This window comes from Stenella coeruleoalba (genome assembly GCF_951394435.1).
Source record: "Stenella coeruleoalba genome assembly, chromosome: 11".
In the NCBI taxonomy this organism is placed as follows: domain Eukaryota; kingdom Metazoa; phylum Chordata; class Mammalia; order Artiodactyla; family Delphinidae; genus Stenella; species Stenella coeruleoalba.
In genome coordinates, this window is record NC_137157.1 from 69354611 (window position 1) to 69473525 (window position 118915).

The following is a 118915-nucleotide window of genomic DNA, read 5'->3' on the forward strand; positions in this document are numbered from 1 at the left end:
ACATCTGGGAACTTCTGTCCCAGCCAAAGCACTAGTGAGGGGAAAAGCTAATTCAGACATTGCAGGTCATACCTGAAGATATTTATGGAATGCCATGTGTTATCTGTAGGAGAGCTTCAAGCCTGGGGCCAAAAGAATAAGCCACATTCTGAAGCAGGAATTGCTACTTTTTATAAAAAAAAAGAGAAAATAGGTAGTAAAATCTAAGAGTAGAGAGACAAAGGGTTGACTTTAGTCTTCCTTCAGTGATTCAACTACAAGTTCCAAAGTTCCTTTCAGACAAAAAAAAGAGAAAATAAAACACCATTTAACCCAGGATATTTCCAGAAAGGTCATTAGAAGCCATCATGCCACTGTCTTAAGTTTTGTAAGCTGTCAAAGCGAAGGAATTAGTCTTAGTGCCTCTACATAGCACAAAGACCTGAAATAAAATAGATAGGGTTGGAAGCAGCCGCATAGCATAGCGCAGGGAGAGCAGCTCCGTGCTGTGTGACCGCCTGGAGGGGTGAGAGAGGGAGGGTGTGAGGGAGGCAGACGCAAGAGGGAAGAGATATGGGAACATATGTATATGTATAACTGATTCACTTTGTTATAAAGCAGAAACCAACACACCATTGTAAAGCAATTATACTGCAATAAAGATGTAAAAAAAAAATAGATAGGGTTAACAGCTGTGAGCGAGAGGACATTAACTTTTCCTCTCTTTTTCTCAAACTCACAGGTATGTGAAATCGATAGTGTCTGGTCTGAAGTATAAAGAAGGACGCCAGAATCAGAGAACCAAGATAAATAAAACACCAATCTATTCTCCAGACCAGCTCCTCATTTTGGCTGCGGAGGTCTGGAATTCATCTTGTTCTCCGAAGTTGGGGATCTCCTATAGGGCTTCTCTAAGCAGCAGCTGTGCCCCTATCACACAGACACCACTGGACTTCACCCTGATTTCTAATTTGGCCACTGGGACTCTGGTCCACCCTTGAACCTCAGCTCCTCTGGTTGAACACTGACAACCTGACACTCCATCTTCCTGGGATGTTAGACCCTGCCCCTAAACCCCGATTGCTGCTTCCCCTAGCCCACTGCCTCTCCATCTATGGAGTCCTTACTGCCCAAAGGCCTGGTCCTGAGCTCCTGCAGATTGAGGACCACACTAGCCTTGGCTGGACCACCTTAGGGTGGGAAGACCAGCCCTACCTGCCTCCACCTCTCTCCCTCCTCCCCAGCAGCTCTCCACTGGGTCCCAGTGTTCACTTATCATTCTGTGTATATTGAGCACCAACTGGGTTCCAGTCTCTGTGCCAAGCACTGGAGTCACAACATTGAAAGAGGCAACACTGCCTTCAAGGACCAGACTAGTGGAAGAGACAGCAAATTAAAGACCACAAAGATTGCTGTGATGGACGAGTGGACCCTGACCCAGTGATCTCCTTCCACTCACCTTTGAAATGGCCTTCAATTCTCAGGTGTCCTGAGTAGGCACAATTTTTACAAGAGATCATCAACTGGCCTCAGCTGACTGTTAAAATATACAATTCCTTTTAAAATGAGCAGCATGGAATAGTTCAGTATTTCCCAGGGATTATAATTTCAAGATCACTGCTGGTCAAACTCCCCAAAGCCTAGTGCACTTTTATTTAAGGAGGATTGCCTGAAGGATATGCAGATTTGTTGGTCCACTTTATGGATATGAATAAACTGCTGAAACCCCTCGAGGTGCCCAGGACCCGCCCGTCAGGCCCTCTGAGAGCCTCCATTAAACCTCTTAGTTTAGGGGTTCGATAGAACCCTTAGGGCTCCATGGAACATAGTCTGCTCTGGACAGTCTAAAATTTAGCAGAAGAGGGTAGGTACTACTCTCTTCTCGAAATACTCTCTTCTTTTGAATTCTTGCACACTGCTTTCTCCCTAGCTCCTTCCACTTGCTTTAACTACTTCTTAGCTAATATTGAAGGTTACTTTCTCTTGTCTTCCAAAACTGAATCTTCCCCCAACAAACTTGTCCCTGCTGTTAAGCTCATTCATGACCCAGCCTCTGCCCACCTCTCGAGGCTCATCCAAGCCTCCACCATCACTCTCCCCCAGTACCTCAGACTGCAGCCAGACGGAACATGTTTCCGTTTCTCAGATTCGCCGTATTTACACTCACCTCCTCACTTTTACACGTGATGTTCCCTCTGCCTAAAATGCTTAAACACATGTACACTCACACAGACACACACACACACACATACATCTTTCCCTAGGTTAACTCATCGTTCAGATGACTCTTCTTCTAGGAAGCCTTCCCTCACTCTACCTCTGTCCCCTCCAGCCATGTAGCTTGCCTCTGCTATGCACTACCAGAGCACTCTGGACCTCTCCCTTTAATGTCATTGCTCACACTCTGTGAAGTGCTGGTCACAGAATGAAGTGAATTAAATTGCTCCTTCTGAAACATGGATTTTCCTTTTTTTTTTACCATCTTTATTGGCTGAAACACGGATTTTCTGAAGAGTGAATTGAGGGTTTGCTCTGAGAAACAGCCTCAAGAGACCCATTGTTGTGTGCTTCTGGGACGATTTTGTTGAGGATATTGTTTGTCAGTTTTCTAGAGCCTTCTTCATAAAGACCTGGGGTGAGGGTGTTACTTTCTGCTCTTTGATTTAGCAATAGTTGTACTTCTCTTAATAGGATTGTTTTACCTTAAATACATTTTCAATTGTGTAAGAATTATGTAACCCTTATTATACTGGCTGCTAGAAAACTAAAAGCTAAATTGTGTCCCACTCTTTATGGGATGAATTTTATGAATTTGTCTCATTTCTGTTTCACATTTCATAACTATTTTCAAATTACAATTTCACATTAACTTGCTGCATTTTATTGTTGCGTGATTGTAAGTGGACTTAGATCTTTCCTGGAATAACGTCAGGTTTAATTAATTAAGCAAAGTGATGAAGGAGTGGAAAGTTGAACAGAGAAAAGTGACATCTAAATGGGGGAGGGATATACCAGTTAGTATTCTTTAATTTCAAGTCATTTAAACCCCTAATTGGCTTAAATAACAACAAGAAGATATTGATGTAATCTGACAAGTTCAGTGGTAGTTGTTTTCAGGTAGGGTTTGATCCAGGGGCTCAAAGAAGAGCCACAGGGGTAGAGACTTTGTCTGTTTGGTTTACTGTTGGATTTCCAGTAGAAAGGTGGCTGGTACATCAGTGCTCAGTACATATTTGTTGAATTTGTTGTTGTGGAATTCCTAAAAGCTCGTGCACAAATCTCAGGACCTGACTTGGATCACATACCCTTCCCTGAACCAATCTTTTGATCAGGGGGATCCAGAGCTCTCCCTTTCCAGGTCTGGGTCACATGATCCCAACAGCAAAACCAGGGATGAGTCTGCAATGAAAGCTTGTGCACTCACAGTGAAGGAAGCTGGTTCCCCAAAGGAAATCTGGGGTGTTACAAAGGAGAAACAAATGCTGGGCAGACAAAACAACAAATATGCAAATCAATGGACTGTCAAGAAGTTGATGCTTGAGTTGAATTTTAAAGGATAAGCAGGAGTTAGCTAATAAAGAGGACCTTTTGTCAGTGGGTAATGTTCTAGGTGTGTTCAAAGCACAGAGGCATAAAATAGCTTGATGCTTTCAAGGAATTGTGAATAGCTTAATATGGTAAGAGCAAATAGGATGGGGAGTGGTAGGAAAATAAAGTAGAAAGATAAGCAGAGTGCAAATATGACAGACCTTTTAGGCTAACCAAATAGGGTGCACTCTATCCAGAAAGCACTGGGAAGTCTATGTAGGATTCCTCAACAGGGGAACATGCCTTACAGCTAAGCCCATGCAGGTCATTCCAGGGTCAAGATGACTCACTCTGGAAACATTAAGTGGGGCTGAGCCTGCAGGTCAGGGAAAAGAGTCCCAGATGTGGGCAAACAAGAGACACAAGGAACAGGAACCAAGCAAAGCCTAGGAACCCAGCAGACCAGGGAATCAAACAGAGCCTGACAACACCATCAGGTTCTTCCTTTTTAAAGTCCCAAGCTTGTGGCCTAAACCGTCGTGAATTCCTCATCTTCACCTGGAAGTCCTCTTCAGCGAGCCAAGGCATTCATAGCATGACTTGATTGGGAATTGAATTTGTGAGCGGGGCTGCCATAACAAAGCACACACACTGGGTGCCTTAAACAAGAGAAATGTATTGTCTCACAGCTCTAGAGGCTAGAGGTCTGAGATCAAGGTGTCAGCAAGGTTGGTTCCGTCTGAGAACCACAGGAAGAATCCGTTCCAAGTCTCGTGCCTAGTTTCTGGTGGTTCCTTGGCTTATCTATACGACACATCACCCTGACCTCTGCCTTTTCACATGCTGTTCTCCCTATGTGCGTGTCTGTTTGCACTTTCTAGAAGAACACCAGTCATGCTGGATTAGGGCTCACCCCGTGACCTAATTTTTTCCCTGATCATCTCTGTAAAGACCCTATTTCCAAATTGGGTTGCATTCCGAGATACTGGAAGCAAGAACTCCAACACATGAATATTTGGAGTACACTTCAGTGCATAAAGGTATCATTTACAAAAAAGATGCATTTGTTATCAAAGCTTTAAAAGAAAAGTAGACATTCCCTAAGTGAACTGATTTATTTATAAAAGATTTGGTACTTGTTGGTTTGTAAAGACAAAGAAAATAACACCATTAATATAAAAGACCCAGAAGCAACCGAATAGTCCACAATGAAGAATGCTTTTTCAGATTACGTTCAAAATTGTTCTTTTCTAATTTGTAGGATTTCGCATGGAGGCTGGTGTAGAGAAGAGTGGTGTGAGACAATGCCTTATACAATGGCATTGTATAAACTTTCCACCTACTGAGTCTCTTCTGCATACCTAGCATTCAATCCTCCCAACAGCTCTCTGAGGTGGATATTATTATCCTCATTTACAAATAAGAAGCTAAGCACCACTTTAATCCTAACTACATTATCCTAGGCTGCATTTGGTAAGCAGTGGGCTGAGATTTGAACTCAAATTTCTCTGACCACAAATTGTCACATGTAACATCCAAAGTAATTTTGTGAGTCCTGGTTGAAGACCAAGGGTTCGTCTCTGCAATGGGTCCAAAAGATGCTGCCCAGCGCACTGTCCAAAGAGGCAACAGTCCTCTTAAGGGACAATTATGAATGTCCTCCTGTGCCCAACATGTTTGATACCAAACAATAGGTGCTCAACAAACAAAACCTTTGTGAAGTCACCATAGAGCTGTAAGTCCTCTGATATCAGATTCATTTCTAATCATAAGAAAGTAGCATTGTCTCCAGTTAATAGGGAGAGCCAAGTGCAGTTTCCACAAATATCCTCCTCTTGAACTTCTCCATACTCAGCTCTGCCTGCTACAAGTGTCTACTGGTCCATCAAAGAGGACTTTCTCATGAAGACACAGCTGCAGGAGTTCAATGATGCTGTCCTCCACTCCATCCTCCATTGATTCTATTCCATTGCGTCATTCAGTGTGTTGGGAAACTGCTTTCATTTGAAGGTCTCCATTGAGACAATAGACAGATAGGCACCCACAGATGCTAATAGGAGAGTGGACTCTTTGCCCTTATAAGTACTAATTTTCATGACCTTCATGGGTGGAATAAATCATTTTGTCAGTCTTCTTGGCATTTCTGGAGTTCAGGTAGAAGATAAAAGTTTACAGCTTAATAAAAGCATTTGTAACCCTGGCAAGATAAACAGACACAACTTAAAAGGCCAACTCCAATAAAATGCCGAGGAGCAAGACAGCCCAGATTGTTTTTCCCTAGATTCCCATTAGTTACAAACACCAGGAACAAGTGGAGTTATTTCAAAAGCAACAGCCTTGTTTCCTGAGGGATCTATGCTCAGAGGTTTAGAAACTCAGTCGTGAATCTAGAGGGGTTTTGACGGTGCAGGGAGATCTGAATCTGACTTGGAATCACAGAGCACAGGGCTGTGGTCAAACATTTTCCTAGATTTGTACCTTTTCTCCTTCCTTCTGCCTTTAGATGTTATTGCTCTACATCCTCTTTTTCATCAGCTCCGAATTTGTTTAGTATTCCCTTGTTTTACTCCCAATGAAAATCAAGGAGATTTGGTGCTCTGAAAAGTCCAGAAATTGGCTGTTTTGATTTTTCTTAAAGGAATAAAAAAAATGCATTGATCAACACTCCTCCCCCCCCCACACACACACATACACACATCCTCATCTTTCTGGAAGATGTTACAGTGTCTTAGAGGGCTGTAGAAGGGATTGAGAGGTCAACAGAGCTCCAGCTTTGCAGAGACACCTGTCAAATTGGGCTCAGCAGCTGCTGTCGGATTCACCCTCTGCAACGGGGGAAACAGTACTCCCACGGTGTGAGACTCCACTGATCTGGAACTGGAACGAGTGAAGGGTTTTAAGGTTCTAAGGTAACCCAGACGTCAGGGCAGAACTTTCAAACAGGCTAAGTCCAAGTTCCTCCTGAGCAAAAGCGCCTGAGAGCCCAGCCCTGGGAACTGGGCAGAATGAAAACATGGAGAGTAGCTTGGCCAATGAAAAATGATCATCGTGATCAAATTAACACTTTGAACACGGCTTTAAGTTCGCCACGCTAACTTGGGTCAGGTTGGGGACATTGCGATGGGCTGAGGTTCTCACGTGCACTTCCCAAACTTAGAGATTTTTTTTTTTTTTTTTTTTGAGATGACCAGGATCGTCGGGGAGGGAAGGGAACAGACTAGAGGCTGAATCTTTGGCTTCGTGCTCCGAGGCGGAGACAGCCCAGCCTGTGGGATTACACGAGATAGGATCGGGTCCAAGCGGGTCCCCAGTGAGGCGAGGCGCGCCGGAAGGAATCTAAGTAAGAGTTTAATTAACTACCCCCCCTCCACGCCGAAGGAGAAGAAACCCAAATAGGCAACCCCCAAACCGTTTGATCAGAGGAAATTGAGTCAGTCTTTTCCCCCACTTCACCCTTCCTGTCTTTCAATCCATCAGAATGGTTGGTTAAAAAAAAAAAAGGCGTAAGATCGGGGGCGGGGCAGAGGAGACGACCCAACTGCACTTGAGAACCTGGGTTGCGCCCAGGCGAACTTCATCCAGCCCGTCCCCCCGCGCCCAGCTCAGCCCTCCCGCTGCGCAGAGCCGGTCCTGCCCGCCCCGCCGCCGGAGCCGGGCGCCTACCCGGCCTTTCCAGGCGGAGCCAGGGGCGCGTGGGCGCGCGAACAGCCCTGATCCCGCGGCGGCGTCCGCGCTCCGCGTTTTCGCTAGCGCCGGGCAGGCTGCCGAGGGCGGGGTGCGCTGCAGCGCGGCGCGGGCTGCGGAGCAGGGCGCACTCCGCCTGCAGCCCAGCGAGCGCCGCCTCCCGCGGCCGCCGCGCCCGACAGCGCGCCCCGGAGCGTGCCCGCCTCGCACAGCCTGCGCTGACCTCCGCGAGGGGCACCGCGGCCGGCACGGCCACGTCCCGGGCTTCGGATGGTTCGCGTGCTGCCCACCCTCGCCCGCCGCTGACGCCGCGGACCTCAGCTCCGCAGACCCGCCGCGGCGCCGACGACAGTCCAGCCGAGTCCCGCTCCCTCGCCGGGGTGAGTGGGCTCCGCAGAGGGGCTGCGGGTGCGGCGGTGAGGGGCGAGCGCCGCGGGGGAAGGGCCCGGCACGGTCCGCGTCACTGCGGGGGGTCTGTGACACCCAGACTGGGTCGGTGTCGCAGAAAATGGGGGAGATGGGCATAATCGGTTTGTTGGGCTTGGTAGACAGTGAAAGCAGATACTGGGGCTGCAGCACCAAGAGGGCTTCAGAGAGGCTGCCCGCACGGCTCCCGCTTGCGGCATCACAACCAACTCTTCCCTTGATTCTCTCCTGCGTGGAAACCCGTTCAGTAGCCCCAGAGTTGGGGCGATGCGGGGCGCGGGGAGGCCGGGGTGCATTGGTCTGTGTCCACCTCTTAGGATCGCCTGTCACCTACTGGCGTCCGGAGGCAGGGTGTCTGTTCTCCCCTAACGCTCTGGGGAAAGGGCCGATTGCTTTTTGGCTGAGGTGCATCAGCTCCCCCCTCCCGCCCCCGCCCCCGCTCCCGCCCCAGCAGTGGTGTTTTCTGGATTTTGCACGTATATGGGAAAGAGTGGGAGCGTCTTCTTCCCTTTAGGCAGAAAAAGTTGGAGAAACTGGGCATGTTAATAATTAGCAGGACCGGGACTCAGGATGCAGCAGAAAGCTGTTAAATTTTCATTGCCCTCTAAGAAAAACAGACGGCATCGCCAGTGACTGTTGGCAGTGCCATGTTATTTGGGGGACTTCGGGAAAATTGTCCACAGATTGTCTTCAGGAGGCTGAAGAAGGAGGTGGGGGTGGGGGGAGGATGGCTGGCACTGCCCTGAGTTCCAGCTTCCCTGAGGAGGATTCAGAGTCTTAAGCCAAACACGTTTGGTTGCTGATTTTGAAGAGTATGGTAGGCAGAGCTGCGGCCCTGAGCAGGGTGAAGAACACAGCATGGGAACTGCCTGAAGGAAAAGAACATGTAAGGATCTTGCCTCTCCCGAGGAGTTAAGATGCATTTGTGCTACAAAAAGCATGCATATATACGTGGCTTTGGGGACGGGTTTTATGAAGGACAGATTACATGTAATGAAATTGTATTTGTGCATGCCGGTACAGTTTTGTCTACCCCCCGATTTTAACCAGACTTCAGAAGGCACTGTCTGCAGCTGATGTTATATAATTGATGCGGTTCACCATCAGTTAATTTATAATGTGCCTTTGGAGTAAAAGGAACTTCCGTCTGTTACTTCAGACAAACCCAAGGTGTAGATGGGTGAGGGTTGCTGAATGTTTGCCCTGGTCTGGCTCCAGATGTGTGAGCTCAGCTGTTGCCTGTCACTTAGGTGACAACTGGCCTTTTCCCACTAAGCCTTTGCTGTCTCCATTATCCTCAGTGAAGTGTCAATGTTCAGCCGCCTTCTATTATCAGAGTGGACTCTAGCCCCTTGGGAGGTGGCAGCGTTGTTTCACCATCCCCAACAATATGTCTGTTTTCAGACTCTAGGAAGGAAAAAAAAATCCCATGACAGCAAGATAGATACATTTTGAATTGAGCACCAACTTAATCCAAAGATTCTGCTTTAATCAAGACAGCTCTGGAAGGATGACGCAATATTTGTCAAGCCTTTTTCTTTGGAACAATATTTACTCCCACTAGGGGATTTTAAACTTAAACAGCAGCCATTTATCTTGCTGTCTGGTGGGGCCCGGTTCAGTTTGCCTCCATGTGGTCCTAGCCTAGGTGGCTGGGCCGGGCCTGGGACAGGAATCTGTCATTGTAGCCCAGCTGGAGCCTGAAGAAAACAAAATACAGCACCTGCTGGTACCAGGAGGTTCCTAAATGCCATCAACTGGCGAGTCAGGAAACACAGAAGGAGATATTTTACAAGCTCTTCCAGAAATGTTTATACAAAGGATTTAAAGGTTAACAATGCATGTGTTCTACATATTAATACTAAAAGGTGCTAGAAATGAATGGACGTTACCCACAGTTGAAAGTTAGCACACTTGCTGATGAACTTGAAAATCTCTCTTTTAATAAACCATGGCTAACAATAGTGACTTCTTCTTGTGAATCAGTGTGGGAGGGAGGGAGAGAGGGCTAAAGGACTGGATGGGACATAGGGGTAGCTATATTGACGTGAGAGAATAGATTTTGTAAATTAATTTTCAATCCTTAATTTGGTACTAATTGGTGATTTATCACTGAGGGAGCCTGTTGGTTCACAGGTTTTTCAAAGAAAAGTGATGTATTTTACTCAAGTGACAGATTCAATCAGTTCTGCCAGCAATACCACTGAACCTTTAATTAAAAGTTTATCATGTTTTTAAAATCAAGGTCCATGGAACCGCCACTTTTCTCTATAATAAAGGAGGTTGTAATGAGTCAGCTTGGGTCACCCAAATAAAAGCTAATATCAGCTGGAGGAAAAAAAAGACCCTTATAGGGTTAATAGCTAAACTATTAAGTTTAGAGTCAGATATGGGTAAAAGTCTGGTTATTCCTAATGTCCTCTGCTATGATAACTGTGAAAAGACAGAAAAGAAAAAAGGTGACAAGTTAAAATTTCTTAAGTCAGAATTTTAAAAAGTAAGCTGAAATCTAAGTTTTAAAAAGTGACACTGTAAGATAATTTCTCTAAAACCGTTTATAATTACTTGAAAACCAAATACAAATACTTGAGTATTATGAGTGACTTTTCATAATACTCGTGAGATAGAACAAGAATTTTTAAAATGATTCTCCAGTAATTAACTATTTTAGTGATATAGTTTGGGTTGTCCATATTACAGGAAACAATTTTCAGAAAAGATTATTCTAGTTAACTACTGTTAATTTTCCCATTAAAGTAGTTTCTAAAGAGTAAAATTTTCCTTTTAAAGAAGGAAAGTAATTTTGAAAATCAAAGTGATTCTCATCTGTGCATAGAAATGTTAAAGATGCCAGTAGACCAGGGTATACTCCTTCCCCTTGGGAAAAAAAATAGCTCTCTCTCTTTTTTTCCCTCCAGGTTACATAAAATAATGTTAATTGTTTAACTCTTATTCATGTGAGAATATTCAGATTACTTAAATGCAGGTCCAATTATTTCACAATAAAGAGGAATTAGGAAAGTAAATGAGTTATATTTCTTAGTTGGTTGGTTGGTTGTTTGGTGTTTTGAGGGAGCACTCCTGCTTTGTCTTCTGGTCACAGAATAAAGCAGTACCGTATTACACACTAATGTCTTCAGAAGGTCGTGTTAGCAGACGAGCTGGGAGAGGGAAGTACAGTAGTCCTGGTGCCAAGTCCTGCCTTGATGCAGTTCCTCGAAACCTCAGGCGGTACGTGGAGCCAGAGCCAAGTGCCAGGACCCAGCCGGCCCCCCTTCTGGACTCTTCCGTCTCTGGATGCACACAAGCCTAGCACCTCAGCGCCGCCAGCAACCAATAGCCAACCTTCCTGTCTGTGGCCGTGCACAACTGAAGTCGCGGAGGTTAACTAAGTGTGTGTTGGTGGAGGAACATTCTGGAACAGTGGAAAAGGCCTGGCCCGAAATGGCACACGGGGGTCCACCTCACTCTCCATTTCGCTCACTCTCCTCTCTCCTGGAGGAGGGATGGTGCGAAGAGACAGGCTTTACAAGATGGAGCACGCTGATGTCATGACACTCCTGGCGCAGAGACACGACAGAATAATCGGACCCCTCTCCCGTGTGCCAGAATGACACGATTTTTCCAAGAACCGTTCCTGAGCCAGTGGTCCACTGGCTCTATTTCCAGTCCCCGGGGGGTGGCAGGGGGGGCGGGTACAAACCTCGCAAACAGAATGCAGTAATTCTTCCTGTGTCTCTGTTTTGTGCGCTTGTTTAGACTAAACTCTAAATGCATTTTGGTCACTTTTGAATGGACCTCTCTGGAACAAGAACGATTGCCCAGCCTGAACTGATTAGACCTCTCCAGATTCATTTCCTTATGAAGAGAGATTTTAAATGTAAAATAAAAATAAAAATACCAGCAAGACAGAAGCCAGTGTAAACATTTTAAAACTTAGAGCTGTAAACTAGCGGGCAACTGTCATTCCCCTTTACTTAACTTTTCCCTTCCTGTCCATAACTTCGTCTGAAGCGATCCTAAAAAACAACGGACCGGTTCGGCTGCAGTTGCATTTTTTCTCACTGGTAGATTTGTCCTAAAGTCTTGGGAGAGAAGCCTTTCATTTCGAGTGGATTACACTTCAGAAGAAAAAAAAAAAAAGTGCGGGCTGTGTTATTTCAGTTGTTCAAGTACTAAAGTCATGTACTCCTTTCTAAGAGTTTTGTCCCGACTGCTGATTTATAGCACCCACCAGCTTTTGCTTTGTGTACGCTTCTCTCTGTTTCCTTCTTGTCTCATTGGGCCTCTGGAAAGAAAGAGTTGTCAATAATACAGTGAAAATATTGTAGTCAGATGTGGCCTTAAGGAGACCCCTGGGTGCAGCGTGCTCTCCCTCAGCTGCCCTGCTTTTATCTGCAGTGCAGATCCCACAGCTTACAATTATGGTCTTTGACTTTGGTAACAATTCTGTTTGAAATGTTTCCAATTACACACAATATTGGCGGCATGTAGCAGCTGCATGCCAAAAAGCATTTCCAAGTGTGTTCCAAGAATCAGGCTGTGATTGCTTTTAATTTAAATAAAGGCTATTTGGTTTCCTGGGAAGCTTTTTATAACCACCTTCTCTCCCCCACCCCATTTTTGTCACCTTTTAAAAAAAGTCTCATATAAGGTAGCCACCACTTAATGTGATACAGTATTGGCCCTGGTTTTCTAGGATGGCCCTTGGCTTTGTGCAAGCATGAGGACTGTTCAGTAAAGGAAAACGTAAAGAAACATTGTACAGCAGTTTGGATTTCCCCAAAGAAGAAAAGAAGGAAAGGTTATCTGATCACATATTGTAAGTAGCCAACGTTTTCGAATTTTTCCCCCTCCTTCTTTAGGGATCTGTCGTTATAATTATCAATTTAGGTCACTGAAGATTATTGGGTACAATGTCTTTCATTCAACTTCTTCTACTTTTCTTTTTGTGAGCCCATGAACATACGTTAAAGACACATTGAAAAGGTAGAGAAAGTTCAATAAGAATATTCTTAAAACAGTGGGCATAGGGTGGGGGGCGGGGCAGGGAGGGAACCATGGAAATAATTTCACCATTCTACAGCAACCAAACCTGCCAGATCGCCCACTCTGTGGGCTTGAAATCTCTGAACACTGAAACCTTTTAAAACAGTAGTGGCTTAAATCTTTTAATAGCTACCAGATATACTTGACTTATTAAATCTGAAAATAAGAAAATATACACTTTCAGGATTTAGAGTGAAGGGATTAGTTGCAAGACTGGGGGTTCTGTTTCCAGGATGGTTTGTTGGCCCATTTGAAACATAACACCTAGAGCTAGAGGGTATCCAATAGCTGAGGTGCTAAGATGGTCCCAATTAGGGTGTTTTCACATAGGCTCTTTCAATCCTGGCAAACACATCCTATAGAATATAGTGCTTCTTCGGGTTGAACAGTAGTTGACTTGCATAAATGCCAACATCTCTTCTGGCATTTTTGGAAATCTTCCATCATGTAATAAATAGTGCTGTGTAATCCAAATTTGTAAATGCCATGTTTCATGTAGCCCCTGTAGAGACAGCTGAAATTAACCCAGGCTGCCAGGGATCCTTGAGATCCTGGAGGTTAAGTTACTGCCTGCATCCAATGTCCCACCACTAATGAATGATGGTGGGGGGCTTTGACCAAAGCTAGGAGAGGGTGCGAGGTGAGCCTTAGTGTAAGAAGCACCTACCAACCGACACTTAGACTTGTCCTTTCTCCTTGAAAACTCTTTCAATTAAGCAAACCTTCTCAGAGGAAGTTTATTCAACTCAAGGTAGAATGAGATTTATGTTGCTTTCCCAGCTGAGCACCCCAGCCTGCCAGATACTCAGCCCACCCAGGTCCATTGCTATAGTGACAAAACCCACTATAGTAACTATGGTTGAAGTAGAAAGTCTATTAAAACCCATTTCTATATTGGCCAGCTCCTCTGCCCTCATTGCAGTGCAGTGTTCTGGATACACACACACACACACACACACACACACACACACACACTCATACACAACACTCTTTTAATCTAATAATAGTAAACTGATTTAGACCATGTTATAGTTTCACGAGAGGCATTTGTACTTGTTTCTTTTTTGTCTTTTATCTTAGTGATAAGTAAATAGTATGGTATTCTTCTGAAGAAACTCATAACTTGTTAACTGTAATTGATGTTTCCAACTCTGTTATTTACATGCTTGAATAATCTATGTTCCTTCGTTAGGATCTGAAAAAGACCTAGATAGCATGGCATTTTGTTTTGCTTTAAAATATCTCTGCCTTGAAATAGAGACACAGATGTAGAGAACAAACGTATGGACGCCAAGGGGGGAAAGTGGGGAAGGGAGGGAGGTGATGGGATGAAATGGGAGATTGGGATTGACATATATACACTAATATGCATAAAATAGATAACTAATTTTTAAAAAGACCTAAAAATAAATAAATAAAATATCTCTGCCAAACAATTTCAGGAACTGTTAGATTTTATGTAAGAAGACTCCTTAGTGCTCTAGTGTTGAAATACTTGTTATAATGTGTGTCAAAAGGAGACAGCATTTTAAATTCTTCCGTGACTATGTAATTAATAAGTATGTTCAGTGCTTGAAGTATGTGCATGTTACATAATTTTTAGAAAGAGATAAAGTTAGCTCTGAAGTGCATTAGAGCATCACAGATGTTTCTTGTAAGAAAATTCATATGCTTCTTAGGAATTTTGAACTCCTTTCTGATGCTTAGCTTTTGTTCCTTGCAAGGATCATATGAATAATTTCATTGAGTTGCTTCAGTTCTTATTTACACAAGCCTTGGGAAGGGAGCTGAAGTGATAAATAACTTGCCTCCTCACCTAGTTCTGAAATGCTTTAGCCTTTTATGTTTTTGTGAATGTGAAGGGAGGGAATAAAATATACAGAGAAGATGTTTGTGTTTAACTAACTTAATCATATAAGTTCCCTTTGTGGGTCTTCTATAAGCTTAAACAGCTTGTCAGGCTAATAGCCAAAAACATGTCCTCAAGTACTGCCAAACGTGTTAAAAGCAGACCGAGCTTTCTTCATATTGAGGTATTGGAAACATATTTTTTTTTAACCTTCTGAATTTTAGGAATAAACCAGAAAAAAATCACTCTCTTCTTCTCCTTACCCACAAAAGCCAAAATTATTATTCAGTGCAGTGCTGAAATGAGAAACTGATAGGAATAATGATATTTGTGTGGGAGAGTTTTAAACTGGCTTGACTTGGCTGTTTAAGCAGGGAGCAACCAGGTTACAGTGGTACATGATGGGTCTTTGTTTTTTATGTGTTCATGTTGCCTGTACACACTAGCTTTTTTTACTTTGGTTCAGTAACTTTTGGTCAAGTACTTGTCCATTTATCCTGTTTCTTCTTGAGCAGAGATTCAAGAACAGACAGTGGTGATGCAATATAATAGTACAGAAAAAGTCAGTTTTTCTACCATCATTTTCTGAAAATCAGAAAATTTGGACTGTGGTATAATAGCTGTGTGATTTCTAGTCAGCCACTCAGCCTTTCTGGGCCTCAGTTCCTCATATATAAAGTAAGGGAATTAGGCCAGGTCAGTGCATGCTAACCAAAGATTTGAACCGTAAACACCTATGGAGCTTTTTCAAAATGCAAATACACAGAGATTTTTAAGGCAGCAGGTTTGGGGTGGGGTCTTGCACATTTAAGTTGAAAAAGCTCTTCAAGTAATTTGATACACAGCTGTGGTTAAGAGCCACTAAATTAGATGATCTCTAAGATTTCCTTCCAGTTCTAAAATTTTATGTTTCTAATCCTACTAGACTGAACATTTTTCCTTCCTTCCTTCCTTTCTGTTTTGTTCATTTGTTCATTCATTCTTAACAGCTACGTTCATTCCTAATGTTGCTGTCAAAATATAGACATCATTTTAACTCAGTTCTGGGAAGATCTATGTTCTGCTCCTGTGAGTAGATGGTAATTGATATAAGGGAGGAACCACATTAGTTCACCATTTCATACCCAACGCCTAACACAGTGCCTGGCACATAGTGGACACTCAACAACAGAGAGCCCCAAAACTCAGGAATCTTTGAAAATGTGATGTTAGTTATTTTAGAATAATATGGTCGACATTCTGCAGTGTACACAGAAGTATAAATATAATGCTGTACACATGAAACATATAAGCCAATATTACCTCAATAAAAGATAAATTAAAAATGAAATAAAGTAAAATAATATGCTCAATATGTTTTTCGTCAGCCTTCAGGTACCTTTCAGGTAAAGTGCCTCCAAGTTTAAAACAATGGATGTAATTGTTCATCTGAAAGATAACATAATAAATACATTATTTCCCTTATGTTTCCAGACTTTTGGGATACTCTATAGTGTACTGACTGTAGTTTTTCTGAGATTAACAATTGGCCTCATTGCTTTAAATGTGGAGTTACATCACCTGAAAAGGTATCTGGAGGTTGACAAAAAAGATACTAAGCATATTACTTGAAAGTGCAATTAATGTACTATGAAAAACAGATTCTCCTATGAAAACCATAATGTGTCTTATGTTTCCTTATCTCTTGGGCTCCTGCATTTGTTGAATGAATGATTGTTCAGTTTTCTGCCGTGACCTATGTGTGTCAGTTTAAGAAGTATAACCCAACCAAACCACTATAAAGGTTTCAGAGCTTATCTGACAAATGTACAACTTTATTACAATTTTAAGTCTTATTTTAAAATATTTTAAATTACAGAGGTCAAACTTTTTAAATCGATTGCTAATTATAATTGTTTTTTATAGCCAGCAATTGTGTTGGATCCTTTTACAGACATGATTCCACATCATATATTTCATAACATATAAAGTGCTTTTAAAGTGTCCATATCCACAGTGCATGTGTGTATACACAGATATATGTATATGTACACACATATGCATATTGTTCTAGATACGATAAATCAGAAAATCTCAATAAAATATGAGAAGCACACTCTGTTTTTCTCATAACTATGATGCATCTGAAAGTTTTATTATCAAGGGTAGGAAGATTCTTGGTTGCATAGTTTTGTGCAAATTGATTAAAAGAGTTTGTTGCTCATTTTGTTTCTCTGTTCTTCAGTCTTTGAAAAATTGGGTTATTTCCTATCATTATCCATTATTACCATTACTGTAGAACATAGACTAAATAAAAATAACTTAAACCAGTCAGTATAACTGCTGGCTGTGTCTGCATAATAGGAACAAAAGGAGACATTTGATACTTACCTAGTTTACTTGATTTTTTTGTTGTTATTGTATGTTGCTGTTCTTGAGAGGAGGGAGGGTATTGTTTTGTTTTTAATTAAAAGAACTTTAAAAATTCACCTTTCTAAAACCTGGATAACTGTCCAGTTTCCTCTGAACTTTTTCACTGTGAAGGCATGGCCAGTAGCAAAATCAGCTAGCGTGAGCTCTTTTTTCCTACACCCACTGCCAAATCAACTAATCAGGGCCTCAGAGTGGACATTGACACCTGAGTTATCTGCTTGGGTTGTTTGTACAACGCAACAGGAAAGCTCTCTCTTAGTCATTATGTGAAGGGATACTACTGTGAGGCATTTTAGTCAGGAAAGAGATTAAGTAGTCGCTAAACAGGGTTTCAGGATCATTGGAGAGAAATTGAGGGCTGGTCCAAAGTATGGTGTAAGCCTTATTATTTGTAGGTTTCACTTTCCTGAAGTTTCACAGCTAATCTTGTTTGTTCTGGACTTCAAGCTAATATAAAAGCACACGTGTTGGTTTTTCCAAGTGGGAAGATGGCTCACTCCATCCCTTCAGGTCTCGGCTCCAAAGGCATCTGATATCAGGGAAGCCCTCCCTGATCACCTTACATGAAACACCAGTGCGCCTGCCTTCCCAGCCACCAGTTAGCACTCCCAAAACCCCTTAGCCTGCTTCACTTTTCTCCATAGCACTTACCACTCCTGGACAGATATCTACTTATTGTAGCTGTTTGTTCCAGGAAGAAATCTCTATGCTGTCTTGTATATGGCTTTATACCCATTCTTACAGTAGTGCCTGGCACATAGTAGGGCACTACTTAATAAATACCTGCAGAATGAATGACTGCAAATATTTGGGGAGCTTCAAATTGGAACACCCCTCTCTGATCTAATAATATGTATAATAATGTGTATAAGCTAGTTAGAGGGTTTTACTCTTACATTCTCATTCTCATAATAGAATCATAAAGTTAGCAAATGGCCACTCTCATTTTACAGGGTAGGCATTTGTGGACCATTTTAATGTTATATATAAAGTAAAAACGGAAACCAGGACTTCCCTGGTGGCACAGTGGTTAAGAATCCGCCTGTCAATGCAGGGGACACAGTTGGAGCCCCAGTCCAGGAAGATCCCGCATGTTGTGGAGCAACTAAGCCTGTGCGCCACAACTACTGAACCTGCGCTCTAGAGCCCGCGAGCCACAACTACTGAGCCCACGTGCCACAACTACTGAAGCCTGCATGGCTAGAGCCCGTGCTCTGCAACAGGAGAAGCCACCGCAATGAGAAGCCCGCGCACCGCAATGAAGAGTAGCCCCCCGCTCGCCGCAACTAGAGAAAGCCCGCGCGCAGCAACAAAGACCCAATGCAGCCAAAAATAAATTAAAAAAAAAAAGAAAAATCTATATGTCATAAAATAACCCTTAAAAAAAACAAAAATACAAAACAGAGACCTGACTGCTGTTTTTATCTGAGAGAAAATCTCCAAAACAGAGTCTTTTGGTTATTTGTCTGGGGGCGGGGCAGCTACAGTGGAGTTTCTGAGCTGTTTCCTCCCTTATCTGAGTAAAGCCAGAGAAATCTTATGGAGTATGAGAAAAGAAACTGATCAAATACCCCTCCTCCCTTCTCTCCACCACAAAGTGCTCAATGATATGTAATCTTATAGCGAATGGATGCCATATTAATAGAAGTAAGACCAAATATTTGTGAGCTATGTGACTTCCCACTTCATAATGCACCCATGCTGTTCTGTAACCTTAAAAAAAAAAACAGGTAGTATCTTCTGACAGACTTTTATGTTAAAATAAGGATGATGGACTATCTTTCACTCAAGAAATCCTAACTTAAATTCCAGAGGTGAAAAGCTAATCCTCTAAGTGATGTCAGCCAGCTCAGTAGGAAACCTGGTTGCTTGAAATTATTATTTTAATGTCTCAGGTTCCAGGGCTAAATTGGCGGTGAGTCAGCTTTCCTGTTAAGGAGCTGTGCCAATGTATTTGTCCAGAAATTATCATGTTTTAACTCAGGGGTTCTTTATTACTAATATGGCTAATACCTCCGAAGTACACAAAGCAATTTCAGATTCATCTCATTTACCTTCACTGCATCTTTGTGTAGAGGTCTAACCAAGGTTATCCCCAATTTACTGATGGAGAAGCTGCCTGTTCGTTCAAGATGCACCTTCCTAAGGAGCTTTGGTTTGATGACTCCTAAATAAATTAGTAGTTCAATTTTTCTAGAGAAGGAAACAAAAGAAAGAGGAAAAATAAGCAAGCACTTACAATCGATCTAAAGTAGTTTGATAAAGTTTTATTGTTTTGTAAACATTGCTGTGTTTATATTTGTTCTATATTAAATGCTTTTAGATAATTATAGCCTCTACTGCTACTAACTTACATGTAATCTTGGACAAGTCACTTAATTTTTTGGACTTCTTACCCACTTTGTGCCTCAGTTTCCCGAATGATAAGTGAGAGGCCTGATGACATTTTAGGCTCAAAATTTCCTTGATTCTAAAATACTAGACTTCCCTTTGGAGGCTAAAACTTTAGGGGACTAGTTAACAAACGGGAGCTAATATTGTTATCATTATTAATTTTCATCATTACCTAAGTCCCTGACTAGAATTATTTAACAATCTACTCAAAATTATTCATGTTAACCAGGTGCAACTTTTAAAAATGGTCTCTTTATTCATGATTCAGTGTGGCCAATTCAAAATTCAACAGTAGCTGTGTTTTAAAGACCTAAGAGAATGTACACTTCCCCTTACCAAAAGTCTGGTTTAATAAGTTACATTATAATTTAATATGAGGAGCTAAAAAAATGCAGTAATATTCAGAGCAAATTAGGAATCTGATGTAGTTACAACAATGGCATAGTTATATTCATACTAAAAGCTACAAACGTGAGTACTGTGTTTATACATGGGAAATATGGAAAATTTATAAAGTAAGACTCAAAGTAGTATGTTCACTTACTTATGTAATCAATAGTGATTATAATTTTGTTTAAAATGTGTGTGTCCATTGACCAAATTGGAATTAATTGGGGGAGGTTTAGAGAGGGTTTGCTGGAAAATAAAAGTAGCCCAGCATCCATTTTAGTTGCATTCTTAATATTTTTTAAACCATAATAATATTCTTATCTCCCCCCACCCTCCCAATAAAAGCTGGTATAAATATGCAGTCAGTGGTGAAACTCTTTCTGTATTAATCTTAAATAATACATGTTGGCCTGTGTCACCATTCCTACTGGCCTGGCTGTTCCATTTTTGTAGCAAAAATCATTTTTGTGATTAATTAAATCACTAACTTTTACGTAAATTCTCAGGCCCTTGGATCTTATTCACATTCTAATTAGGCTGAGCCTGAAGATACAGTCGCCCACTGGGAAGTAGGGTACTACTTATATCTCTGAAGATGGAGTTTGTGAGTTGCTCAGATGAACAACTCAATGAGCCGTGGCCCCGATCCCAGCAGATTTGCAAGTGACTGTAAGTGCTGTTCCAATAGGAAGTACTATAGAAATGTGACATTAATAATCACCAGTTTGAATCTGGGTCGCTTCAGCCATGACTCAGAGATCAAACGCTATCAGATGGTAATGAGTGTGTGAAAGTGCTGCAAGAAGGCATTCCATCTCTTAATGACACCTTTGTGGGCCTTCTCAGCAGAAGGTTAGAGGGAGGAATAGAAATAAAGTTGCATCTGCTCCTTGGTCTGGAGGCCAGCCCTCCAGGTTACAGTTGGCATACTTTTGCAGAGATGTTTTAGGGACAGCTCACAGTAGTTTCTGTTGTTCTAGCTCCTTAAATGGGTATACAGAACCTTTCATCTTCTGCCTCATTTCCTGACCGTTTATTCCCTTCAAAGTGATGGTAACTATTTTGCATATTCTCTACCGCCTTTTCTCTCCTCTGAAAGGTAAGAAGAAATTGCACTTACAAACGCATGTTAACCATTTAATGTTAAACTTCCCATTTTTATTTCAGGTTGGGGGCACCATTTTCACTTCAGCACATCCTCATTGAGTCCTATGGTTTGCCAGGCACTGTGCTAGGCTCTGGGAATACAAACATCAAATAAGAATGGTTCCTGTCTTTAAAAAGCTCACCATTTTGTAGGGAAGGAAGGCATTTAAGCACTTGTGAAATACTGTGGTAGAGGCAGGAATAGAAATGTACTAGATATAGTAGTGGCACAAAGCCAAAAGTGGAAGTCATTTGTTCTGTGTGAAATGTTAAGGAAGACTCCAGAGAGGAGGATATGGTTGAGATGGGTCTTGACGACTGAATAGGAGTTGACCAAGCCATTAGAATTGGACAATGACTCAGGTTGGGGAGAAGGCAAAGTGTGTGCAAAGGCAGGAAACATGAGACAAGCATGATGCTCAGTGAATTGCAGATCTTTCTATCTGGCTCTAAGACTAATTATGCTCTTAGTCATGGACTTATTGTCACCTTTATAAAACTTCAGTTTCAATCAGAAGAGATGAGTTTTGACAACTTTAATTGTGACCCTGTCTTTCTTCTCTGTAATTGACTTTAAGCTTCTGAATAAGGGCTCTCTCTTCTCCTTAAATGTTGCATTAACCTGGCCAACCCACCAGGTATTTATTTACCCTTGTGTCTTTTCATTGTTATGTTGGTACAGTCTAAATTTATTTACTCTTCGGTTTCACTGCCAGGTTTCAATTTCAGACTCAAGTGTTTAGACAACATTATATAATGTGTTGCACTTTTATGACATCTGCCTTAGTACTGTAAGTGCTTTCCATGAAAGCTAATGGTTGGGACAAAAAAGAGCCTAAATGTCACCAAGTGGCCACCAGATGTGTTTTATTGTGTTCGTATCTCTGTTTTGTTTTCATAAAAACTTTTTCTTAGTCTAAAAAACCTTAGCAAGCAGAAACAGCAGACAGTAGACTTGTAGGAGATGAACTATTTTCTTCATTTCCTGATTGTTATTTCTTGATCTCCTGTTTCAAAAACTATGATTCAGCTGAAAAAAATCCATAACAGTATAATTTAGAATACCGTACTTTTTAAAAGCAAATTACGTTACGTTTGTTTTTCAAAGGTAAGTTCACTTCTTAGGCTGGAAGGCCTGCTGTGTTTCAATATGTGGTTCTTCAGTGTAGTGAGATTAAAATTGTGATTTAACATCTTCCAGAATTTCTGCCATCTGATTGTTCACTGAGCAATCAGTATGTTTTCAGGCAGTCTGGCGTGTGATAAATATTTTGTAGCATATGTGGGTGAACATGCCAATCGCAAAGGGCTTTACAAGCTTTAATTAATTTTCACAACAACCAGATGCACTCTGCTTTATTCATGAGAAGTCCGCAGACAGTGGAGTTCAGAGTGTTGCCCAGATTCGTCTAGCAAAGTGGTTTACAAACTTTTTTTGGATAGCTGAACCCTTTTCTCAAACACAAGATAATCTGGAACTCCAGCACGTCAAGTAGAAACTGCTTTTGTTGGGAGGGAGAAAGGGAGTTAGTGATAGGGCTGCCAGGTTTGTCAAGATAAGAAAACCACACAAGATGCCCAGTTGATTTGAATTTCAGGTAAACAATTAAGAATATTTAGTATAAGTGTGTCTCAAATATTGCATGTCCCTAAAAAAATGATTGATGGTTTGTCTGAAATTCAGACTTAACCGTGCACCCTGTATGTTACCTGGCAACTCAAAGTTCCCGTTTATAGCCCTGCCCTTTCAGTGCCCTTGTCTCCTCCTCAGCCAGGTGAGGGTCTTGGTTCCTAGCACACAGTTTGAAAGCCACAGATAGAAGAAATGTATACAAAAATTTATTCTTAGGATAAAATACTTCAGTCTAGGGCTTCCCTGGTGGCGCAGTGGTTGAGAGTCCGCCTGCCGATGCAGGGGACACGGGTTCGTGCCCTGGTCCGGGAAGATCCCACATGCCACGGAGCGGCTAGGCCTGTGAGCCATGGCCACTGAGCCTGCGCGTCTGGAGCCTGTGCTCTGCAACGGGAGAGGCCACGACAGTGAGAGGCCCGCATACCGCAAAAAAAAAAAAAAAAAAAAAATACTTCAGTCTCCCGATCTTTGGGAACAATGTTTGTCAAGTCACCTATTCGTATAAGTCAGCAATTTAAGAGGAAGGAGAACTGATGGTAAATCCGGATTGCAGGTTGGCCAAATAGAGTCCATCCATAAAGAGAAAAATGGATGGGAGCTTGTGAGCCTGATTCTAATGCAACCCAAGGGAGAGGTGCCTGCATGGGCCCATCCTTGGCTTTTGGTCTAGTTGACATGCACATGTTTTAGTGGTCCTGGCTTGAAGAGAATGCCTGTTAAGGTAATTCGGTTATTTTGCTCCAGAATTTTAAAGTAGCCCTCATTATTATTTTCATTTCTCAAGCTGACTCCTTTGTGGAATATTCTTATTTATTTGGCCATTACATTTCTCAGTGTAACTGAGTACAGTCTAATTAGCGATCAGAAGCCACTAAATTTCTTTAGGAAAAAACAGTCCTGCAGTGCTCGAGGAACTCCCTGGATTAACTGATGAAAAGTCTTTTAAAAACATACAAGAAACTGAGGACCTTCTCCTGGACCTATGGGTCCCCAGGTGCTTTGGGTTTGATGCCCTGTGTGGATGGCCTACTGACTCTCCATGAAGTTTTTGTATCAGCAGAATGTTAGTAATGGTTTATTTCTTGGTGGGTAGATTAGGAATGGATATGACTTTGTGTCCCTTTTTCATTTTTTCCATAGTTTATGCTGTAGGTGTGTTACTTTTTAAATAAGGAAATTAAGTATTAGTGATATATTTTACATGTTTCTTGGCAGGGGAAAAACCCATAAATATTTCCTTGTTTAAATGTTCTAAAGTATAGATGAAGATAATCTGGACTATAGATAGTTTTCATTTGCAAATGCTTATATATCTTTGAAGGTTAATTGTAATATGAAATCTACCCGAATTGTTCACACTTAAAATTTATCTCTCATTCATTCATTTTATTCATTCAACAAATATTTATTGAAGAAACATAGACATATTCCTGTACAACACAAGAAAGGGGGTGATGAGTAGAAGCAAAAGGAAAGGAAGATCCAAAGATGTGACCCACCCGCTCCATCCTTCAGGACGCCACGATGTGGTGGGCTGGGCTGGGGAATGCACTCACGCAAGAGGAAGGATGCTTGGCCTGCATTAGTAAATGAGCCCTCTGATGCTCAATGAATGAAAGTGACTTTCACGAGGCTGTTGGCACATCAGGACCTGAAGACCCAGGTCACCCGAGTCCTGCTGGGGGATCATCATCTTGTACCATAAAAACAAGTGCAAGCTTCCATCCCAGGAGCTGGATTTGAAAAGCCACAGAATCCCTGCTTGTTTCCAAACCAAAGGCTTGGGAGCCCGGAGTTCGTCTGCTTCTCACCACTGGCTTTAACTACAGACTGGGTTTGTGCTAGTTGGTTTTACCCTCCCCTAGGCTGGTTTCAGGGATTTTGGTTTTGATCAACATATAATATAAGCTACAGGGATATTTTCTTTTTCCTATTAGCTTCTTTTTGAATTCTCTTGGAGGAGGAAATAACTTCTTCATAAAATCCCTTTTACTGGTCTTTTTTGTTGACTCTGAAACTCATACCAAGTCTATAATATGGAGAAACCCAAAATATTTGTTTTTTTTCTTTTCTAATATTAACATGTGCAAAAATGACCTATCCATGACATTTATACTTACTTTCACAGTTCAAATAGGCTACATTTTTCAGTGGCTAGATGAAGGTAGAATTTGACAGGTGATTTGAGGGGATTTGCACGATAAAGCCTAGGAAATTAAAGGTTTTATATTTGCTCAGACAACTTCTGGGGTTAAGGTTACATTCGCACAAACTATTGCGTATTAAATTAAACTGGTTATTGTTGACCTTAACACATAAATGCTTGTGAAAATAATTTCCCAAATATACAAAATAGTTGCTCCAAAGTAAAGTTAAATATTTTCTTATTTTGACTATATATTTTAAAGTTTATATAATAATTTTCAAGAACTCACTGAATTTGGAATTTTTAACTTGTGATATTAAACTGAAATAAATATGAAAGGACTTTCTTCAAGATTTATTTTACTTATGAGTAAACTAGGTATTTTCTAGAAAGAGAAATATGGGTGCCATTCAGAGTTGCCTCATCATAATTCTGTGAGCTGTTGAAATCAAATCAATGTCTTGATAAGTTGAGCTTCCAGATGGAATTTTATCTAAAATCAGTACACTTCGTTTATACTTTAGGACTCCAGTGAATTTTATGACAAAAATCACTTCATACCCCATTTGGAAGGCAGCCACTTAAGCGTGGAATATGACAATTGTTTAACAGTGCACAGTAAAACTTAAATAATCTATGACTCATGGAAGGGAACTATATCCAATTGAAACTTCCAGTGTAATTCAGGTAGGTGGACATAACCACACAGGTGTCTTGGAACTATTCCAGTTCCAATTGGCTAATGAGCTCATAAGGCCGAAGTCTCCTTTGCTGTGTGTCCCTTACTGGTTTACTTGTCCATTAGCGCAATTCCACCTAACATCATGCTGGGACATTGATTTCACATTGATTCACAAAGGAATGCCTTGGGTCACACAGTGACTATCTAGTCTGTAGCAGGTGTCTCTGCAGGACTCTGATTTCAGAATCTGTGCTCTTCAGCCACTGACATAATCTTTAGCTGTACCGGCTAGAACAGAGTTTCCAGTGCCACACTGCTCATCTTAAACATGAACTTTGGTGGGGTTACATGTTTCCATCATCAATCCATCTGTTATAGGGATTACATCACCACAAAGGAGTTAATTTGTCTTGTTTTGAGGGTCATGTCTAATTGCATAGGTCAACAAAGGATAATAAATGACTGCTTTTTACTTTACTTCAAGTCTGTGCCTCACTTTTTCTCTAAGACTGCTGAGCAGGACAATTAATTTCCTTAATCGGCACAGCTGGTACCGTAAGAATGCCATCCAAGCTGAAAAAGGTTACTGCTATCTATCTAAAACCTGAGTTAACCAATCCAGAAAGTTAACTACAGACTCTCCTTAAACTTGCTCACAGAAAGCCTCTGCATCCAATAGGGAGAAAGGAGGCACTAGATGGCAGTCTTAAACAAATTTGAAATGACCTTTCCTTTCGTAAAACAAATGCATTACCTAAAAGCAGTCACTTCTGTTCCAAATGAACATGGACTTGAACTATACTTTATAAAAATTGCAAATATAAGGGCATTATGAAGCTTAATATCACAATATAAAATTTTGCTTTTGATATGGAAAAGTATTCCATATGCAAATCTTCCTCAGCCCACAGGTTAGGTGTCCCGATAAACCCATTGTAAATTGAAAATACCGTAAGTCGAAAATGCATTCAGCACACCTGCCCTATGTATAACTAAATCACTGTGCTGTACACCTGAAACTAACAGGACATTGTAAAGCAACTATACTTCAATTGAAAAATTAAAATAGGGACTTCCCTGGCCGTCCAGTGGTTAGGACTATGTGCTCCCACTGCAGGGGGCATGGGTTCAATTCATGATCGGGGAACTTGGATCCTGCCTGCTGCTCGGCCAAAAAAAATAAAATTAAAATTAAATAGTAGTAAAAAAAATAATAAAATAGTAGTAATAATCTTTTTGCCCCTCATATACAGAAATTGGAATAGTAAGGAGTTCAGCTAACCCTTTGCCAAAGATGGCATGCAAATTCATCCAATTCATTCATCCTCGGACCTCTGTTACAGTGCTGAACACATATTGTAATTCATCTCTTTATATTTTATCTCCTGCACCCTGAAGTTTGAGGCTCTTAAGGAAAACAGTGTTACTTGTGTTTCTGTTTTTAGAATAAGTGTAAAGTAGGGGCTCAAAATTTTTTTCCTTGATGAGTAAATAAATGTTTCTCAAGTGAAAAACCAAGTTTGGGACACCAGATCCTGATGACTGTATCAGCCCCTGTGAGATTACTGTCCACTTCTGTACCTCTGGTTCCTGGCTGAAAATAGTACCAAACGTTTGATGAGTGTAGGGGGGTGTGGAGACTTTCTTAGGTTCAGACTTTCAATGCTTCAGCATTGAAAATGCTTTTACACACATTCTCATTTAGTCCTGGTAACAAACTGTGGGTCAGTTGTCTCATGTGATACATGAAGAATCAGGTTCCCCATGGTTGAGAGAATCACTGTGGGTTACACAGTTACTAAATGTTAGCACCAGACTGGAATCCAGACTTCTTACACGAGTCCAGTACGTTCTCGCCCCAGTTTGCTTGAGATCAACACGTAGGGTACCTACGCTGAGACACCACTGTCACCTCCCCGGCCAGCCACTCTGCTTGCCACTGTCCATCCTCAAACCTTTCCCACCGTCTATATATGTCCTATATCTATACAGTAACGTCATAAACCACGTAGTTGTCCAAGTTAGAAACCTGAATGTTATCCTCCACTCCTCTTTTTCACATTCCTTCAACCACAAGTCCCATCTAATTTACCTCCTGGACATTTCTGGGACCAGCTATCCTGTTCTCTCCAAGATTCAGTTCTTCATCTTCGTTCACTAAACCACCATCCAGACTGCTGGACTCTAGTCGTGCTGCCTTCACAGTGCAGAGTGATCTAAAATGAAAATTTGACTGTGCCACTTCTTCGTTCAAATTGTGCTTCTCCTATGAGCCCTCCATGGCCTGGTTCTTGAGCCCACCCCGTCAAGCATCTCACTCGAGTCTCTTCTTTGCCTTTAACCATCTAGCAACACAGGCCAGACAGAGTGCCCCCATATTTTACTTAGATTGTCTCTTTCCAGGTCAGAACCACATTTTCCCTCCCCCTCCCCCTCCCCCCACCCCCAGATTCTCATTCTGGCCCACTGTAGGTGAGTATAAAAGCCACAGAATCAGGCGTTAAAGCCAGAGACCTGGAGGAAAGCTCCTCAGAGGGTAGTTGTAGTTCTTCCATCAGTTCCTTTAGCCCAGTCCGTCTCCAGCAACCTCCCCTCACCAGCCTCTGGGATCATGAGGTCAGTGCTGATTTTAAAAGAAAAAAGGAAGCTAGGGGAACTGGCTGTGGGTGAAAAGCAATTAGCAAAAACAAAAAAAAAAAGCAGATGCAAGCAAATAAACAGAACAAATGGATAAAACTGCAGGATTGGGGAATTCCCTGGTGGTCCAGTGGTTAGGACTCGGTGTTCTCACTGCTGGGGCCGGGGTTCAATACCTGCTCTGGGAATTAAGATCCCATAAGCCAAGAGGCCAAAAAAAAAAAAAAAAAAATTGCAGGATTAGCCAGGCTTTACCAGTAAGGAAGACGTGCTGCTTTGGTCCTTTGGTCGTTGGGGAGAGTGAACCCATAAAAAGGGCTCCCTTTTTGTTTACCTCTTCTGTTTCCCTGTGTCCCTTAAGGATCCCAGCCTATATTCCATGTTGCTTTTTTTTTTTTTTTTTTTTTTTGCGGTGCGCAGGCCTCTCACTGCTGTGGCCTCTCCCGCTGCGGAGCACAGGCTCAGCGGCCATGGCCCACGGGCCCAGCCGCTCCACGGCACGTGGGATCTTCCCGGACCGGGGCACGAACCCGTGTCCCCCGCATCGGCAGGCGGACTCTCAACCACTGCGCCACTAGGGAAGCCCCCATGTTGCTTTCTTTAATGCCAGTTCATCAGGGTCTTTATGGCCTCTGATAAAGCACCACTTTGGGAATGGGGCATGGGGGGAGGTTGAGGTGGGACAGTTGCTTCCCACACCCCTGCTCTACTCCCCCTGTCTCCAAAACACACCCCTCCTAGATGGAGGTACTTCCCAGAGTCTCTGGGCTCTTAAGGTGACCCAACCCACCGGTTTTCTTCCCCACACTGCTCTCCCCCATCTCCAACTTGCTTGGCTGATGAGAATTTGGAAGAACCCCCTGTTTTAAAACTTTCAGCGCTGATGGCCTCTCCCTTTAGGCGTCACCCACAGCAGTCCTGCTGTGCTGCTTGAATGTTCCTCAGCACAGAGAGAGCTGCTGTCCCCAGAAGGCTAGTGATATCCAGCAGCAACTCAGATGTCCCTGAATCTGGGAACCCTAATTGAGATATTAATATTTGTATTTGACCTTGACCGTACTGACTCAGATATTTATGAACGGTATTTTCAAACATGTGGTATCAATGTCAACTCCTTTTGAGATTCTTTGTTTACTTTCAGTTTGCTAGTGCTAGTGTCTTGCCCCAGATAAAATGTATTTGTATTTATTTAATGCAAATTAAATGCAAGCTAATCCTTTTTGCAATAATTGAATTATTGTTCTTTATTACCAGTGTCACTAAGCTCTACATCTGGATACATTAGAGTAAATGTATCCTTTTGCTTTTGTTTACATTCCACTTGGACTTTGGAATCCAAATGATTCTGAAACTGACAAAAATTAAATTAAATCCTTTTACAACTAACCCTTCTGAGGGTATTTCTTTGAATTCTTCAGTGAAGTTTGGGAAATGTTATTCCTACATTTTAAAATACGACCTCCAGAAGGATTGCAATAGAATTTTGGAAAGGGACATTTTTCATAGTGGGAGAAGGGGGGGTGGTGAGTCCAATTTTTTTAATGTTATTTCACTTTAGAATTGTGCTATATTTAGGATGACTATACATCCTGGTTTATGTCTATTGTCCCAACATAGTTATTAGTTGCACTCAAAAAATGTCCTGGTTTGCATTGATAAATTATATGATCTCCCAACTGTATTCTATTTAATTATGAAACAACTGATCAGGATTTTTGTTTGTCTGTAATTAAGTCTTGCAAAGAAATGCAAAAAAAAAAAAAAAATATATATATATATATATATATATATATATATATATATATAAATGGCTTTTTAAAAACCCAATATGTAAGTGTAGTTTGAGAAAGCCGCAGTCAGTATTCTTACTCACCCTGCTTGAACTTGGCGCACCACAGGCAAGTTTCTGTTTGTGGCAGTAACTTAGCTCTTTATCTTCCAGAGCTGTGAAATTGTCCTGATCACAATTTTAAAATTTTAATTAAATCTGCTAAAATTTGAATGCAAGCTATGTCTTTGTTGGTGATCCAGTGTTTCTGGCCAGTGATCTCCATCATCTGTCTTAGCAGCAAAGTTTCTTCCACTGTTACATCATTTATTTTTTTCTCTTTTCCATCTGTGATTTAGGGTACTGAAGCCACTCTTCATATAAGGAGAAGAGTTCGCATCTTCACCACAGTATGAAGTTGATATTTAAATTTTATCTGCAGGTCTTTGCCTTGCTTTGATTCTTTCTCATCTTGGCTTTTCTTACATATATTCATTCATTTATTCATTTCTCATTTCTTTCATTGCTAGTTCTAATTTTTTTCATTTTTTAAATTTATTTTTAAGATATCTTCCAGAGGTGCTTTATTTCAGAATTCACTTCAGCTGATTTCAGGAACATTTCAAGTACATTAGCAACTTTTCTTAATTTCCTTTAGCTCTGTTATGTGTATAATATACTTTGAGTCTGTTATCAACATCTTTTACATCTTCAAAATGGGTTTCACTCTTTTAGACAATCTCTAGTGAGGTTTCCCTCCCCCTCCTAATCTTTCCCTTTGTATTCTTACCATGTTAGCACATATATTTTAATTTTCTAATACAATAAATGAGATAAGATATCTTTGCCTTTTGACTGATTTGAAAATGGGGGGGTGAGACATTACATTTTCACCTGTTTGTCTGGGAGCAACCGTAAGGTGACTTCAATGACTGACAAATTTCCCACAGTGATTTTGAATTAGCAATGTATCTTGGCCATTCTTAGAGATGACTTTTCATAATTACTGTACATAAGCGTTGAGTCATTTTCATTAAAAACGGACATCTAAAATGGAAAATAAGACAAATTTCATTAGACACCCTGATAAAATCTCTAGTGAGGATTTGTAATGTATATATTTGCCTGCAATTGAAAAACATTTGTGGGCTTCTAAAGTATGACCTTTAAATTTAAACCAAATTAGTTCATTAGTTCTTGGACAGAATAGCGTTAACTTTCTACTGTAAATAACGCATTTGAAAACACATATTCACCCAAGATAGATGCCAGTAGTAAGCTGTTCTGTGACTGAGTGTTACAAAACTGTGAGTCGAATGGAGTAGGAAAAAAAATACTATTCAGGAGAAAAATTTGGGTGGAGTAACAGGAAAGTTTAGAAAAAAGAAGGTCAGAGAAGTGACTGGGAGTGGTTAGAAAGGGCTTTCAAAATGAAAAATGCCTTTGGTGCTGGAGACTTTTCTATTGTCTTATTTTCTATTGTGTTATTGTGTTATCTTTTTAATAGATCTTTCCCTCACAAGCACACAGAAAAGGAAAACAGAATAAAGGTTATTACTAAGTATATGGTTCCCTTCTTGCCTCAGTGCCCACCATCTTGCTGTAGCAGACAACAGTGTATTATTAGTAAGAGGCATTTGAAGGATGTTGGTTTGATAAAGTATAACCCCTAAGCCATTTCCCCTAACATGATCTTTCTAATATCTTCAAAAAGTGTCTGAGGCTTATCTGGTTCTAATCTTGTCTGGCAATGTGACAAATGCCTCAGGGAAGTGGGAAGGATATAACCTGTCTTCAGAGATTTATAGCATTTCAGGCATCACAAATCCTGGAAGACATTTTTGTTCTTTTGGGGGGTAGGATTCTATTAATATTTTTTATATTATTAACACAAGTTAGCAATATTATTACTGGTTTTTAGAACTGCCAATGGTACATGTGTTTCTTGCATGAAGATGGTGCTTGGGACCTGCCAAGATTAAGGGAAATTTTTTCCAGAATCAGATGCACATCCATTCTTGCCTACCGTTCCTTGTGAACAGTAGTGGCCATGTGTGAAGTGACTGTCCAGGGTTGGGGCTACTGCCTTCAGCCACGGCAAAGCACAGATGTAACTAAATAACTGCGTAGTCCAGAATTAACAAAAGCTTGCCTTTAATGGAAAATTGGATCACTTATTCTCTTTCTCCCACACTCTGTCTCTGGTACTATTTCCACACTCTTCAACCAATAGTCTCAGACAATAGAAATGGTATACATAAGTTTGAATACCGAGTTCAAAGACTAAGAATATCTAAATGTTGAATGATTTCCCATTTTATCTGTGATATTTAAAAATTTATATCATCTCCACTTTGTTTGAAGAACTTGTTCCTATTTATTTCTTTTCCAGCGTATGTAGAACTAATGGTTAGCACATTAATTTTGTGAAGCAATGTTTAGGGAGCATGGATACAGTTGTTTTGCTTGCCAATGATTTGTGTATCGTATAACACCTTCAGCACAGGCTCCAGACTTTGCACCTGGAATGTACTTCCCCCGCTGTGAGAATGTGGTAAAAACCTGTTTAATTGTGGTCAATCAAATCAGGTAAAATCAATACTGGAGCCAAGGGCAGGTCGGTAGCCTATATCTAAGGGAAGAGAGATCAGGATGTTTCCCTTCGCATGGAAAGTCTTAAGTAGGTTTTATTTTGGTACATTTTAATTAGGAAGGAGCATTTAAGCATCTTGACATCAAAATAACTCTTCTAAATAAAAGACCTCTGATGGCTAAATGGATTATATAGGTTACCATTATTTTCTAAAAGCCACCAGGAAACAGAGTGGCTGTTGAAATGAGAGATGATATTAGTGACAAAGAAGAAAAAGTGATTTCTTTGAAGGAGTTTCAGTGCATGTCTAGCACTTCACATGGGCCTGAACTCGTTGTCCTTTGATTTTCTTTTCTTTCAAACTACTTACTGCTCCCAATTTCTCAGTTTTCTACAGAAATTTACCCTCTACACTGCAACCTAAAAGCTAGGACGTCTCACAAATGAAAAAAGACATGTAAAATAAATCATTCAATTCAGTACGCCTGGTTAAATGTCAGATTAAAAAAAAACTCCTGCCTGTTTGGTAGCTGTTTGACTGCCTAAGAAAATCAACTAATTCAGTATACTTGTATTTCCAGCAGTATCTTCTGCCTTCTCAGTTTAGCTTCCCTTGGCTGTGGCGTATACCGTGTCAACCGTATACATCAGCTCTGGCTCCTCTATGGGAAAAGGAAGTTCTTTAAAACAATATAAGGTCATGGGACTTCCCTGGCGGTCCAGTGGTTAGGACTCTGTGCTTCCACTGCAGGAGGCCCAGGTTCGATCCCTGGTCAGGAAACTGAGATCCCACATGCCACATGGCACAGCCAAAAAAAAAAGAACATAAGGTCGTAAAAGCCACGAAATAGCACTTTATTACTTTCTGTAAGAAGACTTTTAAAACAGAGCGTTTCTTTGTAGCTTAGTGACCCCAAGGCAAAAGTGATGCTTGTCCAGTGAGCCTGTGGTCCAGCGCCCACTCCCGGCTGGCATCTGCTGCTCCCGGGAGAGCTGCTGGGGACCCAGACATGCCGAGTCCTGTTGGAGACCTTCACCGCATTTTCCACAACAGCATCGGAATTTTCCTAAGGCACTTTCACATCTGGAATTTTAAAGAAAGTTTGCCCTGCAATAAAATGGTAGTAAATCTTAGGAAACATTGTGCCGTTTTTGTTTTAATTAACCTGGCATTTTTCTCATAAACCATTAACAAATTATGGGTTGTTCCCTCTCTTTTTCACCCTTAATGGTAATAATGGACAAAGAGAAGAATTATGAAATGCTCTTTTGTACTTTACTTTTGACTTAAAGTAGCGTAAGTGTTTCCCAGAATATCTTTCCATTTCTAACACAAGAATATGTGGGCACTAAAGTGTAAATATTACATTTTATTTATGCAAAATAGCATTACTTTATTATGAAGATGTAGCATTTGTATGATTAAACAAGATTGAAACACATTTCTAATGGGCAGCTCCTGTGAGACATGCATTTATCCAGTCTTTAGAGACACTGTCTTCCTTGGAAACCTGATTTGGAGGCTGTCGCCACTACAGTATGCCAGTTACGAAGCATGTGAAGTATCTCTCTAAAAGCCAATTTTAATGACTCCAGCTTGCTATTAGAATAGTTGAATCAAATTCTGAAAGTGACAGTTTATTTTAAAATGTCAAAGCTGTTCAGTTTTTGATTGAAAAAATTGTGATGATTTTGGAATATTTTAATGTGTGTGAGGAACCTTTTTTATATAGAGAGAAAAACTTTGCATGGTTACATAAAGCAGTCATGAAACCTAGAATTTTGATTTGCCAGTTTTATAGAAACAAAATGACTCCCACAGAAAGCTCAGAATTGTAATAACTCAAGTATTCCGTGTGTCACAGATGACATAAGGAGGGATCCAGCCTTTCCAGTCCCTAAAGCATGTTTTAAGTAAACATGGACATCTTTAAAAATAAAGCATTTGCAGAAAGGAAGAGAGGGTGGTGTGTGAATAGGTGATATAAAATCTGGAGTTCCATTTGCTATTTTGATTTTTGACTTGCCCCTCATTTTTGTTTGTTTGCCCCTCATTTTTAAGGGAAGCGTATGTGAGGGGCAGGGAGTTGTTAACTATGGCTCCTCTCCTGCTCTGATATAATGAGAGTCCTGAACTACATGAGCCTGCAAGTTTGGTTAGAACCTGAAATGCATTTTCCAAGGTCATCAAACAAGGTGACCAGTCACAGTTGGCTTGCTGCCTTCATTTGACTTCCTTCATCCATTTAACAAACAGTAATTGAGTTGCTCCTCAGGCCAGGCACTGTCCCAGGCCAGCTCACAAAAGGTTAAAGCAGAACGAATATGTGTTGAATAAACTGGCTTTATTTATAGAGCATTCACTGTTGTCTTGAACCCTCCCCAAGGCTTAGCTCTTTGCAGCTCAGATGAGCTATTCTGTGGCTGAGTAGCACCCAGCAGTCAACGCTCTGGTAGCAATTAGTGGCCTGTTCTTGGTCTGTGTCCTACACTGGCCCAAGAGATTTTTGGAGGCAGGGCAGTGTCCCCTTCTAGCCTGGGTGCCTGGCACATTGTAGGTGCTCTGCAATATTTGCTGAGCAAATTTCTGCATTATCCATTTAAATCCTCCTTTGAAACTCATAATGGAGTTATGTGTAGAAACTGGGAAGTCAGGACTGACTGTATAGACGTCTTGACTAATTGTAGAAGTCATTTGTTCAGTCATTTAATAAAGATTTACTGAGGTCCTACTTTGTGCAAGACCCTATCTCTGTATAAGTGTCAAGATGGGAGAGCTCAGGCCTGGAGCCACACTGTGCTTGTTTGAATCCCGGCTGCCACACTTGCTAGCTGGCAGATCTCAAGCAGGTCCTTTAATCTCTTCTGTAGAGTGGGGGTAATAATAGTCCCTCCACTCTAGGGTGTTGTAAGGACGAAATTAATTGCTTTATATCCAGTGCTTAGGTCCTGTGTGGGTAGTAGTTATTACTGTTGGTGGTTATTAGGAAGAACAAAGATGAGCATGTTGTGAGATGAAGCCGTGAAGGTCGGAGGACCACATCTCCAGTTTGGGGCCTCATCCTCCACCCTAGGAAGCCTTCAAGCTGGGGCACGGTGGTGGTGAAGTCTGTAGCATTTTGCCTCCATCAAGGCCAGAGAACCTCCTTCAGTGAATTCAACAAGCACTTGCTTAAGGCACCCTTGTAAGTGGCCACTTGAACATAATCAATAGGGCTTTAGGTCTGAACCACAGACAAGAATATGGATTGTATTCAGGAACTAAGTGGGGTGGTAAATGTTTGCCTACCTTCAAAGTGGAATTAAGAGGTACATAATATTACAGACCTGCCTTCAGGCTATTCGTAAAGAAAATCAAATTTGGTGATTAAATGCTGAAAGGTGTAATTCTTTTTACTTTCTGGGTTCCCTAGGATAATGAAAGGTTTATATGCGCTAGGAATAAGAGTAAGGTTGTTGCTAATTCTGAGTAACCATGTAACATACAAAGAAATGCTGTTATAGGAATAATGGTTATTCTAGAAGGATCCTAGAGGGACGATTTTAAAAAGCTCTTCTTGAATAAGTAAGCTTTATTTCTTATTGTTAAAATATTTAGACTCTTATAATTTACAAATACTCGTGTGTCACATTTCAAAATTATGTGTTAGACCATAAAAAAACATGAGAAAAAATTTAACCCTGAGCTCTTGTGTCATTTGAAACTTGAAAATACATTAGAAATAATTATTTTTGTACATTCTTATTTTAAAAATTAATTATATGTATGTAGTAATCAGTACATAGGTTGTGAAAGATTTTAAATTTTGGATGTGGGGATAAGAAAAGGAAAGCAAAGAAACATTGCTAAACTGATTTTATAGTCCCACAGAAAGATTATTGTTTTCCACATATCTAAACAAAATAATATTATTTAAACCCCCCAACATATTTGGCCTAAGTTTATTCTATTTTCCTTTATAATCTAACAGAATTTGTGTATTCTAAAGGAGTTTGAAATTTTTTTTTAAAGCTGCCCACTCAAAGCAATACTTTTAAGTGGACCATCCCCTCCAAGTGTCTGTATCACACTACCTAGTATGGCACTCTTGGTTTAAAAAAAGGTCTAGGTCCATTCTCTGTGATTCAGACTAGAGAAATTTTCATATTAATACCCATTATTGCCCAGTGCCTTAGGGAGAGAGTTGATGAAGGGAACTTGAACCTGGGTTTTAGGGGGAAAGTTCCATATTTTAAAACCTCCACCTCGAATAGGACTTGGACTTGTTGACATTAATAAATGCATTCCCTTGCTTCTCTTGGGTTTGGCTAAAAGTCTTTATTGAACTTGGAGCTTCCCATTTTAGTAGACATTTGCCTTGCTTCGTGTGATACTTTTGCTGTCTTACAGGTTTCTATTAATAGTTCCTCCACTGAATAATTTGTGAACTGTTAATGGGTCTAAAAGGGAAATACAGAAGTCATCTCCCACCTTTGGAACGTCTTAGTCCAGACTCCTTTTAAAAGGATTATTAGGGAAAAAAATTTCCATAGTTTTCTTAGAAATAGTGTCTTTCTCCAACCACAATTCTGGTCATTTTTATACTATTTAATTCTAGAAGTTTCCATTTAAAAATTGAGTTATTTTACTTTTTTCTGGTTCGTTCATTTTATTTTCTAATTTCTTTACAGTAAGAATGATAGGTACTGTGTAGTGAGCACTTAATACCTGCAAGGCTTACATACATGCATTATCTCTTTTGATCTTTACAATGATAAGCAAAATGAATTCAGTTCTAAGCCCCATTGTAGTATCAGCTTATTTAATGCTTACATAACTTGATGAGTATTTTTATTATCACCCCTTTTCAAAGGAGGAAACTGAGGCAGACATTCAGTGATTTGCCCCAGGTCACCTAGGGTAAATGGCAGCTCAGGAGAGGCACCCTGGTCCCCCTGACTCTAGAACCCATATGCCTTTTGATAACATAATACAATGGACATATTTGTTTGAAACTTTTTAAAAAAAGAAACTGAGGGTGGCATACAAATATTCATATCCTAAAACACCTCTTCCCTCTTTGCCAAAAGATTTGTTGTGTTTACTCAGCTTTAAAACAGGGTCTTTATGTACATTTCTGATAGAACGGCCGCTTGTGGTACTGCTCACAGCTATCTCAGCCCAACTCTTTCAACTTCCTCCCTGGATTCCTTTTCAAAAGAAGAGAGAGGATGCCTCCTTTCTGGCAATGATGCCCCTGGCAGGGGTGATCCCTCAGGAATCGTGATGATTCCTAAGATTTTCCTGCTAGTTTCTACCGTAAGACTGGCCATAATGATAATAAGAATAAAAATGACAAAGATAACTCATATTTGTGGGCACTTTCTCTGCTCCAGGCCCTGGACTAAGCACTTTTCATACATTATCTTTTTTTTTTTTTGCGGTTCGCGGGCCTCTCACTGTTGTGGCCTCTCCCGTTGCGGAGCACAGGCTCCGGACGCGCAGGCTCAGCAGCCATGGCTCACGGGCCCAGCCGCTCCGCGGCATGTGGGATCCTCCCGGAGCGGGGCACGAACCCGTGTCCCCTGCATCGGCAGGCGGACTCTCAACCACTGTGCCACCAGGGAAGCCCCATTATCTTTTTTGATTTTCACAGCCCTCTATGGTAGATACTATTGTTTTCTCCATTTTACAGAAATAGAAAATAAGGTGTTAGGACATTAAGTAACTTTCTTAAATGTATACAGGTAGTGAATGGCTAATGGAGATTTTAATCAGTGTCTGTCATACTTTGCAAAACCCATCTTCTTAACCCCTCTGCTGTTCTGTAGGTTAAGGACCATAGTAATAACTAGTTAAACATTGTAGAGCCAAAGTGGGTTTTTTTGGTGGGCTGGAGTGGTGAGGATTAGCTGTTTCTTACCAACTGGTTTTAAAAATTCAAAATCCTTCGTTACATTGGTTAAAAACTGGACAGTCTTTGCCTATGAAGTTAACTGGGCTCTAACAGTGGACGCATACAAAAGCAGACAGTCAGCTGGCTTCTTTTCGGAGGGGAAGATGTCCAAATAAACATCTCCTCCTCCCTTGGGCCACACACACACAGAAGAAACTGGCTTGGAGCTCTTGGCCCAACGTGTGTGTTTCTCTTTCCTCTATTCTCCTCCTGCTTTATTTATTTGCCACCATTCAGAGATGGCACCCTTATTCTTTACAGGTGGATCAATATTTACAGCCATTCAGAGGAGACGTTGGCTCTTCCCGTTTTCTAGGCTGCCGTGTAACAAAAGCTGCCTGTTTTTCTTCACATCTGCTAGCAGAACTGCAGTTAGATTTAGCAGGAGCTTTGAGAGATGGCCAGTTCAAAGGAATTTTGTTTGGAGCACTCAGCCATTTTCCTGTTTGCTAGGAGAGGGAAACATCCCTCCGAACACAGGCATGAGACCCAGAGGCGGGTATGTGGTTCAGAGTGGACATTTATTTCTCATCTTTATTTTTTTCTCATGATCACCTCAACATTCTGATGTGTGATCACAGCCATCTGTACAATTACAGCTACTTAACCTACCATAAGTTTAAAATTAAAGGTTGCATAGGTGCATATTAACAAGGGTGGTGCTGATAAATTTTAAAAACCCAGCATTTTTAAATTAATGAATGTGATTGGCTTTAATTATAAAACAAAAATACGTATGTCTAGCAGGCTTCCTCAGTAAGACGCTGACTACAGCACATGTTTCCTCAAATAATTGCAGAGCTCAGCTTTATCATTAAGCAGATGGTTTCTATTAATTCCCAAGGAAAGTAAATGATTGCAATTAACCAAATACTCAAAACTTGAGGATTTTAGAGTTCAGTCTTACGATTTCCAGCATGAGTCTGTGTGTCACCCTTTTCCTCGAGGGATGCAAAGACAATTTCATAACATCGCCCATTTTATAGGGGGCCTTTGAATGTAATTTTGAGAGTTCTCAAAGCTAAGTTAGTGCTAGGTCTCTGTTGTCTGGCTGCTTCTAAATTTTTGTGGTATTTCTGTTGTTTTGGTAGTAGAGAAGAGGTTGAAAATATTCTAGTTAAATTTGAGTATCAGCAGGGTAGAAAAGAGTTCCAAAACCCTGTAAATTCAGGTAGTACCATAGAGGTCATTTCTTTTAAACAAATGCTCCTTTGCTTCCTTGCCCTGTTGTACAACATGTGTGAGTCTATTTCATTGGCTTGACAGTTTCAAAGAAAAGATAAACTGTTGGAGAATATCCCCATGCAAGTCCACCCCACCTCCAATTAAATAGACTATAATGTTTGCAGTGGATTTCTTCAGACTTGTTGATTTTAACCAAATAATATCGATTCCTCTCTTTTTCATTTTAAAATTAGTCATTTGCTCAACAAAGTTTTGTTTGGGTGGGCACTGTGTGCAGGATGCTAGAGCTGGAAGGAAAAAGGTTTTTGTTCCTGATTTCAAGGAGCTTACAAAGCAGGTGCAAAGACAGACATTGTAAATTGTCACAGTTCTAGGCTATACATGGACAGGAGCATCTCAGCACATGGGCAGGTGTCAGGAAAGAATCAGTGCAGAGAAAGGACTTGAGCTAAGGCTAGAAGGATGAATAGAAATGTTCCAAGTTGTCAGCACAGTGGGAGGGGAGAGTGTTTGCAACACGGGGAGGCCCCAAAGCAGGGTGGGTTCCGGGACCTCTCAGGTAATTAGATGTTGCCAGGGTGCAAATTTCAAGGAAAGAGTGTTGGAAGCTCAGGTCAGACGGGTCGGCTGGGGCCAGATAATGATGCCCTTTTCTGCCTTGCTAAAAAGGAGTTGAGATTTTTATCCTGCAAGTGATACTCTTTGTGGCAGCAGTCTGGAGAATATATAGATTATAGGAGGTGAGACCAGACTGGGGAGATAGTGACCCATCCATTAAAGAATCTAAGGAAGAGACAGAAGTCCATGGGGACTTTCAGGTTTCTGGATTAGGCCACTGTTGGGAGGAGGCATGCGTATCCTATGAGATAGACTGTGGAAGGAGAAAGGAAAGGGTGCCTAGAGTCACCCAAGTGGAGATGGTCAGTAGCAGTAGGGTGGAAGATGGGGGCATTACACCATCCCAGGGCATAAAGGAGACTTTGAGTCAGTGGAAGCCCCACTCTGAGAACTCTGCATATGACCCATGCAACTATGTCAAGATAAGCTTAACAACAACAGGTATTTCAACCCGTTCCCTCTTGTGTTTCTTACACTTTATTTTGTATTCTCACAAACCCCCATTTGGTGTGGATTCTGCTGTAGCTTGTTGGATGTATGTTCTTACCTCTGACCAGCTTCAGCAAGACCCCTCGATGCCACAGGGCAGATGAGGAACGCCGGGATGGGTGCCAATTGTTCCTTAATGTTACCCCTCATACCTTTATTCTAGCTTCCTGTGGGGGGAGGCGACCTTATCTAGAAAGTTACAAGTTCTCTCCCTTCTTACGCCAAATCAGGGAACCTTCTGAGACTCTGGACTGCAGCTTTATCATTAGTTTAAATTGTAGATGGGGGTTGGACAGGCCAGCACATTCTTTCCATCTGAAATAATGACCTTGCTCTTCCCCACCTCCTCTCCGGAAAACTGACCTTTAGGGCCCAGCTCAAATTCCCCCTACTCTTTTTTTTTTTTTTTTTTTTTTTTTTTGCAGTACGCGGGCCTCTCACTGCTGTGGCCTCTCCCGTTATGGAGCACAGGCTCCGGACGCGCTGGCTCAGCGGCCATGGCTCACAGGCCCAGTCGCTCCATGGCATGTGGGATCCTCCCGGACCGGGGCATGAACCCGTGTCCCCCGCATCGGCAGGCGGACTCTCAACTACTGCGCCACCAGGGAAGCCCTCCCCCTTTGACCACACCTCCTGAAAGGGAGCCAGCCCTTGCTCCTTGGAACTTATTATTCCGGACCCTTTATTCACCACTTAGCTTATACGGTCTTGTGTAGTTCGTTATTCCGGTGTGCGTGACTGCTGTGTACTCCTAGATGGACTGTCCTTGGGGGAGGACCCAGGATTGTCCTTTTTGTCGCCTGTATTACGCTTATGCTTAGAAAGCACGAATACATATTTTTCTGTTCATATATTAGGGAGATTTAAAGATAGAAGATATGTTTTCTACTATCTATACTGTGAACTTTAACCTTGATTTTCTTCTCTCATAAATTAAAATTGTCAGTTATAAAAATCGCTGCCTTCATTAGGTACATAATACTGTTCATCTGAGAACCTTGAAAGTAGGTTTATCCAGTTCCCGGTTTTTAATCTGAATTGTTCTAATAATGGTAGCTCATACTTTCTGACCCTCACACATTTTGTCCCATTTGGTTTTTAAAAATAACATTGTGAATTAGGTGTAGTATTTTCTCCATTTGGCAGCGGGGAAGCTGGGCCTCAGAGAAGAGAAGTAACCTATCCTGAAACACACAGGTGTCTACAAAACTCTACATCCTGGGGTTTTGTCTATTGCATTGTGCTACTGACTCTTGTGTGTCTATTACATTACATAACTGCCCAAGTACTTCCTGGGTATCTGTTGTTAGCCTCTGTTAGAAGTGGTTAAAACTATCTGGCTCCCAACCCCTTGCTCTTTTGACCACGGTGCACCACTTCCTATTATCAGCCCTTGCTAGGAAGATGCCTCAGGTGGAGGTTTGAAAGTACCTCATTCTAAGAGCCTCCCCATTCTGAGATTCAATGTTATCAAAGCTAGACATATAAGGGAAATAATATTACAGGGGATAGAAATTATTCCAGCTACAGAAAATAATTTCACATCTGCTCCAGATTGCTCCTGTTAGTAATAGTACGTGCATACTTGGAGCCTGCAGCTAATTACAGAAAACAAAAACAAAAAACAAAACTCAGGGTCTCTTTTGTCAGAACTGTTAACAAGTAATCAAAATGGCTGGTTTCGGTTTCTTTCTTTTCTCTTCTTGCAAAATAGTTGAAATGCAATGAAAGTGAAAGGCCCAAAGACACACAACAAAACATGGAGAGTGAGTTCTTGGAAAATGCACAAAGCTACGTAATTCAGCCAGTAAATTTAAGAGTTTTCGTGCCTTGTTAGAAAATCTGATGCTGGTTGAAGTCAGCTTGAGAAATTCTCAAGTACTAAATGGAAGATTTGCCACTTTAAAGGTTTCCAAGTAAAGAAGAATATTTAATTCTTTCATCAATTTGCCTCAGATAGTCCCGAAAGCTGGATAATACAAAGAGGCAGCAGCAAGTCAGGTGAAAAATTCCTTCCATTGTATGAATCTGTTTTCATTTAACTTTTGTTAGTGTCCACTACACCTATTTTGTCTTTGTATAACATAATTTTGTCTGTGATTGATTATCCGTCCATTTCAAATGTATGTGGACTGTGATTTAATTAACTTTACCCTTAAGCAATGTGTTTTGAGACATATTAATGAGGTGAGAGTCTTTTCAGAGTATTCATAACTTATACTTTTATTTTGGCTTAGCGTCAAACTTTGAAATTCTGTGAGGCAAAGGGCTGAATTCTGAGCCTGCGTGACTCCAGGGAAGGTCTCCCATATATTTTCAAGCATGTTTGCTCATCATTGTTTAGAAAAGACTACTTTCTCACATCTAAAGTAAGAAGCTAGAGATTTCTTTCTCTACTGCCAATTAAGAATTTACTTGAAAAAAAATCTTTGGGCTGCAGAGATGTTTTTCCTGAGTCCTTTTAATTAGTTTCATGACATTCCTCTTTTAAAAATATTTTAATGTGTTGAATTTTAATGTTTTCTAAGAACATACTAAAACAAAATACAAATAACCGACTTAATGTATGTGATTTGGGAAGATGAGGTATTTCTCCTACATTCTGCTCAATGCATACTTGCTATGAGAAACTGCAGAATGCATCCTGGCTTTATGCATTTGGATATCTATATCATTCATCCAATGACATTCAACAGTATTTTTAAGGCCCACTAACCATGTGCTAGTGGTTGTCAAAATTCAGTGTGGTCGGGCTTCCCTGGAGGCGCAGTGGTTGAGAGTCCACCTGCCGATGCAGGGGACACGGGTTCGTGCCCCGGTCCGGGAGGATCCCACATGCCGCGGAGCGGCTGGGCCCATGAGCCATGGCCGCTGAGCCTGCGCGTCTGGAGCCTGTGCTCCACAACGGGAGAGGCCACAACAGTGAGAGGCCCGCGTACCACAAAAAAAAAAAAAAAAAAAAAAAATTCAGTGTGGTCACCTTAGGAGTTCACGTTCACTTCTCCTCCAAAGCCAGTACTAGGAAAAGCAGCTAATCCTCATCTACTGTAAGAGGAAGTCAGAGATAATGACTAAAATTTTTAAATTAAGTATAATAGTTCTACATATTATTTAGAAATATGGAGGTAAGTAGTGGAAGAAATAACTACAAGAGTTAAAAGTGGTTGACTCTGTTGGTCAAGGGTGGCCAAATGACTACTGTTTCTGTTGTGAGCCTTTTAGCATTGTTTTGCTTTTAAAAAGTGTATGTGTGTGTGTGTATATAAATCTTTGATAAAAATAGACATTTTCAAAAGCATAACTAATTTTACCAGATGGTTAGCATTGTTCTTAGAGTTTTGGGTAGAGATTGAATTCTGTCCATATCCCGATGGAACTCCCCTGTCCTGCAAAAGGTAAGGCCCACCATCTTTACTTGGCAGGTGGAGGAAAAGGCCTGAACCTGCAGTTGGGTCCATGAAGGTAACACTGGGAGGTGGAAGTAGGGCAGATTTGGCTCACCAGATTCCCAACCCAAATAATGAATGTTGCAGAAGGATTTTAATTGGTAAAACATGATACATTTACAAACATAACATAAAAAATAGCTACAAAAATTGAGAAATTGTTGAGGAATAGCCTATCTACATAGTACCAAAAAAATTACGTATACTAACGATTGACAAAAACAAAGTAAAACAAAACCCACTTTTAAAATGGAGAAATATGGTGCTCACCAACTAAACGGAGTGATCACTCTGAAATTCCGTAACAGTGGGGCGATCTTATATGTTTCTTGATGTAGAACAATAGGAAGCAAGGTGAGATGTGAAACAATGTGAAACATACCACCACCAGTGAAATCTTCTTTCCAAGAATCCAGTCAAACCTGACCCAGGTTACAGGATATAGAGGGGCTAGCAGAATATGTTAAAAGACGATATAAGGAAACAACCAAATCCAGAATGTGGCCCTTCTAGAAGACAACAGTTGTGATGCTTCATAAAGCCAGTGTGATTTAAAGAAATGATGGGAGGGCTTCCCTGGTGGCGCAGTGGTTGAGAGTCTGCCTGCCGATGCAGGGGACACGGGTTCGTTCCCTGGTCCGGGAAGATCCCACATGCCGCGGAGCGGATGGGCCCGTGAGCCATGGCCGCTGAGCCTGCGCGTCCAGAGCCTGTGCTCCGCAACGGGAGAGGCCACAACAGTGAGAGGCCCGCGTACCGCAAAAAAAACAAAAAACAAAAACAGAAACAAAAAAAACAAAAAAATAAAGAAATGATGGGGACACTATTCTAGTCTAAAAGGTCTAAAGAGACCTAGTGACCAAATGCAGTGTACCACTTTGTTCGGATCCTGGTTAGGTGAGGAAAAAGCTGCTATTAAAACATTTTAGGGAATTCCCTGGTGGTCCAGTGGTTAGGTCTCTGCACTGGTACTGCTGAGGGCCCAGGTTCAACCCCTGGTCTGGGAACTAAGATCCTGCAAGCCAAGTGGCGCAGCCAAAAAAAAAAAGAAATTGAAAAACAAACTGAAAATTTTGAATAGAGATTAAATATTTGATGATATTATGAAAAATTATATAAAAACCCTAGTTTTAGAACCTTACTTGCTTTGACAGTGGAGAAAATAAAACCAAAGGCCACAAGAACCACATCTTGGTGAAATCTAGTGCTGCCACAGGCGAGTTCTCAGTGCTTCCCTCCCCACAGCCCTTTTCTCGCCTTCTGCCCACAGAATGACGTGGATGGAGTTCCTACCTCTGCCACGTTGCTGGTTTTCTTGGGCATGCCATCTTCCCCTCAGACCTTCATTTCTTGACGAGATAAAATAACTGTACCAACCTCATGAGGACCATGGTCAAGTGAGTTCTGTTATGACCTTGTCGATGGGACAGTGCTATGCACACGTGCAGTGTCAAGCCTGTTTCTCTTCCTTGCTCCAGGCCGCCCCCCCCGCCCCGCGCCTGGGCCGCCCCCCTGCCCCGCACCTGTGTGCTACAAGCTTATTTACTGTGTCAAGTGCCATATGATCAGTATTGCATTAAATGCTCCCAGCAATCCTGTTCTCATTCCCATTTCACAGATGAAGAAACTGAGTCTTAAAGAGATAGCTAATTTTCCTAAGGCTGACATGATGAGGCTGAGTGGAGAATTTATATGACTGGAGGGGGCCTGGATTCTGTTACTGACTAGCACTGTCATAAACATCTTCAATGGGAATGTGTCCACCGCCCTCCCTTCAGAGACAGGTCACCCTGATGCAGGGAGTGTGCGCATCAGACCCCTTCTCACCTGACTGTGCTGACACACAAGCCCTTTCTTTGGCTGATGATGGGAGCTTGGCCAGCCCGAGCGATTGTTCCTGGGACCACTGTCTCCTGTCCCTGATGAGGAGAACGGTTCTTGTTCTTTCTCTGTCAGTTCTGCGCTCAGTAAGGAAAGAGAGGAGTTGACATGATTCTTGTGTAGGCAACAACCAAACTAGATACTGAAGGACAAAAACAGTCCTCTGTGTGAACTAAGTCAAATTTTCCCCCAGTGCAATATAAATTATGTATTTGTCTACTTCTACTTTGTTCTCAGCTACTTGGACCTCACTTCAGCAACCCCATGACTGAAAGTTTTCTTCTAGAGGAGTGTATCTAATGTTACTGACTCAATCTGGGTATTGATACTATATTTATTGAGATTGTACTTCAATGTCTTTGAATCATTTTCTCTCTGAAGAGGGGCTATAGAGCATTTCCAGGTGAGCAGATAACATACTTGTTTTGAAAAAACAAATCCCCAAATACATCTTTTATTTCTCTCATAAATAGATGTTTTTTTTTAATATTTTAAGGGAAGATTTCTAGATGCAAACACAAAGTAAGAGGTCTTAAAGGAGCTTGATGAAAGTGAAGGAAAATATTTCATGGCCACTGAGCTATGATATATCCCTTTCAGATCTAGTAAAAATAATTAAGGTTCATTTAAAGCTTACTGTGTGTTACATGCTTATTTACTGTGTCAAGTGCCATATGATCAGTACTGCATTAAATGCTCCCAGCAATCCTGTTCTCATTCCCATTTCACAGATGAAGAAACTGAGTCTTAAAGAGATAGCTAATTTTCCTAAGGCTGACATGATGAAGAGGCTGAGTGGAGAATTTGTATGCAGCCAGTAACTCCAGACTCAAACTCTCAACCATCATACTGCTGCCACCTTCCTGCCAGAGAGCAGTCTACTCTCCTCCTAGGGGAAAAAATGCTCATTTAGTTACCCTCCCCAAAATGAAGTGGGAGTTTGAGGAATCTTAGCACAAACTTTTATTGGCTTAGGTTGTGTAGCATAAATAAATTTATTGATTTAACTCTTGAAACATTTCCATCTTTTAATGTGTCCAAGAAGGTCTTAAACAAAACTAGGGAGGTTCATGACATACTCACAGTGTAATCCCTGATTATCTTGACGAGGTGGGATGATTTTGTGTTGTACTCATCGCAGTTGATTTTCTTACACCGGCTCGAATGCCAACTGGAAGAGATATCAGATAGTCTTCTCTAGGACATTGGATTGTAATTAAAGGGCTCTTCTGTTCCACTGCTTCTTTTACTTTCTCTGAAGTCCAAAATCAAAACCAGAACTCTAGCATACTTAACATTTCTTTCAGTCTTGTGCATTAATAAAACTTTTTTTTCTTGTTGCTTTATAAGGAATACATTTAGAAAGGCACAAAGGACTCATTTCTTTAAAAGCTTAATGCATAGATATGTGACTTTTAGATACAAAAGTGATTGAACTCTTAAACCTAATGCAAAGTTCTTAATTAATAACTGACTACATATAGTAATCACTGAAATTTCTAGGAAAATGGAAATTGCTGATGGAAAACTATGATAAGAATTATAGAAGTGCCTGCTCATACCAAGACAGCTGTCAGCTGTCCCATTAAGAAAGGGTGCCCTGTGTTTCCAGGCTAGGAAATAAGGCCACAGTAATTTAAAGACACAGATAAAATTTCTTATTGTATTATTTTTGTAAATATTTTAATCATTTTCTAATTTTAGAGAGAAGTTGGATATTCAATTGTACTTTCAGGAGACTATTTAGCATCCATTCAGCTATCAAATATACCTTATATATTTTTTCTCAACTATTTAAAAATTATTTTAAATATGTATGCTTTAGTAAAATTCACAGTTCATTTTAAAACCATTAAATACAATTAATTCCTATGTGTTTTCTTGAAGTTGACATAGTACAGCTACCAGTGTCTCACTTTTGGGAAATCAAAGGCAATGAATGGTTAGATCAAAGACCTGGTGTCTTTTGAAAAGAAAAACAGGGAATTTCCTGGCAGCCCAGTGGCTAGGACTCCGTGCTCTCACTGTTGAGGGCCTGGGTTCAGTCCCTGGTCAGGGAACTAAGATCGCACAAGCTGTGCGGTGTGGCAAAAAAAAAAAAAAAAGAAAGAAACTGTTTATGTGTGTGTGTTTATGTGTAGCATTGCAGTAACTTGCACCAAATATAATGCATTTATAGATAGGAAAACTTACTCCTGGTCTGCCCCTACGCTGTGCAGTCATGATGAAGGATGGGAAGTATAAGATGTGGTGCTCTATCTTAAGCAGCTTAAAATCTCATGGGGCAGACAAAAACATCATACACATTAAACTGTTAGGACACTAACTCTTGCAGTATTAACTGCAGTATTGAACCAGAACCTTGACACTCCATACTGCCAAGTGTGGTCCTCAGACCCAGCACAGTTCTGCGGACGGAAGCTTATGAGGACTGTATAATGTCAGGCCCCATCCGACCTATACTGTATCAGCATCAGCATTCGTACATGATCCCCACAGACTGGGTACTCTGCCTATTAAAGTTTGAGAAGTGCTGAGCTGGAATAAGGCAAGCAGTGTGTTTTAGACCCCACAGCACTGTCCAGTGAACTTTCTGCAATGATGGAAACAGTCTCTTTTGTTCGCTGCCCAATACAAGAGCCACCAGCTTTTGTGGCTGTTGAGCACTTGAAACGGAGGTAGTACAGCTGAGGAACTGAATTTTTAATTCTAAATTTAAACTTAAAGAGCCGCATGGGGCTAGTGGCTACCGTACTGGACGGTGCAGGAGAAGAAAGCACTGGATGAAAAACCAAGAGATTTAATACTTGTTTCAGCACTAATGATATGGACCACCTGGGGGAAGTACCCTTAACTTACTTTGCCTCAGGTTTGTCATCTGTAGATGATGGGTTGAATTAGATGATCTTAAAGGTTTTTTGTGTTTGTTTTGGGTTTTTTGTTTTTTTTTGTTTGTTTTTTGTTTTTTTGTATTACTGTTACAAGACTGCTTTTGTTGAAAGAACGCTTCTTTGAACAACTGAGCCTTGACATGGACATGCTATTTTTAAGAGTATATCCTGGGAAGAGTCAATAAAGTAGGAAGGAAAGATGGATTTATCTCCATGAAGGAGGAGGGCATAGTTTGGTACTCAGTACATACAAAATATTCAGAAAATGTCTTGTTCCCGCCTTATCCCCAAAGCCTAGATCACTGTCTGATACGCAGTAAACACTCACTGTAAATTTGTTGCATAAGTGAATCAATGTGATGGTTAAATGACTGCTCAAATCATTAGAGTTGGTATTTAAGTCCGTTTGACTTGGTCCATTATTACTGGGTTTTGGTTTTTGTTCCTTGGTGCATTTATTCAAGAATAGTCTCCCCTCAGGTCCCAGTTAACACAAAACAGATAATTCAGGAAGCGTATTTGTGTTGAGTGAGGCGTTTTAATTTAGCAACACCCAAATGGGATCTTTATGTTGAGATCTTGTCGAATGGAGAAGAACGAATATAACTCTAGGTGGGCTACATGTAATTTTTCCAAACAGTTAATTGAAGAGCATTCACCTCCACTAAATATGAATTAAATCTGTGATTTGGGCATGAAACTTAATGAGTCTTCATAGCAAGTAGGGTGAAAAACCTACACATCTGCACAGCGAGTTGGGAAGAGGCCCCGTTTGAAGGCTGGACACACAGGAATGTAGGAACTCAGAAGCCAGGTGCTCTTGGTAAGTTCTGGGGCCCTGGATCCTGCGTTTGGCAGAGCAGTTCATGTCCCGCCTCACTGAGGAGGGAGCCAGATATAGAACTGCTCAGGGAAATACAGTAATTGGTCAGGAGGAGAGATGAGCTACTGAGAGCTATGGTGGTAAAGGCCAGAAAAGTCTTGCAGGGTTCATGTCCTTTTGTAGCAGCTGGAGGCATTTTTCACCATGGCTCTTTGTGGTGTCCCCCCTGACATTCTCTTCTCAGTTCCTAGATTGATTTCTTTCTTTAGCAGCTTTATTTCTGGAAACAGACCAGAGTCCACTTAGATTCCTGCAGTTCTGGTTCTAACTAAGCCTTTCTGCCCATAGCTGCTGCTGCTACCAGGGCTGGTCTCTCATCTTCCAGGTCTCCCTGTCTTTTGGCCTCTGCACTTTCGAGCCTTTCATTATAGAGTTCAGTGGACGATGTTTATGTCTAGACTAGAGAACCAAGACTTTCTTTTTAATCAGGTGCTGTTTTTACTGCAGTGTGTTCAGTTTGTAGGTAAATTATGATGTAGGTATGCTCACCTGTGCTTCCTTCCTTTTCCCTCTGGAGTAGCTATGAACTCCAAGGGGGAAAGGGACTGTGTCTTGTTCATCAACATATTTCTGCACCACAGCGCGGAGTCTGGCACCCCTCAAGCAGCCAGTAACTCTAGGGAATGAAATGTTCCAGTTGCCTAGGTGTGAAGAGTCATGTGCTCAGCCCTAAAGCAAGCCAGGGGTAGGGTCTGCCCTACCAAAACCACTGTAGACTGAGAGTGGGGGAGGGAGAGCTGCCCAAAGAAAATAGTTTTTACTAGAAAAAAATGAAAATAATGTGTCAGGAAGACAAAACCTGCAGGTATCTCCTATAGCGTGCTACACATATTTTTCTTTGTCCTTCCTCTGTGGTTCAGACATGACCGAATTTGGTCTTTCGTGTCCATAAGATAAGTTTCTCCTTCTAGGAACAGAAATCTCAGTTTCTTTGTTTTTTTCCAGTATCCTCTTTCAAAACACTCTGCCTTTGCCCATAACTCTGGTGACAATGGATCAGGGTGCAAAACTTGGAAGGAGAGGCAGTTCATCCAAGAGGATGCTGTGTCAGCAGACCCCCTACCCTGCCCTCTACAAGTCATGTCACCTCAGACAAGGTTCTAACCTCACAGGTGCTTCATCATCCCCATCTCAAAGGGCTGCTGTGAGGAATTAGTCCATGATTGTGTGTAAAGCTCTTAGCATGTGCCTAGCTTCTCAAAAGTGCTTATATTTTATCTACTGCTGTCGTTGTTAATACTAGCAATGACCATGCTTACACACTGGCCCCTCTGCTAGACTCCCACGGGCTGGAGTGGCTCCAGCCTTCTTCCACTCCCTAACCCTAACCCAGCCAACCCTAGATTCCTGAATTTACCTGCTCTCGTCCACCCGGGGCTGGGACATGCACATCTTCAGCAAGGCACTTCTTCCCGCTTTTTCCCTCTCATCCATCAGGCCTCAGCAACAGTGGATTTGTCCTTTGTCATTGGAGAGGGCTTTCCTGACCACCACCCTGCTCCTGCCCCAAGCCCCAGTCTATTATCTTCTTCCATAGCACTCTCTTCTTTTCCGCTATTTTCCTTACCACCATTTAAAATTATTTTTGTATTTTTATGTTTTTGTATATTTCTCCTATCTGATATAAGCCCCACTTTAATGCAGTAAATAGGAACTCAGTAAATATTTATCAGTAAAATTAGTTAATGTCAGACGTTTTCTGGACCTCCTTAAGGGCCCCAGGAATTTTGCTGAGGATAAAATGAGGACTGCCAGAGAGCTAGACAGTGATGGGGAATATTGAGAAGAGATGGTTGAAGAGGAAATATAGGCTGGTTTGTCTTAAGAGCCTTTTGTGTGGGGTTTGGGAGGGTGGGCTACAGTGATGAAGAGGGTCAGCAGAGTAAGCTCTCTGCTGCTTGAAGGTGGATGCCGAGCTTGTAACAGTCATTTTAGTTTAGTCTCACTTTTTCAAAGTGGATTTTGTCTGTATTTAGCATCTTTGCCCATTTAATATATTTTCTCTCTCTTTTTTTGTGTGTGATTTGGGGTACGAGGAGGTGTTGGTCACATTGCCTATTTATTATACAATTTCCCAAGTACCTTGAATGGAAACTTTATAAATAATGGCTACTTATGATTTTTGTCTAGACTTGAAATGGTTATTTAACAGGCAATGAAATAATTTACTCACAGTTCTTATACTGTAAATACACACACTGCATTCAAGGGGCAAATGTTAGGGCTCATGCTCAAAATCTTGTACATAGTGGTGAATTATTCTCTGAGGACAATGAAATTTGTATTCACTAGTATGAAATACAAAATAAATACAGTTACTTTTCAGGGATCAAATTCTTAGAAAGAGTTGAATGTCTAAGGTCATGATAAATCTAATCAGTGCTGACTGGAGCCTGTTAACAGAATCATTTCTTAAATTCAAAATAATACAGGTTTCTTTTCAAACATTTAGAAAATACAGAAGAGAAAAAAGAAAACAAGAAAGTAACTATAATCCTGCTTCCTAGAATAATACCGTGAGCATTTCGGCATATACCCTCCTATGCTTTTTTCTCCTGTTCATGAATTTTTAAAGCATATGATTAGAAACATACTATAGATATTTCATATAATCTGTTTTGAAATTTTCATACATTATTAACTACTTTCTAGATCTAAGTATTGTCTGTGACTGCACTGTTCAGTACTGTCACCACAGCAGCATGGACTGTTGAGCACTAGAATTGTGGCTAGTTAGAATTAGGATGTGCTGTGACTACAAAAAAGCACATCAAATTCCAGAGGAAGTACATAAAAAGGGAAAATGCCTCATTATTAATTTTTATTTTGATTACCTGTTGAAATATTGGGTTAAATAAGATATAGTAATAAAATTAATTTCACTTTTTAAAAACTTTTTTTCATGCACCTATTGGAAAATTTAAAGTTACAAATATCACACACACTCTATTTCTGTTGGACAGCACTGGTTCTATAGCATCATTTTTATAGCTGCACAATTTTATACCACTTGAATATAATTATTTAACTAATTCTTAATCAGTCCCATAATGTTGAATCTTCAAGGTACTTCTTATTTTTCAGTATTAAAAATTACTCTTGGAACACGCTGTACATAAATCTTTTTGCACATCTCTGATTACTTCTTTAGGATTTACTGCTAGAAGTAGAAATGCTGGGAGAATGGAAATTCCTTTTTTTTTTTTGGCTGCGTTGGGTCTTCATTGCTGCGCACAGGCTTCCTCTAGTTGTGGTGAGCGGTGGCTTCTCTTGTTGCGGAGCACAGGCTCTAGCCACGCGGGCTTCAGTAGCTGTGGCTCGAAGGCTCTAGAACGCAGGCTCAGTAGTTGTGGCGCACGGGCTTAGTTGCTCCGCGGCATGTGGGATCTTCCCGGACCAGGGCTCGAACCTGCGTCCCCCGCATTGGCAGGCGGATTCTTAACCCTGTGCTAATAGGGAAGCCCGAGAACAGAAATTTTTAAATGAGAAATATGTTATAAATAAATGAAGAAAAAAATAATGCTTTTGTTTCTCATTATGTTATCATCCTCATAAAGATATGCTTCTGATTATTAACTGTTGCTCATTTTACATTGAATCAAAAATATCACGTCGACTATATTCAAATAAATCAAAATTAGCTCTAAGTTGTCTGTAAAGTTGGCTCGAATTTTCATGTTTTATGTGAATTGTAAGGGGTTCAGAGTTGGACTCAGCATTATTCTTCCTCCCGAATTAAAACGCATACGCTTTCTCGGTTGTTGCTTGTAGACAATCATGAAATGGAAAAGGTTAACAGTATATAGTTTTTTAAACCTTTCTGATTTATCTTTGTAAAACTACATCATGTGAAGGGGGAGGGGGTTGTGAGCCTAAAAGATCATTTATCAGAGATCCAGAGTATTTGATCTATCATTGGTGGAAAGGTACCACTGTTTTAACACTATCGTACATTAAAAACAAAGCCTTAGGATGTTTAGCGATAAGGCATATGTTCGATGAACAAGGTTGTGCTTTTCTTGTAATATTAACTGGACAAAGTGCACTTAATTTTTTGTGTCACTTGGCCAGTAGATCCTCTGTGAAACCTTCCTTGCTTATTTAGGGTTTTTGCCTTTTGTACTTTTCTCTAGCGTCTCAGGGACTCTTAGAGAAAAAGTCAGGAACCTTCAGGAGTTACTGAACTCTCTTTCGTTTCCCCAGGGGAGTAGTAAAGAAAATGCCGATTCAAAAAGAGAGCTTATGTTTGACTAGGGAAGTTAGCAAGTCATTAAACAGTGACTTCAATATAATTTAGGGGGAATGATTCATGGCATTTCTAAAGTAGAAAATAAAGAGTTTCAGGTTCTCTGTCAGTGTTTCATTTAAAATAATGAACTACATTGTCTACCAATGGAAGAAGCAGAAATAAAAATCCATAATTTAATCCAACTTGACAAATTCTTCCTTTTTCCTAACTTTGGATCTAATGAATTTGATCCAAACCCTACCTCCATGAACAGAAACTCCAAGCTGGATTTTTCCCCTTATGAGGGAGGGGAGAAGAGAAGACTGACTTTCAACGGAATGGTATTCAGAACTACCAAAAAAGAATTTTTAGTCCCCGAAGATAATGTTATGTAAGACTCTACTATCTGTACATTTTGGATTATTATTTAGTTGCTTTGTCTTCCCTCCAGAGGAGATAAGCATCCAAGATAAAAATATTTACATAACTCTTTTATTCCTAACTTGCAGTGAATGTTTCCCATCTTTGCCATCTGATTGCAAAAAAAAAGATTCTCCATTTATTCACTTTAACATGAGTCTTCAGTGAAAATCATCTTTTACAGACTTTGCTGTCTGCCTCTCAGTTCAACGTACATGAAAGTACACCATGTCGTACTAGCTTGGGATAGTTTTGTTTTCGATCGGATATAGTAGCAGTAGATCTGAGATGACCTGACTTCTGTAAGAATCACATTTTTATCCTATGGTGGCATTTTAAATAAAAGGCTAGTATTTATTTCATAAAAACAAGTAGCAAAGTACAAGCACTTCATCATTACTCTGTTTCTAGCTTGACTCTTGTATCTCCCAGGTAAGTAGACAAGTATGAGAAGCATTTTTTAGAGGTCATTCATTTAGATTTCTTTTAACTTGTATATATAATTAATAGCTTAGTTTAATTCCATATTAAATCTTTGCCATCTGCAGGATTATCATGCAGTGGCGACATACAAGTCACACAGGAACATGTTTAATTGAGTAATTAAGCCTACAGAAAATGCTTCCAGAGAAATATTTTGATTACAAATAAAATCAAAGCAAAATATCTAGTTTTGAAGGACTAGAAATTTTTCCTAATTAAAAAAAGAACCTGCCATTTTTTAGTGTAATTTTATAAGTGTTTCCGTGTGTAGTGCCACAGAGCAGAAGGTCTAAATCTGACACATCCATTCTTTAAAAAAAAAAAGTACAGAGGAAGAGGGGCTGCTTTCAAGGGAAGCTGCCCTTAGTGGTGGTACTTCAGAGGCAAAGAGCCATCTTTTGGTTTTCACATGAAGATTTATGTGAGAGGCTACAAGGACTGCTTTCTAACTAAGATGCTGGAGGTCTGTGCGATCCTTAAAAAATTAGCTAATACAGCTCATTCACATGCTCGTCATACACCTACATGTTAGGTATGTGATGATTATTTCTTGATTTTTTCACACTCAACAGATTAAAAGAAAATTTTTTTAGTACAGTTTTAGGTTCACAGCAAAACTGAGAGGAAGGTACAGAGATTTCCCACATACCTCCTGCCCTGCCGTGTGCACGGCCTCCCCCGCGATCAGCATCCCTCACCGCAGTGGTACGTTAGTTACAATTGATGAACCTACACTGATGCATCATAATCACCTAAAGCCCGTAGTTTACATTACATACAGTTCATTCATAGTGTTGTATATTGTATGGGATATGACGACCTGTATTCATCATTGTAGTATACAGAGTATTTTCTCTGCCCTGAAGATCGTCTGTGCTCCACCTTCCCCCAACTTCTGGCAACCACTCATCTTTTTACTGTCTTCTTTCCCTGAATGTCGTATTGTTGGAATCATACAGTATGTAGTCTTTTCTGATTAGTTTCTTTCACCTAGGAATATGCATTTAAGTTTCCACCATGTCTTTTCATGGCTTCATACCTTCTTTCTTTTAGAGCTGAATATTCTATTATCTGAATGTACTACAGTTTATTTACCCATTTACCTATTGAAGGACATCTTAGTTGCTTTCAAGTTTTGGCAATTATGAATAAAGCTGCTATAAACATCCATATTTCTGTAAACATAAGTTTTCAACTCCTTTGGGTAAATACCAAGGAGTGTGATTGCTGTATCGTATGGTAAGAGTATGTTTAGTTTTGTAAGAAACCACCAAATTGTCTTCCAAAGTGGCTGTACCATTTTGCATTCCTACCAGCAATGAATGAGAGTTCTTATTGCTCCAGATTTTCACCAGCATTTTGTGTTGTCAGTGTTCTGAATTTTGGCCATTCTAATAGGTGTGTCAGTGGGTATTTTTTGAGCCGCTGTGAGAATATCAAATGGAGTCTCATGTTATATTCCAAACATTTCTAATTACATCAAATTCTGCCTGATTGATAGCTATAAAAATTTCTGGCAATTTAAATTTTATACATTTAACTTTTTCCTAATACCTAAGATCTTTAAAATCTTTAAAAAAATAATGTTTTATTATGAAATAATGTTTAAAGGCAACTGTAAAACCAGGCCATAAGTATTATGTTCTTATTTTTATAAATATGAAGACTTCTTGCAAACATTCAGTTTTTCTCAAACTTAAGAAGTTTTTCTCAAAACTTTCCTTAAATATAATGTTTTCCACAGTAAGACTTCCATACAGATTTAGCTTTCCCATGTAAATTTGAGAAAGCTTGCACTTCATTTTATTTGTTTAATTGCTTTATGGCAAAAAGATACAAAATAAAACTTTAGATAGACATTAAAGAGTATAGAGTATATATAAAATTTTTAGTAGATTGCTTATCATTAGATACAGAACTTGGGTAGTTATTCCTTTCCAACATCAATACTTCTTGATCAGGTCTTGCTTATTTTAAGAATTTTCTTTCTCTAATTCCTAACATTTTTATCTCCATTTTATAAATTTATTTATTTATTTATTTTTGGTTGCACTGGGTCTTCATTGCTGCACGCAGGCTTTATCTAGTTGCGGTGAGCGGGAGCCCCTCTTTGTCACGGGCTTCTCATTGCAGTGGCTTCTCCTGTTGTGGAGCACAGGCTCTAGGCATGTGGATTTCAGCAGTTGTGGCACGCGGGCTCAGTAGTTGTGGCTCGTGGGCTCAGGAGCGCAGGCTCAGTAGTTGTGACGCATGAGCTTAATTGCTCCGCAGTATTTGGGATCTTCCCGGACCAGGGCTCGAACCCGTGTCCCCTGCATTGGCAGGTGGACTCTTAACCACTGCACCACCAGGGAAGCCCTCATCTCCATTTTATAAATGAAAAAACTCAAAACACAGGAGTTCAGTAGATTCAAGTAATTTTGAGACCCAGTCCACTGTTTTATTCACTTCCTGCTTATCAAATTCACGGACACGCGTTTATTAAGTGCCCTCTGCATGCCATGTCTTCATGGGCTCCCAGTAAAGTCTTCTCATGACAAGGTGTCCTGGTCATGAGATGGGGCCTCCAGTAGTGCTTGTTGCCTGCTAAGTGAATCTTGAGTTGCATCTTGGGTTGGGAGGAAGAGAGAAGGAGGCAGTTTTCCTTTAGGAAAACATACCCTTAAATTCTACTCTTTCCCAGTGACCCAATCTGACTTCCTCACTTCTCCTTTCTTAACTGCTTGATCATCTGAATGTGTAGAGATAATGCTGGTCCACAGTTTGATATTGGACACACTGTCCTTGACAAGGCCATCTCACAATGGCCCCTGTAACATTCAAGCACCATAGACTATTGTGTCCTCCTGGGAACTCGCCCTCAAATCTAAGCCTTCCTCTCATTTTCATTGCCACACTTAAGGCACCGTGATTATTTAACAGCTTCCCAACTAGTCTTTCTGCCTAGGCTTCTTTCTGCATTCCTCTGAACCATTTTCCACACTGCAGCCATGGTCCCTGTTCTGAAGAGCAATCTGATCATGGCCTGGCCCTGCTACAACATGCCAATGGATCACCCTTCACTGGAGTTCTCATGCAAGGCCCTTGCAAAGTGGTCCCAGCCCACCCTCCAGACCTCTCTGGCCACGATTTTGCACTTGCACTCTCTGTTTCTCAACCACGGAACCTCTCACTACCCTCTAGGCAGGAAAACACACGGATTTCTTGGGAAAAGGCATTCATCCCCTCCTTGCCCATTATGATGGTCTTTGGTCCATTCGTAATAGTGACATTTAACATCTGTTGAGCACTTACTGTGTAGAAGGCATAGTGCTTTATATGAGTGATCATTTTTATTGGTGCTGTTGATGTAGGTGCCATTATTGTCCCTGCTTTAGAGAATAGGAAATGGAGGCCCAGGGAGGTGGCACAGCTAGTGAGTGGCAGAGCTGCCATATGGACCAAGTCTTGATGATTCTAGAACCCATGTCCTTAACCACTGTGCCTTACTGTCTTCCAAACAAACATTTCTTCTAAAAAGGATCATAACTAATAAAGAAGAATTTTAAGGTAAATGTGAAAAATTTAAACAGTAATTATTACAATAATATTTACTCAATAATTTAACTTTGGTTTTTATTTCAGGAAAACTTTAATCTACTATTGGGTTAGTAGGAAAAAATTAATTTAAAAAGGATTACATGACTAAAATTCAGGTGCTTGCACTTACTGGTTCTTTGTTTTTCTATTATTTGCAGTGTTTCAGAATAGCCTTGATTTTCATAATCACACATTCTATACAAAACAACACTTTGTAAAGCTGCTGTATTATAGGTGTGCTTGCTGTTTCAAATTACCTGTGTTGCAAAGGCCATTTTAATGGAAATAAAATTAGCTTAAAGATAGGAAGTGTCTTTTATCAATGAAGCCATGGTCAATTCAATTAAAGTGTTAAAATATATTTCAGAGGAAAGAATGTTTAGGGTCATAAGTTAATTCAACATTGTTGAATTGTTGTTCCTAGGCACTTACTATTTGCCTGGGGACGAGTACTGTGTTTGGTACTTTGAAGATAAATGTTATTTACAAAATGCCTAGTTAATAAAAACTTGCTTCAGAATGCTATGTTTGACATTCAAAATCTTTTTTTTTTTTTTAATTTTTATTTTGTCTGCGTTGAGTCTTGTTGCTGCACCCGGGCTTTCTCTAGCTGAGGTGAGCGGGGGCTACTTTTCATTGTGGTGCATGGGCCACATTGTGGTGGCTTCTCTTATTGCAGAGCACTGGCTCTAGTCGCGCGGGCTTCAGTAGTTGCAGCACGCGGGCCCTATAGTGCACGGGCTTCAGTAGTTGTGGCGCATAGGCTTATTTGCTCCGTGGCATGTGGGATCTTCCCAGACCAGGGATCAAAACCGTGTCCCCTGCATTGGCAGGCGGATTCTTAACCACCGCGCCACCAGGGAAGTCCCTGACATCCAAGATCTTTATCCTGAACTTTGTGGCTGACACGGTTTAATTTCATTTAAGCATGGGATAAGTTTGGTTAAGTTTGCAGATAGATAAAAGTTGCAGGTTTATACAGATCACCTGTTTTGACTGTGTTTGTAAGATGTATTTCCATCTGTACTACGTAATGTGACCCCCAGATTTTTACCCTTTAATACACCAAGAGGGTTCTTATTTACAATTGGGCATTCCTTGAGCCATCTCCCTGAGAATGTGAAAGACGTGCATATGAAAATCCATTGCTTCCACCCGTCTTCTTTCTTTCCTTTCTTGGTCGTTTGAAGACTCAAGAAAGGTGGTTAGTATCAGCCTATTTTTTCACACAGGTTGGGAACAGATGCACTTGTGTGAAAAAGAGTTTATTGAAATATTTACCAGGTGACCTTTTTGTGAAGTAGCCATTAAAAGACCTAGTTCCCTGTGTCCTGTTCACAATTCAAGAGATGCCCCTGCATCAATTGGGCTAGAGGGAAATTCAGAAAATGGGCAACTTGATTAACCTTTAAATGCCTGCTCCAAGTTTAAAAAGAACTTTGTAAAAGAGGTTTTTTTTTTTTTTTTTTTTAATCACCTTTCAACTAACATGAACTGCTTTGGGACATGGGCAGTCTTTATATTAAAGTGGTTAAGGATAAAACGGGTGGAGTAGCACAAAGCTTGCTTTCTTTATGAGAGTTCACTGAAAATTCCTAGATCCCTTAAGATCAAATTTATGTAACATATCCACTTTAAAAATAACTTTGCCAGTGTCTTGCTTTAAAGAAAGATTCTGTTTGCTAATGGAAGAAAAGAAAACTTTGCTCAGCCACCAAAGTAATAAAACTCACTTGGTGCCGTGGTGGGCTTCCCACGGCAAAGTGCCACAGGAGGTGCAAAGGAAAAGAGCATTAATGTGGCCAAGTCCCAAACCCCGCCAGATGTACATAGCTCTCATTTTCAAATTTTTAGGGTATTTTTTGACTGTTGGCTACATTTATTAAAACAAGATACATTGTCAGATAAATATACTTTCTCTTGTCACATTAGGTGGTAATTCTATGGACTGTGCTGTGGTATAATTTAGAAACCAGGGTTTACAATACCAAACTTGCAAATTTCAAGGCCAAGACATAGCCTGAATTATCTGAGTAAAACTCAGTAAAACTTGTCTGCTTTGATCTGGTTCTATTGCAAATGGACTGTAGTCATTTAATTCCACATTATTCTAGCTGTACAAGCAAAGTAGAAAATGGCAGTCCTAAAAAACCCCTGATTTCATTTGAAGTATTTAGATAATTAAAACCAAATTGGGTTGTTCTGAGGGTAGTTGTCTCACTCTTCACTGTTGGTTTATACAGCTAGTGTCTTCATAGGAGACATTCTCAGTGCTGGGAGAAATGGGACAGATTGCAGCAGACCATTTCTTCTGAATTTTAACTGGTTGGTTAATTTCCACTGTTAATCACTTTTAACTGTATTCCCTTCCTAACGGTCTTGAAACTGAAATACATTGTGGTTTTAAAAGTATTTCTCTTCATCCATTAACTGTGTAATTGGCAAAGAAATATAGTGTTCCTCAAAATAAGGTTTTAAAGTTTCTTTGCCATCACTCTTTTGACTTTCAATTGTATAATCAACATTTGTATTAATACAGTATAAATTGCCTAGATTAACTCATTTTCCTTGTATCAGTAGATGTAAGCACACACTACCAAACATGACATTACATCTGATTCAAATTGTGCATATACTGAAAAATTTCTTTGACGCTTACATTCTGATTTGCAATACCTCACTGTATTGCTAACCAACCAAATTCAATCAACAGTTTGAGGCTCTGCCTAAATTAAAGAACTTTTTCTTAAGTTCAAAACCTTTTGAATTAAAAGTGTATTGTTAGGTTATACAGATAACACAAACTAAAGTGAAGACTTAATCAAATTAAAACAATGTAAAGGACTGTTTGGCATGGATCTTGTTCACTGAATCTCCCCACTGTGCTAAGCACTTTTCATGCATCATCTCATTTAATCCCCATCACAACTTGGTGAAGGAAACTTTACATCTCCATTGCGTAGTGGAGGAAAATGAGGCTAAGAGAGAGTGAAGTGACATGCCCCCCTCAGGAAATTACTAAATGGGAGAGCTGGCATTCTAACTCGGGGCTGTCCTTCTGCACAGTGCACTGTCTCTTAATATTCTTCTCATGTATGTCGTCCACCAAGGCCCTGCATCTTTCTTTTCCACATGTTAGGCTGGTTATGGCGGAAGAACATGGTGAGCGGTTCGGTTGCCAGGGTGTATTGGGGGAATCATCTGTTCTCCTGTGCAGATTCCATATAACTCTCTTACTTCCAGGACTCCAGATCCACCATAGATCTGGGGACTCATAGGTATACAGTGACCTTATCATTTTTTATCCAAACCTGAACACTTGAGAGGTTGAAAGAGGGTGACGTCAATAATTGTATGTGGAAAGGAGGCACAAACTAAGATTTTCCAAATCAAAATGGGGCGTGTGGTTACGTTACATAAGCAGTGGTTGCTGGGAGGGTGTGCCATATCAGAACTGCAGGGAAGGGAGTGCTGTGGGTTGAAATACACCACCGTGGGGACAGCTACTGATCCTGATCGGGACAAAGAAGATTGAAAAATTCTGGTTTAGAGCAGTATTTCTCAACTGTTTTCAAAAGCACATGCCTGGGCTTCCCTGGTGGCGCAGTGGTTGGGAGTCCGCCTGCCGATGCAGGGCACGCGGGTTCGTGCCCCGGTCCGGGAAGATCCCACATGCCGCAGAGCAGCTGGGCCCGTGAGCCACGGCCGCTGAGCCTGCGCTTCCGGAGCCTGTGCTCCGCAACGGAAGAGGCCACAGCGATGAGAGGCCCGCGTACCGCAAAAAAAAAAAAAAAAAAAAAAAAAAAAAAAGCACATGCCTATGCTGCTAAACACACAGGTCTGCCTTTAATGTTATTTGAATTGCTAAGTAAACACTGGATTAAAACACTCAAAGCCACAGGAAAGTTCTGCTTTGTTTTCCTCACCAAGATCCGCGAAGGGGTTGGAGTTGATCAAGTACATTAAGCCACAGAAGTCTTGAAGTATCCCTTTTCTTTGGTAAAAGTCTAAAGCTAGAGCTAAAAATTCAGTCAATGTCTATTAACAACACAGTGGAGGGACTTCCCTGGTGGTCCAGTGGTTAAGACTCTGTGCTTCCACCGCAGGGGTGTGGGTTCGATCCCTGGTCATGGTACTAAGATCCTGCCTGCCACGTGGTGCAGCCAAAAAAAACCCAACCAACCAACCGACCAAAAAAACACAGAGGAGGCAATAGTTTAGTTCCCTGAGTGCTATTTAAGAATTGGTCATGTTGAAGACATTTTTCAGTATTAAAGATGACAGTGATTACTGTTGAGGGTTATGTACATGAGGGAGAAATAAAGTAGCCATTCTTTCAACATTTCAGGCCTGACTTTCCTAAATAAAGCAGAGAATTATCCATTATGAAGCCACAGTGCCTCTCATGGAAGACCTGCTACTTTATATGAATTCTCATTTTTATTGCCCACATCAGCACCGTTATGCTGTAGGTACTATTATTGCCCCCATTTTAGAGAATAGGAAATAGAGGCACAGGGAGGTGGCACAGCTAGCTAGTGGCAAAGCTGCTGTGTGAACCAAGGCTCCAAGATTATCTTGTCAATAAGTGCAATTTACAGTTTATTGGAAGGCTGTAGGGTTATTGTTGCTAGGTTTTTTTTTTTTTTTTTTAGAAATATAAGATGTATTATTCTTGCCTCAATGAGTAGATATTGCCAAATAAATTTCAGGATCAATTTGACTAGATGCTAATGTAGAATACAGTTCAGTTTTAAATAAAAATAGGATTAAAATTCATCTCATAACTTTTATATGGGTGAATTCAAGAATGTTTTCATTTTAAAATTGGAAGACAGATGCAAGGACAAATATAGAAAAATTAAGTACCCCTGAGCTATTTTTAACATTTTAAAATTAAGTTGACAGCTGTTGTTGTGTCAGAACTTAAATAACTTTGCTTCGTTAAAAAATAAATCCACAACATATGGATTTCAGCATGTCGTATATTTATTGTTTGTGCTTATTAGGGAAAGGCACATCAGTTGAAAAAAGATGAGAAATTATCCAGGGTATAAAAAGTTGTTCTTGTTAGGAGGCAAGCAGTCATAGTGCTATCAAGATATCCGTCCTTGTGCTTCCCTGGTGGCGCAGTGGTTGAGAGTCCGTCTGCCGTTGCTAGAGGACATGGGTTCGTGCCCCGGTCCGAGAAGATCCCACATACAGCGGATAAGTTAGGCCCGTGAGCCATGGCCGTTGAGCCTGCGCGTCCGGAGCCTGTGCTTCGCAACGGGAGAGGCCACAACAGTGAGAGAGGCCCACGTACCGCAAAAAAAAAAAAAAAGATATCTGTCCTTAAAAATTTCTGATGCTTTTAATTTAGCTAACTTTTACAGTAAAATCAATTTTCTTGCTTATGAAATGAAGGCATTATACTAGGCTGGGTTTTTTGTTTAGTTTTGTTTTGTTGCGGTACACGGGCCTCTCACTGTTGTGGCCTCTCTCGTTGCGGAGCACAGGCCCCGGACGCGCAGGCTCAGCGGCCATGGCTCACGGGCCTAGCCGCTCCGCGGCATGTGAGATCTTCCCGGACTGGGGCACGAACCCGTGTCCCTTGCATCGGCAGGCGGACTCTCAACCACTGCGCCACCAGGGAAGCCCGAGGCTGGGTTTTTAATTCTCTTATTTTTAGAATTACAAACTTAAATCTAGAAGAGACATCCTAAGACCTTTTAGTTCCTCCTTCATGCTCTAGAAATTCATGTCCATGTGATGTGCAGAAAGAAACCCATTTATTATGCAGAGAAACACCTTTCAGACTACTAAAGCCCCCACTCTTCTTGTTAAGTGTCCAGTTAAGTATTTAAGGACACATTTGCCTTTTATCAACAGAAATTCTTTTCCTTTTCTTTCAAACTCGGGACTTAAGAGCTGCAAGGTGACCTTGAGCTGGGAGGAGGCAGTGAGACTGGTATTCGAGGATGGCCTTAAAAATAAGCCCATGGAAAAAATGAAACAGGGACCTCTGGTTAAAGATGGCAGATTGAATATGCACATTTACCTCTGTCCTCTTTCAGAATTTCACTAATATGACAGTAAATAAATTACTTTTTAAAAGGAGATAACCCACAAAGATGAGAATGGGAAGGAAGAAAATAACACATCTTGGAGGCTGGAAGCAGGATACAGTCACCCTCTGTACCCATGGGTTCTGCATTCTCGCATACAGAGGGTGGACTATAAAGGGACTTGAACATTCTATGGGGGGGTCCTGGAACCAATCCCCCGTGGATACTGAGGGATGACTGTAATTGGTAATGGACTTAGAAGACTCAAGGAAGCAGATCCTAATCTAGAACTAGAGAAAGTTGAGATGCAACCTGAGTTATTCCGTAGACGTCCCAAAAGGCTCAAGAAGGTTTATCCTTGGGAGAGTAGAACAAGCCTCTCTAGCCTGTGAGACACCAAGCACAACTGAGGGAGGGGCTGTCGGGCTGCACCCCACAGGCCCACTAGGCCTGCACTTGCCCAGCTTCAAGAGCGAAGAAAGAGCCCAGAGTCAGCAGCAGAGACATCAGTGGTTTAATGGACAGGGGGAGCTTACATGACTGAAGCAAGGTCCTGGAGTGACACCCACTGTGTGCAGTGGACAGAGGACAGGACGTGGCGGCAGCCTTTGCTCCCAGGGGGAAGGGGAGATTACCAGTTATAAGGGAAATTGACAACAGGTTGGCTCATTGGTTGCCAGGAAGCTAGCAGAGGGGCACAGCCCTCACCACCCCTTTGATAAGCATAGTGGAGAGTTCTGATCTAAAGCTAGAACAATCATTAGCTTTGGGCCTGGGGCAAGTATGTAGGAAGGTCAGTCATGTGAGTAGCGTGTAGCTAAAGCAGGCACTGGTCAAGCAGGAGCTGTACAGAGAGCAAGAGAACAGGCATCTTGGGTGGCCTGACCATACAGGGATCCCTAACCAAAACCAGAGGAGTCAGGTAACATGCCTCAACTTACCTTCCACATCATTCAGCTGGGTATCATCCTGTAGGCAGGAGATGGGAAGTGTTCTCTGGAGAATCTGGTTAGCCAAAAGTGGGCAAAAGATGAAACAAAACTAGAGATACCGACTTTGGGGGTTCCTGTATTATCTTAGTCTAGAGTGAAGACAGAGTCAAAAAGCTCCCTTCCCCTGATCCCATTCTCCCAAAAACAGACAGCGTCCAATCAGATTTTTAGTGTCTCACTCTGAAATATAAACAGATAGCCAAGGATCATCAGACATTAGAAGAATGTCTGGAAGACATTGGAAGAAATATCTAATATGAAATGAACAGACAGAGAGAGAGAGTACTGATAGAACAGATACTACCCAGGGAGAAGAACACTTAAAAAAAAAAAAGAAAAAGAAAAAAATATATATAATTAGTATTGTCTGAGAAAGGAGAAGATAGTGTACCCAGTAAACAAGAACAGAATGCTACAAAAAAAGGAACCTTCATGGGCAAACAAAGCAACTCTTGGAAATTAAAAATAAGAAATGAAAAACCATCCCCTAGAAGCCTTGGAAGCTACAATAATAGAAAATCTCCTAGAAAGTAAAATGAAAGCACTAAGAAATGAAAAATCTGAGAGAGAAGATGCGAAAATGGGAAGTCAGGTCCAGGGAACCAACATCTAAATAGGAGGAGAAAATGGAGGGGAGAATATCATCAAAGAAATCATTCCATAAATTTTCCTGAACTGAAGGAAATGAATTTCTGGATTGAAAGGCCCACCAAATATCTTGTCCAGTGTATGAAAATAGACTCAATATGAAGGCACATCATCGGGTAATTTTAGAATGCTAGGAATATAAAAGGTCCTACAACCTTTCAGAAAGAGTAGAAAAAAAGGTTTCATGTAAAGGATGAAGAATCAGAATGGCAACGCTGGCAGCTAAAAGACAGCAGAGTGGTGCCTTCAAAATTCTCTGGAGAAATCAGTTTGGGCTTAGAATTCACTAGTCCATCAAAGTATCCTTTGAAGTTAAGGGTAGGTGATGGTAATATCAGGGATGCGAGGTTTCGACAGGTTTACCTCCCATGAAAGGGTGCGAGAGATAGAGTGAGGGTAGGAGTTAATAGATAATACATTTAAAAAAAAGAAAAATCAAAGTATTAATATCTCTGCCCTATCTAGAGAAGTAGAGATAAATAGTGAAAGGATCAATAAAAAGCGATGAACTTGGCTGTCTTTGGGAAGCAGAAAACAGGAGAGGGAGGTACAGGAGGGGACTGCTATTTTTCAGAAAAAGCCTTTTCGAATTGTTTGATTTTTAAAGTATGTGCTTGTATAATTTCAATGAAATGAAATTTTAAAAAAGAAACTTGAAAAGTGGAATAGGCCAGGATGGGCAAAGAAACTTTGTTTTCATTTTTGATAATGTAGATCTTTCAATGTGACAACGTATAATAGATAAATTGTTCAGATTTAATTTTAGCTTATCAGCCAGTGAGTTTCCCAAGGCATTTTTGTTGGTCTGCATGCAATCATTCTCTTGTAACAAAAATTAAGCCGTATTTGGATATCTATTTCTTAGAAGAACACTCACAAGAAATTCAGAAAAAAAAATAGATGATGATCATTCTTCTTCCACTGAATAACCATGAGATAAGAGTTCTGTCTGGTGGGGGGTTTAATAGTCTCGCAGCACACACAGAGGAAAATATGAAATGCAGAAAATAAAAGAATCTGTAATTCCAGAATGGAAGACGTAGTTTCATTTGCTGTAACCTGAAACTAATTGCTTTATTAGATCATTAATGTTTCATGATTTGGGGATATATTTGTATACCAAACTACTGTTGGACTATTTTATTGCAATGAAGATGTCTCAAAGGATTTTTAAAGACAACAAATATATATTGGAATGGTTATAGTCTTGGGGCTACTGTATATACTAAATTGAATAGCTCACTAATATACAGTGAGATTATATCCATGTTTTATTGTGTAATAATTTTTTAAAAGAGACACACTAAAGCTTTAAGAGAGACATAAAAATGAGGAAAGAATTGACAGTATATATTTAAATAGAGGGAGTAGTGAGTTGCTTCAGGGCAAAAAGCAGCTGTTGTTCCTCTTTATACCGCAGTGTCCAGCACGGTTGCTTATATCCATTTATGGAATGCATATTAATTGAGAACCTACTATGCACGAGGTCCTGGAGCTACATCAGTGAACAAAATTGACAGAAATCCTTGCCTGGTGGAGCTTACATTCTAGTGGTGTTGGGGGCAGGGATGGAGGCAGGGGCCAAACAAAATAATAGTCTGTGAGATGGGGCTAGGAGCTATGAAGAAAAATAACGCGGGAGAAAGAGATGAGAAGTGAGGGGCAGAGAGAGGGCTGGGTGGATACATAACGGGCTCACTAAAATGCCTGTTGAAATTATTTCTTGACAAAAACAAATCTGTCCATCTCCCTGAGAACCTTGTCTGAACGCGTTTTTTCCCCCCTTTGGTTGATTAGTAGGACATGCGCTGTTACAGGCATTCAGGCTCCTCACTGGGGTTGAAGCATAGACAGGAACCTGAAAAGAACTAGGGCGAGGTTGCTTGAGTAGCACGACCCCACTGGGGGTCGAGTGATGGCTTAAAGGACTGCCCCGACCTCACAGTCTTATTGGTGTTCAGTAAGGCCACCAAGCTCTTTGCAAAGTACAAAGGGTTCCCTATAATAATTGGAGGTTGTTTGCTTGTTTTGAAAACACCCTTGATATCCTAGAATGTACAAAGTACAGGCTTTGAAAAATAAAGAAAACCTTATAACTTACTGTTTGATGTCGACAAAATCAAGCTGTTCCTTATTCGGCCTCCTGCTTCCCAGTATCTAAGTGCCTGGGTTTCTTTGAAATAACCTATCTCTACATGTCTCTAATACACATCTCCAAGAAAGGCCTGGCAAACCTCAAAGGTAAGTTTTTCAATCATTTCCATACCTGTTTTCCTGTGGAACTTGGTTTGGGAAAGTTCGTATTTGTTTTTGATTTTCAGGAAAGTTGAACAAACAAGGCCAACAGATCAGAGCCCCCATCACAAGGCCAGACCCTCAGAGGGAATACAGCAGATTCTGTTCTTCTGTTATCCTCGTACCTGTAGGCTTTCTCTCTGCATCCTGCGAAGCCAGTGTAGACTTTTTTATTTTTATCCACATCTGCAAATTTCATGCGGACACCTGCAGATGATTCTGGGTTATCTGCAGACATACTTCTTTCTCTCTCTCTCTCTCTGTCTCTCTCTAATTATGCGCTGAGGACGCTGCACTGAAGCTCACTTCCATCCCCTTGCAGCTTCCTCACCCTAGTAGAAAAAGGAGACCCTGGCTTTTGAGAACTCCATGTTGGGAGTAAATGGTGTTTAAACTGAAGTTTCCCCTGGCTTTATTGGTAAAGACAGAGTCCTTGACTACTCTGCAGGCGTGATGCCCTTGACTGTCCCGCCTCGCCTTTATTGTGGGATGAGCTGTTGGAATGCGTGTGTAAACATCCCGGTGAGGGGCAAACTCAGGGCATCCTCTGTGCGGTGCCCGCTTCTTTTGAAGTGTCTGGTGATTGTACCATTGTCATGCCAGTTGGAGGAATCCTTTGTTTTACAATGGCAGGACTCTGAAGAGCTAGCTGATAAGACTTGGGACCCTGGTGTGAAACTGACCCTTTGAACTAGGAAGAATCTTTTAAGATAAGCAAGCCTTGGCATTTTTATCACACACTTTTTATTAGGGCTCTAAATGGAGCAGGTTAGTGGCCCCGCTAGGCAGGTAAATAAAGGTTTTTTCAAGCTCTTCAGTAATGACACAGGCTAGGACCTGAGCTCCTTTTTGACAAACATGTAAACCTTCCAGTTGCCCATCTCAATGAAGATTTTTGGGAAATAATATCAATTTGGGGGATATGTTTGTTTACTCATAACAAAAAGATGAATTGTACCAGGAATAAAATACAAATGAAACTCAATTAAAGACTTTTTCAAGAAAATGTCATGTTTCTGACTAAAAAATGATCTTATCTTTCAGACCAAATGGCATGACTTATTTCTTAATAAAGGTCATTGGTAGAACAGAAAGTAGAAAAACTGGGTACATGGTAATCATTTTTTAATTGACATTTTAATATCCTGAATGTTCCACATCTCGGATATTCTCATAAAATTAATGGCACTCATCATTCAACCATTCAGTCACTCGACAAACCTTTGTCAGTCCTGACGGGCGTGACGGGTGTTAGGCTTGTTTTCAGGGGCAGTGCTGAGCACGACCATCACGCTCTCCATCTACATAAGTCCTCCAGCCCAGTGGAGACCCCAGACATCACACAAATGATTAAAGGGTGAACAGAATATGGTAGGGAAGTAAGAAGTGCTGTGGCAACATTATTCTTAAGAAGTCCTTTAGAACTTTATTCTGGAGTGTGCTTTAAAGGAAGAATCTCATTTTCCTTTTTCAACAGTTCTTTGAGAGTGTCTACGTTTTATGTCCGAGTTTGCTTTCCAACTGTTCCTTCACGTTAGCCTAAATGTATCCCGAGATGGTTTCCCGAAATAGAATTTTCTATTCAGACTAAGGAGCCGCGGATGAGATGGGGAATTTAGGGTACATGCCTGGGAACTTTCATTGGAAGTTTTGTACCGTCTAAACCCCAAAGAGACAAGAAGGGTCCGTGAGGCTGCACAGACGGTCAGGCCCATCACTGTGTGTGGGCTTCTCTCCTGCTGCCCTCGCTGGGAATTCGGGCATTGGGTCCACTTCACCATGCTGGGGTGTGGCAATAAACGCTAAAACCAGCCTTTGGTTAAAGTGGCCTCTGTGCATACAGCTGACCTCCTCCATTCCTAGGTTTTCTAGACCGAAGAATTCAGAGAATTAGAGGATTTCACAGCCAAAAGACCTCAGAGATCATCTACCATTTTGTGGATGAGAAATTGAGGCCCAGAGGGTTAAGGTCTTCCAGCCAGTTACTGCCAGAGGCAGGACTACTATGCCAAGCCTTGCCCTCCCCTCCAACCCAGATCCGGAGTGGAACAGCCCCGCTCCAGGACCCTGAGAGTGTGCCCACCCACTTCCATCACACTTCTTCATTCTCACCGCTTCTGGGACCTCTCTGCCCATCTGTGTTGGAAGCCCGCAGTTGTGAGCGATTTCCCACGTTTGACCTAATCTAAATGTCTCTCTATATTGTTTTTCCTTTAAACAAACAACTAAATAATAATGCTGTTTATAATAGCTCTCTAAGTAATAAGTAAAACTCTAAAGAATAAAGCTATTTATGCAACAGTTCTTTATCAATGAGTTCCATTGATGAATTTCTAATTTGGTATATGTTATATACCCATACATAAAACTGTTGAGCCCAGACCAATAAAGGTTATCCTAAAAACTGAGTAGGGATTTACAGATTTATTACCACTTGCCTTTTTTTCCCCCCAAACAGTAGCTCATTTGTGGGAATTACATTACACATTATGTTCAGGCATACTTCAGTTTTCAGCCAAAAAACTCCATGGTACAGGATATTCTAACAGGAAAGTATGTTGTGCTAAGATTATTGCTATATAATAAGTTCTTAGTGCCCTTAAGCAGCATGAGTGGGGAGGATCCTTTATAAAAATTCTTAGTCTAGGACAAACATTCCACCCCCTTCCCCTTTTCCTGTTCCCTCCTTCCTTCTCAGAGCCACATTCTCCATACTTCTCATTTTCCACTGTGACCATTACAAAAGAAGGGTTATTATCTTTTCACGATTTTTTTATTAATGTAAAAGCAGTGTTCTCAATCGTCGTTAAAATATATTTTCACTTTTGCTTATTTTACAGTTAACTTTTGTAAAACCCCATAGTGACAAATCGATGGATTAATTCAAATAAGATTGATGTAATTGCATTTCATATCCTGATAAAAATCACACAGGAACAGGAGGTGCAATCCTATCCTACTCTGTGTCCTCAGATATGTATTTATCTTGTTCTCTGACTAATGAGGAAAAACTAATCCTGTCAATACTGTGATTCAGCCTGGTGATAAGCTTCTATGTCATCTGTCACATGACTAACCATAGTCACCTTCTGTTTCCCTGCATTAAATGAACACAGATGCGTTGGCTTTGGAAATGTCCATCAACCTCATGTAGGCTCTGCTCTCTGCTCAGCGCGATGCAACCTCCATTGATGGTGTGACGGGGATTGGAGGTTAGTTCCTCCAGAATAATTCTTTCTTACAGTAATATTAATAATATCTGCAGGAAAAAATCTTCCATGTAATAAAACAAATTAGAAGACTGAGCACGAAAAAAGCTGGTGCAAGAAGAAAGGGAAAATACTATAGCAGAGAAGAGCAAGAGATATAGTTGTGGACAGTGAATCATTTGTTGTTGTTACTTTGGGACAGACAGCAAGTTGTGGGATAGGGGAAGGCTTTTCTATCCTCTGCCAAGACAGTGCTCTCCCAGTGAATTAGTTTAATTCAAACACCTTCCCAGCTTATGTCTGTGAGGGTCACGTGATTTATTATTTTTCTGCTTTGTCTACACACATTGATCTTCTTAGTATTTTCAGTAAATATCCCCTGTCTCCCGAAATGACATGTGATCTGCTTGCGATGTGTCCATGTGCTGGGACGCTAATGAACACTCAGAACTCAGGGAGACAGCAGCTTCCCAGCAACCTTCAAGTTTCAATAGCCTTACCCAGCAGGACAGCAGTTAATTTACATCAGTGGGAGCAGTACTCGCCTCAAAAGCATCCTGAGAGTGGAGCTTCTGCAGAGGAAATGTGTTGAAATGACAGAAACTATGCATAAATAAAATTAAGCATTGTATGTCCCCCCAATTATGGGCTTAAATATTAGATATTAAATGGCTTTGAGTTCTAAATTTCTCACTTCATGCTTTTTTCTAACCCATTCTAGAAACCATAGTTCTCAAATGTTTTGTGGATTAAAACCAGCACCACAGGTCACATTAAAAGAAGAGTTTCACCTAATATAATAAAAGAGAAGTTAACTTTCACTTGAGCAAGACATCTTAACTAAGGTGGGTCAGATCCCTAAAATGATATGTATCCCTTTAGAACTTTTTATGAAAGAGATCTGAGATTTACTCATCAGCATGCCTGCTTCATAAGCAATATTGAAGACGCTGGAGGGTAGAATTTTGCTTCGACCAACTACTCAATAAGAACTTGAAGTAGCTTCTCTTTTTCATTCCACAAATTTACCACTGTCTTAGGAGAGCTAGTAACCAAAGTGAATGGTGTCTATAGGCCAATGCCTGGTTCCTAAACCCAGTTACAAACTGCAGTTACCTGGGAAGACTGCCTGAAATGCAAACTTCTGGGTCCTAACTCAGACTTACTGAATCAAAATCTATAGGGATGTGGTCCAGGCATCTATATATTTTTAGGCTTTCCAGGTGATTCTTAAACTGTCAACCAGCTCAGCATCAATTTCTCTTGGCTCACCGTTATTAGGGACAATGCCCGTCCATAATATCTAATAGCAAGTTCTCTTGCCCCATTGTACAAATAGAATTTTTTAATCCATTTAATAGACAGTTTTGGAGTATCTGTGCAGGACAGAAACAGGTCCACCTTCACTGGGAGTTACTGGCCTGCAGCCCATAAAACACAGTTGCCCAAATCCAAATCCATGTACCCACGTGGATACATGGTCAAGGAGTGGGGCCCTTGGCGGTCATGTTGCATTCCAACACCAGAACTGAGAGGGGGCCATTTTTTAACCTCATAGACTAAGGAGCCACCAAGCCCTGTCTGAAAGGAAAGAAGCACAAAATGTTAACCAGAAAGCAGCAGATGGAAGACTAGAGGAAGAAAGAATACTGTCTAGTTTTCTGAGCCTTTCTCTTTCTGAATCACATTTTCTGAAGCTCAGCTACAATCCTGCTCTGTGTTGCCTGAGACACCTCTTGTATCCATCCAGCAAATGATCACTCCCCACCCTTTTTTCCCTTAAATTAGTCTGGTTTCTGTTACTTACAAAAAGTGTCCTCACTAATACAAACCTCATTAATTTCAACACAGCCCAGTTTGCAGCAGTATAGTTCCCTAATGTACTTACCATGCTTGGATGCCACCAAAAGGGAGAGGAAGTAGCCCCGTCTGTAGAATCGGTTCCAAGTGACCCAAGTTCCACTCAGACGTTCTGCCCAAATGTGCTCATTTGGGAGGCAGGTACACTTGTTCATCATCGGAATATTCTCCTTAAAGACCCTTGGATTATAACTAAGCAATTTTCCTATACTCTGCCTACCAGATTTCCCTGAACAAGAAGTTTCCTTTCCTGGCACCACTCCCAGGACTCTGGTCCCGGAGAGGCGCCTCTGAGCCTACTCTGTTTTCAGAAATCTGCATTCAACTTTTAACATCCCCTGCTTTTTTTTTTTTAATTAATTAATTTATTTATTTTTGGCTGCGTTGGGTCTTCATTTCTGTGCGAGGGCTTTCTCTAGTTGCGGCGAGCGGGGGCCCCTCTTCATCGCGGTGCGCGGGCCCCTCACTGTCGCGGCCTCTCTTGTTGTGGAGCACAGGCTGCAGACGCGCAGGCGCAGTAGCTGTGGCTCACGGGCCTAGCCGCTCCGCGGCATGTGGGATCTTCCCAGACCAGGGCTCGAACCTGTGTCCCCTGCATTGGCAGGCAGATTCTCAGCCACTGCGCCACCAGGGAAGTCCCATCCCCTGCTTTTTAAATACCCTCATATTTTATGACATAGACTTTTCCTAGGACTCTACTTTTCTTCGCATCTCATTTCCCTTTTTAAAAAACCATCAGCAGAATTAATACTCCAGTGTGATGATCATTTAAATCTTCTAAAATCCATGTATGATTTTTGTGAGGAAGTGGGGGTTTTGTTGTTGTTGTTGTTTTTTCCACAGACATAAAATTTAACGTAGATGTTTGTGTCAAACCTCTTTTCCCCAAGAATCCCCTTTGTCACTTAATTAAATAACCAGGACCCCCTTTCGAATTACTTGCAGATTGATGATGGGAGGACCACAGGGATGGATTTGTGGAGGATGTGGGAATCTCAAACTTGACCTAGGCTTCATCCCTTTATTATGGTAATTGAGTTAGGGAAGGAAGAAAGTGTGGGGATAAAGATTTCCACAGCCGAGCGTTACCCCAGCTGGGAATATTCTGATGAGAATTTATTTTGGACATTCACATTTCTTAGGACTGTAGGACCTAGAAGAAAAATCAGCTTTCATAATTTGTTACTTGTTTGTTTGTTTTTGGTTGGTTGGTGCTTTCCTTAGAACAGACATTGAAGTCTATGGCCCTTAATTGTTTGTTTTTTGTGTAAGTGTTACATGGAAGAGCTCTAAATAGACTGTCTCTTATGATGGTTTTGTAAAGGTCTGTGCTCTTTTCTGTGATTACTTTAGTTAAGATCTGTATTGTGATAGTCTATTTGGGAAAATTCCAGGGATTTTAGTGTGTGTCTTAATTTCTTTACTACCCAGCACTGCAAAGAATCTATCCCCTTGTGTAAAATGAGTGTGAGGGAAGTCTGGACATGCTCATCCAGGTGGGGAGTCTCTAAGCCCAGAACTGTTCTAGATAAGTAACAGGTGTGAAGTGTTGTCAAAAGGCCCTTCTCTTTGACAGGTGAATTGAGCCATAAAAATTTTGAATAATTTATGCAAGTCTGTGGAAGCCCAGATAGAGATTGTTAATCCAGGGTTCAGAAAGCGCTAGTGTCCATTTCACAATGAAATCCTTACAGTTTATTTCTTGTGTGTGTCTCTTATCTTTGGCTGAGGTGAAAATATTCAGATTGCCCCATAAGTCAAAATTAATTTTGTGAACTATTATCCATGGTCTTAGCATCTTCTCTGTGCTTCTAAGTAAAATCAGAGCTTATCACAATCATATGTTTCAATTTATATTTTAAAATATTACAAGATGGCCAAGACTGGGGTTAAGAAACCTTTATAACATCTTTAATTTCAGTGAACTGCTAAATTTGCATACTCTTCTTGTAAGCTGGATTTTTCCTCCTCAAGAAAAGGAAAGCAGAGCAACACGTGGTTTGTGACATTCACTGCTCCTCTTAGCCTGTTTTGCATTAGGAGGTTATGGAAACCTAAGACTGAAAGCTCCATAAGGAAACCTTACGATGAAGGAAAGAAATAGAGAAAAGAGACATCTGAAACTTGGCCCTTTTTCCCCATATGCCCTAAGAATACATGCCAGTGTAAAATGTGGGTCCCTGAGAGTTGGAAGTATAAAGGAGCAGAGAAGCAAATACTTAAAAAATAAAATCATGCCTATTAATACCTTGGGTAAGTAGCCCCTATATTTCCCCTTTAAGAGCTGTCGAACACATAAAACCCTCTGGAAAAAAAACAGAACCATAAATGTCCATTCATTCCCAAGCCATTCTTTAAATTAACTGACAGTTCCTCACCTACTCAAAACAAAAACTGCCACCGAACATCTACCCAGTGAGGGTCCTGGCTGCCATACCCGTTGACAAGCTTCTAGGAGTCACATGGCAGAGGTCCCAGCCCACTGTTTCCTAATTTGTCCTAGTGCTGTTAGTGGTGAGAATATCTTCCTCACGACGCACAGAAAATTTGCAGCCTAGCTAGCACACTAGTGGTCATCTTGAATTCTTTTTCCCCTTATAATTCCACTACAAATTAAACTTTTTATTACACAGCATCAGCGTCAAAATGCCTAGATGTTCCTACTATAGGCTTTCAAGGAACCCAAATAGTTACGTATGTGAACATCGTACTTATTCTCCCTAAGAACTCTCTTAATTAGGCATGAGAAACATTTTTCTGTAGAGTGACAAGCATTCTTCTGTAGATTTTAATTTCCCTGACTGTGCAAAAAAAAAAAAAAAATGCACTTCATGAACGGTGCTCTTAGGAATCAGAGAGTTACATGTTCGGGAAAGTCACTGTAAAGATTCTTGGAAGGACAAGAAGATGATCAGAAATGTTGCTTGTGCAGGAAGTGGCGCTCCTCTTTTATCTTTTGAATGGTGGCTCCATTTGAAGAGGTTATCTAACCATGTCGTTGGATTTTTTTCAAAACACATTTGACTCTTTATATCCTGAAAGCATTATGTCATAAAACTATTTTGCTAATGATACGTTCAGTCTTCACTAAATTACTCCCCCTCCGAAACTTACCTTTCCAAAAGGTGGAGAGAAGCATTTCAGAGATTCCTGGAATCTTGTTAGCATCTATTGAAAGAAGCTAAAAACTTCAGAAATGGTGGATAATGGAAACGTGGTTTGTTCTATTACATAAGCAACAAAGAAGTCAGCAGTCTTAAATCAGAGCTAGAGTTTGTGTTAAGTGAAAAATGTGTGCCCTTCAGTAAGAAGCAGATTGTCTTTACAAGCCTGTGTGGTATTATATGAGTCTTAATAGTTTCCTATTATTTGTGCTCATCTGCAACAAATTTTTGTTGGGGAACATACTGGCAATTACAATTGCCAAGAAATGCTGCCAGACAGACTATTAATTCTATTGTCTTTTGTTTCTTTCATGTGCTACAACTGAACTGAAGGACCTTAGTAAAATAATAATAATAGTGGATTATGGTCCTGGGAGTTGAGCTGTAATCAATTTTGTCTGACAGGCTTATTAATGGCTGCGTTATTACTTCAGTGCCTTTTTGCCTTCAGGATGTCGTGTGAGATGCGTTCAGCAGAGTGGGTCACACACGAGCTACAAAGCGAACCGTTCTCACGGTTTGCCCTTTGTTCAGCATAATCTTCCTCTAAGTTGAGGAGCTTATGGTGGGCTTCAGAACCCATCCGAGAGTGATACCCTTACTTGAGTAGGAGCTTAGCACACCCTGATACTGTAATGACGAATAGTTGCATCAGAGCAACTGTTATATAAATGATCTTCAAATACAGGCCAGTTTTGTTGTATTTGGACAATAAATGATTTTGTGTCTGTAGAAATTAAAATGGTGCAGTGAACTGCTTCCAAAAGCTCAGAGCCGCATTTGTCTGAGGATCCGCAGGATTGGGGGCTGAGGGTGATCCAGCTCCTTTGAGCTGTGCAACATACTGGTCCTAGAGGTCAGCACAGCCAGTGTGTTGGCTGTGCTCCCCTCAGTGAGACCGACGATCACTGCTTTATTTCTAGATGAAATAATGCAGTATGAAACTTCTAGAATTATCCTTCCTACTTTCTGGTGATATCACTGAATGACAAGTTAGGGAAAGCAAAGCATTTTATTTCACTATTTATAAGAAGCTCTGCTTCAAAAGCAAATAACGTAGTGGTTTAAGACTGTAGGCTTTGATGTCAGACGCAGTTCTGAATACAGGCTCTTGCACTAAGTCACTGATGATGAGATGACTGAGCAACTTACCTTACTTTTCTCATTTGTAAAATGAGGAATATAGGATCTACCTTATCACGTGGTTCTCAGGATTGTCTTTAATGTACAGGATTTAGCACAAGGCCTAGCATACAAGTACTCCATACGTTATAGCTGCTTAATAATCATCATCATAATAGAGGTTCACTTGACATTATGTTCTTACTCGATATATCACCAGATAAAATGCAGTAACATCATACTATATGTCCAAAGAGACACGCAATTCTAATACATACTTGACTCTCATTCTATCCCACCCCCATCTTTAGGTCACTGCATGTTCAGTGAAAGGACGGCCCTGTACGAGGTACTCGATGGCCTGCTATGAGGCAGCACTCCCTTTCCCCAAAGGGCGCTAGGGATGTTTGTAGCCTCCAGATCCACCCAGACCGCAGTTTTATCCCTGACAAACAGCTTCCTCACCATGATCATCATGGGATGATGTTACTGCTTTTTGTTTGGGAAAGCTCTCTGAAGGAATTAGGAACATCAGGAGGTCTATTTCTCAAAATATATCTCTTCCATACACTAATATTAACCAAAATAGTGACTACAGCCTATCCTCATTGGTGTAGCTGCTGAGTGGAAAGTTTGACCCTCTGGGTTGTCCCAAAGCTGTGTGCACAGAGGAAGAGAAACACGTCACTTGAGTTAATAGAATTTCTAACTGAAAAAGAAAATAAGCAGTAATTATGGTGTAGGGACTGGTCTGAATAAGATAGGTATCTTGGGGCTAATGGAGGGTCTTGGAGCAATGGAAGTGCAGCGTAGAAACCTTTGGTCTGATGGGGCCTCAGGGAACATTCCTGGACCCATCCCAAATTAAGTCCTGAAGTAAGAGTTAGCCAGGCAAATAAAAGTGAGTGGCTAGACAGTTGCAAGTAGAGGAAGCAGCGGGATTAGGCAAAGGCCTGAAACAACATGATACACTTAGAAACCACCAGTTCTGGAGCCAAAGGTGAGGTATGACAAGTGATGGAGATAGGGTTGGAGGGATCAGTAGGGGCTGGAAATGGAGGACCTTCCTTTATTCCATGGAGGTGTTGGGAAAGCTGAAGAAGGGAATTTTAAAGGAGAATGACATAGCTTTGTGGTGGTCAAGTGAGGGAGAATGAGTGTAGGGAAGAGAAGCCCTGAGGCGATGTTAGGCTGCAGTAGCATCCCAGGGCTGGGGAGATGGGTGGGCAGCAGTTTTAGGGGTGAGAGAGGGATATACACATCAACAGAGAAAATTGAAAAGATGCAAAGATTTGATAAGCAACTGACTGAGGGCAGGCAAGAGGGAGGGCGCCTAATGAAGGAAGCACCTGTGATGGTCAGGTGTCTGGCTTACTGGGAGTACTGGTGGTACCATAAACAGACTTGGAATAGAGGAGGAAAGAGGCTATTGGTCTGGAGGTGGGTGGAGCACATGATTTAACAATTTGAGCTTTCTAAAGAGATTTCAATTTAGCCAATTGGTTTGTGTTCATATCAGATCTTATATGCTAAAAAGAACAAGTAACTTAAATGATAAACTTGATGAGGTTCCTTTAAATATTAAAACTAGAGAACTGAACCCTAAATTAGTTGACTCACTTTTTTTATCCAAATAAAAATAAAAACAGAATCAGTAGATAGATAATTGATATAAAAGTAGGAGTGCTTAACAAGGTCTGAGTCAGGGTTTATGGAAGGTCAAATGTGAACCAGTCATTGACCACTCAACAAATATTCACTGAGACTCCACTATGTAGCAGGCAAAGTACCTAATGGACCAGGCCTGTGTATCTAAGCACTTGGGATAGATCCATCACTAAACAAAACAGGTGAGATCCCTGCCCTTAGCCCCTGTATAATTCAATGCAAAATACAATGCTGAAGACGCAAGGGCTCCAAGCATAAAGGAGAAAGGAACTATTGAAAGTAACTTTCATCAAAAGACAGTTACTGAGATTGGTTCAAGATGGCGGAGTAGAAGGACGTGCGCTCACTCCCTTTTGTGAGAGCACCGGAATCACAACTAACTGCTGAACAATCATCGACAGGAAGATACTGGAACTCACCAAAAAAGATACCCCACATCCAAAGACAAAGGAGAAGCTGCCACGAGGCGGTAGGAGGGGTGCAATCACAATAAAATCAAATCATGTAACCGTTGGGTGGGTGACTCACAAACTGGAGAGCAATTATACCACAGAAGTCCACCCACTGGAGTGAAGGTTCTGAGCCTCACATCAGACTTCCAAACCTGGGCGTCCAGCAACAGAAGGAGGAATTCCCAGAGAATCAGACTTAGAAGACTAGCAGGATTTGATTGCTGGGCTTTGACATGTCTGGGGGAAACAGATACTCCACTCGTGGAGGGCACGCACAAAGTAGTGTGTGCATCAGGACCCAGGGAGAAGGAGCAGTGACCCCATAAGAGACTGAACCAGACCTACCTGCTAGTGTTGGAGGGTCTCCTGCAGATGTGAGGTGCGGCTGTGGCTCACTGCAGGAACAAGGACATTGGCAGCAGAAGTTCTGGGAAGTACCTCTTGGCATGAGTCTGCCATTAGCCCCACCAAAGAGCCCGGGTAGGCTCCAGTGTTGGGTTGCCACAGGGAGGGAACTCAGCCCCACCCATCAGCAGACAAGTGGATTAAACTTTTACTGAGCTCTGCCTACCAGAGCAACACCCAGCTCTACACACCAGCAGTCCCTCCCATCAGGAAGCTTCCACAAGCCTCTTAGATAGCCTCATCCACCAGTGGGCAGAGAGCAGAATCAAGAAGGACTACAATCTTGCAGGCTGTGGAATGAAAACCACATTCATAGAAAGACAGACAAAATGAAAAGGCAGAGGACTATGTACCAGTTGAAGGAACAAGATAAAACCCCAGAAAAACAACTAAATGAAGTGGAGATAGGCAACCTTACAGGAAAAGAATTCAGAATAATGATAGTGAAGATGATCCAGGACCTCAGAAAAAGAATGGAGGCAAAGATTGAGAAAATATAAGAAATGTTTAACAAAGACCTAGAAGAATTAAAGAACAAACACTTGGAAGAATTAAAAAACAAACAAACAGAGATGAACAATATAATAACTGAAATGAAAAATACACTAGAAGGAATCAATAGCAGAATAACTGAGGCAGAAGAATGGATAAGTGACCTGGAAGACAGAATGGTGGAATTCACTGCCGTGGAACAGAATAAAGAAAAAAGAATAAAAAGAAATGAAGACAGCCTAAGAGACCTCTGGGACAACATTAAACACAACAACATTCACATTATAGGGGTCCCAGAAGGAGAAGAGAGAGAGAAAGGATCTGAGAAAATATTTGAAGAGATGATAGTTGAAAACTTCCCTAACATGGGAAAGGAAATAGCCACCCAAGTCCAGGAAGTGCATAGAGTCCCAGGCAGGATAAACCCAAGGAGAAACACTCCGAGACACATAGTAATCAAATTGACAAAAATTAAAGACAAAGAAAAATTATTAAAAGCAACAAGGGAAAAACAACAAATAACACACAAGGGAAGTCCCATAAGGTTAAAAACTGATTTTTCAGCAGAAACTCTACAAGCCAGAAGGGAGTGACGCGATATATTTAAAGTGATAAAAGGGAAGAAACTACAACAAAGATTACTCTACCTGGCAAGGATCTCATTCAGATTCGATGGAGAAATCAAAAGCTTTACAGACAAGCAAAAGCTAAGATAATTCAGCACCATCAAACCAGCTCTACAACAAATGCTAAAGGAACTTCTCTAAGTGGGAAACACAAGAAAAGAAAAGGACCTACAAAAACAAACTGAAAACAATTAAGAAAATGGTAATAGGAACATATATACTGATACTTACCTTAAATGTGAATGGATTAAATGCTCCAACCAAAAGACACAGGCTCACTGAATAGATACAAAAACAAGAACCATATATATGCTGTCTACAAGAGACCCACTTCAGACCTAGGGACACATACATACTAAAAGGGAGGGGATGGAAAAAGATATTCCATGCAAATGGAAATCAAAAGAAAGCTGGAGTAGCAATACTCATATCAGATAAAATAGACTTTATAATAAAGAATGTTACAAGAGACAAGGAAGGATACTACATAATGAACAAGGGATCAATCCAAGAAGAAGATATAGCAATTATAATTATATATGCACCCAACATAGGAGCACCTCAATACATAAGGCAAATGCTAACAGCTATAAAAGAGGAAATCGACAGGAACACAGTAATAGTGGGGGACTTTAACACCTCACTTACACCAATGGACAGATCATCCAGACAGAAAATTAATAAGGAAACACAAGCTTTAAATGACACAATAGACCAGAGAGATTCAATTGATATTTATAGGACATTCCATCTGAAAACAGCAGATTACACTTTCTTCTCAAGTGCCCATAGAACATTCTCCAGGATACATCACATCTTGGGTCACAAATCAAACCTCAGTAAACTTAAGAAAATTGAAATCATATCAAGCACCTTTTCCGACCACAGCGCTATGAGATTAGAAATCAATTACAGGGAAAAAAAAACGTAAAAAACACAAACACATGGAGGCTAAACAATAAGTTACTACATAACCAAGAGATCACTGAAGAAGTCAAAGAGGAAATTGAAAAATACCTATAGGCAAATTACAATGAAAACACAACGATCCAAAACCTACAGGATGCAACAAAAGCAGTTCTAAGAGGGAAGTTTATAGCAATACAATCCTACCTCAAGAAACAAGAAAAGTCTCAAATAAACAACCTAACTGGGACTTTCCTGGTGGCGCAGTGGTTAAGAATCTGCCTGCCAAAGAGGGGACACGGGTTTGAGCCCTGGGCCAGGAAGATCCCACATGCCACGGAGCAACTAAGACTGTGCACCACAACTACTGAGCCTGCACGCTAGAGCCCATGAGCCACAAATACTCAGCCCACACACCACAACTACTGAAGCCCGTGTGCCTAGAGCCCATGCACCGCAGCAAAGTGTGAAGATCCAACACAGCCAAAAGTAAAAATAATAAATTAAAAAAAAACAAAAACAAAAACCTAACCTTACACCTAAAGCAATTAGAGAAAGAAGAACAAACAAAACCCAAAGTTAGTAGAAGGAAAGAAATCATAAAGATCAGAGCAGAAATAAATGAAATAGAAACAAAGAAAACAATAGCAAAGATTAATAAAACTGAAAGCTGGTTCTTTGAGAAGATAACAAAATTGATAAACCATTAGCCAGACTCATCAAGAAAAAGAGGGAGAGGACTCAAGTCAATAAAATTAGAAATGAAAAAGGAGAAGTTACAACAGACACCGAAGAAATACAACGCATCCTAAGAGACTACTACAAGCAACTCTATGCCAATAAAATGGACAACGTGGAAGAAATGGACAAATTTTTAGAAAGTTACAACCTTCCAAGTCTGAACCAGGAAGAAATAGAAAATATGAACAGACCAATCACAAGTAATGAAATTGAAACTGTGATTAAAAATCTTCCAACAAACAAAAGTCCAGGACCAGATGGCTTCACAGGTGAATTCTATCAAACAGTTAGAGAAGAGGTAACACCCATCCTTCTCAAACTCTTCCAAAAAATTGCAGAGGAAGGAACACTCCCAAACTCATTCTGCAAGGCCACCATCACCGTGATACCAAAACCAGACAAAGATACTACAAAAAAAGAAAATTACAGACCAATATCACTGATGAATATAGATGCAAAAATCCACAACAAAATACTAGCAAACAGAATCCAACAACACATTAAAGGGATCATACACCATGATCAAGTGGGATTTGATCCCAGGGATGCAAGGATTCTTCAATATACGCAAATCAATCAGTGTGATACACCACATTAAAAAATTGAAGGATAAAAACCATATGATAATCTCAATAGATTTCTCAACAGAAAGCGCTTTTGACAAAATTCAACACCTATTTATGATAAACACTCTCCAGAAAGTGGGCATAGAGGGAACCTACCTCAACATAATAAAGGCCATATATGACAAACCCACAGCAAACGTCATTCTCAATGGTGAAAAACTGAGAGGATTTCCTCTAAGATCAGGAAGAAGACAAGGATGTGCACTCTCACAACTATTATTCAACACAGTTTTGGAAGTCCTAGCCACGGCAATCAGAGAAGGAAAAGAAATAAAAGGAATAGAAATTGGAAAAGATGAAGTAAAACTGTCACTGTTTGCAGGTGACATGATATTATACATAGAAAATCCTAAAGATGCCACCAGAAAACTACTAGAGCTAATCAATGAATTTGGTAAAGTTGCAGGATACAAAATTAATGCACAGAAAGCTCTTGCATTCCTATACACTAACAACGAAACATCAGAACGAGAAATTAAGGAACCAATCCCATTCACCATTGCAACAAAAAGAATAAAATACCTCGGAGTAAATCTACCTAAGGAGGTAAAAGACCTGTTACTCAGCAAACTATAAAACACTGATGAGGACTTCCCTGGTGGCGCAGTGGTAGAGAGTCCACCTGCCGATGCAGGGGACATGGATTCATGCCCAGGTCCGGGAGGATCCCACATGCCGCGGAGCGGCAGGGCCTGTGAGCCATGGCCGCTGGACCTGCACGTCCAGAGCCTGTGCTCCACAACGGGAGAGGCCACAACAGTGAGAGGCCCGCGTACCACAAAAAAAAAAATAACAAAAAAAAAAAAAACACTGATGAAAGAAATCAAAGATGACACAAACAGATGGAGAGATATACCATGTTCTTGGATTGGAAGAATAAATATTGTGAAAATGACTATTATACCCAAAGCAATCTACAGATTCAATGCAATCCCTATCAAATTACCAATGGCATTTTTTACAGAACTAGAACAAAACTCTTAAAATTGTATGGGGACACAAAAGACCCCAAGTAGCCAAAGCAATCTTGAGGGGAAAAAATGGAGCTGGAGGAATCAGACTCCCTAACTTCAGACTATACTGCAAAGCTACAGTAATCAAGACAATATGGTACTGGCACAGAAACAGAAATATAGATCAATGGAACAGGATAGAAAGCCCAGAGATAAACCCACTCACCTACGGTCAATTAATCTATGACAAAAGAGGCAAGGATATACAATGGAGAAAAGATAGTCTCTTCAATACGTGTTGCTGGGAAAAGTATATAGCTACATGTAAAAGAATGTAATTAGAACAGTCCCTAACACCATACACAAAAAAAAACTCAAAATGGATTAAAGACCTATATGTAAGACCAGACACTATAAAACTCTTAGAGGAAAACATAAGAAGAACATTCTTGATCTTTTTTGACCCACCTCCTAGAGTAATGGGAATAAAAACAAAAATAAATAAATGGGACCTAATGAAACTTAAAAGCTTTTGCACAGCAAAGGAAACTATAAACAAGACAAAAAAGACAACCCTCAGAATGGGAGAAAATATTTGCGAACGAGTCAACAGACAGAGGATTAATCCCCAAAATATATAAACAGCTCATGCAGCTCAATATTGAAAAAGCAAACAACCCAAGCAAAAAATGGGCAGAAGACCTAAATAGACCTTTCTCCAAAGAAGACATACAGTTAGCCAAAAGGCACATGAAAAGCTGCAAAACATCACTAATTATTAGAGAAATACAAATCAAAATTGCTGCTGTATGACCTCACACCAGTTAGAATTGGCATCATCAAAAAATCTACAAACAAAACATGCTAGAGAGGGTGTGGAGAAAAGGGAACCCTCTTGCACTGTTGGTGGGAATGTAAATTGATACAGACACTATGGAGAACAGTATGGAGTTTCCTTAGAAAACTAAAAATAGAACTACCATATGACCCAGCAGTCCCACTACTGTGCATATACCCAGAGAAAACCATAATTCAAAAAGACTCATACACCCCAGTATTCATTGCAGCACTATTTACAATAGCCAGGACATGGAAGCAACCTAAATGCCCATTGACAGACAAATGGATAAAGAAGAAGTGGTACACATATACAATGGAATATTACTCAGCCATAAAAAGGAACGAAACTGGGTCATTTGTAGAGACGTGGATGGATCTAGAGACTGTCATACAGAGTGAAGTAAGTCAGAAAGAGAAAAACATATCGCATATTAACGCATATATATGGAACCGAGAAAAATGGTACAGATGAACCTGTTTGCAGGACAGAAATAGAGACACAGATGTAGAGAACAATCGTATGGACACAAAGAAGGGAAAGCAGGGGGTGGGGGGAGGTGGTGGTGGTGGTATGAATGGGGAGATTGAGATTGACATGTATATACTGATGGGTATAAAATGGATGACTAGTAAGAACCTGCTGTTTAAAAAAAAAAAATTTCAAAAAAAAAAGACAGTTACTTATCTAGAACTATGTGAGTCAATCCAATAGAACAATTTGAATTCTAACTCCTGGCCCTGGCACAATCTAATTAAAGCTTGTAAACCAGTCCCCACTACAAAGTCACCTTGTTTAAGTTGCAGAAAGGGACTTGGGATCTTAGATAAGATAAAGAAATGTTATGGAAAGCTTGGCTGACCCTTTTCATTTGGCAAGAGGCTGCTTGAAATAATTCTTTGCTGACACCTCTGTACGAAAGCTTTTTTTTTTTTGTAAGCCACAGACTTAAAAAAATTTTTTTTTTTATTTTTGGCTGCGTTGGGTCTTCGTTGCTGCGCGCGGGCTTTCTCTGGTTGCAGCGAGCGGGGGCTACTTTCGTTGCGGTGCGCGGGCTTCTCATTGCGGTGGCTTCTTTTGTTGCAGAGCACGGGCTCTAGGCACGCAGGCTTCAGTAGTTGTGACTCGCGGGCTCACTAGTTGTGGCTTGCGGGCTCTAGAGTGCAGGCACTGTAGTTGTAGCACCCGGGCATAGTTGCTCCAAGGCATGTGGGATCTTCCCAGACCAGGGCTCAAACCTGTGTCCCCTGCATTGACAGGCAGATTCTTAACCACTGCGCCACCAGGGAAGTCCCTGTAAGAACGCCTTGATTATTTATTGTACACGGTAACTGTTAAAAGCTGGCCTGCCTTGATTGGCCCAGATTTTTCATTGTGGAGAATCAACCATCTTAGGTAGGGGAGAGTTTAAATAGCATAAGGAAATACACAGGTGAGTGAAATAGCTTTGATCATGTAGTTCATGAAGAAAAGCAGCAAATATTCTATAACTTTAAAATTTAAGACAAAGCAATATTTATTATGTAGATGTTTTGTACAAAACACTAACTGCTAGGTGTAGACCCCACATAACACAGTAAGTTTCCACTTTCGATTCATCTCTGCATCTGCGTTGGTTGGGTAGTTCTTCTGCATAGATTATCTTTCAACCTGAAAGTCATGGGCCTGTTTCCTTCATAGTGATGGACCCTGAGCTCTTTAACACTGGAGGATGCCAATGTTTTATATATATATATATATATATATATATTTTTTTTTTTTTTTTTGCGGTACGCGGGCCTCTCACTGTTGTGGCCTCTCCCGTTGCGGAGCACAGGCTCTGGACGCGCAGGCTCAGCAGCCATGGCTCACGGGCCCAGCCGCTGCGCGGCATGTGGGATCTTCCCGGACCGGGGCACGAACCTGTGTCCCCTGCATCGGCAAGCGGACTCCCAACCACTGCGCCACCAGGGAAGCCCGCCAATGCTATATTTTAAGGGTGGATTCCAACAGGAAGATAAAGTTTGAGCAGAAATGTAAATACTTCAGGTTACCTTGAGTTTGTCTCCCATGGGCAGTGAAATATATCCGCGGTTTTAAGCTGGAGTTTATATCAGGGCTAAAGCATTGGTTGTCTTTCCAGTAAACTAAGGGAACACTGACTCCTTCAGAATGTCAGCCCCCATCGGCCACCCCTCAGTCCTCATCATACACACTGGGCCACCACAGTCCAGTCTGTCTGCCCTCAGAAATCACACCCTCAGAAATCACGCCCTCAGACGCACTGTTTTGTGTTTTCTGCTCTTGACTGCTGGAGCGGCTTCTAGGCTCTTCCCATCTGGTTTCCCTGCACTGTTCTCTCTGCCCTCTTTCTAACGAGGGCATAGATACAGTCATGTCATTTTCTTTAAGCTTCTGTGGCTCCCTGTAGCCCTTGGAATAGCTGAGCGGTCCCGGCAGTCCTGGCACACAGCCATTTAGAGCCTGGTGCACCTTTGACTGGCTCAACCTGGGCCCTGTTTCCTATACCCAACTCCACTCGTTACCCTGATTAACTATTCAAATCCTTACAGGCCCAGCTCAGATGTCACCTCACCTTCCTGGATTCTCACCTTCCAACCAGAATTGATTGATCAACATTTCCTCTTGTTCCTGTATTAGAATTTTAACCACACCTCAACTGTATAATCACAACATATCATGGTTTGTTATGTATTTTGGAAAATTAGACCAGTTGTTTATTTTCCCCGCTCATCTTGTGTATTTTTCTATGCCTCTATTTTATCAAGATATAAATAGAATATGAAATTTAAATACGAAGTCCTTAAGTTAAGGGGAAGGTCTAGGTCCAATAGTGCTGCCGTTCAACAAATATCTTTTGATTCAACCAAAGAATCTATCGGTGAATCAATGGATGGATTCATGAGGCATAAGCTGGGGCAGCTCCTGTTCCAATATGTCTGGCTCCATGGAAATGTGGGACTGGTGACACGCCCTTCCCAAAGTATTATAAATAATGCAGCAGAGATTTCACCCTTGAAGTTTGTGACTGAGCGGAAGATAGCACAGTGAGGAATTATGTATTCATACTTCTTCCTATATCAGCTAATAACTTAAGAAAGTCACTTTCTGCTTCTGAGCTTTTCTTCCTTATATTCATATTGTAGAATATTTTCTCTAATGTTTCTTAAACCATTTACAAAATTTTTATATGATCATTATAAAAAGAAAAAGTTTATAAGTAACGTGAAGATACATATAAAAGTACATTTATTTTACAAATATACAGTGGATGCTTGAACAACACGGGTTTGAAACTGCACAGGTCCACTTACACTTGAATGTTTTTCAGTAGTAAATACCGCACTGCACAGTACTGCACTGCCTGTGGTTGGTTGTCTTTGGATGCAGAGGAACTGAGGATAGGGAATTATCCATGGATTAATCCCCACGTTGTTCAAGGGTCAACTGTAAACTCAAAAGCGATAGTTTCCCATCATCTGCCTTTCCCTAGAAATCATATGAATGGTTTGGTATTTATATTCCTCTAACTAGTTTTGCTATGCACACACTAGTCCATATATTATTAGTTACAACAATGTGATCATACTATATATTGGGATTTGCATCTTAATATTGTCTTGGATCTCTTTTCATGTATAGATCTCTCAATATTTACTGGAAGATTTATTCTTTATTTCTTAATATTTTGGCAGTTTTTCAGCAATGAAATCTTAAGTATGTTTGTATTAAACCACAGGTCTACAGGAGTAGAGAAAGTTGAAGAACTTAAGGAAATGTGCTTGAATCCTGGTTTAATTATCTGTCCACGGAAAGAAACGTTTCCTGGGGTGGGGAAGGGCTATTTCAGAGCAGTTGAAAGTGAGGAGTGGGTTGGGCAAAGACGGTTGCCATTTTCTATTAGAAGTCATAACCCTGAGCGAGAGTCAAATCAAAGGACCTGACCCCATATTCTCCCACCCAGCCTGGGCTGTAGACTCAAGACACCTGCCTGGTATTAGTGTCACAACGAGCTATCAAATTTTAAGAGACTGGGCTTCCCTGGTGGCGCAGTGGTTGAGAGTCCGCCTGCCGATGCAGGGGTCGCTGGTTCGTGTCCCGGTCTGGGAAGATCCCACATGCCGCGGAGCGGCTGGGTCCGTGAGCCATGGCCGCTGAGCCTGCGCGTCCGGAGCCTGTGCTCCGCAACGGGAGAGGCCACAACAGTGAGAGGCCCGCGTACTGCAAAAAAAAAAAAAAAAAAAAAAAAAATTTAAGAGACTCAAAAAGTATTTGAACTGGCGGAGCCTCTGGGAGCATCTAGTCTGAGATGAAGGAGCCTGAGGTCCTCGTTGGAAGAGTAGGTTTGGGGAGGTAGTTGTGGGAGGGGTTTGGGAAGAAACCAACCCAGAGCTTCAACAGAGCAGTTTTACGTTCATCAGTTTCTGTATTAAGATTCCTATTTTAGGGGCTTCCCTGGTGACACAGTGGTTGAGAATCCGCCTGCCAATGCAGGGGACGCGAGTTCGAGCCCTGGTCCAGGAAGATCCTACATGCCACAGAGCAACTAAACCTATGTGCCACAACTACTGAGCCTGTGAGTCACAACTACCGAAGCCCCTGCGCCTAGAGCCCGTGCTCTGCAACAAGAGAAGCCACCGCAGTGAGAAGCCTGTACACTGCAACGAAGAGTAGCCCCCGCTCGCCGCAGCTAGAGAAAGCCCACGCGCAGTAACGAAGACCCACGCGGCCAAAAATGCATAAATGAATAAATAAATTTATTTTTTTAAAAAGATGCCGGGATTCCCTGGTGGCGCAGTGGTTGAGAGTCCGCCTGCCGATGCAGGGGACACGGGTTCGTGACCCGGTCCGGGAGGATCCCACATGCTGCGGAGCGGCTGGGCCCGTGAGCCATGGCCGCTGAGCCTGCGCGTCCGGAGCCTGTGCTCCGCAACGGGTGAGGCCACAACAGTGAGAGGCCCGCGTACCGCAAAAAAAAAAAAAAAAAAAAGATTGCTATTTTAGTTGAAAAATTGGTTGCGTTCCCTTCTCAGAAGTTCTACCCACCGACCTAGCCCAAACACTAGCATTTTTAGAAATGAAAAAAACTAATACCTTAGATAAATGATTTATCCCAATGTCACAGAGCCTACTAATTGACGGAGAATAGACTTTTAAGTCTCCCAACTCCAAACCCAGTGCATCTGGGTACTTTGCAGGGAGGATTTTCCTCACTCACAAAGGAGGTAGGAGTTGGGGGAGGGGACGGATGGCTGGGAGGACTGGAGTAGTAAATCTGAAGAGGGATTGGGTGTAGAAAATGTTAAAGAACCATTGCTCTCTAATCACATTGCTTTAAATGTAATCAAAGGGGGAAAGAAAGTAATTTGAGACCTAGAGAAACTGCAACCTATTATAAAACACCATCCAGCCTGTTAACTCTGAGAAGAGCTGATATCTTCCTTTGGGCCCTTCCCTGGGGCTGCTACGGACTTAGCTAATGCTAGAATTTGCATATGTTCAGTGACCCAGCAGGATATACCGCCCCATCGGAAATACGACACAAATGTTTAAAATTAACAAGAAAGTAAAACATTTTTCGTAAACTTTTAGTGGTAACAAATTTGGTGACAAACATGAAGAATTATGATTAAGATTGTTTTTCTGGATCTCGGTTTCTTTTTCTGGACAAGATGTAGGGTCCTACAGGTTGTTGTCAACTCTAACATTGCCTGATTCTGTGATTTGTTTTTTGTTTTGGGCCGCACCGAACGGCATGTGGGATCTGAGTTCCCTGACCAGGGATGGAACCCGCGCCCCCTGCATGGGAAGCACGGAGTCTTAACCGCTGGACCGCCAGGGAAGTCCTCTATGATTCATTTTTTAAGCTATTTTATTTTCATTAGAAATTGCATCCTACAGGTGTTGTGATTCTTTTAGTTACCTATCTCTATATAGTCAGAACTACCCAACTGCTGTCCTGAAAACTAAAACTGTCACCCTACTTAACATTACTTATGCCGACTGCCCCTTCAATTTAGTGAGTGAAATATCATTTGATGAATTTTAGAGCCCTTGATTTCTCTTTTCTATTCAGAAACTTAGACATCCAGTCATTTAAATATACTCTTCCTAGATGACTGGCTTTTAGCTACAAATCCTTCCAAATGTCTGAGACCAAGAGCAACTCTTACTCTTAAAGCTAGAAAGCAGGTCTGTTTTACAAATGAAAAAACAGAAGGAGCAGAAAAGACCTCAAGGTCTCTATATACAAATCATAGGAGAACCAAGGAATAGAGCCCAGGTGTGCTTTATATTTTGTATGTTTACCTCTTTCTTCCAGACCCAATAAAGGTGACTGGCATTTGACAACCAAAATGCTCCCTTCTTTATTTCTCTGCCCTTGGCATTTTTCTGTCTTTCTATCTTAGTCTCCTCCATTAGGACACTGGAGTTCAGTCTGGCTTTTAGGTTAGAAACATTCCTTGTTCAGGTATGGTATGGCTGTGAGGGCCTGAGAGGAATGTCCAAAAATCATTCCTTCATTTAACTCGTGTTTACTGAACTTGTCTGCTAAGTGCCAGCCATGAATCTCAGTGCTGAGAATATAGTGACGAATCCCCAAAGTCCCTACCTTCTAGGGGAGAAGAAAGCAAACATGAACAAATAGACCTATAATGTCAAGCAAAGTGCTGTGAAGACAATAGCACAAATAAAAAGGGGGGGGTGATATTTGGGATGGGTAGTTGGAAAAGGCCTCTCTGAGTGAGAGCAGAGCAGAGACCAGGATCGCAAGAGGGAACCGAGTCCTGTGAATTTCTGGGCTTCCTTTCTCAACCTCCTCGCAAGTGTGATCTGCAAGCAGTGAATATTCCTCCTGGCTGAAACAAAAGGATGCTGGTTGGGGGTCTTGCTCCGCATCCTGAATAAGTTCACCCTTGACAATAACAGTGCCTTTCAGACCAGACGAAGGTCTGCTGCATTCAGATTGAAACTTTAGTGGGAAGCTCTTAACTGTCTCCAAACTGCTTCATCACTGAAAACACTTACAATAGGCAATAAAGCTGACAGTACTGGTTGAAAATGTAACAAACAGTATTTACAAGTAACTGCATGAGAGGAAGCATACTTACAATGGCTGACATTTAATACTCCTAAGTGTTGCTATGGCTTATAGTTGGGAGGGTTCTGGGGCCTTGGCTAATGTGTAGTTCTCCGTTAAAAGCTTTCAAAAAGGATCCATCCACCAGGCTTGAAGCATTGGTGTGCTGATACTCCCTTTATTATAATGACACGATAGTTCAGGGTTGGATTTAAATCAGTAATGGACTGTACACTGTCAGTTGATGACTTCCCTGAGAAAGCCCAAAGGGAAGGAAATAGGAAAAAGGAAATCTGGCCTAGGTATTCATGGTTAATTTCACAGCCCCACAGAGGAAAGTGGTCACCTGTGAGGTCCACCACCACCCTCTCACAAATCCCCACAGGACCTGAAGGCTAGAGGAGTTCTATATGAGAACTGTTTGGGAACTGTATTCAAAACTGGAGTCTAGATTTGCCAACAGAGAGTCTATTTAAATTACAAATCCTGTTGTCTAAATCAGTGTTTCCAAGCTAGTCTACCAGCCGAGGTGCAACCTTTTTTTTTTTTTCTTGTCTCTGCCACTTTAAAAAAGTAAGTTTAAAAAAAAAAGCGGCTTCTCAGCTGCCTTGCCTTGCAGCGGAGATAACAGAAATTGGCCACAGAATTATTTACTTGACTGCTCTATTTATGGCAACTTATTTGTGTATTTTTAAGTCAGTTACAATGGGCTATTGTTCAGTTGTATACTGTAGAAACATATATGTTGCAAATCACTGCCAAGGAATCCTGATGGTTTAAGGATTTTTTTAAATATATATAGCCTGAAAAAGAGATAGGATACCCAAGGAACTGGTGACCATTTTAAGTTGTTTTCATTTATGTGCATTTTATAAACTGATAGAGCTCTTAAATATTGCATGTTTTTCTCTCCCTTCCTTTGGCATTTTTTCACCTTGTGATAAGGAGGCTATTGTAGAAATTAAAATTTGTAGTTCTGAAGACTCAGTCCTCTGCTGTGCGTTATTAATCTATCGTTTCTTTCTGGGCTTGCTTTGAGGTCCTGTTTTTGCTTCTCTTTGTTTTCTGTAGACAACTAATGTCAAGCTTCGCTTTCTCTTAGTGTACCTATAAGTAGCTCAGAAACAAGATTAGCCTTGAGTATGAGCATAGTTCTTGTGTTTGAATAATGATACTCACTTAACCTATTTATAAAAACTCTTATTCATGTGCTTGACTGAGTGCATCCCGCGACCTGGTTCCTTTTCTTTTGCTGTTATTTACTGATAAAAATAAATCTCCTGCGCTAAGCAGTAGGAATCTCTCCGAAATGCGAGGAAAGTCCTAAGAGGAGAATTCATATGTTAATGACCCCTTCCAAGTGAGAACTTGGTTAAACGTGCCATTTGCTGACATCATTGTTATGGGCAGAGTGGAGATGATTTCTTTAAGAGGTGGCCTTGCATATGCTCCCAGCGTTTTGTGGCCCGCGCGTGCACCTGCGGGAGGGGGAAGTTTACATAAGCGTCCTGGGGTATTTGCATGTCAGCTGCTCCACTCACTAGGGCTCCCGGGAACGGAGCGGGCTGACCGAGGTAGGTGCTCGAGCTACGAGGCTGGCCAAGTGGGGGGGTAACTTTTCGAGGAGTAGCGTGTGCTTGGGACCTCGTGGAGACCTGCCAGGGGCAGGGTTTGCAGTGACAGTTCCTGGAAAGCGGGTGGCAGCGAGATCAGGCCGGGCAGGCGCCTCCTGCGGACTGGAGCCGGGTGCGGAGCAGGGCGTGGATCACAAGCCGGGCTGCCGGCCCGCAGCGCTCCGAGGAGGGTAGGACCGGCAGGAAGCGAAATGGTTACTTTTCTTTAATGCGGGCTCTGGTTACTTCTGAAGATTGCCGGCCCAGGGCCGGCTCCCGGGGCTAGAGGGGAGACGGGTTTTTTCTTTCCGCGGTGAAGGATCTTGTAGAGGCGCGGGGCTGGGGCGTGGGGGACGCTGTGGCCTGGGGTAGGCAACTCAAATACGGGGGAAGCAGAGTCGGCGACGCCGTCGGGGACAGAGGGTCTCTGGGGAACTGGGGCACCTCTTGCCGGTTCCCCCACGGCAGGTTAGCTGGCGGCCGCGGGTGAGGATCTCCGCGTTGCACCGAACGGGGGCTCGCGGAGGACCGGCCGACGGTGAGCGCGTCACGGCGGGCGGTGGCGACCCCTCGCCCGCCGGGTGGGGCCAGCATTGCGCCGCGACGGGGCCCCCGCGCTTGCTGCCCCCGCCCCTCGGTCCCCGCCCTGTTGGGGTCTCCTCCGGAAATGGGTGGGCGCGGGTGACCCGCAGAGCACCCAGCCCTGTTTTCCTCCGGGAGCCACCCGCGCCTGGCCGCCAGCCTTGGCCGGTCGCAGAGCGGGGGGCGGCGAGTGCGCGCCGAGGGCTCCGCGGAGGGGCTGCAGGCCGCGTTCGGTCGAGCGGCCGCAGGTGGGGAGCCGCCGTCTGGGTCCCGGGGCTCTATGGCAGCCGGGCGGCAGCGGCTGAACGCTGAGACTGCGGGGAGGGCTTCGCGTCCGAAGCTGGGGATAGACGCGGGGATCCGCGGGGCGAGTGCGGTCCCTGGGAGATGACGCTGCGACGAGGGCGGCGCGGGGCCCTCTCTGGAGGTGGCGAGGGGGTCGGGAGGCTGCCCTCGCGGGCCTCGCGCCGGTGCCGAGGAGAGCTTCTCTCCCCGCCGCTGGGTCTGGAGCTCGGCTTCTGGGTGCGGGAGGCCGCGGAGGCGGAGGAGCCGGGGGCCGAGTGGGACCCGCGGCCCGGGCGCCCCCTAGCGGCCCGAGCAGCCAGCGCGGCGCAGAGGGTGGGTTTGCGGGGCGCGGGGGCGCGGGCTCCCGCTCCGAGCGTCTTCCCGAGGCGGGCGCGGAGGGCCCGGCGGAGCCCGGCGGCCCATCACCCGCGGCCCATCTCGAATTAGCCCGCAGGGTTTTCCCGAAGGACGGTGGCATCCTTTCCTCCGACTCCCCTCCCGCGGCCTTTTTAAAAAGCCCGGGTTTTCACGTTAATCTGTGTCAGCTAAGTCAGGCTATGTGTGGAATTTGTTTTTACAACTCGAGTCTCGTGACTTCTCAAACACTTTCTTGAAGTGTTTTCTCTGGAAACTTGTTTCAAATGAGGGCTGTAAGTTTCACAAAGAAGAGTGTTGTTCGAGAGCCAACAGGTGACGGGGTGAAACCCGAGTCTGTGTGTACATTGGAGTCAAGTCTGGCTGCCGTTTCCTTGGGCCGCCGTTGAAAATGGAAATTCAAAAAATCAATAGGAGACTTGAACACGATTTTGAGAAAGTATCTGCGTCCCCCCATTATGGAAAATAGTGAATTCATTAGAACAGTGCCTCGCGTGGCCCGTCTTACACCGTAGCCAGCGTTTCGGGTTTTATCTTTACAGACCGGTTTACAGCCAAATAACCTGACCCCCAAAGCGCCGCTCTAGCAAGGGACCATGCTTTGTCATAATGTTTCCTCCTTTTGTTTAAGCAGGCTGTCTTTCTGTCGTGGAATGTATTTGTGCATGAAATAAGAATGCTTTGAAACCCTGCAGAGTTCCACATTTCCTCTTGGAAAAATGGATCGCTTCTTGGCAATGGTATGGTGCCTGACGGGCCACTCAGCTGTCGGAAAATGTACAAGTTGGATGGAGGTTTACCTGGAAAATACAGAAAAGGTCAAAGGGCACATGGCCTAATGCCACTAATTGCTGGTATGAAGTCCTTTTAGCCAAGGAATGTTTCCGTAAGCAATATCTTTGGATACCTTCATTCTGTTTTTATTTTACAGTTATCATTTCATTTCAGTATAAGTCAAATTGGGTTGGCCTCTGTTGGCCTAGCAGACAGTAGGCTTGAGTGCTGTTTGTGTGAAAACTTTAAAGAGATTACAGTTTAGTGTCATTTACTAGAATTCAAATCTTGATTGTAATAGTTTTAAGAGCTATGGCTTTTGCAGGTCTCTGACTTTTTTAAAGTTTTAAGCTAAGGACATCATAAAACTAGGATATATATATACACACACACATACATGCATACATACATGCATGCATACATTGTGTGTGTGTGTGTTGAAAAGGATGGAAGTGTTGGGAGGTTCTGTACTACCAAATTAGTCTGTAGCTAAATTTAACTCACCTGAATATTTAGCCCGGCTGAATTAGAGTAGCTCTTGAATGGGTGTGTGTGATCTGCATCTTCTATGTACAAAGGCCTTGTTAACAAGCAGTTTAACAAAGAAGTTGTTAAGCAGCTTGTGGCCCACAGGATGGCACTTAGCAGCAGGGGACACTTAGGGAATGTTAGCCCAACTGACTTCACAAATCAGTATCTGTTCTGGTTTTTGGTGATCAAAGGACTTCTAACTTCCCTGGGCGTGTTCACACAAGAAATACTTTTTCCTAGGGATTCTATAATGCTATGGTAGTCTTCTCATAGGAACTACAGTGGAATTTCATTGGGAAAAGTATTTGTAATTAGGGGTATGACCTTAGACTTCATTATTCAATGGCAGGCGCTGAAAATTATTGTTTTCTATTTGCATGATTTTAATTTGATTTGGTAACTTGGTCCAAGAAAATGATGAATAATAGGAACCATACCAGAACTGATGTACAGGTATAACCTCAATCTGAATCTGATTGAACTCATTCTCCTCAATGCTCTCAAATCCTAAGTCCCCTTCTGACTCGCCTATATAGTATTTCCATATTGGTGCATCATCTTTCAGCCACCTAGGACTCAGAACTCTGTTTGACCCAGTTTCCCCCTTTCTTATCGGCTCCTTTTACTTTCTCTTCCCAAGCCACCATGTTTAGGCTCTCTTGATGGCAGTGGGCTAATAGGCCCCTTCCAGGTTCCTTTTCTCTTTTAATTTTAAGACCAGGAGTGGCACCCTCCTACTCATATGCATTTTGTTCTTTCTCATTAGGGTTAAACCCAAAGTCTTCTGCTTGAGATGTGTAATTCTTGAAAATGTTACTCAGTGCATAGATGACCATGGTCATCTATTGTTGCTTCTTTGGAAGAACGTGTCTTCCAGCAAAATGTCAACTCTTTACTGCCTCTGGACCTTCATATACTGTGTTGACCTGTTAAGCTTTTTAAGGAAAATAGTAAAGGCTCATTTATGTATATGTCAAGATCAATCAAAATAATAATCCTTAACTATCCTGGATGCAGCATACAGCCCAGTAGAAAATAAATGATCTCCAAATGGCCAAAACAGCATAGCAAAATAATAAGGCAGTTTTTTAGTTTGAATAACACCTTCACATACTGTATGTTATCTTCCTTAACCAGTGATTACTGTGCTTATGGGAGGAATGCTTAAGCCCTTGTCCACAGCATAATTATTCTGTATACTTTTGGACAACTTTTCAAACTGTATTCGCCTAATTTATAGAATACCGAAAGCAACAAATTAAAGGCACGTGTCTGAAGCCATGCAGTTCTGGACATCACCTCAGCGTTGTGAGAGAGCCCTCAGCTCCTCCCAACTGGATGGCTGACTTAGAACTCCATTTGCTGGAATCCTGAAGCCAGTGTTCTTTATATTATTCATTTTCTACTCAAAATGAAAACAAACGATCAGCCAAAGGCTAAATCACATGTAACTTACACACATACCACCATTAGAGAAAGCAAGGAAATTCCAAATGGAATTTGGAAACATTCCTATCACAGTGGGTACATTTTTTGTTTTTTAAGTTCTAGCTTTTAATGGAATAAATGTCAGTTTCCTTGATTTTTGATGTTTCCCAGAATGACTCAGTAATGGTCTTTAAATATAAGGATGAATGCGTGAGTGAAGTAAATGAATCTGGAAAGTAAATCTCACAAGGAACCCCTCCTTAAATGAGTGAATTTGGGGAACAAGTGCCATCTCACAGCCAGTCATATACTGGGTGCTCCCAATTTTTGCTTTGCCAAAGACACCTGGAAAGACCCTGCCATGCTCCGCAGACATGGGGTGTGTGTGTATATGTCTGTGTCAGAGATTTTATGTAGGGACTGGTTAGAAGCTCACTCTGAGGGCTAGTAGTGACCAATAGTGTATCAAAATTGTTTGCCCTTCAGGAGTCTAGAGTGTCCCGAACTCACAAAGAAGATGAAACTCCCCTGTCAACATTCGGTCTTTGTTACTAAAGTGTTCTTATTCTGGTCAGCTTCAAGATGTGTGTAATCAGTGGAAGTAACAGTGGCGATTGACATGTCAGTGGTAACTCTAATTCTTTATATTCATATAATTATTTTCTTCTTTAAAACTTTCACATCCTTAGGCCATCTTTGGAAGGAAAATAGTTGCTGTTTTAAAGAACCAGGTCCCACAATGTTTGGTGACTTGTCAAAGGTCTGAGGACTTCAGGGCTGAGCTTACCGAATGCCCGGGGCAACAGGTTGCCTTCCCTCAGCACTGCTTCTGTCCCTTGGGTCAGGTGTTCTCTTGACAAGTATATGATGATTGAGAAGTCATACATCTGCCGGCTGTTTGTCTCTGAGTCTTTTTAAATGGTGAGAAGTAGCTATTTAACTTTTTTTTTTTTTTTTAACTATTTTGAAGGAAGAAGGGAAATAAAGGACAAGGGGGGGAAATGGAACTCTTCAACTTCGTTGCATGGCTTTTGGGGAGCAACCCCGAATCCTCGTGTTTCTGGGAAAAAGTATGTCATCTCTCCTTACCCAGCCTCAGGCCTCTTTGACAGTGGTTTTAGCTTTAAAGATGTTGCTTCCCCTACACATTTCCTTCATGGTCAGACTCAAACCGTTTCACTTCTTTTCCCTGCCTTATCAGACTTATTTACATCCAGAATCATAAAGACATTGGAGCGGTGGAATCCCTACTGGTTCATTTCCTTAACAAACCTAACACAGAATTGGTTAATGCATGATTGTCATTCACTTGTGATTGAGTTCATTCAGTTTATGGCAGCATTTCAAGACCAGGACAATAAACCTGCCTCAGAGTAAGCACGGAATACTGGCGGCCTGAGCTGTTTTGGCTTTTTTATTCTATTTATCTCTAACATATAACACGGTACCTTGCACATAGTCTTTTTGTTGTTTTTTTGTGTTTTTTTTGTTTTTTTTTTGCGGTATGTGGGCCTCTCACTGCTGTGGCCTCTCCCGTTGCGGAGCACAGGCTCCGGACGCGCAGGCTCAGTGGCCATGGCTCACGGGCCCAGCTGCTCCGCGGCATGTGGGATCTTCCCGGACCGGGGCACGAACCCGTGTCCCCTGCATCGGCAGGCGGACTCCCAACCACTGTGCCACCAGGGAAGCCCGCACATAGTTTTATTTGTTTTTAAATAAACTTTTTTTTAAGAGAACATGTTTAATTTAATTGGGGTTAGGCAAGAGAATGTGAAAAATACTTCCAGATGGTTCCCACAGAAGTGTGTGGGTGTGCTGGTGAGGCTGAGGAGGACGAGGTGGGGGTGACATGGCAAAGGAAGGAAGATGCAAACAGCTGGTGAGTCTGGGTGAAAGGCTGTCTAGGAGTTCCTTACTCTTCTTACAACTTCTCTGAAGTTTGAAATTACATCAGAATAAAAATGTACAAAAGTAGTGAATAACATACAAAATGACTAAAGGCCGAGTCACAGGACGGGGCCACTCTTGTCCACGTTAAGTGTGGTTCTGCTAAAAAGAAATCTCGAAGAGCTCTTGCCCTCCATATCAAAGCCCGCAGCAGAATAGTCCTGTTTCCGTTATCATTCAGCTTACTTGCAAACCTGATTTGTGGGCCCTGTTTCACAGGTCAACCTTAAGAGACAGCACCTGGAAAGAGAATGAACGGAATTTTCCTGTTAGATCTAATTCAGGCGTGGTTTCACGTTTGGCCTAAAAGGTAGTATTTTGGCAAAGCAAACACAACCACGTGTGGATGGCATTCGGAAGACCCTTCGTCATCACCCAGAGAGCACAAGTAATGGCCAGGCTTCCCTCTTTCTCTCGTGCCGCAAAGCAAATACCATGTAGTAATGTAAATGTCTACATAAGGTATATTTGTGAGATCACATTTTTGTCAGTTATTTTATACATTCTTGCATGTGCAAGAACCATGCTGCTTCCATATGACGAAGTCTGAGATGGCGAGATACTTAACAGTATGCTTTCTGGACCTGCTGACAAGACGGGTAATTTCTAAAAGAAAAATCCAACTTCAGGTTGTTACGCTATCAGGTAGAGAAAAAATACCTGGTGGTAATGCAGCATGTATACCACTGCCTGGCACGTGGGGGTCACGCGAAGTAACTTACTATTTTTTAATCTTTCTTTCTTTCTTTCTTTGGTTGTGCTGGGTCTTGGTGGTGGCATGCGAACTCTTAGTTGTGGCTTGCATGTGGGATCTAGTTCCCGGACCAGGGATCGAACCTGGGCCCCCTGCATTGGGAGCACAGAGCCTTGTCCACTGGACCACCACGGAAGGCCCTATATATATATTTTTAATGTTTATTTTTTGGCCAGCTCTTAGAACTTGTTAGTAAATGTAATGTTTTTTCATTTTAAGTAATTATCCTCTGATATAAAGGAAAACGAGAGGCTTTCTCCAAATTTAAGAATGCTGAAGCAACAGCTCATGAGGCCATTGAATTTTTATAATCCTTTTTGACTGTATGTCCTCCTTAAAATGCCCCCTCTGGGTGAAGTGGACTGCCCCCCCCCCACCCTGTCCGGCTGTGTCATTGTGCATGTCTGCAGTGCAGCAGCGTGACTACTTCACCAAAGAAAAGGTTCCACCCAGGGGGCAGTGCAGGGCTGCAGGGGTTTAAGGTCACCCAATGAGCCCAGTTCTAAGGCCACTGCCCTTGGACAGCTGGCCCGTGGAGGATCTCTCTGAGGCTCGGTTTCCTCCTCGGTTTTAAGCAAGATACGCCCTCGTGGGGTTGCTTGACGTGGTGATCAGATGTCACAGCACTGATCATGCCAGGCTAGGCACGGAGGTGAGAGGTAGCTGTCAGAGTGTCAACAAAGGACACTGAAAGCTGCGCCTGTGTCACTCATGTTCCTTCAGTTCATCACGAAGTTCGTCGCTTCGCTGATGAGTGGTGAGTGACAGTTCAGTTTGAACCGAGGCTGGGATGGCTGTGGGAGCTGCAGGCTGGAGACGCGGCCGGCACGTCCAGGTGATTGGGAGAACAGGACCATGGCACTGAGTGCTAAGTTATTTCCCTTGATGAGGGTAGTCATTTTCTGTGCAGTTTCCACAGAAGGCTAACCAGGCAATATAGCTGTCAAAGTAATTCAGCTCTTTGGCAATCTGCATCTTTGTTCTAGCCTGGAAAATTTGCAGTTTGTCTTAATTTGTGGTGTTTTCTCTTGTTTTAAAATATAGTGACATTTAAGATTTAGGTTCTAGTTAATATTTATGATCTTAGTAAGTCTGTGCAGAGCAGGTACCTTCACATTTCCTTCCTTGGCCAGATTTGGCAAAGGGAAGATGTGCGTATTTCATGATCCAGGTTCATTTGCATTGAAGGCACCCATTCTCCTGGTGTGGGATTTTGAGCTACTGATTAAATTCTTAACCTCTAGTTCTCTTCCTTCCATTGGGGGGGAGTGGTTTTTTTTCAAAACAAAAGGGAAAGGCTAGATCCAAGAAATGTTCTGACTTTCATTAACACGTCCTTTTTTACTGAGGAGTACAAGGAATGTGCCAATGTTTAGAAAGCCTTTCCTCAGACGTGAATGAAGTGCACCGGTGTGAACTTATGTCTTGTGTAAAAGGTCAGTCCCTCCCAGTGGTGGGGCAGGAAATGAGGTCACCTTTACTTTTTGTTTGGGGTGAATGAAAGTTACATTTATTAGTTAGAATAATATCTACTGTTGGGCATTGCTCCTCCCTAATAAAGATTGTAGCCATTGGATGTTTGGCCTCGCATTTGTGAACTGTTACAATTTTAATTTTTTAGTGTCCTTTGATTCATCAGAGAAAAATCGTCAGTTTTCATACTCACAGGCTTTAATAGGTACCATGTTCTAACAACAAGTATCTAGTGTTGCACTGTGAGAGTCACTGACAAATGACTGAGTGTCAGGCTGACAATGTTTACGTTCCACTGTCTTTCCTACTTGTTGCAGCAAATGAGAGAATTTTTTTAAGGCAGAAGAGTTTTTGGAAGTCTGATGTGTCAGACACGCAGTGTGACTAGACTCTGGTTTTCAGTTGTGAGACCTTAGGCAAGTCACTTAACTTCCCCGAGCCTTGTTTGCTTTAAAATGGGGTTGGGCTAATTATCTGTATATTTCTTTCCTTTTTTTGGTGGAGGGAAAGGGGCAGGTATAAAAAGCTGCATCTGATCCTGAAAGTCTTGCATCTTTTTTTCTTCTTAGTGCCTGGGGACAGGGGATGATTTTTCAGAATTGGAAGAAACTTAGAAGGAACACACATGGTGATAACAAAGTTCCTGGGCTGTAGGTCAGGGACTGTTGTCTTGACACCTTTATAGGCCTTCATCTGAGGAGACTTTCAGAGCCGGACTTACCCTGGTGGCGCAGTGTTTAAGAATCTGGGCCCCGCAGCAGGCTGAGAGCATGCAGGACAGTAGGTACTGCAGAGCTTTTCAGTGGAAGCCTTCTAGTAACACCGCTAAACACGAGTTGTCACCACGCTGGATTTTATTTTAACCTGGTGCTTGGATTCAATTACTGTCTTATGAAGGAACTCATTACTGAACGTCTGGCTGACTTTAGCCCATGGATAGTAAAGGCTTGCGGATTTAATGTGCTGTGAAAGGATTTAACTGTGCTATTTCTACTCCATGAGTAAACGAAGTTCAGTGCCTCTCCAACTTTATTGGAAACCTGAAACCTAAGCAGTGTGGCCCAGCCGACCCAATCTGTGCAGGCAGCCGTGCTCCGCTGGGAAGATGGACGAGGAAATGCAGGGAACCAAGTGGGGTGACTGGAGCCATCTTTTCACGGCACACAGTAGTGGGCAAGGCGGGGGGCGCAAACCCAGCTTCTTCCTACAACCCCCGAGGCTTCGCAGGATTTCATTTGTGGGCAGTCAGCAAAGCAGTTTTGAGAACCTTTCTAATGAACAGTGTGTAGAGAAGCACCTTTTCAAGGCATCTGGACGTAAACTAGTTTGGATGGCATTTTCTGAAATGCTGAGCTGGTAAAGGGCCTCTTTCCGAATCACGCGGCCCTAGATTCTAAGTTCCGGGGGCCTGGGGACGGTGACACTGGCGTCTTGGTCCCTCTCTCTAGGCCCCGCTGTGCGTACGCGGGAATTCAGTAAAAGCTCTTGGAGGGTGAGAGCAACGCCTTCGGGTTCATCTCTTCGGTTTGTCTTATATTGTCCACAGCAGCCACTGTCTGATGTCCTGTGACTGAGAAGCTGGCTGTTTGACTTTGTTATGATGCCTTTGGAGATGGAGCCCAAAATGAGCAAACTCGCCTTCGGGTGCCAGCGGAGCTCCACGTCCGATGACGACTCGGGCTGCGCGCTGGAGGAGTACGCCTGGGTCCCCCCAGGCCTCAGACCCGAGCAGGTAGGAACCGAGTCCTCTGCTTTTCTATTTTCCAATGTGATTTAAGGTCTTCAAGGGTTGTTTTTTTTTTTTTTTTCCACACAGTGACATGCTGTGTCCTTGGGCCTCACTCTTTGGATGGTTTTAAATGTTTGCTTTTAAGGTCACACTTAGTTTCTCCATGGATGTTTTCAATCCCTTTTGTACTCTTGGATCCAGAAGCCCTATAAGGATGCTATTTTTGCCCTACTGAGTGAAGACCAGAGTACTGCCTATGTATTTGTCATGTGGATTTCTGACTGGGGTGTCCCTTTGGAGAGAGTGGGAGGAGTTTAACTTTTTAAAAAACTTCAGTAACAACAAAAAGGTAATCAAAGGAAAGAGGAAAGTTTCCAAGTCAGTTCTCAGCAGTGCCTTTGCTTTGGAAGAGAGGAGATACAGAGCTGTGAGAGACCATCTGAAGTGTTATTGCGTAGGATTTGACCTTTGATAACCTTGCACGTGAAAGATTCTGTCACCACATGGTGTAAATTGGAAAAAAAATTAAAGAGCGCATTTTGTGCTTTGTTGTATTGTTATTTTAAGGAAGATGAGAACATTCTGTGTACCTATTTTTATCTTCCCAATATCCTTATAATGATGAACTTATTAAAAATTGCTGGTGTTAGACATAAGGGCCAAGATAGTTTGAAATTAAAAGAGCCAACTAGGCGTATGATTGCTTCTGAGTTATGGTTGTGTTTCCCATTTTGATGGGAGCTCCGATTCATCCAGGGTCTAGAACAATACCTGGCACACAGGTAGCTAGTATTCAGTAAGCGTTTACAACCATACCAGCTCCTGCAGCTGATACAGTGGAAGAGGGTGGCGAGCTGGTCCTCCAGGTAGGAAAGCAATGTTTTGATAAACTGCTTCTTAAATGAGAACCCTTCTTGCAGCTTAGGGTGAGTAGGTTTTGTGAGACACTAAGATATTGAAGCAGACAGGCCCCAAATTGCCTAATCTCATATTTTTTTTTCCTTCAATCCTTTTCATCTTTCCTCAGCACTGCAGTATCCTTCGCAGTACTCATTAAGGATTTCCTTTAGATACAACAGAAAGAAAAAAAAAATCTCAAACAAAAACTGAGTTCTTTCCAAGTGAACTAAGTACAGGTTAATACAGCTCCCTTCCCGTTTCCTTGGGGAAACTGACTCCAGATATTTAGAAAATAGCACCCATGCAAGCAAAGAAAGCTGAACCTTGAGAGAACCTGATAAGGGAGAGTTTACAGAGTGTAACAAAACAGCTTTTGTCTTTGCAACGTGTAAAATTCAGAGAGCAAATCCAATGTGTTGTGTCGTGGCTGGATTGTGGACAGTGTCACACAGCCCTGTGTGGTCATTTCCAGCATTCATTTAGGACTCTCTCGGCTGACCCTAGCATTAAATGTGCATGTCTTATGGTCCATAATTTATGGTGCCCCTAATTGTCACTATGAATTGCATTCCTGAAGAGCAATTTAGCAGCTGGATGCTAGCTGTCTGAGGGTTTGCAGTTCTGCTGAGTTGGCTCAGCTGCTCTTCTCATTAGCTACCAGTAGCCAAATCCTGTCCGAGGCCAGAGCCAGTACCTAAAGGGCAGGGTAACTCGAAGATGGAATGAGCTGAAGTGTCCGCTTCCTGTGTGCTGACGTCCTCTTCTCTCTCTCTCAGATCCAGCTCTATTTTGCTTGCTTACCAGAGGAAAAGGTTCCTTATGTTAACAGCCCTGGAGAGAAACACCGAATTAAACAGCTTTTGTACCAGTTGCCACCACATGATAATGAGGTAAAATAACAGGAAGAAGGCTAATTAGGGAAAAAAAAAAAAAAATCCACCCTGAGCATCGTGGTGCCTCCCATAAACCCCAGCTCCTCCCTGGCTAGGGCCCTTTTGTCCTTCTTCAGTTAAAATTGGGCCAGAGAATACAGCTTTCCATTCTTTAGGAGAGAAAAGGGTGTCAGTGCAATAAACTTAACACAAGTTGGTTTTTACAGTGTTTGCAGCCACCCACCAGTTATCAGGAGCCTACAAATTCCTGCGATCTCCCTACCCCTTCACCCAGAGTCAGTGCTTTATGGTGGCTCAGGCCTGCAGTGGACTTGAGTGCCTGTAGAATGTAGAATGAAGGTGGCAATTAGCAAGTTTAAACCTTTTGTAGAGAGGTTCATGTCTTATGTTTTTTTAGTGACTCTGCTGTTAAGAGTTTAAATTAAACTTTTCATCTTTAAAAAAAAAAAAAAGGACTATTCCTTCAAATTGCATTTCCCTTTTGCTAGAGAGGCTGCAAGATTTGGGGTCATTTTAAACGTATGGGGTCATTTTTAAACTGGCGATTCACGGGGGCAGGCCAGCTGAACTTGCTGTTTTATTTCCTGAAACTTGATTCTGGAAATAAAGAATTGGTGACGGACGCTGTTTGCTTCAGAGTGGTGCTTCTGTTTCTTTCTGTGAAGGTGCGGTATTGCCAGACTTTGAGTGAAGAGGAGAAAAAAGAGTTGCAAGTGTTCAGTGCTCAGCGGAAGAAAGAAGCACTCGGAAGAGGGACGATTAAACTTCTGTCCAGAGCAGTGATGCACGCTGTGTGCGAGCAGGTAGCCGGTTCTAGGATGAGTAGTGATGTGCGTGGATCAGCTCGGGGGGTAGGTGGCAGCGCCAGCACAGGCGTGGGCCCTAAAAGCCTCCAAAAACTGAGAGAAGGAAAGGCAGCGTAGCTTCTTACTACGTGGGGATTCGTGTTGGTAACTGGCTACACTGCTGTGTATTATGGGGGAGGCATGTAAGCATCGGGAGAAATACGGCCTTACGTGGGGTCTTGGCTTGGAGTGCGGTGCTGGGGTGCACCTAGTGCTCAAGAACGCAGGGGCGTAATGAAGACATTCGGGGCCTCCTTACTGGCTGTCCTCAGAGTAGGAGTATATCCAACAGGAGGACGCCTCCAGAAAACCACTGCGCATGTCCGAGGAGTAGTCCAGTGTGGTAGTAAATCTGAGGCATGTTCATTCCAGTGGAGAATCACGAACAATCCAACATTAAACAGCAGGAGGGGGGGCTTCCCTGGTGGCGTAGTGGTTGAGAGTCCGCCTGCTGATGCAGGGGACGCGGACTCGTGCCCCGGTCCTGGAAGATCCCACGTGCTGCGGGGAGGCTGGACCCGTGAGCCATGGCCGCTGAGCCTGCGCGTCCGGAGCCTGTGCTCCGCAACGGGAAAGGCCACAGCAGTGAGAGGCCCGCGTATTGCAAAAAAAAAAATAGGAGGGGACAAAAATTAAAGTTTCGCTGACAAACTTGGGATTTAGCATAAAGTGGAAAAGGCTGAGAATCCAGTCATTAAAAAGGGGTCATTTAAGATCTAAATCCTTTTGTTTTTAGTGTGGGTTGAAAATAAATGGAGGTGAAATTGCAGTGTTTGCCTCTCGAGCGGGCCCTGGAGTATGCTGGCACCCATCCTGTTTTGTCTGCTGCACGTGCAACGAGCTGCTGGTCGACCTCATCTATTTTTATCAGGATGGAAAAATTCACTGTGGCCGGCACCATGCTGAGCTGCTCAAACCCCGGTGTTCAGCATGTGACGAGGTAAAAAAGTTCATCCCTTAACACTGGAAAAAAATAAGCTTCTAGTAAGCCAATGTTCCACTGTTCACACCTAAGCAAAATACAGATCTCTCCTGCTTGAGCTCTGTGTGTACGTTTTTAAGATAACCCTTCAAGTTGGTACAATGGAATAATATGCAGCTAATAAAGAGAAAGCAGCAGGTGTCTTTGTGTATTGATAAGTAGCATGTCCTTGATGGACTGTGAGAAAAAAGCAAGTTGCAAGAAGAGTATGCAGCAATTGATCTTACTTCTGTTAAAGGGGGGAAGAACAAGATTGTATACATATTTGCAAACACTCAGAAATGGTATGTAAAGACATACACTAAGTTAACAGTGGTGAGCATGTTAACTCAGGGGAGGGCTGGTGGTGTGAAATGAAATTTTTTTCCTTAAGCTCTTCATTTTTAAGTAATTTTAGATTTATAGAAGAGTTGCAAAGATACAGAGAGTCCCTGTGTACCCTTCTCCCAGCTTCCCCTATTGTTAAAACGTCTCACATAACCATGGTATATGCATCAAAACTAAGAAGTTAACACTGGTGTAATACCATTAACTAAACCATAGATTTTATTTAGATTTCCTCAGTTTTCCTACTGATGTCTCTTTTTTATTCCAAGACCCCATCCAGAGAACCTCATTGCATTTATTCATTATCTCCCTAGTCTACTTCAATCAGTGACAGTAAACTTTCAGTTTTTACTTTTATATGTTTAAGTTTTTTCAATGATGTGCTATTTGAAAATTTTTTGAAACCAAAAATGTAAAAAAATTAAAAGTCCTTAATCTGGAGACGGCACCGTCAAACAAAGTGTTATCTACACAAGTGGTGTTCACATAATCCAGCATTCAGAGAGCGCTAACTATGTTGACTCCACAGCCACTTTAATGAGTTTTCTTTATTAAAAGATGCACAGACCGCTAAATTATTTCAATGTTAATGTATTCTTTGCCAGATTATGCCAACAAAGTGTGATTGCGGAGCAGAAATAGGACCAAGTGAATGATATCCAATGTAGAATTCTGTTTTGTTTTTTAAAGCATAAGCATGCACTTAGTTTCTCTTTTTCAATGTTTTCACTTTCTGTTTTTGTTTTATAGCTAAATCAAGTTAGTCAGTTAAGCTTAAGGCTGTAAGAAACAAAGTACACTGTCTAAGCGGCTTTAAGATCCAGTGCCTGTCAGTTGCCCAGCAAACGTGCAGTTACTTGACCTTTAAAATCGTTCACAATGATTTTTTTTCATCCTATGGCCTCATATTCCTCTGAAGATAATTTTTGCTGATGAGTGCACAGAAGCAGAGGGTCGCCATTGGCACATGAAACACTTCTGCTGCCTTGAGTGCGAGACGGTCCTGGGGGGACAGAGGTACATCATGAAGGACGGCCGCCCGTTCTGCTGCGGCTGCTTCGAGTCCCTGTACGCCGAGTACTGTGAGACCTGCGGCGAGCATATTGGTGCGTCCGTGGCCCAGCCGGTTGGCTCTGTCACTTATCCATCAGTCTGTCTCTGATTACCCACACTCTTTTTTCTTTCTTTCCTTTTTTTTTTGTTTTTTTAATTGAGGGATAGTTTACATACCGTGAAATGTATAGGTTTTAAATGTTTCAGCTTGATGAGTTCTGATAAATGGGTGTACACTGGATTCTCATTACTTCTGCTAGTCGTGTTCTGTAGAGTTGCCGTGGACACTGAATTACCCCACACTGAGCCACTGGTCCTAGGGATACAGTGGGTTAGGTTCCTGTGAGCCTCTGGTCGCAACATTGTCATCAACCAATCAATATATAATCTTGTTTTGTGTATGTTTAGGTTTAAAGATACCTTATTTAATATATGTTGTTGATTCATTAACATTGAACTCACAGCCAACAGCACTGTAACTCCTGCCTGAACAAAGCTTCTCTAACACATGGATTGCTTCTCCAAGGCCTCCTTGCGCTTAGGAACACTAGACAGCATTTCAGCTCTATGCTTGGGCCATTTTAAACAGCAAAACCACCCACAGAAAGCACAAAAAATGCGAAAAAATGCCCCTAAATCGGCCGCAGGTGTGAGTGCAGTAGTGCCCTTTGACCCCAGCTGGAACACACACACACACACACACACACACACACACACACACGCATCACTTGACTCAAAATTTTTTGCCACCTTGCACATGTCCACAAATGACCTTGAAAGCTCTGTGAGTATTGATTTTTTTTTTTTTGAGTATTGATTTTTGAACTACAAAATATTTAGCGCGTAGGCAAGTTTGTAAATATGGAATCTGCAAATAATGGGAATTAATTGCCCCTGTGTAACTCACAGCCTTGTCAAGATCTGGAACAGTCCCATCACCCCCAAGCGTTCCCTCATGCCCACAGTCTGTCTTTTCTGTTTCTTCTGCCTTTGTTTCAAGATGGAACTGTGACCTGTTACTGGATCCTTTTTTGAAACAGGTGTGGACCATGCGCAGATGACCTACGACGGGCGGCACTGGCACGCTACAGAGGCCTGCTTTTCCTGCGCCCAGTGCAAAACCTCTCTGTTGGGATGCCCCTTCCTTCCCAAACAAGGTCAGATTTATTGCTCAAAGACATGCAGCCTCGGTGAAGACGTCCATGCCTCGGATTCTTCGGACTCTGCGTTCCAGTCGGCTCGATCCAGAGACTCCAGAAGAAGTGTCCGGATGGGCAAAAGCAGCCGGTCAGCGGATCAGTGTCGACAGTCTCTCCTCTTGTCCCCTGCTCTGAACTACAAGTTCCCTGGCCTTTCAGGCAATGCCGACGACACCCTTTCTCGGAAACTGGATGATCTGAGTCTTTCCAGGCAAGGAGCAAGTTTCGTCAATGAAGAATTTTGGAAAGGCAGAGTAGAGCACGAAACCCCAGAAGACCCTGAAGAATGGGCTGAGCATGAAGATTATATGACGCAGCTGCTCCTCAAGTTTGGTGATAAAAGCCTCTTTCAGCAGCAGCCCAATGAGATGGACATTCGAGCCAGTGAGCACTGGATATCTGATAACATGGTTAAAAATAAGACCGAGTTAAAGCAAAATAACCAGAGCCTTGCAAGTAAAAAATACCAATCTGATATGTATTGGGCACAGTCACAAGATGGACTGGGCGATTCTGCTTATGGCAGCCACCCGGGCCCTGCGAGCAGTCGAAGGCTCCAGGAATTGGATCTGGACCATGGGGCTTCGGGATATAATCATGATCAAACACAGTGGTATGAAGATTCCCTGGAGTGTTTGTCAGACTTGAAACCAGAGCAGAGCGTTCGGGATTCTATGGATTCCTTGGCTTTGTCTAATATCACAGGTACATAATCTAGGGGTTATGGGGTATTTGAAAAAGGAGCCCCTAAAAAGTTCATTCCACAAATTACAGGTCAGCACCAGCGGGGGCTATGTTATTTACAACTGTAGACCAAGGAGAGGAAGGAGTTTCAGTTAAATGCCAAAAACCCTGTAGCAAAACAAACACGTGTATACATGTGAGCATACATATAAAATATATTTTCAGTACAGTCTTTGGGGATAGGTCTTATTATCCCTGCTTTGAAGAGGAGAAATGAATTTATTGGGATCATGGAGTCTGCATCTGTATCTGAAGAAAGATATTGGACTCTTTGGATCATGCTGTGAATTTCAAGATATTAAAATCAACATGTGTACTCTATAAGCACAGAACATTTTTTGTATTTTCCTAAATTGCCCTGTGGTGACAGACAGCTCAAAAAGAGCTAAGTTTTTTTTTACCCAGATTATAAAATAATTTCACAAAATAATTTTCAAAACACATTCATGTCAGTTATCTATGTTTCGTCCTTAAAATGACCTGATAGAGTGGATATTATTGCATTTTACAAATGACGAAACTTGAATTTCCAAGAGGCTAGGGAATTCCCCGGTGGTCCAGTGGTTAGGACTCGGTGCTTTCACTGCCAGGGTTCAATCCCTGGTCGGGGAACTAAGATACCGCAAGTGGTGCCGAGAGGCTAAATGCCAACTTTACATAGGTGTTTAAAGACAAGATTGAACCTGGAACCCAGCCCTCCTGAATCTTACATTTGCAGTAAGTTTTTGGATACAGAAATACTGCTGTCACTTGGCTAGTTTTACAGTCCAAGGAGCGACATTCAGTCCTTTCATAAAGGTTATGTTACATTGTAACATAGGCAGGAAAGGCTTGAGCAGCTGCCCGCCGCCAGGAGGGACCCTGTGCCAGGTACCGGGCAAGGAGGGATAAGACGGCTACTCCCCTGGCTTTGGTCAGGCTTGTCAATGTTAAGGCCTACAATAAAGGGGACCTGAGGAATGGTGGGCAAGACTAAATATTAAGCACCTCCTGTTGCTAGGCCCTATGACAGGTGTTTTAACAGTTAATATCAAAAATAGACAACATTTGGTATACGTCGTGCTGGTGCTGACGTTTCTTGACAATGATGGGCTGAAAAACAGGCTTTCTTTAGAAAGTAGGAAGCTGTGTAGCCTCCATTTGACAACAGTTCACACCACTTCCTGTTGTTCCTTGCAGCTGTCTGGGTTACATCCATTTCTCTTAACTTGCCTGAGCCCTGTTATAACAAGGAGTGCAATATTGGTTTTGAGAAAAGTTTTAAAATGAGATTAATAGGGAAGTGGCATTATTAGTTTATGGGTTGAAGGGGCAGAAGACTGGATGAAGGTCTAGGTCAGGGGTTTGGCAGACTTCTTCCGTCAAGGGCTAGAGAGTACTTTTGGGGCCTTACAGTCTTTGTTGCAACTACTTAACTCTGTCATTGTGGAAGAAACCATAGATAGCATGGGAGCAACTAGGTGTAGCCGTGTCCCAGTGAAACTCTATCCACAAATAGGCTGTGGGCTGGATGTGGCCCTTGCGCTGCACAACCAGGTATAAGACTAGTCTGGCTATAGGAAGAGGACCATAATGTTAGTCGTGTGACAGCAAAGGGAAGGACTGCGTTCAGAGACGTTCAGATGAAGCAATCTGACTTTAATGGGTTGAGAGACAGAAGCTTCTATGTGTCGTACCAATAAGCTAACGACAGGACTCTTACGAAGAGCTTTTCAAGTTGGTGCTCATCCCATGGGCTGTAACTCACGTTTGGCTCCAAAACGGCTGGGCTCGTAGGAGATGCTGGGCCCTTTGTTTCAATAACAAAATTCATACCTCTTGTCAATTAAGTGTATATTATAGTATGTTGGTTTTGCCTAGTGATCATTAATCAGATACTGAGGTTTGAGAGACTTCACTTTGAAATGCTTCCTTTCAGAAGCTTGTTGGTAAGAACTGTCAGAGTGTCAGGATTACTGAGAATCACATCTTGTCTTGGCTTTTCTTTTAGGGGCTTCGGTGGATGGAGAAAGCAAGCCAAGGCCATCGTTATATTCTCTGCAAAACTTCGAGGAAATAGAGGCAGAAGATTGTGAGAAAATGAGCAATATGGGGACTTTGAACTCTTCCATGCTGCACAGGAGCACAGAGTCCTTGAAGAGTCTCAGTTCAGAGTTGTGTCCAGAAAAAATCCTGCCTGAGGAGAAACCAGTCCACCTGCCAGTGCTCCGAAGGTCCAAGTCTCAGTCCAGGCCACAGCAGGTCAAGTTTTCGGATGATGTCATTGACAACGGAAGCTATGAGAACATCGAAATCCGGCAGCCACCGATGAGCGAGAGAACTCGGAGACGGGTGTACCATTTTGAAGAAAGGGGACCCCGGTCTCATCACCATCGCCGCAGAAGAAGTAGGAAGTCCCGCTCGGACAATGCTCTGAACCTTGTTACAGAAAGAAAATACTCTCCCAAGGACAGGCTGCGGCTTTACGCCCCTGATAACTATGAGAAGTTTATCCAGAGTAAGAGCGCGCGGGAGATCCAGGCCTACGTGCGGAACGCTGAGCTCTATGGGCAGTACGCCCGTGCCGCTTCCAGCTACACCCTGCGGAGCCCGGGGGGCCCTCGATTCCTGGGGCTCCACGGGGAGGACGACAGCTCTTGGTGCTCCTCCACCACCTCTTCCTCCTCCGACTCAGAAGAAGAAGGATACTTTCTTGGACAACCAATTCCTCAGCCCCGGCCGCAGAGATATGCATACTATACAGACGACCTTTCTAGTCCAACTTCCGCACTCCCCACTCCTCAGTTTGGCCAGAGGACAACTAAATCCAAGAAGAAAAAGGGACACAAGGGCAAAAACTGTATCATTTCTTAACCGAGTAGCTGTGGAGATGGTTAAGCTTAGCCATTAACCATCTTACATCGAATCTTTTTTCTTCCATAGGAAAGTTGCTAAAATAGATTAAAGTGCTTTGCCCATGTAAATGAGACCCCGACTGCTGTTTACAGTGTCAGATTAACCTTTGGAAGGTGTGATTTCTCCATTTACCCTCCTTGGATGGTGCCAGGTGGACGTGACCTCTCGTGCCTGTTGGGTGCATCACAGTTTGATACAGCTGCTTTGATCTCCAACCCTCAAGAGAGCCTCAAGAACCTGTTGAGAGGTGACTGGATGGGGGTGTCGATTTTAGACAATGGAGAACTTGAGCCACCTTTGTAAAGCACTAGTGTTTGTCCTTTATCTGCGCCAGGTTGGCCCAGGTCCTGACAGTCTGTCCTGTTGTGTGGCATGCACGTAGTCATGTGACCCAGCCAACACTGTGCGTCCCATCATGCGAGGCCACGTCGTCCCCTTCCAACTCTCATTAGCCAGGTAAACATTATATTGTATTAGCTCCAGCTAGAGATCGAAAAGAACATTGCTATTTATAATGTAGTATTTCATAGACTTAAGTGTATTCCTAATTTAACGGTGCAAATATTAATGTATATACTGTACAGTTCAGATTTTAAAGCTGATATTTTTGTATCCCTGAAATGTAAGATGTTTGTTACACTGCAGTGCTAGATTTGTTAGGGAACCAGAAACAGCATTTATGGATGAAATGATTGCTTGTATTTTAGTCAGGGTTTATAAGTTTAGATGGTCAAATTTATATTGCCTAGTGATGGAAAGTTCCCTTTTTTTTTTTCAATATTAAAAAGGCTCTGTATGCATGGTGGGGCTATGTAAATACTCTTTAAAACTATGGCCCTATTAATCTTACAAGTGTTATTTATGGGTCAAGCAATGTAAACTGTATAAATGTAAAAACAAACAAACAAAAAAAAACCCCTACACATACACGTACACCTGGAATATATGGTAAAAACAAGTAGAAGCTGTTTGGGTGAATACTTTTTTTCCCCTTTGGGATGGGCAGGGGTTGCCTTTCCCATTTTCAGCAAGGTAGTGATTATCTCATGGAAAGAGACCAAAAAAAACTACAAGGATCTGCTTTCTGTGGCAGAGTACTTTGTAGATTTATTCCTTTTCATCCCTCCTTTCCAGCTAATTTGTTGGCCTTTAGCAGCAGTTTTGAAAACCGGGCCTTCTGGTTATGTTTTTCTTTTAAAATCTTTAGAGGATGCTGTATTACTGGTTACTTCAAGTTAATATGTGGTTCTATTTCAAGGGAGAATTACGTTGGATTTGAACTGATGAGCTAATATTTTGGTATGAGCCATTCTTGCACATATGTTTCAGTCCTAACTCAATGTCCCAGTGGTATCTCAGAACTTTAGGAAGGTATTTAATAAATGCTTAATAAATAACAAACTACCTTTCTGAACACAGATCTCTGCACACATATCCAGATCACTGGATCCATTCTGCTCCTTTGATTTACCTTGCCGTTCTCCTACCATTAACAGACCAACATTTGACTCCTGCGTGTCCACTTGCCCTACCAGTCGGCACAAAATAGAAGTTGAGGTACAGAAGCAAAGCTGTCCGTATTTACTGGTATGGGGAAAAGCTGTTAGGCCTTGGGAGGGCAGACCTGAATCCAATAGGAAAACCAGTGCTCGACAGCATCCACTATACCCACCCCTGGATAGGGCAAGGTTTGGTATCTAGACAGAGGCCCTTCAGAAACACACCAGTGAGGGGAGAGCTCTTTCCTCAATAACCGTATCACCATTTCCCTTGTCTGGTTCATTTTAAAAACATAGCAGCAAAAAAATAATGCATACACGTGGTTAAAAAACAACAAAAACAGTGAGGAATCTCCTTTCCCCTCTCCACCCCTCAGTTCCCCTCCCTAGAAGTAACCACTGTTATCCATTGCTAGTGTATCCTTCAGATGTTCAAACCATATTTACATTCATGTATCTTTTAAAAATGGCAGCACACTAGACCGGCTTAGACTTGCCTTTTTCACTTTACATGTGGACATTCCACATTAGTGCAGATAGGTCTGCCTCATTCTGTTCTCGCAATGACTGCTTAATAGTCTACTTTTGGATATACCATAATTTATGTCACCAGTCCTTTAGTGATGGGCTTGAATTTCCTCATAGACATCTTATCCTGCACTGGCACATATGCACATAAATTCTGAGCAGCACAGTTCCTGGGACCAGGGTTATCACCAGTTTTCCTCCAGAAGGCCATCTCCTGCTCTACATTTACAACGTATGCGAGTGCTTCTTCCCTCAGAGTCTCACGTGACACAGGAGCAGACTTCCTGATTTTTGAAGACCTTTTCAGAACCTATGCTGCAAACAGTGGGCATCCTTTTAGAAAAGACTGTTGCTTGGAAAGGATGGATAACAAATAGTAAACAGGTAATATTCAGCCTTACTTCACCTGGAGAAAGGCAGGTATAAGCTGAAGTCACGGTCCTCTAGCTTTCAAGTCATAGTTGCTTTTGCTTCTGGCAATAATCACTCTATTCATCTTTTCATTTCCTTATATAAGGGTCATATAGATTGCCAAAGGTTTTAAGGGAATGCAGAAATAGTTATTCATAATAATAATGTACCCTTTAAAGATTTTAAATCTTGGTTAATAGCAATAACAAAGAAGACTATCTACAAAGGAAGAAAGGGAAGCAGCTACCTTGCAGTTCTGTAAAGAATTAGGCTAGAAAACTAGGCCTACGGTTGCTATAAAGTGTTCATATAGATTTAGTTAACAAAGTGTCTAGTCAGTCACTAAACTCTAAAATTTGGTCCCAAGGTAAGTATCAAATATTAAAACACTGCCTCTAATCTCTACCTGGGTGAAGCAGAACCCTAATGATTGCATTTTCCTCACTTCAGACCAAACTGGAGAACATTTTGCTTACAGCCCGCGTAGGGATACTGATAAAACGTCAATGGGAACTCCTTTCAGCACTCAGTAAAAGAAAATGATTCACCTTGTGTATGCACTTGCTCTTCTTGGCACTCTGCTTTCCAGTTCCTGAGTTAAATAAAAAGTACCAGAAGTGCAGGGAGAGATTTGCTGTCTAACCCCTCTCACTTTAGAATACAAAGCACGGGCCATCCTAAAAGGGTAGTAAAATTGGAATGGGCACTGAAGACTGCTAGATTTCCCTGTGTGGCATGTTGCCCTGCCCCACAAGGTCCTCAGGTGACAGGCTGGGCAAGTATGGGTGTGGAGGTGTTTGGGGAGTGCCCGAGGGTGCGTAGCGCACAGGATTGTCAACACTGTGTGGGCAGGCTTTGGTTGACTGACCTACTCTCTCCTAAGGAGCACTCGACTGCTGCTGTGGACAGAGAAGAGTGTAATGCTAGACCTTCAGACTTTCCAAAAGGAATGAAGAATTCGAACTTCTTTAAAACGTCTGCCAGATTCTCAATGCTAGCAACTAATTCAGACATTTCTGAAACGCTTTGAACAAAATGAGCCTGCCATCAGCAAGCCACCAATGCATGGGTTATAAATTAAGCACTTGAAGCTGTCTCTTGGAGCTGTCTAGAGGAGGCACGACTAATTACTGTTTACAGAAATACATGTGACCGTTTTTTGAGGCACAAGGAAGAAAAATTATTGGGATTAAAAAAAAAATTCCACTAAGAGCCTCATTACCAATTTAATGTTAGCAACACAATTATAAAAAACCTTTTAAATTAGGCAAATGAGAAAATTGCTAATTGCCTAGTTAGATTCTCTAGCCATTCTTCGAACTGTCTAAAAACAAGGCATGCTTCTGTACAGTCGCATGGGTTTTCTGTTCACTGTCAAGCACAGGAGGAAGGCTTCCAGGTAAACAGGAGAAATACACAGGAGCAACTGAAATTTGCATCTCTGAGCTCATGTTTTGCCAAAGTCACAGAAGCAGTAACTTTACCAGGGGAAGAAATTTGAAGGGTGGCTTCCACAAAATGTTTAGGAAGGAAGTGTGGAGGAAAAGTAAGACATGGGGTATGTGTATAGACTTGGTCACAGGATCAGAGTCAGTCTATTCTTTTTCAACAGACCCAGCTAGCTGGTCAGGTAGTCCCATTTTAGAGATCCATTTTAGCCTCAACTTCTCTTTCTGCAAAAGAAATTTCACATCCCTACTGCTGCGTGTGTACCAGGTGCTGTTAGGACAACTTTAGAAGTAGCTTGCAGCCCATTCTCCAGAAGCATTCGATTCCAAACATAAAAATACTAAAAGTAAGAAACTAGTTCTCTTAAATGCTAATACTTGCTATAGTGTGCTTAGGTCAACGAACCAAGTAACTGATGTTGGATAAGGTGATTACTGGTCTAATATAAACCTACCATAAAGCTGACCTTGGAGTGACGCAAAGCACACTGGTCTTCAGGATTCAGGAGATCTGGGTTAGGAGACCGTCTCTCATTAACTCAGGCGGGTTAAAAGCTCCAACTCAGTTTCCACTTCCGTAAAATGAGAGTACTCAGCCACCTCAAAGGTCTCCTTCCAGCTTCAGTATTCTGTGGAGACTCGATTTATTGGGTCAGCCAACAGAAGAGTCTTCCCACTCAGCATAAAGTGTTGTTTCCCTTTTCTGACTCTTTCATTTACCAACATATTAGGCAAGGATGCCTAAAAGGATGATCCTTCCAAACACCATGGCTCATGGGAGTTGGGAACTGTAAAGGCGGTTGGTGCTTTTTTATATTAATGCTTGGGACTCTGAATGGGCAAGAGGTTAAACTAAACTGTGAAGTTTGGAAATGGTTATCTCCCTATCAGAGCATGTAGGCAGTCTGGAGATGGCATAGAGTATGTGGAAGACAAGATATTTTCCTCCCAAATGTTGTTTCTCCCCAATTAACAGGATGAAAAGTAAGATTTTTTTTCTACAATGCTATTGGCAGCATAGTCCGGAATCTCTGAACAAGTTGTAAGCAAAGCTGAAAAAGTGTTAACTGTTTAATCTTGGCTCCTAGAATAGGAGAGTTGAATTACCAGGCTCATTCCACTGAAATGGCTCTTGGCAAACCACAGTGGGTCGAGTACCGCAGCCAAAGAGCTCTGGCTGTGGGAGCTGTGACCCTACCTGCTACCTGCCCCTTAACAAC

The 118915-nt window shown here is 41.8% G+C and overlaps 1 protein-coding gene across 5 annotated transcripts; it reads left to right on the forward strand.

The window, feature by feature from the left end:
• Positions 1-7204: 7204 nt before the first annotated feature.
• PRICKLE1 (prickle planar cell polarity protein 1) lies at positions 7205-116596 on the forward strand. 5 transcript variants are annotated; one of them, XM_079936096.1, is made up of 9 exons: positions 7205-7571; positions 12317-12439; positions 103789-103974; positions 105648-105761; positions 106430-106567; positions 107346-107549; positions 108838-109024; positions 110012-110875; positions 112905-116596. In XM_079936096.1, exons 3-9 carry the CDS (start codon positions 103840-103842, stop codon positions 113765-113767), a joined length of 2505 nt encoding a protein of 834 aa, XP_079792222.1. In that variant the 5' UTR covers positions 7205-7571; positions 12317-12439; positions 103789-103839; the 3' UTR covers positions 113768-116596. The 5 variants fall into 5 exon arrangements, with proteins under 5 accessions (XP_079792222.1, XP_079792226.1, XP_079792225.1 ...); XM_079936100.1 differs by lacking the exons at positions 7205-7571; positions 12317-12439 and adding an exon at positions 94032-94054; XM_079936099.1 differs by lacking the exons at positions 7205-7571; positions 12317-12439 and adding an exon at positions 94523-94923.
• The last annotated feature ends 2319 nt before the right edge of the window (positions 116597-118915 follow it).

Bases quoted from the DNA above. Each gene is read 5' to 3' on its own strand.
- PRICKLE1 (XM_079936096.1), top strand. From the start codon at position 103,840: ATGATGCCTTTGGAGATGGAGCCCAAAATGAGCAAACTCGCCTTCGGG. The intron at 103,975-105,647 runs GTAGGAACCGAG...TCTCTCTCTCAG, and splicing joins CAGGCCTCAGACCCGAGCAG to ATCCAGCTCTATTTTGCTTG. The intron at 110,876-112,904 runs GTACATAATCTA...CTTTTCTTTTAG, and splicing joins GGCTTTGTCTAATATCACAG to GGGCTTCGGTGGATGGAGAA.